Genomic DNA, 144,179 nt, shown 5'->3' with positions numbered 1-144,179 from the left:
TATATAAAGTTAGGTGTATCACCCACCACTTTGGAGATGTTAGGGTCTACCTTCAAAATATTCCAATACTTAAAATAAACATCCTTAATTTGCCTGATGTCCTGAGTATAATAAATACAGGCTTTAGTTGTATAGCCACCAAATGCCATACGTCTATTCTCGTTGTATATCTGTATATCCTGTTCTCTTCTATTATAATATGGCAAAGCTCTGTTGTCTCTAAGTTGATCTACGGATGAAATATTCTCTTTAATTTCATCAAAATAATATGATCTCTCTTTCAAATGTTCACTAAGTTTCTGAATTTCCTTCCTATAACCAGCCTCAGTAGGATTCATGCGGGACGCCCTCATGGCTTGTCCTTTAATTATGTTTTTAAATATATAGTTAGGATGCATACTAGTTCTATGCAAAAGGGCATTCCTATAACATGTTTTCCTGTGTACCCCCGTGTTTAATAATCCATTGGGTAACCTTTCTATAAATACATCCAAATATGAAATAAGATTTTTAGAGGCTGTCATAGTGAATTTTAAATAATTAGTGAGGGAATTCATATGCTGCAAGAAATCACATAATTCATTATATCCAGAGCTCCATATCAAAAACAAATCATCTACAAATCGGGCATAGAATTTGACATGTAACTTGTAACTTTCTAATTTAAACAACTGTTGATTCTCCCAATCAGCCATAACTAGGTTGGCGTAGCTATTGGCACAAGATGTGCCCATACCTATGCCATCCCTCTGAATATATATCTGATTGTCAAATGTAAATATATTATGATACAGAACAATTTCCATAAGTTTACACAAAGTATCCACTTGATAATTTGTCATATGCTGTTGAACTAACATACATCTCCGAATACCCTCTATGCCTTGTAAGTTAGGTATAGTGGTAAATAAAGATTGTACATCTAGAGTAACAAGCCAAAAATCATTGGTGATAGGTACATCTTTCATTTCCTCATATAACATAATTAGGAATTGTTTAGTGTCTCTTAAAATGTACACATACTTTCTGACTATGGATCGCAATTTCGATTCCAAATACAATGAGATGGGTTCAGTAACCCAACCCCACCCACCCACTATAAGTCGCATGGGCAGACAGTTGGGATCCTTATGAATTTTCGGGACACCCTGAATACATGGTATCAGGGGTTCATCTACTATACAAAAGCTTCTATTAATGGATGGTTGTTGGGAATGTAAGTACTCGGTTTTCTGAATGGATGGACAACATTGGTGGTGGATGCACTACTAAAATTTAATTTTAATTGTATGTTCCTAACAAATAATTTCAGATATAAAATAGAATCTGTAATTTCACTTTTATTTGAGGGTATAAAAGAAAGCCCTTTTTCCAAAAGTTTTCAGAAAACCGAGTACTTACATTCCCAACAACCATCCATTAATAGAAGCCTTTTCCAAATTGGTTGAAGAGGATTTACACAAGGTATATAACAATAACAGAAATAAGAAATGGTATGGCAATTTAAACCATGGAATGAGATTGGCTCTAAGGGACTTAAGAAATGATACCAGCATAGTAATCAGACCTGCCGATAAAGGAGGTTTGACTGTAATTATGGATACTCAACAATATATATCAAACATGAATGATATGTTGAGTGATATACAGTTTTATCACAGAATTAGCCAGAAACAAGTTGATAAAATTATTAATGAAACATCTAAACTCCTACATGAATATCATGGAGAGGGCAGGATAGATGACTGTTTACTTAATTTTTGTATAGTAGACGAACCCCTGATACCATGTATTCAGGGTGTCCCGAAAATTCATAAGGATACCAACTGTCCACCCATGCGACCTATAGTGGCTGGATGGGGTTGGGTTACTGAACCCATCTCATTGTATTTGGAATCGAAATTGCGACCCATAGTCGAAAAGTATGTGTACATTTTAAGAGACACTAAACAATTCCTAATTATGTTATATGAGGAAATGAAAGATGTACCTATCACCAATGATTTTTGGCTAGTTACTCTCGATGTACAATCTTTATTTACCACTATACCTAACTTACAAGGTATAGAGGGTATTCGCAGATGTATGTTAGTTCAACAGCATATGACAAATTATCAAGTGGATATTTTGTGTAAACTTATGGAAATTGTTCTGTATCATAATATATTTACATTTGACAATCAGATATATACTCAGAGGGATGGCGTAGCTATGGGCATATCTTGTGCCAATAGCTACGCCAACCTAGTTATGGCTGATTGGGAGAATCAACAGTTGTTTAAATTAGAAAGTTACAAGTTACATGTCAAATTCTATGCCCGATTTGTAGATGATTTGTTTTTGATATGGAGCTCTGGATATAATGAATTATGTGATTTCTTGCAGCATATTAATTCCCTCACTAATTATTTAAAATTCACTATGACAGCTTCTAAAAATCTTATTTCATATTTGGATGTATTTATAGAAAGGTTACCCAATCGATTATTAAACGAAAACATGTTATAGGAATGCCCTTTTGCATAGAACTAGTATGCATCCTAACTATATATTTAAAAACAGAATTAAAGGACAAGCATTTAGGGCATCCCGCATGAATCCTACTGAGGCTGGTTATAGGAAGGAAATTCAGAAACTTAGTGAACATTTGAAAGAGAGATCATATTATTTTGATGAAATTAAAGAGAATATTTCATCCGTAGATCAACTTAGAGACAACAGAGCTTTGCCATATTATACTAGAAGAGAACAGGATATACAGATATACAATGAGAATAGATGTGTGGCATTTAGTGACTATACAACTAAAGCCTGTATTTATTATACTCAGGACGTCAGTCAAATTAAGGATGTTTATTTTATGTATTGGAATATTTTGAAGGTAGACCCTAACATCTCTAAAGTGGTGGGTGATACACCTAACTTTATTTACAAGAACAGAATGAATCTGTATAGAATGTTATGTAATTCTGGATGGTTTGAATCCAGATCTCACATTAATTATATGCATAAATTTAGTACCATGCCATGTAAGAAATGTAATTTTTGTGATTTCATTGATACAAATGCTAGTTTTATACACCCTGTCACACATTATTATAATGTTTCTTGTTCAGCTGATTGTAACTCACAACATGTAGTTTATTTGGCCACCTGCGGCTCTTGTCCTGCATTTTATGTAGGCAAAACACAGAATTAGGGAGCATTTATATAACATAAGAATTAAATCTGTAAAGAATGCACTCTCGAAACATGTACTTGATACTTCAATTGAACACCAGTTTAAGTTTTTAGTTATCCAGATTTATCATCCTACCATTTGGAGAAGTGATACCTTGAACAAAACTGAACAGAATGAGGCCAAGTGGATCATCAGACTTAGGGCTGATTGTCTACCTGGCCTAAATGATAGGGTACCTATTAAACCTATCTTAAAAGGGAAGAGACTTAGTAAGCCTACATAATAAATTAATGAACTAGTAGCTTTTTATTATTCAAGATATTTATAATATCTATTTAACATAGGTGATTGTTCATATTTAATTTATACAATTGCATTAATAAGTTGTGAGATTTTAGATTAGAAATGTATTTAATTATAGTGTATATTTATGTGCATTAATTGAAATCAGAAATTTTTAAAAGGATGTGATGTCATGACGAAAGCCTATAAATACTGGTATTTTATTTGAATGCTAACGGCCTGAGGAAGCCTTTTAGGTGAAAGCACTTGCCATTAGTCATCATGATGCTATCCAGTTGCGTTGTTGTTGTACAGTTTTAATAAATATCTGTTTGGACTTTTATTGTATTACATGAGGGTTATTTTGGATGCTTGGATTGAACACCTTGGTTTTATAACAGAATTCCGTCTATTCTCAGCCCATTTATCTCCTTTGTATTTATATAATTTAGTATGAGATTAAGCACTTTCATTTTAGCACTACATGAAACTTCTTTAGAGTAAATTTAACAGAACTAAAAACAAGTTTAATAACATATCAGTCCTGTTCATTGGCTAAAATACATAAAAACCACAAGATATCATTGGTCAACACATAAAATAACCAACCAATCTAGCCAAATTAAGCCTACTCCCTACAAGCCTTTGCCTTTAACAGTTGTTAATGATTTAAACATACAAAACCATAGCCAATAAACAGAACTGATATGTTATAAAACTTGTTTTTAGTACTGTTAAATTTATTCTGAAGAAGTTTCTTGTAGTGTTGAAATGAAAGCACTTAATCTCATATTAAATTATACCTTGGAGATACTTTCTGAAGTGGTTCGTTTTTTACTAGAGGCTGGAGTATATCCTATATTTGCCCTACATGCTGCCGAGCTGGGTGCTTTGTCAATTTTGTGGATTGTTTCTCAGCTTTAAAACCAGGTTACTAGTTGTGTATGTTCAAGGACTACTCTAAGTGATAACCTGGCAAAATTTCAAGACACCATAAACCCTGAAAAAACTGCTGCCTATGCGGAACTGTTCATAGAGACCCTATACAAGTATGTTAACAGCTGAATTGAGTAAGCTATACCCACCTTGAAGAATTACAGACCTAACTCAAAAAACAAGCCACCCTAGTGGAATCACAACATCAATAGGCTGTATAACAGAATAAGAAAATCATTGCAAAAATTAGGAGGTGCAGTACTTTCGTCAAATTAAACAAACAACTCAGAAGACACATAGTTTACCAATCTAAATTTGAGGTAAATTTGGCCTTCCAGGCCAAGGACTACCACAAGGCATTCTTAAGCTGTGTCTGCAACTGCAAAGGCAATACACAATTGTGTGCACAGCTCATTGTTAATGGAACCACGTATACCTAACCAGAAGATATTGCAAACCTACTGAAAGACAAATTCAATTCTAACTTTACCACTTTCTCATGCTTAACCTACCCTCAGGAAATAACATCAAATATAACTCTCCCTGCTTTTACAAGGGAGCAGGTCCTCAATGCTCTCTCTAATGTCAAGAACACTGCATCAATGGTCCCAGATAATATCCGAGGATACCTTCTAAATAGCATGAAACATGACCTATCAGGCCTTCTGGAATTGCTGTTTAACTGTAGCCTCTAAACAGGCTTCATGCCTTATGAATGGAGAAAAGCAACAGCCATAATCTGCACATAGGTGGGCTATCTACAGACCCTGAAAAGTACAGAGTCATAAGTCTCATTTGTGTCATATGGAAAGTCGTGGAAATAATTATCATGGAAATGATCAATAATGACACAAGAAACCTCCAAACACTTGACCCAACCCAACTGGGTTTCTTTGAGGGAAGATCATTCCTACTCAACATGAAGACTTCTTTCAGGAGGTCACCAAAGCAATGGATGAGGCAAAATGGTTCACAATGCCTACCCTAATTTAGCCAAGGCATCTGACACAATAACACACTCAGGCATTGTTGATAAACTGAAGAGGTTAGGCCTAAATCCTAACGTCACCCAGTAGACAGCCAGCTGCCTTACAGATAGGGGCCAGGAAGTTAGAATTGAAGAGTTAACCTCTACAAAGAGGCCAGTTACAAATGGTGTCCCTGAGGGATCTGTCCTTGGTCTGCTCCTTTCTGGCATTTACATATCTGAAATCAAGGCCAGTGTCAAGTACCTCTGGCTGGCCACATTTGCAGATGATGATGATGACAAATTAGGAGCCATCAGAGAATCCCCCACCAACATTAATGTTCTCCAGGTGGGGCTGAAACAGAGGTGTGGACTTAAAGTAAATGCCATGAAATGCATAATAGTATAATTTGGGAAGACATCCACCCCTGGTAACTATTATATTGGCAATACAACTCTAAGATTTGACTTAGTAGTCAGGGACTTGGGGACACACATAGACAGCACTGACCATCACATTTCTACAGCAGTGAGGAAATCGTTATATGTTGTGCAACTTATAAAAAAAGTTATGGCAGGTAGGTCCAAGGAATTCATTGTTCCATTGAATTCATCATTCATAAGACCTATCATTGAGTACAATACCTACTTTGGTATGTACCTAACCAGGCAAATGCAACAATTGGAACACCCACAGAGGTTCTTCACTAAAAGAATACAGAGGGTAAGTAACATGTCCTGTGCAGACTACCTCACTCGCCTATCCCTGAATTCTGTCTCCTACATGCTGTTGAAGGGAGATCTATGTCTGGACTGCAAAGCATTATCGGACCCTTCTTTGATGGACCTTTTTCATATCCACAAAACAAACAGCACCAGAATTAGCCATTGTAAAGACTTTAAACCTTGCCTGTGATATAAATAGGACCTGCTGGAGAGACAGATGTATATGCCACAGATTACCCCTTCTATGGAACAGGCTACCCATCCATGTGAAGCAGTGTTCCTCCTTAATCAAATTCAAGTTTAACTTGGACAATTGGATGGGGAACAGGAAATTCATCACTGGCTTCGCACCTTTGTCTCTAATGGACACAGGCAGCCTATAAATGGTTCATCTCCCAGGCCCCTGCTTGTAAACATTTCACCTCCCAAGTCTCTGCTTATACTTACCAAGGGTACGAGAACTTGTCAGAGATTTGGGATGCATGACTAGGCTTAAAAAAGGCCCCTGTGGTCATTAGCCTAGTACATGCCTATGAGACTATAAAGTATAAAATAAATATGCAAGTCACCTTTTTTGATTCAGAATTTTCTCTTTTATAAATAAAAGTCCCATGTTTTTCTGTTGGAGAGGTGAATAGAAACAGTGCAATCTTTGCCCTTTAGGCTTCAATGAAGTAGAGTTGCCAGCTTATTCCTGATTATTAGCTTTCAGACTGGAAAGTGTCTCAGTCTCAGTATCTATCTCCTCTGAGTCACCCTCCCTCTCTCCTTCCTAGATATGCATTCACAGTAAATTTAAAAAAAATCTGACTGATAACCCCCTTCCAAGAAAAACAGCCACATTCTCCACCTTTACTGGGAGAGAATCTGCTCCTGTAGAACTATGCAAAAGCAAGCTATGATGGAACAGCTTCCGACTTGCTTGGACCTTTATCCAGCTTCAAACACCCTTGCAGCAATGATGCTTTATTCCTCACTTGGGAGCTATCCTTTGCCTTAATGGAAGTGAAGGAAGCAGAGGGGAGCAACCCTGCAGTATTACCTGCACCCTGTAGAAAGGGTAATCCTGCATCAGTCAAGTCAAAAGATTTATTGTTCTGCTCACACTTGAGTCTAAGTGTAGAAAGATATTTCAAAGCAGTAGGGATGTCATGGTCATGACATAATGTCCTTAGCTCAAAATTGGTGAACCTTCTTTCCATAAGAATCTTAGAATAGTCTTGAAAAATATCAAAAGCTTGGATATCCGATAGAAAAAGGTTTTGCTTCCTTCAACAAAGTCAAAAATACCTTTTCTCCAGAAACATCAGAAGCTTAACAATCAGCTGACTTGGGGGATGCCCATGCTTTGGTGGACTTTAAAGTTTCTGTAAGCTGTCTTCAACTTTTCACCGGGGCCACCTCCAAGATGATTAGAAAAGATGGTCTGGACATAACAGGTAGTGTCTCCTCCCTCTGACCCTTCATTTAAAACACCAATCTTATGTTATTTCTCTGCTGAAGATTCTTTACATATTCCGGATTCTGTTGTATCAAGCTTTGTCTTCAGTCCAGAAATTCCTCCAATATTTTGCCTGCTACAGCCAAATGCTGTTCTGTTTCCCATGTAAGTACGTTTGACAATTAATGTTTGTGGATACCCTGTGCACAGGAAATTCATTAATGGCACCCATCTCAGCCATTGTTTCCAGATCAAAATTCTTCCTCTGGCAAACTCTAGTAGCTTGGTTTATAAACACAGGGAGAGAAGAAGCAGCCACAAATCTTGGGGCAAAATGAGCTTACAACCAAGCTAACACTTGTGGTTTACTGCCAAGCTATGGAGCTAAATATTTAAGCAGCCATATCAGTGTTGTCCAGGTCTACTTCCCCTAACAACTCCACCTCTTTTGCTGCTACATCCATGCTTCCTTTAAAAATCTCTCTGTGAATTTAATTACTTCTTCCTCCACCATATGATATGTCACACTGCTGGGAAAATACCACTCATCTCCAGTATAATTTATTAATTATAATTTAGATGTTACAGGGCAGTATTGTTGCTCAGTGTTTATGGTTTCTACATCACAGTTCCAGAATATGAGACAAAGTGATAACCTCCATCCACTTTCTGTGTGAATGTTTTCTATGGGTCTTCTCCAAATACACTCCAACTCTGAGAGGCATGAAACTTGCTACCTTATTAATACGTGTTTATAGATGTGTACACACACACACACACACATATATATATATATATATATATATATATATATATATATATATATATATATATATATATATATATATGAAATACATAAAAACTTGAAAGTTCAAAATATCAAACTTCAACATATCACGCTAAAATGCTCAAAACCCAAGCAATTAAAAGAAAAAAAACACCTTTTTTGCAGGGGAACAAGCCCCCTGCATGGCCCATCTCCACCATCTTCTACTTATATAATCCATCTCTGAGATTGAACTACAGTGGGGAAAAGGCAAATTCCCTAACCCCCTGTGTTCCATGATCTTGCATAGTAAAAAAAACAATACTATGTAATCAGCTGAATTTCAACCAGCTGTACCAACTTTTTTTCCTACTCAACCACCTGAATTTATGATTACATGTATGTATACCATATATTCATATGAATGTAATCAATATGGTCCGGTTCACATATACAAGTTGGCCAATATGCAGGGATTTGACAAAGAGTGAGTGCGCAATTGGATGAATAGAGTTTTGTGGAAGTAGAAAATGGTCAAAATATATGTAATGGACTGATGTAATTTATATTTTTATGGCCGAGACAAGCTTAAAAGCTGTGTTTGTTTAGAAGTTTATTATTTATAATTTGTGCCTGTCTTTAATCTTGTTTGCTTTATCTTATCAGCATAGGGGAACCAGTGTGAGATCGCAGTGCAGCATGTTTTTGAACTATACCTTTTCCCCCACTGCTGTGCAGTCTTGGAGTTGGTATATATAAAGCAGTGCGGTGCATTTGCTTTCATGTGTATTAGAGCTATTTTGTTTGGCCTTTTGAGTTTTGTTTTATTTCAGTCTTTGCTGATATCTATCTGTGTGTGTGTGTGCGTGTGTGTGTGTGCGTGCGTGCGTGTGTGTGTGTGTGTGTGTATATCTATATATATATATATATTGTAATGTGTTTGGTTTTCCTTCTGGTTGTAGTGTTTTGTGGTTTGCTTTTACATGTATTAGAGCTATTTCATTTGGCCTTTTCAGTTTTTTTTTTTATTTCAATCTTTGCTGATATCTATCTATCTGTGTGTGTGTATACATATATATACACACACACACATATATATATATATATATATATATATATATATATATATATATATATACATACTGTCTATACACACACACACACACACACACACACACACACACACACACACACACACACACACACACACACACACACACACACAGACACACACACACACACACACACACACACACACACACACACACACACACACACACACACACACACAGATAGATATCAGCAAAGACTGAAATAAAACAAAACTCAAAAGGCCAACATCTAATTTCATAACATTGAGACCAGAACATCTAAAACCCAAAACATCTAAAACCCATAACATCAACTTTCATAACATCTAACACTACAAATCACATGAAAATAACCCCCCTCCCACAAATATAATGACACCAAACTACCAAACACACTTTTTACTATGTTTCTGCAGGGGGGCTTGATACAGTGGGGTTAGGAAACTAACTTCTTCCCACTATAGTGTGATGTTAGCGTTGGTATATTTAATTTAGGGGGGTGGGTGCAGGGTAGTTTGGTGTCATTATATGTGGAGGGAATGTTATTTTCATGTGATTTGTAGTGATATATGTTATGAAATTCGATGTTATGGGTTTTAGATGTTTTGAAGTAGACCCATATATATATATATATATATATATATATATATATATATATATATATATATATATATATATAGACACACACACACACATATATATAAATATATATATATATATATATATATATACACACACACACACACACACACACACACACACACACACACACACACACACACACACACACACACACACTGCATACATTTACATGTGTATAAAACCTAGCTGTGTGAATATCCACTCTAAGGTGATGTGACCACTGAGAATATAGACCTATATTTGATAACAAGTCCATAAGGTGCTTACCTACTACCCAGTCTTCCCTACACTGCCCTAATCTACACTAACTTTCATACTAGTCAACAACAAAGATTAGACAAATAAGATTAGATAAATGCTACAGCAAAACAGCATAATTTGCCTCCAGCCTCCCTAGCAGAACTCATGACTGTATTGCTGTACATAAAACAACTGGATGGAATTTCCCAACTATCTTCAGTACAACCAGCTGAAGGCATCCCAATCTATTCTGCACCAGCCATCCAGACATCCTTCCCTCTTCTCACTGATGAAGTAGTACTGTCCCCACAAGAGAACTTCATTCTAAGGACTAATGCTTTGCCTACTATGACAATGCCTCAAATGCACATGATGAAGTCTTGTACTGATGCTTTGTGGCCAAACACTGGAACCAGTTGCCGTATGCCCTTAGACAATCTCAAACTCAAAACAGTTTCAAGAAAAATCTTGACACTCATCTCCTTCGCTCTAAAGTTTGCTTTTCTTCTCCTGGTTGATCACTTGTACCCCTTACAATTTTCCTTCTCTCAAATTACAGACTCTCTCCTCTCATGAGTAACTGTACGATTTTTTTGTTCTTTTCATAACTGTTGACGTGAATCTTTAACCTTCTCTTTTCTGTAAGCTTGATTATGCAGATTAATAATATAATTCCCCCTAACACACTTTTGCACTCATCTGTCTATATTTTTTACATAGTTTATTATTTATGACATTTTGCTTACCAAGCTGGCATCTGTAACTCATCACAACAGCTGTTCTGTCCAACATTCAGTTTGCTGTCAAACTTGCCACATAAGGATGGATTAGTGTTTGGGTTCACCAAGTTGTCAATGATGCCTTGGTTTGGTCCAAGAATGCTGTATGTACCAGATAACCATCACTGATGGCTTCAGTTACCCTTTAAAAGAAATTTACAAGATAAAGAACACATGACCTACCTTTGTAAAAGCCAAATGAATATGGATCTAGGCCAAAGACATCATCAATCTAGATTTATAAGATCAGAAAAACTAGAAAGACTAATGACCCTATAATTACCAGGATCCGTGGCCTGATTTCTCTTACTGGCCAAGAAAACTTCACTATCTTCTAAATCCTTAAAAAAAAAATAATGGTCTTCACCCAAAAATATTTCTCACACCCAAAACAAGCTTGCAAAATATTTTCTGAAAATAACAGTAGAGCAAAAATAGTACAACAGTCAATGTTACTGTGAGTCACAATAGATGAACATTTAAACTTTTATCTATACCTTCTACAAGCTATTAAAAACCACCAGAGACTTGGCTTATTATACTGAAGTAATGACTAGTTCTCTGATTGCACTATGAAAATCTTAGCATCAACTTACCTATGACCATCTCTCCATTAATCATTCCTCAGCCTAATTAACCTTCATAGTACCCACAAATTGAAACTAGACAGTTGTTACAACAAAATTGCTAGTTTTGCCACTAATCTACCTTAAAAAAGTCACCACTGCATAGCTTCTAAACACTAGTTATAGCTCCCACAACACCTGATGTACTTACAACTATACAAACCAGAAAATTGTCCAGCACTACAAAGCACCATAAATATTATTTCCCAGCCTAGGAACTATGATCTCAAAACAGATCACTTTTACTCAGCACTGACTCTACTAAAACTGAGTGTTACTCACTCTGCTCCTGATACATCTTCAAACTGTGCAACTTCCTTCCACTATACTTAATTTAAACTGAAAAATCTGAAAGTTTTCAAACATCAGCTTAAGCCATACCTAAATAACTCCTGGCTGTGTTCCTACTCAACTCCAGGCTAATATTTTGACTGTAAATACCAAAAACTACTGCTTGATTGACTGCTTACTATTTCATTGCTTCCTAATGCTGCTACATGTAGTTTTCTGCCTCCTAACCTTTACTGCATTTCAAAAGTAAAGTCCTCATATCATTTCTAACTCCTGAAATATTATTTAAATATTAATCAACTGCTATACCTTTCCCTCATTAAACCACATCTATCTGGAATGCTTTCTCTCTTTCACCCTCAACATGATCTTTTCCGAAGTACCAATTTTTTTAATCACAAACATCTACCACTGTATTGTAATTTATGTTTACCTAGTGTATGCCAATGTAGGCATATGGCAATACTGCAGGATCTGAATTAAGGCCATGTACTTTATTAAAAAGTTTTGTTTAGTCTCTGTACTGCAGTTGTTATCCTATGTGACCTTTACTTTTTATATTAATATACAACATTGTATTTTTTTTTTTGCCTGTGTGTGGGTATGTGTGTGTGTGTGGGGGGGGGGGGAGTGTGTGTGGAGCTCTGCTCCTGCTAAAAATTAGTTTTTTGTCCAACTGGACTTTCCTGGTCAGCAAATATAAATAAATAAATTATGCAGACGCATCATAATGGCTGGTCTGTAGTTGCCAGGGTCATAGTCTGTTCTACAACTCACAGTAAAGAGTTTTAGCAGATATTCCAACTGGCCATACTTCCTGTTAGTTACTAATTTTTCTGGTTTATCAGTGGGGGCCAATAGACATTATGTTCTTTGTTTAAGAAAGGGTTGCTAGGACATGTTTCATAGTGCTTGGGGGAGATCGGGAATTAAGGAATCTGATGGGGCAGTTATGGTGGTGGGTGAGGTGAAGTTCACACTAAATTTTCTGGCTAGGATTTTGTTTTTTTTTCTTTGGGATCCGAATGGATGGCATCATTGTGAATCAGCTCTGAACAATGATGGGTGTTGGTTCCAACATTTTTAATATTCTCAAAGAACAGATTTTAGTATCATTGGTCATTGTCAATTCATAATCAGCTCTCTGTCAGGGACAGATTTTAAATATTGCTCTTGCAAACTTAGAAAGCTGCTTGAATAACAGGATTTGTGTTAGCATACATTTTCTGAAGGATATGATGTCTGAAAATCAAATGTTGTTGTGTCATTCGGCTTTTTCCTGGTTAGGGGTTGCCACAGCGGAACTTCGGTCTGCTAATGATTGGCAGTAGATTTTTACGTGCCGAGTTGCCAGCCCTGATGCACAACCTTCAACGAAGGCACTCCCATTCACGCATGTCTCCAGACAGAAGACGCTCTAGATGAGAATCGAACGGGACAACATCTTACTGTGAGGCGACAGCGTTACCGCAACACCACCACCGCAGTATCAAATCTATATCATTATTTGGTCATTGTTTAGTAACTTCACTCCTCCGTAATTTGCCACAAAATGACAGATTTTATGAAGAACAGGTCAAATGTTTGAGGCAAAAATCTGGACATTCTGTGAAAAGCTGTACAGTTGAGAGGTATGTGTGTGTGTGTGTGTGTGTGTGTGTGTGTGTGTGTGTGTGTGTGTGTGTGTGTGTGTGTGTGTGTGTGTGTGTGTGTGTGCGTATCACTGCGATGCACATTTGTGTGTGTTTCTTTTCTTTTTTTTGTTACAGAATTGTCAGTATTAATGAAGGAACATTTGTGGTCATTTCTACATAAGCTCATAGGACATAGGTTCATAGGTTCATAGGTTCATAGGTTCATAGGTTGGTACTAGGCTATCGGCCCTAGGGCCTATACAAGCCTAGCCATAACAATTCTCTGGCTATTTCTTCCCACAGTATTTACTTACCTGGACCCCTATCTAGCAGTGCGACTGACATGATTCCTGGGATGAATTTCCTATCTCCCATCCAATTATCAAGGTTCCTTTTGAAGAGGGCCAAAGAGGCGCTCTGCTTGACATGTATGGACTGTCTATTCCAGAGTCTGGGGAGTCTCTGGGTCAGGAACCTATCCCTCCAGCATTATTTGTTCATTGTGATGACAAGGTTTAGATCCCTGGAGCATGTGTCTCTGAGGGATTGGGATTACTTTAGGTGTAGTATGTCCAACAGCTCTGGGTTTGACATGGCCTTGTATGTTAAGCAAAGATCGCCTCTGAGTAGACGATATGTGAGAGTATAGGTGGAGTTTTTTTAGATGGTCAGCATAGGGCATCTGCTTTAGGCCTGTGATTCTTTTAATGAGGTATTTCTACGGCTTTTCCAGTTGTTGCAGATGTCTTGAGAGGTACATACCAAACGGGGTGTTGTATTCTATAATGGTTCTAATAAGAGATGAGTACAGCGGGGCAATGACCTCCTTTTTTCTGACTGAAAAGCCCTTAGTTATGAGGTGCGCCACATAGAAGGATTTCGTGACTGTTGTGGCGATGTGGTTATCGAAGGTGAGACCACTGTCCACCTGTGTCCCTAAGTCTCTTATCACACTTTCAATGTTTAGTGTACTGCCACCTATGTGGTAATTCATGGGTACATGTTTTTTTCCCAAAGGGGATAACTATACATTTTTTGGCATTAAGCTTGAGCCCATGGCTCTGGCACCAAGCATCTGTTTCTGTAAGGCCTTTTTGTAGAATATCCACATCATTTGGGGATTCAGTAATGGCTCCCAGTTTGCAGTCATCTGCAAATTTTGTTAGCCAGAGTCCCTTAGTGTTGGCCTGTACTTCAGAGAAGTAGATGCCAAATAAGAGTGGTCCCAGGACTGAACCCTGAGGTACTCCACTTGTCACTTGTCTGGAATTGGAGTCGGCTACTTTTACAGGCTGGGTTCTGTCAGTAAGCCAATTGGCAACCCATCGAGTGACGTAGGGATCCCTTAGTTCAACTGAATAATTGTCTTTCATTTATACTGAGAGGGGAGGGCGTGGCATAATGATTATAATGATTACAGTCTTCACCTTATAGACAGACACAAGGCAGAGGGTTTAATTCTAATTTAAGATTACTGGCTAGGCTTAAAATGGCCTTTCAGGGCAGTTAGCCTAGTATTCACCTATGAACCTATACTAAAGTACTTTCTTTCATACTATAGGTTGCAATATATTTAACTGTTCATTGAAACTATACACTGAAATGTCAAACGTCATTTCTTAAAGTGAAAAATATATCTGTCCCTCCTTTAATGATGCAAATGTGTATACATTCAGGCAGACTATGGCTGCCACTGAAAGTTTGCAGAGGGTTATTTATTGATTTATAAATGTGTCAAAATTGCTTGTGCATTATTTAATTTGTTTAAAAAACTGGATATGTTGTTTTATTTGTGTTTCCATTATCACAACAGGGTTTGTATTAATTAAGAAAACTGATTTGGTAAACATTTTTTTCTGTAACCAAGCACCTGTAAAATGAAAACATAAGTATGTTTTTTGTTCAAGTATTGATAGTGCTGTTTCACAAATAAGCATTACATTACCTTGAGATAATCACTCAGAAAACATCTGCCAGCCAAAACAAGAAGCTGAAACCCATGCAAAATGAGTCATATCATTCATATAATAGATACAGTGCACTATGGCTTTAAATTACATGAGGAAGTGTAGTTCTTTGAAATCAAAATAGAATAAAATCAGCCCAAGGGATTTATAATCCCTCAGCATGGAAGTATCATAGTCTCTAAGTAGAGAGTAAATTAAACAGTGCTGTTACAGAGTTAAACAGGACACAGAAACATGAGCAGGTTGCAGTGGCAGATCACCTGAAGCCATCTACTGTTTCATCAGTAGTGCAAATCGCCTGGTGTTTTCTGAACTCTGTTTCAAAAATGTTTACATTTGGAACTCTGAAAGATGCTCCTACAGCTTGAACTAAACAGATTGGTTGCTACAAATCATCTGCAAGTCTGGGCATGAAAAATGTGAAGCATTTTGTCTTATTCTTCTTTGAAACACTGCTGCTCACCTTCCTTCCTAACATCATGAGTGTCCACACATCATACCATCATGGCAATGCATAAATACATCATACAAAAACTCTTAATTATTTGTAGAAGAATGTTAGGGCACTGTTCCCATACTCCTAATCTTTAAATATTATACCACTAAGGACATACCAACTTGGAGAAAAGGGAATACGTGTGTTTCCCTTTTTTCCTTTTCTCTAGATTGGTGCAACTTCATAGGCAGCATATTTAGTGATCAGGGCAAGAATCACAGTCATCCCATACAAAAATAGTTTTAAAGTCCTTGCTTTTAAGTACAACTAGGCTGTTCAAATGGGGTAGTGGAGCAAAAGCTCAGGAAATAGGGCTATGATAAAACAGGCATCATTAAGCCAAACTTGCGCTTGTTGGGTACTTTTGAGGTAGCCTTTTGGGGTCCCATTTGGTCAAATGATATTCTGTATGCAGGCCATGACAGCATTATTTTGCCTACAGTTCTAGGGTCAAAGTGTCTCACTTTCATGTAAAAAAATTGCCCTCAGTAAACTAACAGTATGGTGAAAATTTGCTGTGTAGCATTCAGTAATGGTTGTAGTGTATAGCCACACGATTTGTTATCTAGTCCGTCACTCTTTTTGGCAACAAGACATACAATGATATTAGCATAACATGAGTCTGTTCCCACATTCATTCATATGATTTGCATATTGAGTACGATATCTGACAAATTATGACAATACTAAGAATTAAAGGGATGAAGTAAAATAACAGATGGCCAGCAATGACAGATATATGCAATACCAGAAGACCCACGCTAAATCTCAATCTATATTAGCAACAAGCATAACTTTATGTTGATTCAACAGGACAATGCCCTGGAATGTATCCATGTGCAAATCACCATTGACAAAGTCCCATACCATATTCTAGCAAGCTACAAGTCACCCTCTATATTTCTGGAACCCCATAGCTTGTACTACCTAGACTTACTGGGCACAATCACCATTAAACCAAATACCATATTCAAGACTGACTTTAATTGCCTCTCTACAGCCTGGGAAACACACACTGCCTCATACCTGCAGACAAAATGGTCCCTAGGCTTTGTTAACTCAAAAACCCTTGACCAGATAATGCACACGCCCACCAGAGGGTCAAAAATACTGGACCTGCTACTCACCAATACTGACGAGCACTACATCGCTTCCCCCAGTGTCATTTTCTCACTGGTGAGGTTAGACCACAAAGCTGTTTCCTTTGAAATAAAAATCAACTTGGTAACCCCATAAAACCCTGTAACAGTTAGCAACTATTCCAAAGCAAACTACATCCTATGAAGTGATAGTCAGTCAAAATTTAATGCTATCCAAATCTCAGGTTCACAGTAACCTATGCAGGATTGTTCACAGAGACCCTGTACAACCATGTAAATGGCTGTACAGAGGCTGCTGTACCTAATGGAAGTAAGCTCAAAACAAACTCTAAAAACAAACCACACTAGGTCAGTCCTAACCTTAACAGGGTATATAACAAAAGGAAAAAAGTCATGGCTAAAATCAGGAAGATCAACTCCCATAATGATATGAGCTCAATCATTGAACTAAACAGGAAACTAACAGGTCTAATTTAAGTCAAACAAGGGCAATTATGATGTCAGGATAGTCTCACAGGCTAAAGACAAGTACAAGACATTCTACAATTAAGTCCAAAGCCTCAAAAGCAGCACAATTCATTGTGTCAAACTTGTGGTCAACAGTGCCACCTTCACTGAACAGACTGACATAGAAAATTTGTTGGCTGACAAATTCAGCTCAACCTTCACCCCTCACTACCCTTCCACCCTCCCCATGAAATATCCACTAGAATAACGCCCCTCACAACTATTAACAGGGAGCAGGTTCTGGCGGCACTCTTTAAGGCCAAAAACACAGCCTCAATGAGCCTCTACAATACCCAGGGATGCTGCCTAAATAGCTTGAAACATGACCTATCAGGACCACTTGAGTCACTTTTCAACTACAGCCTCTAAACAGGCTTTGTACCTTTGTAAGGGAGGACTGTGTGACATCCCAACTCTGAGCCAGTATTCAAGGAGTCTGAATCCTCACCACTGACACTGGAAATGGATGTCTACTTGGAACAAAAATAGATACACACAGTATTTCCAGATGCAGCTCTCTGCATCAAGCAAAATGTTCCTTAGCACACAGGGAACACACTCAGCCCAGGGTCTGGGTTTCTCTCTCTGTCTCTCCACAGGTCCCCAGTAAGGCTCCCCACTGGCACAGTTATAGAGTTAAGTCCTCAACTGAGTGTCCAAGCCAAATTCACCACCACTCTCTGTGCGAAACCAGTGCTTTGTGTCTCTGTTCCAAGTAGCTGACACACAATCTTTGAGATTTGATCTGCACGCACACACACACACACACACACACACACACACACACACACACACACACACACACACACACACACACACACACACCTGGGAAAGGCTGGCACAGGCTTAATAGCTATGCCCCCTTCTGCCCAGACGATAAGGTAGCTACTGCCACCCGATACTCCCAAGCCAGCTACTCTAAAGCTGTTACAAGGCTACCCAATTATACTGAGTGAAATTAATATTAATATGAATACTAGTTTGACCAATACAGTAATGCTTTCAGGAGTATCTGCAGAGTCACTAAACAGATATGAGTACTCTCAAAAGTTAAAATATTCTCTAAAAGACCAGACACGATGAAAAGTTTAAATATGTTTAATAATAAATAATAAAAGAACATGAACATGCTAAATATTTATTTACAATAAACACCAGAGTTTCAACCCCAGGAAATATTAAAATAACACAGATGAACAGATTCATACAGATACAGAAAAACTGTACTTAACTAATCTCACTATATTTTCCTGACTGATCTCAAGAGTTGCTATTCCCCAGTTACTTAATACAGCAAGGCAAGATGACATAGGTGAGTGATCCTTCTATGTCAGGTTTCCAAAAGAGACTCACCTGAGACTTCAGTCTCAACTAGTATTAAAATATCACTTTTGTCCTAGATTACAGAATGACATCACATACATCTGGTAATCTGATTTTGGTTCCCATGCGACCCCCTTGGCTAGAAACTGCCAGGATTTAGCACCTATGTGTTAATAATGCACACACACGGAGCCTTGCTGAGATCTGCTGCAGATCCTGAAAGTCATAAAACCATAAATCACTTCCACTCTTCCTACAGTAGCTAATAAACCATACTTCTTGCAGACATTGCATCTCTGGCATCATTCAAAACTGTGAGATAATATATTTATGGCCTAGGTCCAGTAATTTAATTTCTTATTTTTCAAAGTATGATATTACCCTCTTCTCTTCCAGTATTTATTTTTATTTTATTTTTATTTTACATTTGTTGACCAGGATAGTCCGACTGGATCCATGTCCATTTTCAGTGGAGGCCCGGGGAGAAAAGCTCCAAGATAAACAGATACAATAAAAACAATGAAGTCATAATTACAGATATGGTATTTACAAAGAATCCTCTGTTAAAACATATACATTTAAACAGCAACAATAGTGCATGTACATTTCTTTTTCTGTCCAGCAGGGCACACTGTTGCTACATTTTTAACACAATCAGCTTTACAAATATATTTTTCAGCACAAGCATCAGTACAAATCAGTTTGATGTATGAACAACATATAATTCTTTGCAAAATTCCAGCTAACTGTGCTAGCATATGTGACACATTCACTGCCCTAATTCTCCTGGCATAGCTGGTGATTCCTCACATTATCACATACTGCAATGGTTATCCATCTTTACAAGGATGGACCATCAACTGACCCTGCAAACTGCAAGCCTATTAGTATCACTAGTCTAGTATGCAAAGCCATGAAATGACTTATCATGGAAATGAGCAACAAAGACATAGGCAACCTTAAGACATTGGGCCCAACCAAGTTTGGCTTTGTCAAGGGAGGTTTGTGCCTACTAAGCCTACTGGACTTCTTTGAGAAGATCATCAAGGCAAAGGATGAGGAGAAAATTGTGCATACCACCTACCAGGACCTGGCAAGGGTTTTTGATACAATACTTTACTCAGATATAGTTGACAAACTCACCATTTGGGGTATTAACTCCTATATAACTTACTGGATTGACAGCTGGCTCACAGAGAACAACTAAGAAGTCAGGAGTGGTGATACCACCTCCACTAAGAGACTGCTCACTAGTGGGGTACCTCAGGACTCTATGTTGGGACTGCTCCTATTTGGCTTCTACTTTTAGGAGGTAAAGGTTAATGTCAATGGCCTTGACTGACCAAGTTCACAGATGACTGCAAATTGAGAACTATCATAGATTCCCTTAATGACACAAACATCTTACAAGAGGGTTTAACACAGACAAAGGACTGGTGCCAAAGTCACAGACTAAAACTCAATGCCAAGAAATGCATTATAGTGCCTTTTTGGAAAACTGCCACCCAAGCTAATTAATCCAGTAGTAAGATGCCCATAACAGTTGACCCAGTAGTCAGGGATCTTGCAACATATGTAGACAGTAGGCTTATCTTTGACCAATATATGTCTACAGTAGTATGAAAATCACTCTATGTCACCTAACTTATAAGTATGGGAATGGCATCCAGGTCCAAGGAATTCATAGTGCAACTTTATTTGGCCATTATCAGACCCATCACTGAGTATAATGACACTTTGTCGTGTATCTGACCAGACATATGCAACAATTGGAATTCCCACATAGGTTCCTTGTCAGGAGAATCCAAGGTATAAGCACATTGTCCTGTAATGATTGCCTTAAAGCCATATCTCTGCACTCTGTCCCCTACAGATTACTGAGAGGCAATCTATGCCTGGTATACAAGGCATCCTGGATCAAGCTCTGATGAACGCTTTGCACATCTGCAAAACAAAAAGCATCAGAACCATTACAATTAAGGATTTAAATTTTGCTTTTGACATACAAAAAGACATGTTGGTGAGACAGATATGTATCTCAGAGGATCCCCCTGCATTACTTCAGACACAGAGTAACCAGAGCATTAAGGTAACTCAGAATTGTGTTACTGCAGTTATACTACTGAGCTACAAATTTTTATAGTTTAATAAACAATTTTTAATTTTCTATTAAACTCAGAGAACATTATTTTCATAATGGATTTTGCCTGCAGGAAAATAATGTACAACTTTGCTTGAAATCAAAAGTTTTTTTTTCTTACAGAAAATAATGTACAGCTTTAAGAAGCTTGATTGTATGGCCAATAAGATTAGACAGTTCTTGAAACCAGTATGGTTTCATGTGTCCAAAGGCTCACAGCACCTATGAAATAGATACCATTTAGTTAGCCATGTGATACAGCAAGTATTGATTAGACAACTGTAATGCATAGTTTGAGGGGTGTGACAGTGGTTCCCCTTCACAAGATCCAATTCCTATAAACTCGAAATTCATATCCCCGAAACCAGAATCTCAAGTTTACAGAAACTCGAAAATGTGAAGGGGAAATTTAAAAAAAACACCTTTCTAATGTTTTTGCAGGGGGGCTTAGCCCCCCCGGCACCCCCCACACCCCCCTACTTAAATATTCCTACTCCGAGATCACACTACAGCGAAGGAAAGGGAAATCTCCCATTCTGCGCTATATGCATAAGCACAAAATGGAAGATTTCCCAGTCCTCCGTTATAGTGCGGCCATGCAACTCTTAGATGACAGCTGCAAAAAGGTAACTGAGCTCTTTTTTTTCTAACCCTAAACTTCCCATTCACAATTTCGAATGAATGGAAGTTCGAGATTCTGGTTTCGAGCTTATGCATTTTGAGCTTCCATTCATTCGATCTTGGGAAGGGGAACCATGACAATATATAAGACCATAGGCTGAGTACAATCCAGACCCTCTAGCTGAAAATAGTAACGGTTTTCTGTATATACCTGGAATACTGTATTATGCTTAAGAAATTGACAATGGTGCATCTGGCTAAATTCATTTATGTGAATTTCAAATTAATTAATTTCTACCCATGTATTAGTTGTAATAATCTCCAAATCTCCTGAAAAAATTAGCATAATTTGTGTGATAAATGTTTTGGTATAACTGCATCGTAACCTTATAAGGATCAATGTTTCTCTGCCCACTGTATTGACTGTGCTTTCCCTCAAGACAAGGCACATTCAAATGCATGGTTATATAATCTTTTAATTTCATTTCACATTTTCTCTCTATAGTGTCTAACTTATGATAGATAAATGTAAAAAGGCTAGCTTCATTGCAGCTCTAAAGAAAGACAAATGGCCCTAAGTGTTAGCAGAATTATCTATAGTGCAATAAACAGTAGTATGTGTCAGTCTCACTGAGAGTATAATAATGAAACAGAAGTCATTGATTGCAGACATAAAGCAAATGCTCTGTCAGCTTCACTGAAGTCATGTGGTCTGGCATAACAGAATAACTTTAGTGCAGTATAACAAACTTCAATAGCTGCTTACAGTGCATGAAATCTTTCTAGGAAAAAAAGGATCATTAACTTTTCTTCTACCACTGGAGGTAAAATGAGTTTAACAAATGGTAGTGATGGTAAGGGAATGACTGCGCATTTTACCAGCTGACACTGAGAAAGACAAGCCTGAGCAGCCATTGTTATGGCAACAAGTGTGTCTTGGTTTCTGAAATAACTCACTCACTCACTCACATGCTCATTTGCTGACTCAATCATTCATGCAACTGATAACTTAGGAACAGTTATTTCATTTATGTCAACTTAAAAATAATGTTATAGTTAGTTAAATATTTTTCAAACACATTAACTACCATGTAATCACATTTGCAACAGTACTGGTTATCTAATCATTTCATTTGGCATATGGCAAATGTGGCACATTTAAAGAAAAAATATTTTAAAGTTTTGTTAGGTGTCTGTATTCCCAATAAAACAAAGAAATAATGTACAACAATTGTATTAAAATATCACTACATTGCTGACAAATTAAGTTTAGTTATTCACATTTCTTCACTTCATTTTCCTTATATTTAACATCTGTTGTTGTGCTTAACTGTCTTATATTTCTGGATCACAGGCAGCAAACTGACTTTAAATGTAAATAAAACAGCATCCAATGTTTTTCTGTACTACTCAAAACCTAAAACATTGCCCCACAACCAACAATGGCACAATTTACGATATACTAAATTAGGTAATAAAATGTAAATGCCTGGGTGTTACCTATGAACCTACAACCACCTTCAGGCTAGATATAAACCAAATTATATCCAAAATAGGAAAACAGCTCATGGTCTCCTATATAGTTTCAAAACATTTAACACTCCAAGCCAGTCAAACAAACAGTTGCAATGTTTTAACCTATTGACTGAAATATACACTCCCTTTTATCACTTTAAATTTCAGTCAAAGCACAAAAGCTGTACAAACAGCCCATTAATAAAGTATATATATATATATATATATATATATATATATATATATATATATATATATATATATATATTAATTACACTAGGCCCAAGAACAGAACACTACAAAATGACCCACACTTCTAAGTGGCTTTGTGTCCCTCTTCTAGCATGGTACCTGTTTCACCTTTCACCATCAAAATACTACATACTGCCAAATACCAGCCATCTTGCAGAAATAACTTGCAAATAAAAAATGTCCTAACTTCTTAAGAAGAGATTCAGGAGACAGTACCCTTACCATCCAAAGACCTATCTTTTGAAAGACTGATGGCAGAAATAGCTTCCTAAACTAGCACCAGTCAGTCAGATTCATTCCCCCCAAGATATCCATAAACTTTTAAACATACAAGAATCACAAAAAAAAAACTGTAAGGATCTTCAATAGTCTTAAAAAATGAACAAGCACAGGAATCTGTTTAGTTCCAACCTCACCAGCACTAGTGTTGAAGAAAAGTTAAAAAACAGAAAAACTAGTAGTCTTAAAACTTCGTTGATGAGCTCAGTCACAATAATTTCCAAAAGATCTTGAAACCCATGTTGTGTTTCATAGAAACAAGCCTTTATTCATTACAGACAAGTGATCTTCAGTAACAAAAAAATCAGAAATATTTAAAAAAATGTTAAACATATCAGTTTTTATACACTTAGAAGCAGGTGTAGAAAATATATGTATTAGTTTAATTTTAAACCAGACTATTCCAGGCAAACAATATGAACAGGGCTGTAACAGTGCATTTTAGAACAGCAAGTACCCACCCCCATACACTACTAGTGATTAGATCAAACTATATCCTAGTTAAGGAAAACACTACCTATCTATTTGCAACCCACATTCCAAAATTAGGTATTAAGAAAAACATACCATACATATAAATAAACTGACATTTAACTAAAATCGCTTTTAGCTAACTAATGCAATAAAGCCTTCGTCAGGTCTATGACGAACTAAAATCATATACATAGGTAGATAAGTAAAAAGAGCTAACTAGATAGATACAAGAAAAAACATGCAAAGCTATCCAACTATAAACTTTATCTACTATTTATTCCAGCACAAAAACAGGTAAGCGCTTTCGCATTGGAGCTTCATCAGACCTTTACAAACAGTAGACCTAACCTATCTTTTATACAAAACCATCTCATCTAATAAATCAATTAAATAAAATAATTAAATAATCAATGCTTAAAGTCATAGTAAAGAGATGCAGAGTAATAAAGAACAAAGTTAAAAATAAGGACGTTACACAATACATCCTTACAATCTACATTCTAAAAATCACTTTAAACCAAAAAACATTCCCAAACTATAAACTCAACAGAAAAAACTAAAAATAAAAACCATCAAAGACTTCATTTATGAAGTCTTCTTTTCTTCAAAACTGGCTTAATAGAAGCCCTTTCATTAAGGCCACTGCCTCGATCTGCTCTTAAAAGAACAATCCACCTTGTTTCCTTATACTCAGTATAAGCAATAATATCCCCTTCTCTGATGCTAGGTGTAACCGTTTCAATCACCTGAAATTTAAACGTATGAGTGCACCCAAACTCAGTGGCATGCTTAGCAAGTGCATTATGTGGGGACCCCTTCCTAATGTGATAGAGATGTTCCCTCATTCTATCACGCAGGGGTCTGTTGGTTTTCCCAACATAAAATGCACTGCATGCCACACACTGAACCAGGTAAACCACATGTGGGGGTCATACAATTGTTAAACCCTCTGAAATAAAAATCCCTACCAAGATCAGGGTGATGAAAAACACCAGATGAGTCAATATAACCACAAAAATTACACGAGTCACACGCTACCGTGGAACTACGATGAAACCTATCAACATTATTGTGTGTCCCAGAACATAGTAACCTCTTCAGGTTCATATGATTTCTATACCTAAAAGTGGGAAAACTACCCACAATATTGCTAATGTCATCGTCCACTAAAAGAATGGACCAATGGTGATGGAACAAATCAGTGACTCTTCTGTAATCATTAGTATAAAAAAGTGGAATCTTAGTCTTATTGCCACTAGTAGATGGGGAGAAATTATTCAATTTTGGAGGCAAACCAAAATAAGGACATGCCCTAGTGGACCTTAAATCAAGAAGGTCAGACCACTGTCTATTCAGCTCATCCCTGGTATAGCCCCTATCCAGAAACTTCTTCTCCAGGCTGGTCATTTCCTTCTGAAATCCTACTAATGAGGGATTTAATCTCGATGCTCTCATACCCTGTCCCCTGATGAGATTCTTAAAAATGTAACCTGGATGCATACTAGACCTGAACAGGAACGCATTCCTATGGCATGTCTTCCGATGGATCCCTGTATTAATCAGGTGATCATCCAACTTCTCAACAATGACACCCAGGTAACTAATCCTTTCATAAGACAGACTATAGGTGAACTTTAGACAAACAGTCAAATTGTTCACAATCCCAAAAAACCTATTAAACTGTTCAGATGTCCCCTGCCACAGCACAAATAAATCATCTACAAAATGTCGATAAAAAACAACGTGATCAACAAAAGCTGTTAGTGGAAACAGAAACTCAGATTCCCACTGGGCAAGAAACATATTGGCGTAGCTATTGGCACATGAAGTACCCATAGCTACACCATGTTGTTGTAAAAACATATCTTCACCAAAGATAAACACTTTGTTTTTCAGAACTGTCTCTAAAAAGAAACAGATCAAATCAATTTGCTTAGGTGAATACCCACTATGGGTAACTAAGTATTTCTGCACACAGTGTATCCCCAGCTCATTGGGTATCATTGTAAACAATGACTTAACGTCAAGCGTAACAAATGCCAAGTCTTTGATGTCATCTAAACCACTAACACATTCATATAGGTCTAACAAAAACTGCTTAGAATCCTTCAACACAGTTGGATTTAAACTGATAACTGGTCGTAGAAATTTCTCTACATACAATGATAAGGGTTCAGTAACCCACCCCCCTCCAGCAACAATAGATCTCATAGGTGGATTCCTAGGTTGCTTATGGACCTTCGGTAACCCCTGGATGACCGGTATCAGAGGGTTGTTAACATCCATAAAGGAGAACAACTCATCAGTGAGGAAACCAGCTATGTGGAGATCTTTGATATCGCGATTCACAGAGGAAATGATCCTATGAACATCTGAAACAGTGATCCTACTATAAAAACAAGTATCTTCAAGCATGTGGTGCATGGCTTGATAATAAAAAGAACTATCCATTATAACAATCAATCCCCCCTTATCAGCGGGTCTGATCACAATGGAGCTATTATTCTGAAATTCATTCAAAGCCTGTCTCTCCATAAAACTGAGATTCTGCTTAGAGTCCCTCCCATATCGTGGCTTATTATCATAAAAATGCATTATATCCTCCTCAGTTAATTTGAGGTACGCTTCTATGAGGGGATGATTAATCGGTACAAAAGTACTTAACTTCCTAAGATGAATAGAAGGACAGCTCCTATCATTCACATTATCTGTAGGGCCACCATAGATTAGTCGTAACATCACATCTCTGCAAAAGGTCTTTAAATCTAAAATAGTATCAACAACATTACTACTACGACTTGGTATATAACTGAGCCCTTTCATCAACACATTGAATTCATACGGGGTCAGACAATGGCTAGAAATATTAAATATCAACAAATCTTGTTCTTCCCCCACATCTTCTTCAAGGTCTGATTGGGAAACTGTTCCCCTGACAGTTTCTTTTTGTGTCGACCCCTGCTGGCTGACCTCCCTCGCCCCCCTGCTCTGTCCAACCGGGCAGGCAAAGGAAAAGGGAGCTCGCCACTAGTCCCTGCCAGGGCAACACCAACCATGCTATCCTGAGCCACAGGTCTATACTTATCCTTTGGCCTAACAGAACAGTTACTGAACTCCTTGTTCAATAAAACAGAAGTTAGAATTGTTCCAGAGCCATGGCCTTTATCAAAATTAATAGGCATGACCTTACTAGACCCACCAACTGTAGTACTAACTGTGCAAGATGTACCAGAGCCAACCGAAGGCACGACATCGATAAAACTAGTACTGTCCTTCCTACATACCGAAGTATCAACATGCTTATCCGAAACAGCGGGGGACACTGGTGCCCTACCCTGTCGAGGAACAGTACTAATATCAGTAGAAACATTAACAGGGTCATTTGTTGACACAGCTCCATTAATGCTAGAGGACGGAGCAACATTATTATGAGGACGATTAACAGAAGTATAAGTCGTGCGTGGCCACATAATGACATAGCCTGCTTGAAAATCAGGAAGATCTCTAACAAGTTTAGTTCTCTTCTGCTCTATCAGTTTACGTTCAAACACAGCTACACTATCTAAAAGTCTTTCAAACAACGGAGACAAAGTCTTATGCTGAAACTTCTGAAACAGTTCATCCTGCTTAAGACGCAAGGATTGCTTGAGTCTCGCCTCTTCCGGCTCAAAAAAGTCAATGAGTAATCTCATATAGCTGGCACTCATCTCCAGATTCAGTCTTTGCCAGCACGCCAGCAACTCCGGATATTGAGACCCCTGACTGGGCATGTTGAGGACACGAAGTCCTCTAGGTACAACCTTTTTATTTAAGCATGTTTCAAAGTGTAGATGCTGTAACTGTAAGCGTTTAAGATGAAGGAAATCACGTTCAACATCTTCCAAACTGGAGTGTAACAGTTCCAAATCTTCCGTTGGTTGGGTAACAGCATCAGCGGTCCCACCCACATCAACGGTCCATAAACAGTTCCCATCTCGTTCCAAGTACTGTGTAAACCTTGCAACAAGGGGGTGAGCCACAGAGCTATGTCCATTTAAAGACGATGTAGCACCAGTGGTCCCAGCGGTCCCAGAAGGTTTACTATGAACAGCATTATTCACATCAAGCGGTGTCACATAATCCAACTCAATATCTGGTTGTTTTGCAGTCGCCATGTCCCCAGGAACAGCCAGCAATATAACCAATAAAATTGCAAGTCCAGAAATGAAAACTAAAATTGCTAGCATTCACTGGGTAAAACCACTGTGGTGTAAAATTAATAAATGTACATAAAAATAAAAAAATATATATATACACCATCAGAGGTAAAACACAGCTACAACTCGATGAGGACAAACACTCAGCCAGTCAAAGAAATAAAAATCCACTATTTATTCCAGCACAAAAACAGGTAAGCGCTTTCGCATTGGAGCTTCATCAGACCTTTACAAACAGTAGACCTAACCTATCTTTTATACAAAACCATCTCATCTAATAAATCAATTAAATAAAATAATTAAATAATCAACGCTTAAAGACATAGTAAAGAGATACAGAGTAATAAAGAACAAAGTTAAAAAAAAGGATGTTACACAATACATCCTTACAATCTACATTCTAAAAATCACTTTAAACCAAAAAACATTCACAAACTATAAACTCAACAGAAAAAACTAAAAATAAAAACCATCAAAGACTTCGTTTACGAAGTCTTCTTTTCTTCAAAACTGGCTTAATAGAAGCCCTTTCATTAAGGCCACTGCCTCGATCTGCTCTTAAAAGAACAATCCACCTTGTTTCCTTATACTCAGTATAAGCAATAATATCCCCTTCTCTGATGCTAGGTGTAACCGTTTCAATCACCTGAAATTTAAACGTATGAGTGCACCCAAACTCAGTGGCATGCTTAGCAAGTGCATTATGTGGGGACCCCTTCTATTAATATGGGAGGGACTCTAAGCAGAATCTCAGTTTTATGAAGAGACAGGCTTTGAATGAACTTCAGAATAATAGCTCCATTGTGATCAGACCCACTGATAAGGGGGGATTGATTGTTATAATGGATAGTGCTTTTTATTATCAAGCTATGCACCACATGCTTGAAGATACTTGTTTTTATAGTAGGATCACTGTTTCAGATGTTCATAGGATCATTTCCTCTGTGAATCGTGATATCAAAGATCTCCACATAGCTGGTCTCCTCACTGATGAGTTGTTCTCCTTTATGGATGTTAACAACCCTCTGATACCGGTCATCCAGGGGTTACTGAAGGTCCATAAGCAACCTAGGAATCCACCTATGAGACCTATTGTTGCTAGAGGGGGGTGGGTTACTGAACCCTTATCATTGTATGTAGAGAAATTTCTATGACCAGTTATTAGTTTAAATCCAACTGTGTTGAAGGATTCTAAGCAGTTTCTGTTAGACCTATATGAATGTGTTAGTGGTTTAGATGACATCAAAGACTTGGCATTTGTTACGCTTGACATTAAGTCATTGTTTACAATGATACCCAATGAGCTGGGGATACACTGTGTGCAGAAATACTTAGTTACCCATAGTGGGTATTCACCTAAGCAAATTGATTTGATCTGTTTCTTTTTAGAGACAGTTCTGAATAACAACGTGTTTATCTTTGGTGAAGATATGTTTTTACAACAACATGGCATAGCTATGGGCACTTCATGTGCCAATAGCTGCGCCAATATGTTTCTTGCCCAGTGGGAATCTGAGTTTCTGTTTCCACTAACAGCTTTTGTTGATCACGTCGTTTTTTATCGACGTTTTGTAGATGATTTATTTGTGCTGTGGCGGGGGACATCTGAACAGTTTGATAGGTTCTTTGGGATTGTGAACAATTTGACTGTTTGTCTAAAGTTCACCTATAGTCTGTCTTATGAAAGGATTAGTTACCTGGATGTCATTGTTGAGAAGTTGGATGATCACCTGATTAATACAGGGATCCATCGGAAGACATGACAATGCGTTCCTGTTCAGGTCTAGTATGCATCCAGGTTACATTTTTAAGAATCTCATCAGGGGACAGGGTATGAGAGCATTGAGATTAAATCCCTCATTAGTAGGATTTCAGAAGGAAATGACCAGCCTGGAGAAGAAGTTTCTGGATAGGGGCTATACCAGGGATGAGCTGAGTAGACAATGGTCTGACCTTCTTGATTTAAGGTCCACTAGGGCATGTCCTTATTTTGGTTTGCCTCCAGAATTGAATAATTTCTCCCCATCTACTAGTGGCAATAAGACTAAGATTCCACTTTTTTATACTAATGATTACAGAAGAGTCACTGATTTGTTCCATCACCATTGGTCCATTCTTTTAGTGGACGATGACATTAGCAATATTGTGGGTAGTTTTCCCACTTTTAGGTATAGAAATCATATGAACCTGAAGAGGTTACTATGTTCTGGGACACACAATAATGTTGATAGGTTTCACCGTGGTTCCACGGTAGCATGTGACTCGTGTAATTTTTGTGGTTATATTGACTCATCTGGTGTTTTTCATTACCCTGATCTTGGTAGGGATTTTTATTTCAGAGGGGTTAACAATTGTATGACCCCACATGTGGTTTACCTGGCTCAGTGTGTGGCATGCAGTACATTTTATGTTGGGAAAACCAACAGACCCTTGCGTGATAGAATGAGGGAACATCTCTATCACATTAGGAAGGGGTCCCCACATAATGCACTTGCTAAGCATGCCACTGAGTTTGGGTGCACTCATACGTTTAAATTTCAGGTGATTGAAATGGTTACACCTAGCATCAGAGAAGGGGATATTATTGCTTATATTGAGTATAAGGAAACAAGGTGGATTGTTCTTTTAAGAGCAGATTAAGGCAGTGGCCTTAATGAAAGGGCTTCTATTAAGCCAGTTTTGAAGAAAAAAGACTTCGTAAATGAAGTCTTTGATGGTTTTTATTTTTAGTTTTTTCTGTTGAGTTTATAGTTTGGGAATGTTTTTTGGTTTAAAGTGATTTTTAGAATGTCGATTGTAAGGATGTATTGTGTAACGTCCTTATTTTTAACTTTGTTCTTTATTACTCTGTATCTCTTTACTGTGACTTTAAGCATTGATTATTTAATTATTTTATTTAATTGATTTATTAGATGAGATGGTTTTGTATAAAAGATAGGTTAGGTCTACTGTTTGTAAAGGTCTGATGAAGCTCCAATGCGAAAGCGCTTACCTGTTTTTGTGCTGGAATAAATAGTGGATTTTTATTTCTTTGACTGGCTGAGTATTTGTCCTCATCGAGTTGTAGCTGTGTTTTACCTCTGATGATGTATATATATTTTTTTCTTTTTATTTTTTTTTATTTTTTTCTATAAACATTATCTAATTAGAACACTATAAATAAATAAATATATATATATATATATATATATATATATATATATATATATATATATATATATAATACTATCTAATAAGCATCCATCCATATGTATTAATGTGCAGTGAAGATCTTCCCTAAATCTTTAAACAAACATAACTATACATCAGGCGCAAGATATTCCAAGTTACATCTAACCTTCCTCAAAATGGTATAAGCATACATAGCCAAACCACTCACCCATATATACAATATATTATTATCTTCTTGAATCTTCTCTGCTCACAATAGTTACACTTCCAAAGGTTTCTAACCCAAAAGATTGTAAGACCTATAGACTTATACCCAGCTTGTGCTCAGTCACAAAACTATTCCAGCAATTTACATAAAAGACAGCTGTTTGTACAGATACATCAATACAGCCTTTTATAAGATCATCAGCATGTTTTTTGTGATGCATTCAGCACCACAAAAAACATATATATTGCTATAGACACCATAAAGTACAGTTGTATAAGAACTTCCCATAACAGTAGATGCTTGAATTCCACATTGCTGCAGTAGCCTTTAGCTATTTGTGTTTTTTTCCTATCTAGGGAGCAACAACTGACTTGTTTCAAAAGCTTTGACTCTCTCTCACACCTTCTCTCTGGTTGTGAATCGACAGCACCAATCAGATAAACAGCATCCAGAAAAAAGTGACTTCAGGCAGAGATCACGTTCTGGAAGCCTGCATGATACCAAGAAAAAAGACATGACTTTGAGATAACCAGCATAATTTCTTTATGATTTCAGCCTTTGATTTTTTAGTGAGGAAGTGTGGTGGTTGTTCCAGCAGTAACAAGTACAGGACAGGTAAATACCCAAAGGAGCATTATACTCAATGACTGGCCTAATAAATGCCAAGTACAAAGGAACAGTTAGGCACCTAAATCTGCACATCATACCCTCTCATATAAGCTGTGTGATGAAAAAGGACTTCCTTTTGCATTGCATACACCCTTTGACCTGACCATAGCCTTTGAAATGACAAATTACTCACTGCTAAATTTAACTTTGGTAAAAGCACTTTGAAATGGTTAAAAAGCTATATTGAAAATTAACCTTTCAAGTAAAGTTCAGCTCTTCACAATCAAATCCTGCCATATTCAATTATGGTGTACAACAGGGTTCTGTCCATGGCACACTACTGTTTTCACTCTTTATAAAGACCTAATAAGTGATCTTCCCAGCCACAAAAAAATATTGTGTACAGATAACCTTGTTTTGCTGGAATCCAGTAGAAAAACGCTGCAAACTAGCTTTACTGCTCATTGTAACTGGACACACCAACCGACTCTTGTTTAAGCCAGCTGTATCAAACATTATGGATTTTGCTTCTAGGTAGAGGCTACGTGGGGCATGGCTGGAAGGGGTCTGATGAGCAGTCCACTTACACAGCTAACAAACTGAAAATAAATAAATAGTATTTGTCTGATATATGCAAACTATGCAGTACAAAGTCTTTAATCATTACATCAACTGCAGAAACAGCTTTTTATTTATTTATTTTGCAGTTTGTTTATCAGAATAGTCCATTGGGCCAAGAAGAGCCCATTTTCAATGGAGTCCCAGGGAGAAAAGCTCCATGAACAGCAATATAATATGAAGACAATGCATTTGCATTTATGCAATACTATTGAAGAATGATGGCATTGCACAACGTGACAAAAAATCCACGATTGCAGGGAAAATGCAGTCAAAAAAGCAAAAGGTAAAATTACACACACACACACACACACACACACACACACACACACACACACACACACACACACACACACACACACACACACACACACACACACACACACACACACACACACACACACACACACACACACACACACACACACACACACACACACACACACACACACACACACACACACACACACACACACACACACACACACACACGTCAATTAAAATAAGAAAAAGCCATTGGTGCATATTCCTGTTAAATTTGTTAGAATGTGAAATAACACAGGGCTGACATTACAGTTTTACATGAAATCTTAGCAGAGTTAAAGTAGGATGGGGGGATAAGAGGTGTTAATTGTTGAGTATAAGAAGGGTGGGACAATAAGAAAAAGAAAGAAAGAAAAAATAGAGCAAGAGTAGGAGTAAATGAGAGAAATGAGGATGGTAGTAGTCAGAGAAGCACAGTATGATGAAGAGAAGAGAGAAGTAAAGGAGTGTGAGAAATGGGGAAAAAGAGGTGAGTCATGTGGGATGAGAGCAGGAACATTCCCAGAGGGTTTTGAGATGGGAATGAAGCAGGGTCTTAAATGTAGAGTGGCTGTCTGTAGTATGAATAAGAGGTGGCAGGGAGTTCCAGAGGCAAGCTAGGGAAAAGGATAGTAGATGTTCGCCTGGAGGATAAGCAGGCTTGTGCAGTTCAAACAAATTCTGGTTAATGGATCTTAGAAGTCTGTTGGGTAGGGGCATTTTGAAGGAGGCAAGGGAGGGGCAGATGGGATTAAAGATGAATTTATGGGCATGAGTAAGTTGAATGTAGGTAAGATGGTTGAGTAGTTTAAGCCAGTTTAGTTTTGTGTAGGGCACTGCAGTGGTGGGAAGAGGATTTATAGCTGGTGGCAAACCTAGAAATTTTGTTATAACAGGATGATAACATTGTTTTTAGAGAAGGTTGAAGGTTGGTAAGAAGTGGGGCACCATATAGGAGAGAAGGAATGAGGAAGGTGTTAGAGAGTACAAGTTTAGTAGCGGGAGTGATATAACAGTTATGCCAACAGAGCATGCCTAGTTTCTGGTGGGGTTTCTTTATATTGGTTAGTAGGTGGGTATCAAATTGTAAGTGTTCATCAATAAGGACTCCTAGAAGTTTTGCATGGGATGCTACCTTGAGAGAGGTATTGTTTTGGCTAGTAATGGAGAATGAGTTCTTGTCTATAATGGTAATTTTTGAAGGGGAAAATAACAATTTTAGTTTTTGATGCGTTGAGTGATAGGTGGTTGTGTATCATCCAATAGTTGGTATAAGATATACCATCCTGAGTTTCTTTTAAGAGAGTGGAGGTGGAAGTGTGGAGCAGATGATCATAGAGTCATCTGCGTATTGAATCAGTTTAGCACTAGGAATGTTTTGGTGAAAGTCATTTATGAAAATGTTGAACAGTAGAAGACCCAATATAGAACCCTGGGGTACTCCTGTAGGTGTATTAAGGAAGAAAGATGTGGCTTTTTTCCATTTGACAGCTTGTTGTTTGTCAGAGAGGTAACTAGCAAACCAGCTGACAGAAGAGTGGGATAGGTTTAGATTAGAGAGTTTAGATATGAGAAGGTTATGGGAGATTGTGCTACAGGCCTTGGATAAGTCCAAATGAAGGGTGGACACTAGACAGCTGGAATCCCAGGCTTTGTTAACAGTCTAGAGGAAGGAGAGGAGAGTGGTTGTGGTACTGTGGCCAGGTCTAAAACCATGTTGTGTGGGGGTAAGTAGGTGGTTGTCTGTGAGGTCGGGTAGAAGTTGAAGGTGGATACACTTTTCTAGAACTTTTGAGATAGAGAATAAGATAGTGATTGGGCAGAAATTGGGAATATTGTTGTTATTACCTCCTTTGTGAAGGGAAATGATATAGGCCTTTTCAGAGTAGGGGTACATAGTTTTCTTGGACTGAGTGGTTTATTAGAATGGAGATGGGAAAGATGATGGCATCAGCAGCAATTTTGAGGAAGTAGGAAGGAAGGTCATCAGGGGCATTTGAGTTTGGTTTCAATTTCCGAAGGAGTTGTTTTTTATGGTGGAGATAGGAATGGGTTTGATAGTGAAGGAAGGGGGTTGGGAGATGGTAGTGTTAGGGGAGGGAGTGATAGGAGGAGGTGGAAGTGAAGCTTTGATGGGATGGAAGTAGTTAGTTTGGCTATAGCATCAATAAAAAAGGAGTTAAATTGGGTGGCTAACGAGAGGTCTTGGACATTTAGATCCGGGCAGGGATTGTCTCTTTTGCCAGGATTGAGGAGGGTGGAGATACCATTCCAGAATTTTTGGGGGTTGTTCTTCTAGTTATTTTGAAGGGTGGAGAAGTAGGATTTGTGGTCGGAGGCAACAAGTTTATTAAACTTTGTTACGTAGTAGCTTATATTCAGTCAGGATGGTATGGGTTTTATTTTTCTGGTAATGTTTACAGGGTTTGTCATGGAGATACATAATGGTTGTAGTTTCTTTGCTTAACCATGGGACAGTTTTACTTTTAATTTTTTTGGTTCTAGAGGGAGCAAGGATATTTAACAGGTCTAAGAATTTAGTATTAAAGTAGGCTACTGCATTATAAAGGGAGAGGGTATTTAGAGGATTCCAGTTTGTGTTTTAGAGAGCTGGAGAAGGTTTCAGGGTTGAAGTTTTTGAGAGAGCGGGAGGAGATATAAGTGTGGGATAGTTGTGAGGAGGAGGGAAGGTGACGTGCAAAAGAGGGAGGATGATCACTAAGAGTGTCAGCTGGTTTACCGCTGTCAGATATGTATTGGGGATGGGGAAACAAGAATCCAGTCAAGAGTAGTACCAGAGGAGAAGTGTTTAGAGGGCCAGGTAGTAGAGTTTATTAGTTGTGAGAAGTTGTATAAGTTTATGTTGTGTGGAGAAGTAGGAGACTGAGTATCGGTCCAGTTAATATTAATGTCACTGAGGATTATGGTCTCGGTAATGTTAGAGGAGAACCAGAAGAGGATATCCTCATGAATAGGGATATTGTCTCCTGAGGGAATGTAAAGAACGGCTATACATATGTATTTGTTTCTATTCATCTGGAGGAGGGCCAGGGTTAGTTCAGCATTGGTGAATTGGTATATTTTAGGTAGTATGTGTTATGTTCTTGCTGTTATTGCAGTCCATATGTATATAACTGCTATTGTATTGCTTAAGTACTCTGACCGTGTTTAACAACGTCAAGGAAAAAAATGGATGTATTGTTTCCTGTTGTGTAACTTATTTACCTTTGTTATCAGGTGTTGAAAAGGGACAGGTGATTAAAATCCCTATGCAGTTATGTTATTGCAAATAAAACTAAAAATAAAAAAGTAGGTGTAGGCTGATAGAAGAAGCCTAAATTCTCACAAGTCTCCCTGAGTGTCCACTATGCAACTGATCTTACCTTTCAAATGGTCACTGCTCTTCTTGTTTCTTATTCAGCAGTATTTTTTTCTGTTGATTTATAGTCCATCATTCTGTGCCTATCCACTTTATAGGGAACTTTGTTTTTGCCACTGAATTTACCTTCTGGGCATTCCACGCTCCCTGAAAAAAATCAGCAATCTGCCTTATCTGAAAGGCGGATAAAATTGGGGAGATCATCCATTACCTATGTATGTCCTTGCCCTCTAGCCTATCATTACTGTAAAAATAGTAACCTTTCTATTTTGTTCTTGGCTTGCACACAGACTGGGAACATGATATTCTTTGCTCCTTGCTAAAACCCGAACCTCTCTTCTAAGAATTAGTATATTTTTTGCCTTCCTGTTCCTTCAGAGCTAAACATAATCTAAACTCTTAATGTGGATCATGAATTGCCTATAGGATAGTAAAATGAATGCTGTAATTGGCCTCATTTACTCAGCCATGTTCCAGAAATGCAGTTGCCAATAACCAACCTGACTGATTGTGTTTTGTTAAAATTGCACATTGTGAGCCTTGGTTCACCCGGTATCGTACCGGAACTTGGCTTGCCTTGCAAGACCTCCTTCCTGATGTATGAGCTGAGGATATTTAAAATCCCAGCTTATGTGGGCAACATTTTTAAATTCATACTTTTCCCGGCCCCGTCCCATTGCCAGTGTGCTTGCCAATAGTAAGTAAGACTGTGACAATCTGCTTTATACATCACTAGAAGGAATCACAGTTAGTTTGTACTATCATAAATGCACCTTATTATTTGTTATTTGCTCTGATTTGCCTCTGTTGTGCTTATTACTACTGTTGGTGACTTGTATTGAGAGTTGGCATACTCATTTATGTGTGTCTTCACTACTAGTTTTTAGCTGTACACTGTAACTATAGGAAGACGCGTAGTACTTGGTGTTGGATTTAATGCATAAAGTTGAGCAGAATATTCTATTCAGACAACACGTAGTACTAGGCATCTGATATTATGCATGGAATTGAATAGAGAAACCTTTGCTGTTCCAACAAATGGTGACCCTATTGTGTGTTGCAATATATTGTAACCTTTATAACATAGAACAACTGGGGTTAGTTAGCTAACCATAGAGCCATTGTTAAGTGACTCATGATATCTTTCACTCTTTGGCTAAAGAATGCTTGCATTCATTCGATGTTGAACTGTTAAACCTAACAATTTAACTGGTAGCACCCAAATGAACAGGTTTGTGTATGGTAAAATTTGAATGTGGAATAAGTTGGTCTCTGGACATTGCATTTTCTGATATTGCCTATTTACATACTGTTAATTGCATTTATATTTAACAGTCGCCTGTAGTTTACTTTTGTCTCCTTTCTACCCCTTTTTCTTACCCCCTAATCCTATTCTGTATTTTCTTTTCCTTACAGACAATACTTTGCTCTGCCCCTCCACTTTATAGGGAACTTTGTTTTTGCCACTGAACGTACCCTCTGAGGTTTCTGCACTCCATGCTAAAATTACAATTTACCTGATGTGAAAAGCGGATACAACTAGGAAAATCATCCATCACCTATATATGTCCTTGCCCTCTAGGCTACCATTACTTTAAAATAGTAACCTTTTTGTGTTGTTCTTGGCTTGCACACTGACTGAGGACATATTCTTTACCCCCTGCTAAAACCCAAACCTCTCCTCTTACAAACTGGTCTATTTTTTGCCTTCCTGTTCCTTCAGAACTAAACTTACTCTAAACTCTTAATTTGGATATCAAATTGCCTATAGGGTTGCAGAATTAGTGTTGTAACTGGCCTCATTTACCCAGCCATGTTTCAGAATTGTGGTTGCCAATAACCAAGCTGATTGATTGTTTCTTGTTAAAATTGCAAATTTTGAGGCTGGTTTCACATTTTATCTTACTGGAACTTGACTCCCCTTGCAAGACCTCCCTCCTGACATATGAGCCGAGGATATTTAAACTGCCAGCTTGTGGGCATCATTTTTTAAATGGGTCTATATTAAAAGCCCAAAATGACAAATGCTCAAGTGTATGTACATCGGCACATAAAGGTCGATGTACATAAACAGCGAAACACAAAAACTGCAAAATTCAAAAAGCCAAACGTGTTTCCTGGTTAGCAGCATGATAGTGGGGATAAGGAAATATATCCTTTTCCCCACTGTAGTGAGGTCTCAGAGTTGGTATATTAAGGTAGGGGGTATGGGGGGGGTGAAACAATTAGTGTAATTTTTTACTTACCTGTGTGGCGCGTTCCGATGACGGAACTCATTCGGCATTTCAAATTTTGTGGTTTTCGTGTTTCGCTGTTTATGTACATCGACCTTTATGTGTCGATGTACATAGACTCGAGCATTTGTCATTTCAGGCTTTTAATATGGCTTCCTTGTTACAACATAGTTCTAGTTTTGTGATGAAGGAGATTTGAATATTGGTAAAACTGGTGAGGCATGCACTAGAGAAGGTAGAAGGTATGTGTTTGCCAGTATGACTCTGGAGGAGTTAGTGAAATTTTTTTTTTGATATCTGTAGAGCATTCTGAGTTTTGATGTGTTTTTTATACAATTTTTAATATGAAGATCAAATTTCAGTTGATCATCGATTGCGATGCCTAATAACTTGAGAGTGAGAGAAGCTATTTTGAAGATGTTTTGAGAGTGGTTAATGATTTGGAGACAAATAGTAGTAGTTTATGTTTTATTAGGATTTAGGAAGAATTGGTTTTCACTGAGCCAGTGCTCAATGGCATTAAAGGCCTTTTGAGTAATAGAGTGTAAACATGTACGAGTGTTTGATGAAGAGATGAGAGTAGTATCATCAGCATATTGGATAAGGGAAGCCTGTTGGGAGGATGTATGTAAGCTGTTAATAAATATGTTAAAGAGAAGAGGTCCAAGAACAGAGACTTGGGGCCACCACTATTAAATGGCAAAAAAAAGAGAGTATGTAGAGAGCCATTTTACAGACTGCTGCCAATGAGAAAGGAAGCTAGTGAATCATCTGACTATTGTATTAGACAGACCAACTGGAGACATTTTAGAGAGTAATTTGGAGTGATTCACTGTGTCAAAGACTTTGGAGAGATCTAAAATCAGGGAAGAAACCGAGTGATTATTATCTCTAGCTTTGATGATGTTATCTAAGAGTGTAATCATGGCAGTTGTTGTGCTATGGTATGGGTTAAATCCATGTTGAGTAGAGGTTAGTAGATTTTCTTGAAGAAGGTACTGCAAAATTTGCTGAGCTATGAACTTTTCTAGAATTTTAAAGATGGGGATAAGAAAGCAATAGACCTAAAGTTTTTTACTTTAGAGGAGTTTCTATTTTTGTGAAGGTGTATGTTGTAGACTTTTTTCCAAAGGAAGAGAGACAGTGAGAGATAGACAGAGAGAGAGAGAGAGAGAGAGAGAGAGAGAGAGAGAGAGTGATGGGACATGTGATTCTTGAATGGGTCTGTTGATCAAGATGTAGACTGGATAACTAATGGAAGTATCTTTAAGCTTTAGAGATTCTATAGGTGAGCAGGCCTTGAGCTTACTGAGTAGGTGTTTTACATGTTTATTTGAAGTGGAACCTTATCAGAGCTGTGGAGAATCTGTATGGCATTTTGTGTTATTGAAGCAATAGAGTGCACAAAATGTGAGTTAAGTTTATTAGCAGTTTTTATTGAAGAGATATCAGGGTAGGGCATGGAGACAGTAGAGCCTGGATTTTTGTTAATAGAGGGCCAACATTTATTTTTTATGACTTATTTGTGGATCTAAGTAATACTGCTTTTTATCAGCAGTAACTTGAGTTTTAGCAAGGTTACCAGTTTTGCCAAGTGTTGTTTCACTTGTGCATTATTGTGTGACTAGTGTGGGATAGCCAGCTAGTTTTGAAGGATTTTACATATTCTCTTCTGATGGAAGTAAGGCTTTTTAGGGTATGGAGAAACAGTGAATTGAATTTAAATACATCATTGAACAGAGGTAAGGAGTCAAGACTGTACCAGTTAAGGGACTGAAGAACATTCTTAAAAACATCAGGTTTAAAGTTGGTAAGAGTACAGATGTTGATCAATGAAGCTGTGGTTTATTAATCTCTGGACATAGATGGGATAGTGGTCACTGAGTGAGTCTGGAGGGTTCTGAGAGAGATCTATTCTTTAGGATTTTAAATTAATATCCAGTCTAGAAAGAAGCCAGACTTTGAGGTTTTGTCGAGGCAAGTATGGAAGGTTATAAGTTGAAGTAGCTCGATATAGGTTGATGCTGTTTTAGGAATAGTCTGTTGAAAAGTGTTGCCAGCCAGTGTTCACATCACCAAGGATTGCAATTTTATAGAATATGGAATTTGATATCAAGTTAAGGATGTCTTCCAGGATAGGGATATTTTTACCTGGAGGGATATGCAGGCAATGATACATAGATTTTTATGAATGTTTAGTTTCAAGTTAGAAATTAATATCTCAGCGGACTGAAATATAAGTGGGATAAAGCATGACGGAGAGAGACCAACATGGTTTGAAAATAGGATAGCTACACTACCATGTTATTGTATAATATTATCACCTGGGGAAGAATTTCAGAGTATTTGATGTGTAACGTAAACCAAGTTCCAGTGAGGATGACAATGTCTGTAGGGTAATGAGAGATTCATAAGTGGAATTCTGTTACTTTATTAGCTATACTTCAGATGTTAATGGAGGAGATGTTTAGGTTTCTTGGGGATACCGATGTATGAGAGGTAAGGGGGGACAGTAGAGATGAGGGAAATGGGCCTGGATTAGGGTACACGTAACCACACAGGGAAATCATTTGGTAATGTAAGAAAAGGAAAGGGCATAATGGCAAGTTTAATTTGGGCTTAGATTAACATTTCAAAGAGTAGGTGGTGAAGCAGATGGATTTGTATTTGCAAAGGATGTATGCTGATAAGTTAAATGAGCTGGATTCAATCTTGTCCAAGTAGGGTTGGCTGATAGTGTATGCAGAATAAACAATAGTAGGGGATTTTAGAGTTGGAGAGATACGTGTTATATAACACATGAGGTGTGACAGTAAAAGGAGTACAGGGGTGCTTGAAAATATGAGTAACGTTATGTGGAGGTAATTAAAATTATTAATAGTTATTTCTGGAATGTGAAAAGTAGGTGATATATTGAGGGGGATGAAGATATAAGTTAATTAAATGACAGGAAGAGATGATTTCAAGATAAGCCTTGAAGCATAGGAAGTGATTTAAAAGGAAAAGGATGGTTGAATAATTGGGGTGGGTATACAGGCAGGAAGCAGAGGGGTCTATGCAATTATAGAAGAGTCTTACGTAGGTATAAATGTAGTCATACAGGGGTGGATGGGAATTGGGTGTATGTTGGGGGAGTGGAGTGAGCCTGTGCAGAGCGAGGGCAAATAAAATAGGATATACCTGAGACAGGTATGTTTTTGATAAGCCAAAATAATCAGTTTTCTCAGCCAACTGCCAGGCAAGTGTTACAATCGTATTATAAGTAAAAGAGTAAAAGAACAGTCAGCGGGTATAAACACCTTGAGTGTGAACAGTCAGCGGGTATAAACACCTTGAGTGTGAACAGTCAGCGGGTATAAACACCTTGAGTGTGAACAGTCAGCGGGTATAAACACCTTGAGTGTGAACAGTCAGCGGGTATAAACACCTTGAGTGTGCTTTAGTCAGAGTTTAATATGGGAAGGAAACAGCTGAATATATGACTGTTAGGAGATAGCATATTTACTTACTTACTTAGTTTTATTAGTAGCTTGAGTTGTCAGTATGGGTCAGTCTTCACTGAAAGGAATAGTATCAGTGGGCTTAAATGCATACACTTTTTTCAAAGGAGGACAAGCTGCTCATGGGTAAGAAAAGCTCAGTGGTACTGATGGTTTTAGCAGCTAATTTTGTGGCATCCAAAAGTGTCAGTCTATATATTGTCTGCACAGAAAAATACTTTTTGCAGGCTGAAAATCCCCCTAGCAGAAAAATGTTTATGCTGGGTTATGCAGAATAACAAGGAAACCAGTGGCTTTTGATACCATGTGGGAAGTACAATTTTGTAAGGCTATTAAAGAAATAATGTTTCTGAGGTGAACAAGAAATGTGTGTATATGTTTGAGAAAATAAAATGGATAACTTAAGATCAATTTCACAATCTGTCAGTACTTACTTAAACATACTTACAGATAGTAACTCTGCTTTAAGATTACAGTTCATACTGCCTAAAGTGCAGATTTAAATAAAGAATCATACTTTATGTAGAACATTAGAGATTTGGGATGCAGGGCTAGATTTAAAAAAGTCCTTGTTGTCATTAGCCTAGTAAACACCTATGAACATATGAATCAGTTATAGATAGCTGATTTCCCAGAAAATGTTTAAGCTAGTACAATGCCATAATTAACCCTTAAACATCCAACTGCTTTGTATCAATTAACAGCTAGTAATATTATTTGTCTTCTACAGACTTGCCTTGTGTATCATAAAACAACAGCGGCTAACAGTGGAGCTCTTTAGCAGCACTTGTAATAATTCTCCATCTTCCTTAAATTCAGCAATCAGTTGTTAAAACAGCTTCATATTCTTTACTCATATTGAGGTCACAATGACAGTTTGACTAGCAGGAGTATAATTTTTCAGAATATTCATGGATCCATCCTTCTACTGTTAACAGTTTCTAATGAGAGATTCTACAGTTTTATTGATGATGTGCAAACATTTCCTCAATTTTTTTATTAGCAAGGGTTGCTATTCTGGTACCTGTGCTTCCATTGATAAAGTTCCTTACATTTTTAAAGTACCTACTCTAATTGTTATTGCTCATTTGACCATTTGCCCTCATCTGTATCCACATTAACAATATATCCTGCATCCCCCTGTGCCACTGTTCCATTGTAATTACACATGAGCAATCCATGCCACATGCCTGTGTTTCTGTTCTCTTCTAATTACAGATAAACAACCCACACTACACACCTTGCTCTCCTGTTCTATTGTAATTACAGATAAACAATCCACTCTGCTCCCCTTATACTCCTGTTCCACTGTAATTACAGATGAACTATCCATTTTATTCCCATTGTGTTTGTGTTCCCTTTTATTTACAGATGACCTATCTATGCTAAACCCCATATTATCTTTTTCCTTTGTAATCAAAGAGATACAAAACTAAGTCAGGACCACCACTGAATTATCTCTTCCACCACCATATTTTTGGTAATAAGGGCTTAAGGTCTTAGTCCAATTTCTCCAAAACTCTATGGTGTACCTGAAGAAGTTCTGATGCCTACTCGTCATTTCCTATTGTATGACCTTCTAGATTTGCCATGTCACCTTAGATGTATTTGTTTTCTAATCTCCTTAAAACGTCATTTTCATACATTTTCCTTGTTGTGTGCTTTCATTTTCTCTTTATAATAACCTTCCTCCTTATCTCCCACTTCAAGTTAGGCAGACTGTCTCATCTCTCACTACACCTGGTTTCCTGAAATGGAACCTCATACATTTCTCCCCATTAGGATTTTCTACCACCTTCTTTATTTTTGTCTTGCTGCACTTCACATCAAACATAAAATCATAACATCACTTTCTATTCTAGACCTTTGTTCTTATTACCCTTACAAACCCTATTTCAAATTATTGACCATATCTATGTTTTGATGAGCATTTCCACCTCTACTTTCCTTCGCTTCATCCTTTGGTTTCTCTGTACTGTTGAAGAAAAGCATAAAGGATGGTAACTGTTTTAATCAAGGTCCTCATCTTCTATTTGAGTTCAGCTTCCACCAGTGCAAGAAATGCCTCTATCTATCTATCTATCTATCTATCTATCTATCTATCTATCTATCTATCTATCTATCTATCTATCTATCCATCCAGCTATGTCTTTCTCTCCCTCTCTCTCTCCCCTTCCCTCCTTCCTTACCCTGAAGGTGTATACTTCTAAGTTCTCTAGTGTAAGAGTAAAATCTCCCATTGCATATTGTTAAATTGGCTTTTATTTTTTTTTCTCCTGTATTAATAAAGCAAACCCACTAGCCATAGGCCTAATTTCAGAGATGACCTCAGGGCACTGTCTGCTAATTTGCCTACTCAATCACACAGTCGGCAAAGGAAGACTGAGAGGATCAAACCCAGGCATACAGGACAGAAACTTGCTATAGGTTTATAACACCCATCTACCACTCTTGTTGCTGTTGTCATCATTGCTTCAGTCCTCTCCCCAGTGTTTTGTATGTATGTATATGTATGTATGTATGTATGTATATATATATATATATATATATATATATATATATATATATATATATATATATATATAAACCATTTACCAGATAGTCCTATTATTATCTCTAGCATTAAAATAATAAAAAGCTTACAAAGAAAAGAAACACAGGCAAAAACATCATAAAATACCATGGCAAAATAAAGTCTTTAGTGTGTAATACCTTGCACTTCCTTTCAAGAAGACACATGGGAAATATATAAATGACAACAAAACCAAAAACAAAACCCAATAAAACAAATACTACAAGCAATGGTTATACAACAGTGATGCAGGATTTATTCATCATAACTCATTCGGTACCTTGGCAATTCACTTTCAAAGGATAAATCTCATTACAATAAATTCCTTCCTTTAAAACCAGTGCCCCTGTTGATTAAATAATTGCATTTTTCAGATAGCTTTCCATTTTTAAAGTACAATTACATTATGGAAGTACATTCATATTTTTCACATTTAGAATGCAATAACATTTTTAATTTAACAATTTACTATTGATATCATTAAATAAATAAATAAATGAATAGATGAATCTGTACAAAGCATGTAATATATTAAATACTAACTTATAACCAAATTGACCTCAAGATTTAAACCTTTTGTTTGAAGTGTTCTATAATTCAAAATCATCTTACTTTCCAGATCCATTAATTTTTTAACAAAATTGTCCCCCTCTATGCATGAATGGATGACGCAAAACCCTAAAAATTAAACTCTCATCAGACCTGCCATGTACAGTATGAAAGTGGTCAGCAACAGGGATGCTCATATTCCCATTCTGTATGTCACCCAAATGCTCCAAAATTTGTATCATCGCCATTCTTTTGGTTTTCCCTAGATACCATTTCACATGTCTATAACCATAACCCAAAATGCATACCACAACACAAGAGTTTCAACCAAAACAACCCTTAGAAACTAACTTCCATTAATAAATGTTTCTGACAAGTTTTTGGCCTTGTTGCAAATCTCGCAGTGACCACATCCAAATGTGCCCACCAGTTCCCATTCATTACAAGAACCAGGATGTCTTAAATTCAACAGCTGTTTAAGATTTAAAAATCTGCCATACAAAAATTTAACATTCCTAGGAAATAACCGATGCACCTGTTCATCCAAATATACCAAATGCCAAGTGTCCACTACCAATTTTCTCATATCTTCAGAAAATGAGAAATATTTGGTGTCATAATAAATGTCTTTGTTACCCTCTACTGACACATCCTGCTACAATTCCTCATCTGCTCTAAAACGGTTATCAGTAAACCTTGTATTATGATATCACTTATCACCAGAAACTTTCTTCACAGCTAAATCTAAAACCTCCTTACTATAACTTCTGTCTGATAATCCGCTTACCACCTCAGCAGATATTTACTCTTTAACCTATTTTCAGAAGTGTTTTGAAAGATGCGTTAATATTCCCCATAAGGAAGCGAGTCAATCAGATGGGAAGGATGCATGCTGGAAGCATGCAGAAAGTTGTTAACAGCTGTGGGTTTGCGATAGGGCCTAAACTAGATGCTACTGTGCTTATTCACATAAAATTCAACATCAGGACACTAAATACCCAAATTATTCTGTTAAAAAGAAATTTTAAACCATGAGTATTCTTATTCAACTCCTCCACAAAAAGAGGTAATTCAGATGGAGAGCCCTTACAAATGAGAAAAAAAGTCATCTATATAACATTTATACAGCACGATGTGTTCCATAAAAAATTCAGTGTTATAAATAAACCTCTTTTCAAACTCTCCATATAAATGAAAGCATAAGTGGGGGCATACAGGGTTCCCTTCACCATTTCCTTCTTCCATAAAAAAATTCTTTTCAAACAAAAAATAATTACGGGTCAAACAAACTCCAATAACCTAATAACAAACACAGTGCGTGGTCCCTCCCCCATGATATGCCTAACAGCCTCCAGACTCCATTCTATCTCAATGTTCATATATAAAGCATTTACATCAATCGTACTGCAATAAAAATCTCCTTGCCGCCCATTTTTTTCTAACCAACTCACAAAGTTCTTTTGTGTTCTTTACATGTGCAGGAAACATAAACAAGAATGCCTTTAACAAAGAATCAAATAAAATACCTACATTTTCCAAATAGGAGCCCACTCCAGAGACTATCGTTCTTCCAGGAGGGTCCCTTAAATACTTCTAAATCTTTAGGATGGCATATAAAATTGGATTAACTGGTTTGGACACATACAATTTCTTAACATTTTTAATAGTAAAGAAAACAGTCGCTCTCACCCCTCTCCAAAACCTCCAACAATTCAGCATTAAATTCAACATTAGGATTCTTTGCCAGCTTGACATAATCATCCTTTATTGATAGCAATTTTTCAATCATTTGAATATATTTAAACCTGGACATGACTAACAATAACCCCCTTTGTCTGATTGTTTGAACACATATTTATTTGTGCTCTTTCTTAAATCATGTAAGGCCTCCCATTCCTTTTTAGTCAAATTATATTACTAATGAATTTTTGCAAACCTCAAAAATTAACTCAATTTCCTACATAACAACTGCTCAAACAAACATATGGCAGATGGCAACTTAGATGGAGAACATGTACTCATGTGTGAAAATGCAGGAATGGGTAGCTTACTATACCCAGTACAAAAAAAACTCATTACCATTCTCAAAACTATCCGGCACATTTTCTACGCCTTCATTTTCATACAACTGATATTCATGTACAGATATATCCAATGATGGGTCATTGTCAAATATTTCATGCACCACAGAAGCTATCCCTGATTCATTTTTACCAAAAAACACCCTTACATACAAGGGTACAATTTTTTTACATCTAGAAACACCTCAGAGTAGGAAACCTAGTGGGTACAAATTGAATCCCTTTGCTTAAAACTTTTAATACATCTGCAGAAATGCAGAAATCAGATAAATTAATTACCTGTAAGCCCTGTGCTTGATATCTAATCTCACAAATGTCCATACAATATTCAAAGTCCACAGTGTTTTTAAAGTCACTGTAATTAAACACAGTCCTCCAAAATGTTCCTATATCTTCTTGCCATGATTTTTCTTGCATCTTGTCCTTCCTTCTCATGTTGTTCCAGTTGCTGCAAATGTTTACCAGAATCATCCATTTGTATGTTGTCAAAAGAGACTCTTTTCTTAGAAGATGTTTCAAACAATAATACTGATGAATCCCTCAAAGCAGAAGCACATTCACCTGCCTGCTTAAATCTAGACCTTCTACCTTTCAGTTTCAGTTGCCAGGAGTATAACAAATCACAGGAAAATTGCCCATGTCTGTCATCAACTTCTTCTTTTTCCTGGCAACAGTCTCTTGCTCAACCTTTTCAATTTTAACCTTTATCTCTACCATTTTGGTGGAAAAGTGGCATCCGGTGAATCCAAACAAATCTGTTTCCACTCCTCCAAAAGATCATGTTCATAATCATTGATGTCCCATGCAGGGAGCTGATCCACCCTCAGACCTCTAGGCATAATACCCAAACTCAAAGATTTTTCTAAGAGCTTGGTATCATAGAAAAAGATTCACCTCTTTAATAATCATCCTCTCCAACTGCTCAAATTGAGCACCATATTCTTTTTCACCTTCTGAAAACTATGGGTCCCAATTGTCCAACCTGGCTTCATGTGCTTTAACAAAACCTGTGGTCTGCTCAACAGAGTCCAAAACACTCCAGGTACTGCATCAGCCCATTCCAATGACATTCTAAAAACAACAAAAACAAAATGCAATAAAACAAATACTATGGGCAACAGTTATACAGCAGTGATGCAGGATTTATTCATCATAACACATCCAGTACCTCAGCAATTCGCCTTCGAAGGATAAATCTCATTACAATAAACCCCTTCCTTCATACCAGCACCCCCTGTTGATTTAATTAAATAATTACATTTTTCAAATACAATTCCATTTTAAAATGCAATTTGCATTATCAAAGTACAAATGTATTTTTTACATAATTTAGAATGCAATAACATTTTACTTTAACAATTTATTATTGATATCATTAAATAAATAAAGGAATACATGCATCCATACAAAAACATTTAATATATTAAATACTAACTTCTAGCCAAATTGACCTCATGATTTAAACCTCTCTGATGGAGTGTTTTGTAATTCAAAATCATCTTACTTTTCAGGTCCATTAATTGTTAAACAAAATCACCCCCTCTACATATGAATGATTGACCCAAAACACTAAAAATTAAAATATCATCAGACCCACCATGTACAGTATGAAAGTGCTCAGCAACAGGGCTGCTCATATTCCCATTCTATATGTCACCCAAATGCTCCACTATTCATACCTACTGTGCATGGTGGGTCTGATGACTTTTACTTCATGCACCACATAATACCATCCTATCGCTGTTACTGTTTTGTCTTTTTTACTTGTATATTTACAGGCTCAGGTTATCAATTGTTGCTTGCCTGGATTAAGCGCTATTTAACACCTGCTTTGTTATTACTGCATTTTTATTAACTATGCACATATTAACTATTTTATCTATAGAATTACTTTACATATTGTGTAATGCATTTGAAAGTTGCCATGGCTAAAATGGCCCTGCTTCACAGACTCTGCAGTCTTAGTTGACAAAACAATCAATAAAAAATAACTCTCACCTTAGATTTGGTCAATTAAAGCTGGTTTCACTGACAACAAAAATTATTATGTAGTAATGTTTCTGTTCTGTTATATGCTAAATAACTAGAATGCTCCATATTACCTGAGGCCAGTTGCCATCTCTGACTACAACTCCAAATGAATGGTAGTGAAATCCTTTATTGGAAACAAGAAATACCTTTCCACCTGGAACTTATCTTCTCCCTATCAAAACATTAATGCGATACTCAACACCCAAAACAGCATGCTTTCCACCTGCGCAAACTATAATATAATATTATAAGCCTTTTAATCTTAAATGGGCTTACAAATTTGCTATCTCAAGCTCATACTAACAAAACTTAATAATGTTCTGCAGGTTACAAGACCTTATTGCCTCACTGAGAATTGCTTTCTCCTTCAAAAATCTTTAACTTCAATCCTGAGAAAAAAGGTCACTGTTGTATCTGTATTGCTTCCCCCATTCAGAGACCATTACCCTTTTATAGTCAGCTTATCTAACATGAACTCAAACCTTCAGATCATTCTGGAATAAAACGGATTAATGTTTTTTTAGAGAGATTTCTGCTCATTTTCTAGAGTTATGTTATCAGACAATACAAGGTTGCCGCTATTTTTTTAGCATCTTTCTTGAAACATCTGCCATCCACCACCCACAGAAGAAAATGCTTTCAGTAACACATCATAGAGTTCATTATGATCTCTGTAGATGGCTGACTAAAGTCTGAATAACTAAAATGAAATTTAGGGCTTTAGTTGAACAATAATTGAAAGCCATCTTCTTTGACTTTCCTAATCATCTTATATAAGACATATTCTTTAACAAAACAAGAATAAAGGGAACAGACTAAAACATATTTTTGTCAGGCCAGCATTTTTCCTTATACCCTCAAGATGTTTGGAAGCACATTCTTAATACTTCTGACCAAAATACACCCACCAGTGCACCCTAACCATCAATATTACAGTAAGGCCTGTTCTGATCTGCAGTCCATTCCTACCTCTCAACCTGTTAGAGCAAGAAATCTGGACAAAGCCATCAATAATGGGGGAACAAAGGCTTAAAAATAGGGAGACTTTTTAAATACTGCTCTTGAAAACTTAGAAAATTGATAGTATAACAGGTTTTGCATTAGCATGAATTTTCTGAATAATATGAAGACTGAAACTGAAATGTCTGTCATTATTTTATTACTTTAACCCTCAATGTTTTGCCAGTGATTTGCCAGAAAACCACAATTTTATGCATAATGGGCTAAAAATATGATGCAAAAATCTGGATATTCTGCGAAAATCTGTAGAGTTGAGAGGTACGAGTGCATTGTTACTACTTTCATCATCCTGGAGTAATATATGTAGAAGCCAGTGCATTTGTGCCTAATATGTTCAGCTCTCCCTTCACAATATTACTCAATCCATTACACCTTTTGTTTGCTTCCAAATAATCATTCAGAGACAAATAAGTCCCCTAATGGATATGCTCTTAAGGACCCCGGAGAAGACGTGTTAACCACAGGTTCAATGAAGCAGGCATCTCAAACATATCATATCCATCATCTATATCTTTATGTTCCCCTTGCTTCTTGGAATTTTGCAGACCTATGAAAGATAGTGTCCTTTTGCAGTACCTGTACCTCTGTTAGCCTAAATAATAGCCATTCAATTTCACTGCTTCTTCACTTTCTAAAGTAGTTTAATCCACAACATTATTCCAGCTGTGGACTCTTATGATAATGGCTGCTTATGTCCTAAAGAGTAGAGCTCTAGAGAGTGTTATAGCACTCTTACAGCCCTCTTACCTTACCTATCTTGTGGAAATCTTTACAGAGAATATGGATCATATGCACTTCAATGGAACTATGTTGCTTTCCTTCCTCAATGGCTGCTCATCTTAACCAATGGCTCAGCTCAGCTACCTTTAACAAAGTGATCCTTCATTCCTCCTCCTGAGGGATGACTACCAAGTCACTGGAAGGTTCACCAACTTCTTACCCTAGTGGGGTGTTCAGCAGGTTCAAACTCTGACAGGCAAGAGTACTACATCCCATTTGTTCATTGCCTAAGGGGTTACCCATTGTCATTCACATCGTAAAGGAAGGAAGGGGGGAACTGGGCCAATCCATGCTAGGGCAAAGCTGCAAGATCTATTCATTCCCTGGGGGTTCATCAGCTCCCTCGCAACATTAGAGGTGAGAGCTGAGTGGTTAAAAAATGGACCCACCCTGTTAATTAGTCAGCTCAGATCCCCTTATATTCCTCTATTCAGTGGCTTTGTGAGCTCCACAGTTGTTGCCTGAGGAACAGCATGCATGTTTCTGTCCATGAATATTCTAACATGTGTTACATCATAGACGTGCATGAGGTGCACTGCAGAGGATTTGTGCAGGTATTACAAATATCATAAGACACAGCCTGCTCCCTCACTATGGGATGGGTCATCTAGCTACAGCCACTCAACTCCCAGTGCCACTGGCATTAATCGAACATGAGACATCTGGGTCACATTCTGGGCTTTATACTATGGAGCCAGCCCTGTACTCTGCTGTTTGGAGAACTTACTAACGTACCTGATTTCTAATTTTTACTTGCCCTACCACTACAGGTCTAGAAAAGTAACTTTCAAGGGATATCAGTTCCTTAGTTTATAAACTACCTTTACCTTCTCCCACTCTGTCCCTTCTCTCTGCTGATATTCTGAAAAAAAACAAACAAAAAATTATTTGCTTATTTTTTCTCACATATTCATTTACTACTTTATTTGACTATCTTGAACTAGGGTATCTTATATGTAACTTGGTGTATAAAGGACTTCCCACTGTTCCTGCAACATCATCCCACTCCTTGCACAGGACCTCAAAGACACAGATCTTTGGCTTTCCACAAGACATTTTCATTTTTTTCACATTAAAGCTAAGATTAAGCTGTTTGACATCTCAATCTCAAAGACACAGATATTTGGCTTTCCACAAAACATTTTCATCTTTTTTACATTAAAGCTAAGATTAAGCTGTTTGACATCTCACCCTCAGAGACACAGATCTTTAGTTTCCATAAGACAATTTCCTCTTTTCACTTAGTTATACTAGAACTAAAGTTAAGTTGTTTGACATTTATACCTCGAAGGCTTTACTCAAAACAACTTCCCCTTTCTTACACTAAAACTAAGGTTAAGCTGTCTGACACCTTCATCCACTGCATAAAATTATTCATCCTTGATAATTCACAAGTATTGCTACCCATCTAGTGAGGGCCGCCCAGACTTTTCAGTTCCTTGAGATGTCACTATTTGCTCCTTTTTCTTCTCCTCCCACATTTTGATATTCTTGGTTCTTAAAATAACCAGCAAACTAAAGCTATTAATAAGTAGCTAACACATGATGACTGATCAGTCCTTGAGGTGGCATCCTTTATTCTGTTCCTCGAATATGGTTTCCCAATTGTGCCTTGGGCTTTAACTTCTAACACTGCAAGGCCTCGGGTTCTGCTGAAGTAAATCTCTTGTTTTTCTGTTTACGTCCCTACTTCATGCCAGAATAATCTTACCTTGTTTTTACATCATATTCTTTTCATAACTTGCTCCATAACCTCAAAATGCCTTCCATAAATCTGCAATACATCACTGGCCTCTGCACATTCACTAAATTCAAGAAGCCTCTTTTATTTTTTATTTTATTATACATTTGTCAGCCAGGGAAGTGCACTGATCACAACTTATCATTTACCAGTACTCCCCATAAGAAATAATTCACAGAGAAAAACAAGTGGAGCAAGCAGTATATATACCAAAAACAGAACAGAAAGAAGCAGTATATTACAAAAACTGTACAGTAGCCATTAATAGATGTAATAACAAGTATAGGTGTTTTCATGAGTTATACTGTGCTGTGCAGATTCCTACAGGTATCTGCACCTAGCCAGTGGATTTGTGACTACGTCCTTACCCTTGAAATGATTGCATTTAAATCTTTAAGCCAATTCTGGCTATTTTGACTTCCTATGCACCATGTAATTTTCCAGTAATCATAGTGTAGTCGTAATTTCACCTGAGAATCGCTGCATTACATATGGAAAGGTGAATGTTTAATTCTGATGCTTCTTAATGTTGTGCTGTGTACAAAGGGGCATTTAAAGTAGCATACTTCACATTTATCTTACATTTACTGCTCTACCTCAACCATCTTCTCTTTCTTTCTACTTTTGCTTCCATTCTACTCTAACAATCAATCTCTTTGTGCTATTCTTTTTTTTTATCACAGGTTACCTTCCAGTGCACCACTGTCCCAATTAGCAAGAAGCGACTGCACCACGAAGCCTCCCCCAAAGCTGATCTACTTCCTAACAGCCACCATTTGAAAGTTAGTGTGTATGTTCATGCCACTCCCTTCTTCAGCAATATTTCATAATTAAATAGCTCTAGCAGTGTACATACTACACCGGCTGTCTTGAACCCCTTAACTGAACTTATTCCTTTATCAACTCACTTGCCTATTAAGTGCATAGTTGGTTCTATTCCTGGTTCTTTTAGCAGCTCATCCCTAGTTTTTACAATGCAGGCTAGAGAACTAAGGCCCAAGGCACTGACCTGCAGTTAGCTGACTGTTTCTCTTTGATCACTGCCTCCATCTCTGCATCGTGGTTCGCCGACTCAGGTTGACTCCACTCTCCTACCCTACCCCCCATTTTCACCCACCATCGTACAAATTACATTATAGATAACCATAACTCCACCCTATATTAGCCAACCAATCAACACAAGCCCAATTCAGAAACAGTATACTTACCTACTATAATATTTCCAATTAACAGACTTTGCCAATCATTTCAGCCATCAACATCCCTAACCAATTTGTCTTGCTTTCGCCAACAGCGAGCATTATTCTTCCATTAGTAGTTCTTTTCTTGTAATACTACATTAACTCAACTTATAATGTCACCACTAACCACGACAATAGTACGCTTTCCTTTTACTCTGTCTCTTTGCATTCTCCTTCATCTCACAACACTACATCTAACACGCAACCCATTTAAAACCACATCTATCACCTCCATCGGATTCTCTAATCACAAATATTATTCAGAAATATCCTCCAGCTTCTACGCTATTAATACACTGTTACTCCTCAAACCTATAATCCTTTTACAGAGACAACATTCCTTGTATAACATTACTCACAACACAGCACAACTCCAAGCATTGACTATTATCTATACAACATTTAGATAGTGTTACCACTTTACCTCAATGTGGGGACATCCACCCCAACCCTAGACCTATACCTTCTGTATCACACTCCTCAAAACCTCAAAAATCTCTGAATATAACTACCATTAACCTACAAAATATTAGAAACTAGATCCCAGAATTCCATGCTTCGATATCCCACTCTAAACCAGATATAGTTGCTGTAACAGAGACGTGGCTAAAACCATACATAAAGGACTGAATGCCTACCTCCTGGTTTATCATGCTTAATATCGGACCAACCCTACAAGAAAGGCAGTGGAGTTGCACTTTCACACCCAAGCAATTACAACATTGCCCCTTACTCTAGCTCTTGTCCCCAATTCTCTACTTAATAGCACATCTACAAATAAAGAAATTCAAAAGTCTTTGCTTGGTAGCCACAATGAAACAATAATTTTAGGTGAAGTAAACATAAACTGGTTAGATCATGCAAATCCCTCTTCCACTATACCCATTAATGTTTATAACTTCACCCAGCGTATTACTAGTGTAACCCTTCCCAAGAAAGACAACAACAATGGTTTCATCCTAGACTAGAGTTTAGTATTAGATCCCAACAAAATTTCCTCTGCAGGAACTCTGCCTTGCAATATTAGTGACCATCAGCCTGCCTACATAATAAGTAGCACCTTCACAACTTTATGCCAACGCCAGTACAATACAAATTATTGTTAGACCCGCTGACAAGGGAGGACCTGTTGTGGTTCTAAATGTTGAATTTTATTTGCAACAAGTGTTTTTACAATTAAGAGATGTTCATGTATATAAGTTGATTGAAGTATCTACTATTGAGCACATACAAGAGCAGGTGTTTATGGGATTATATGAATGTTTTTGTATGGGGCTTATATCTCGGCATTTCTATGATTATTTCAATGTGGAATTTCCACTTGTCCCTAAGTTATCCCAAGTTTGCCCAAGATCCACAAAAATCCAATTAATCCTAGCTTTAGACCTGTTGTGTCTAGTGTTGGTTGGTTAATGGAGCCTATATCTATTTACGTAGATAAATAGTTGAAAATTATTTTAGATAAATATCCATTAGTATTGAATGACACAGAACATTTTTTACAAGATTTATATGAAGTCTTTGGAACTGATGTGCATTCATCTATAGGTGACTTTAGATGTTGAATCCCTGTTTACCCGCATTCCAGTTGGGAAAGGCATTAATATGGTTAAAAGTTATCTAACAAGAGAAGGCTCCTTTGATATTAAACAGATTGATTTACTATGTTATTTGTTGGAGGTCATACTTGAGAACAATGTGTTTGCATTCGAATGAGCGTACTATTGGCAACAGAAGGGTGTTGCTATGGGCAGCAGCTGTGCCAATAGTTACATGAATTTAGTTATGGCAGAGTGGGAACATTCCAATATAATCAACAGCAGAGAGAGTGGTGTATTTTACTGGCGTTTTGTAGATGACATCTTTTTTGTTTGGAACAACAATATGGGTACTGTCTATAGCTTTATAGATGAGCTCAACAGAAGTAACAACTTTTTATGGTTTGCACACAAATTGTCATTCGCTACCATTGAGTTTTTGGATGTAACCATCTCTGTAGGAATAGATGGGTTTTTTACCACAGAGCTATACTATAAGGACTGCTATTGTCCATCATTTGTGAACAGAACTAGTATGCATCCCCAACATGTTTTCTCTAATGTGGTACAGGGGCAAACTCTATGAGTTGCTAGATTGACTTGTAAAGATGACACCTTACATAATAGTTTGGAGATGCTGAAATCTGAGTTTGTAGGGAGAGGTTATGATGAGATGGTTGTTTCTAATGCCATAAGAACCACTATGGTGGAGAGACAAGGTAGAGCTATATCCTATTTTGTGGTACAACTGGTCCTAGAAGATCTAGGCATAAGCAGCCCAAAGGCATACCAGTAGTTCTTTCCTACAGCATGGATGTGAGACACATTAGAGATATCCTGCATAAGAATTAGCATATTTTACACACAGAAGATAAAACAGGAGGGGTGGTGGGGCTACAACCAAGGGTCATATATAAAAATAAGAATACACTTAAACAGTTACTGTTCTACCCCAATACTAGTAATATGGCTCAATTAATTGCAACAGAGATGAGGAAGTGCAATAGCTGCAATTTTTGCCACCTTATAGATTAGAGTGGACAATTTACACACTCTGATACTAAACGTACATGGAATTTCAATATGCAGGCTGAATGTAATACCAAGACTTTAGTTTATTTGGCTTACTGCACTGTATGTTCAAAATTTTATGTGGGCAAAACAAATAGAAGACTTCATGAAATAATACGAGACCACATGTATTGTACAAGGAAAAAGTTGGAACACAGTGCATTAGCTAAACATACCTTATTAGCAGGAGAAACACATTTGTTTACATTTCAGGTTATACAAGTTAAATATGAGAATATTAGGCTAGGATATATCTATGCCTATACTGATACAGCCGAGATGAAATGTATCTTGAGATTAGCAGCACATTTGTGTCCTGGTCTCAACTATACTGTTTCTATTAAACCAGCCTTGAAAGCACGTAGACTGGTTAAGAAGTGAATTTATGCTGTTTTTTGTCTTATAGATAGGATTTTGATGTTTTATGGTTATGCATATGCATATGCATATATTTATTTTATGTATGGTGCACTTCAAACATGGTATATAGTTTTAATTAGATCAGGTTTCTGATTGGTTGATTTGAATTAATTGATGTACTTAAGGATTCTTTTTGATGAATATGGTTGTCTGATGAAGCACCTTAGTGTGTGAAAGCACTCACATTAAAGAAAGTTTTCTACTTTTTATAACTTTGTTTCACTGCTTTTCGTTTTTCTGTACAGTCTTTTGTTATTTCTTGTTGGGGATATTGTGACTGTGCAGTTTATCACTGAGTTTTCCTGTTGTTGGACTATTTTCATTAATAACTTCAGCTCTGCTCTTACTCATGGTTCTGTAGTTCAGTATGCAGATGACTCTACAATTATCTGCTCTGCCACCTCAGAATCAGAGCTTCTGGCTAAGACCCAAAATGCTTTCTTCACAACCGAAACCTGGATGACCAACAATCGCTTGTCCTTAACCCTAATAAAACCAAGCTCTTGCTGTTCACCCCCCCAAAAAACACCATTATTAACAAATTTGAATTTATCATTTACTCCTTTAACAGAGCTGCCATAGAGGTTGTTGCCTGCACCAAGATGCTTGGTGTTACCATAGATGAAAACTTTACATATGACCAGCACTCCCACAACAATATTAAAAAAAATAAATCACCAAAAACTTGGCACCCTATATAGACATAAACACTTTTTAAACTACTCCACTAGACAAACGCTTGCCTCAACATGTCTTCTACCTTCTCTCTCTATGGTGCTCCCATTCTAACAAGCATCCTGTCCTGCATAAAAACTAAGATGGACTCCTGCTATTACAAAATTGCTAAATTTGTAACAAATGCAAAATATCCATCCCGTCATTGTTGTTCACTACAATCCCTTTACTGGTTAGACCTCCCACAACATCTCACCTACATACAACTATCTACAGCACACAAAATTATCAATAAACCACTTAAATGCTCAACCTTTGCTTCCCTTTTGACTCCTTATCAACCCAATAGGCATCTCAGATCTGAAAATCAATCTCTTACCGAGTAGACAGACCAAAACTCCCTGCTGGTCAACATCTCTACTCTTTTACTGTTGCTAAACTCTGGAGCACACTTCCATCTGCTCTCCAGACTGTTAGTACTGTGTCTTTATTCAAGAAGTCATTACACCAATATTTTTCTGCTCAATTGCTTTGCTCATGTACCATTTCCCAATCCGCTATAACCTGATTACCTGTTTGACTCCATCCATCCTTATACTCATCTTTACTCACCTAACTTACCCCCTGGCTCTTTTACCTTCACAAGTATAAATGCATCGTTTGCTTATCTTGTCTGTTCAATTTGTTTCACTGTTTACATTGCCATGAGCTGTAAAGTTTTCATATCTTTCTTAGCCATATAATTGTGTAACATTCCAAGTGTGTTGTATGTTTTCACACTTTGCAAATCCTTGTTTAACTAATGTCTTTTATCTTGTATTTTGTTTGTGGAGCTTTACTCCCCAGGCCTCCACTGAAAATGGACTCATTTCAGCCCAGTGAACTTTCCTGGTCAACAAAAGCAAATAAATAAATAAAATAAATAAATGTTTCATAGCTGTGTACAAGGCTAACAACCACAATGGCTTTTTAACCAATGACATGCATAAGAAATCTCTGACAAGTTCTGATACCCTTGGTTGCATCACCCAGGCCTTGGGAGATGAAACATTTACAAGCATGGACCTGGGAGATGAAGCATTTATGGACTAGACGTGTCCATAAGAGACATAGATGCCAAAGCAGAGGTGAATTTATGGTTCCCATTCAGTTGTCCAAGTTACTCTTGAACTAGGTTAGGGAAAAACTCTGCTTCACATGGATGGGGATGGGACAGAAATATACATTTTGCATGCTTATACTCAGGTTAATGGTGCAAATGTTGTTGGGTAATGAGAGTAAGAACAGGGAAGCATGGGAGAGGCAGGTTAAGACATGCTAGTAGTTCAGAAAGATTAAGCCTAGAGGTCAAGAGAGACCCTTAGGTGATGCAGCCTGCTGTGTGACAAGAACAGTTGTATTTGTTCTGTGCAGGAATTTTTTAAATTTACCTATGGGGGCAGTGTAGCTCTTTTAGGTGGGTGGGGGATTCCTACAGTTTAGGATTGAGGATGGAGAAAGTGTGTTTAGTGCAGTGTAGCCTGGTTTTATTTCACTTACCTCACACCTTAATATTTTACAATAATTCTTGCTTTTTTCTGTTCTGACTATTGTGTTACTGCTTACAGTGCATTGCTGTATTCTTATACAAAACTTCCCCTTACCATTCTGTACCCCTTATCTTCTCTCTTCTCGTTGTACATCTAACGTTCCCCTGCAAGGGTCCAACACTAACAAAATCATCACTAATCTAATAGCAGTAATTCCTGACTAATGCACACTGCCATCTTTTTTTTAATAGTATTGTATATGGAATGAAACCGAACTTGCAGAAGACCGCAAAACCAAAAACTCAGATAACAAAAACGGTCGAGGCCACAGGAAACGGCTAAATAAAATAATTTATTGTGAAATAATCAATGCACAAGCACTTTCATCCCGACACAATGCAGGGCTTTTTCAAGTGGAAATGAACAAACGCCATAATCATTTATTAAAATACCCTATTACATAAAAAGAGCACCAAAGGGTGTTTGCTCATTTCCAATTGCAAGTAATTGTTTTACCTTACTTTGTACTCTCCTAGGTTGTATAGTTACAATATGAATAAATGAAAACCAAACAACTTCCCAGACAGTAACTCTGGTCTGTCCCCTCCTAACCAGGACTTCTTTCTCGAAGCTGGGTGTGTGTGTGTGTGTGTGTGTGTGTGTGTGTGTGTGTGTGTGTGTGTGTGTGTGTGTGTGTGTGCGTGTGTGTGTGTGTGTGTGTCAGTGTGTGTATGCTTCATAGCTTCTGAATGCCAGAACCTCTAGTTACAGAGGGTTCCTTGCTACTATGTACATCAAGAATTGTATTCCTTCAGATAGTACGTTAACTATTCATCTTTACATTTTATGCAGCTAAGAAACAAGCTAAAGGACAAAGTATCCAAAATGTAACTTCCATCAGACATTCAGAAGATGAACTACATACTGATGTAGAAGTATTGCTACTATGAAAGAGGAAGTTCAGTATCTGAATCTATGACTATCTTCACTTGCATGTACATGAATATACATCATTAATTACTGGATTTGCTACTTTAACTGTTTCCCCATAGTTTGCAGGTATTCATTTTTTAAATGGAATTATCTATGAATTAGTTTTAACTGGAGCAAGGTTAGCCACCCAGCAGTGTGAACATTGGCTAAGGATGATTGTCACTGATAAAGTGACACTATAACCCCATGTGCAAAAATGGGCAAAAAATGGGTTGTGGATAGATGGATGAATCTACGAATTAGTCTAGAAAACTGGACTGTCTTGATGAGATTACCTTGTTTTTAGACACAGATAAACAAATAAGTAAATAAGCATTCCCTGAGATTCAGTGGCGGCTACACTAAGTGTACACTGTTTTGAGTGAACAGACAACACAAGTATAACTCACACCTTCTTCCTCCTAATTTTACTTTTCCTACTGATTTTCTTGCAGCTTTACATATTGAGGGGGATTCATAAAGGTTACCACAAAGTGTAGATTTCTAAGTGTAATCTATCTGTGACTAGAAAGCACAAAAAAATGTGGTAAATGTGTTCTTGAAAACAGATCATATACACTTAGCGTACACATTTGTTTATGTAAACACAAGATAATGGGGAGTGGATCTAAAATAAAGCAAACAAACATAAAACAAAGTCTGATATCTCAGTCCACAATAGTCCATTCATTAACCCCTTACATTTCACAACTGCAGTGTAATGTAGCATTAAGAAAATGTGATTTAGTAGACTAAACTGCAAAATAATTCACAACTTTATGAAATTTTGTTTCAGTTTTCATTATGATAACTAATATACATTTTCATTAAGTGAGAAAAGCAGAATGTAGTTTAAAGTCTGTAAAGAAACACTATGAAAGATATGCAGTAAAATACTTTATATGGTGTGAGTAGACAACTATGTACATGAATGTGTGTGTGTGTGTGTGTGTGTGTGTGTACCAACTATGTATGTAAATGTGTCTACGTGAAGGCATGTGTGTACGCAACTATGTATGTGTGTGTGTGTGTGTGTGTGTGTGTGTGTGTGTGTGTGTGTGTGTGCGCATATGTATTTGGTTGAGTTTACATACACAGCATGGAAATAATTTTAGTTTGTGATGTTTATACATTGAGTCATTTGAAAGCCTGGTGGAAAGTTTGATTAATGGTGGCATGGCAGTCAGTATATTAAGTACAATATCTGCAGATAGCTTTGCAGATCTTTCTTAGATTAACTTAAGATATCATACATGAGATGAGCATCTCGCACATTCCACTTTTTTCCCTCGTTTGTTTTAAAATGATATAAATAAATGTGTCATTTATAAACAGGACATACTTACCCATTTTGATACATAGATGAGCTTGTTTATTGTACTCAGGCAGTGCTTTGTCAGAGGTAGTTTAAAGGTGCTGCTACAAGCTCTCATGTCCCAAGTGCTTGAAGATCATTTTCTCGAAATTTTGTAGCTCATGTGGGCTGCCACTTGCACTCAAACTCAAATATGAGTTTGGATAAGCAGCTGCTGTGCATCGTCTGTGCATTATTTGAGTTCAAGAGCAATAACTGCGGCAGCTATGGAGAGGGAGCAGGAGAAGATGGGAGTGTAGGAGTGTAGATTAGGGCAGTGACTGAGAATGGGGTTTAGGTATAGAGAGATTGTGGGGTTTAGGGTTAGAGAGAGTGAGGGGGGTTTATGGTTAGAGAGAGTGAGGGGGTTTAGGGTTAGAGAGAGTGAGGAGATTTTAGACTTAGAGAGGGAGGTTAGGGTTAGGGAATAGCAAGGTAGTTTTAGGATTAGGATATGAGAAGGGAGTCTTGGAGCAATAGTAGGGGAATTTAGGTTTGGGGAGGGGGTTGGAGTTTTAGGTTTACAAAGTTAGGCCTGGGATAACTGGATGGGAAGTATGGCTCTGGCAAAGTTATACCATGTTATAGGGTCTGGTGATAGGAGGGCTAAATACTTACAGGGGTTCAGTCTAGTTGTAATTAGAGCACTTGCTTTTTTGAGCAAGTGCTAGCGAACAAATGTATTGTGAGTTACTATCATTCAAGCACTTATAGTAGACCCTAGTTTGGAAAGACAGATGCAACAGTATATTTTATACACTATTACCTCCAGTTTCAGAGATTTTTTTTTAAGAGTGGTCACTCATTTCCAGTGTCCATTTTCCCAGTGCTCTCTCCCAGCTTACTCTTCAAGTTATGAGACATGATTACATATGATTAAACATATTTTAGGAAATAAACACAGTCCACATTTCAGGCAAAAATCTTCTCAGAAACTGGTAGATTCAAAAGTGAGCCATTCGATGTATTAAATTTACAAGGGTATGAGATCTACATTAAATTGTTCATACTAAAATAGTGGGGCAGTACATGATATGAAAACTGCCTTGTCAAAAATTTTCAGGCTGGCAACAAATTGAGCCAAATAATAGATACATATTCACTTTTGGAAATGATCGGTACCACATATTACGTATATTTTGGCAGATATTGTTTCACTAATAGTCTATTTTATAGGTACTGCAGTGTATACTAATGATTCAGAAACCAGGTACAGAACAAATTGATGCTTGTATAGTGCTGAGAGCAGGTGCTTCAAAATGATGCTGGTTCTATCATTTAGCTTTGAAAAAGCATATGACTGTGGTTTCATTCAATGCACATTTTTATCAAATTGCTTTTCCACAAACTAGAATGGAAAGTCAGCAAGTACTACTGTCCAAAGAACAATCCACTTAAAATAAGTAGTATTAAATATAAAGGAGATAAAGGGGGTAAACATTTCTTATACTTTTTATGTCTGGAACATGAAACCACTCCCAAATGATGGCACATTTGTTGCATCTGTGAGCTCATTTAATTCTATTGTATTATAATAACACATAAGTCATGGAATCAGGAAATCTGGAAAACTCGTTGTATATAACATGCTTGAAAACTGAACATGCAGCTAATTATAAAATAGAAAATGCACAGCAGAGTGCTCTAAAACAAATGCGCATGTTTTATCTAGTTACATGCAAAGTTAGATAAATGGTTTTAATGAATTTTGACCCTTAACTACTGTAAACTGCATGCTGTAGACAGCCCACTATAAATGCACTGAACACAACTATTCCCAGTCAGCTTGCAGTATTGCCTGCAGTAAAACAGTAAGCAGCTCTTTAACTCTTTGGTACAGTCAGCTACCTTTATACTGCATGCTACCTTCAGAAAGTATGATTCCCTTTAAGCAGCTATAACATTTAGCACACAAAACACTAGCAAACAGAAAAGTGTGTTAAATACCTGAAATGACTCTTTAAAAGCAGTGTCTCCTGCAGACACCTTGTTATGCCTGGAAGTAGAACTTGACAATGTCCCTGGACGTCCTATTGTGGCTCAAAGCTGTGCCTTCAGCTGTATTTAGTGATGCTGTCATGTTGCACTCCACAGATAATTGGCTGCATGGTTACTATGGTGCAGTAACCCCCAGCAACACTCAAACATGTTCAGTTCACAATAGCTAGCAGGAGTTTTCAACATGAGACTGCAGCTTTGAACAAATACTCTGTATAAGTTTATTGATTTTCATTAAAGACAAACAAAAATAAATACAATAAAAATTAAGCATCTACATACATATCTCATCAACAGCATATGATGTATGTGGGGGACTGGCATATTTTTTAGATGGTAGATGAGAGATAACATTATAAGGACAGATATGTATAATACTTCAAGAAGGTCTATAACTTATGTCTTCACCTTAAAGTCTGCCCTAAGCAGTCATATCACCATCAGTTACAAACAAATTCATATTTTAATGATTTTTATTATTATTATTTTGGTAGGCAGGAGTAGGAAGGAAAGAGACATGTTTGTTTTTTTTTTGGTAGGTATAGTAGGAAGGAAAGAGATGTGTTATAGTTCCTAGTGGGAGATAAATAAAATAATGCTTGTGTCATACTGCTGTGCTAAACTGAAGCATAAATGCTGAGTGAAAGAGAATAGGTCATCTCAAACATACGGTAAAGGCATTTTTCCTTCTTTCTTTCTTTATTTCTTTATTTTATTCATTTGTTGGTCAGTGCACTGATCCCATCTCACGCTTTGCTGCCAAAAGTAGGGCACAAACACAAATAACACTAATAAAATAGGCAGGTACACAAATAATGCAAAGAATAGCTATAGAATGAAGTCAGCCTGTAGGTTCATAGGTTGTTACTAGGCTATCTGTGCACCTCAAACCATCTGGGTGCCAAGTATCATGGGTGTCTATACAGGGGGAGAGACTTATTAGTAGGGAGATAATAACTAAGGATTTGTGGGGGATGTTAGGATTATATTTTTCATACTAATAGCCTCTGTACAAGTAAATTTATAATTTCCCAGTCAGTTATCAAGGTTCTTTTGTATAGGGTCAGGGATGAACTCAGTTCTTCGTGGATAAAAAGCCCACTCCACAGTTCAGGGATGCTCTGGGACACACATCTCTCTCTCTAAATCACACCCTGCTCATGTCACAAGCAAAGCCCAGATCCCCTGGACCCAGTCCATCTGGCACTGCCTGCTCCATGCACATGCAACAGATACACCAGGGCTGTGTCTGTGGAAACCCTACAAGCCAGGCTAAGATCCCCTCTCAGTAGCCTGCAGAAGACCAAACACAGAGACAGACCCTGTAGGTGATAAGTGTTGGACAGAGTATTCATGTCCTAAATTCTCTCTGAGAGTAACGCCTGTGGGAACACCAAACCTCTAGCCAGACAAATGCCAAAGGGGGCACCACACTCAATGACAGGTCTGCCTGAGTGGGGTATTACAAGGGATGCTCTGGTTAGGTCAAGGTACAAAGTATGCAGTATTTTACCCTCATGCATTGCCTTGGTGACCCTCTCAAAGACGTCTACCAGATTAAATAGGCACGACTTTCCTTTTATAAAAACAAAGTGGGATGGGTCCAGTGTCTGCAGGTTGCCACTGTCCATGATTGTCATTTCCATGGCAATTCTTTTGATGGCTTTGCATGTTAGGCTATCTATCTATCTATCTATCTATCTATCTATCTATCTATCTATCTATCTGTATGTGTATGCATGCATGTATATACATACATCAATACCAAGATCACACAAAGAGGTGAATAAAATGCTACACTCACCTGCTTGCTCTTCTCTGCCATGACAGGATGCTGTTGCTCTTTCAGTTCAAAATTCTGAGCATCAAACAACTGGCTGTTCATTTCAATCTCTATCCAGTAAATATGTATTACTAAATGGGGACCAATCTTATATTAATTAACACCTATTTACACTTCATTCCAATGCATCTTCCACTAATATTCTGTCTTTGCATGGCTTTTTTGTGTTAATGTGATTTTCCCTGCCTCAACTGCCCTTACATCTGCTCTCTGTTTCCACATTGTAACAAACGTATTCCTTGCCCAGCCTTTCAGATCTAAAAGTATTGACCGGTTGCTATCTAAATTCATCTCTCAGTCCAGTCATAGACAATGTCTAGCTTATTTCCATTTCCTTGGCCAGCATTTTCACACATTCTTCATTTACTACTTTCCAAACGGATAGGTTAATGCGCCTCCTCAAAAGATATGTGCCTTAGCAAAATCATATGGAGCTTTAGTAATAGAGCTGTCTTCTCTGGTTGTTGCTGTAGCTTTAATACATTTTGATATAATTTAGAGTTTTTGATTGCAAAAGTCAGCAAGCAGCTTAACCATTATGCAAAATCATATTAGAAGTTCATGCAAGTTCAGTCATAAAGTCTGTTTGTCCAATCCAGGTCCTCAGGGCCACTATGAATAATCACATCTCATTTAACATGATTACTCAACTTCAAAACATCTGAAATATTTTGAGGTCAACAGGATACTTCAAAAGCCACAGAACATAAAAACATTTACATGAACTACGAAGTGAACTGGTAATTCACCTATGTTCATAGGTTCATAGGTTCATAGGTAGGTACTAGGCTGTCGGCCCAAGGGCCTACATAAACCTAGCCAACAAGGTTCCCTGGCTTACGCCACCCAAGAAAGTTATTTTCCTGGGCCACTATCGAGCAGACACAGAAGTGATCCCTGGAGTGTATTTTCTATTTCTCATCTACTTATCAAGATTTTTCTTGAAGAGTGCTAATGAAGAACTTTGCTTGACATAGATGGGTAGCCTGTTCCAGAGTATGGGAAGTCTCTGGGACAGGAATATATCCCTCCAGCATGCCCTGTTTATTGTGGTAACAAGGTTTAGGTCCCTAGACCATGTAGCTCAGAGGGATTGGGATTTCTTTAGGTGTAGCATGTCCAACAGCTCTGGGACTGACATAGCTTTATATGTTAGGCAGAGATCACCTCGGAGTAGGCGATATGCTATGGAGTAAAGCTGAAGTTTTTTGAGACGGTCAGTGTAGGACAGCCAGTAATCCTCTTTGTGAGGTACTTCTGTGGCCTTTCCAGCTGCTGCAGATGTCTTGTGAGGTACATTTCAAAAGGGGCGTTGTACTCTATAATGGGTTTAATGAGTGTCAAGTAGGGGGGAACAATGACCTTTTTTTTCCTGGATGAGAACCCTATTATGATGAGGTATGCCACGTAGAAGGACTTCCTGACTACTGTGGCAATGGGACTATCAAAGGACAGACTACTGTCCACCTGGGTCCCAAGGTCTCTTAATCACACATTCAGTGTTAAGTAGACTGCTGTCTATGTAGTAGTTCATGGGTACAGAGTTTTTACTAAAGGGGATGACAATGCACTTTTTGGCATTGAGCTTGAGGCCATGGCTCTGACACCAGGCATCTGTCTCAGAGAGGCCCTTCTGTAGGATTTCCACATCATTTGGGGACTCGACTATGGTTCCTAGTTTGCAGTCATCTGTGAACTTCATTAGCCAGAGTCCTTCTGTGTTAGCCTGTACTTCAGAGAAGTAGATACCAAACAGGAGAGGTCCCAGGACTGAACCCTGTGGTACTCCACTTGTCACTGGTTTGAGGTCAGATTTGGAGTGTGCAACTTTTACAGTGTGGGTTCTGTCAGTAAGCCAGTTGGCAACCCATCTTGTGACATAGGGATTTATACCTAGTTTAGTGAGTTTAGCTATAATTCCAGAATGGGGGATGGTGTCAAAAGCCTTGGCGAGGTCAAGATAGGCTGTGTAAACCACCTTATCCTCATCTATGGCTTTGGTGACTGCCTCAAAGAAGTCGATCAGGTTCAGGAGGCATGATCTGCCTTTCACAAATCCGAACTGGGTGGGATCCAGAGTTTGAAGGTTACCAATGTCTTTGTTTATGAGTTCCATGATGATACTTTCCATGGCCTTGCAGACCAGGCTTGTCAGGCTAATAGGGTGATAGTTCCTGGGATCAGTGGTGGCTCCCCCTTTGTGGAGTGGGATAACTGTTGCTGTGCACCATTCAGTGGGCACAAAGCCTGATGTGAGGCTATGATTGAACATGGTGCATAGGTGGGGAGCCAGTTTGTTCTGAAGTTCATGTAAAATGTAGCCTGGGATGTTGTCCAATCCCATGGATGCTGTGTTTTTGGCTTTAGAGAGTGCAGCTTTTACCTGTATAGTTGTAATTACAGGGACTCTGCATTCTTCCTGTATAGATATGGGCCCTTTAGGGGGTGGGGGTGGGGTAAAGTTAGCAATGAACCTATCTGCCAGGATGCTGGCAATATCAGTTGGTTCTGTAATTTTTGTGCTGTTGTGCTGTAACTCAGAGCAGATCTGAGTGTTGACATTGAGATTCTTGACCTAGCTATAGAATGCTTTGTGGGAGTCCTTAGAAGCAGTGGTGATTTTGTTTTCATAGCTAGCTTTGGAGGATCTTATAAGGGATCTCAGCTTCTTACTGAGGCTGACCAGGGAGCTCCTCCACTCATGGGATTTTACTCTCTTTTGCAAAAATTTCTTCCTTCTGTTGTACAGTTTGTTTATGGCAGGGGACCACCAGATTGGCTTCCTTTTTTTTGGAGGATAGCGTCTTGGTTCTGTTTGGGATAGCACGATCCATGCACTTGTGTAAGTGCTTATAGAGTGCATTTGTGCAGTATTCAGTAGTCGTAACTGTATTGTCCATCTGTATGGGTGTCATGAAGCTCACCACTTCTGTCTTAAGAAGCATGCAGTTGGCTTTGGAGAAATATTTTTACCGTGGTTTCCTTAATGGGGTGTGGGATGTGGGTATCAAGGATGATTAGCTTATGGTCAGATCGGACCAACAAGGAGTTGACTTCAGGTGTGGAACACCGGTCACTCATGTTGGTAATTACTATGAATTCCAGAAAGCATTGTGTGTAGGAGTTGGTACACAAGTAGTTTTCCCAGTTAATGGTGGAGTAGTTGAAATCGTCCATTATTAGGGTGTTTGCTTGAACCCTAATATTTTCCAGTACATCAAGAAAAGAGGAGTGGGAATCTTGGGGCATGGTGGGGGATCTGTAGCAAGCTACAATTTAGATTGCAGTTTTGCCCAGAGTTAGTTGCACTTGGATAAACCTTGGATGCATTATGCTGAGCAACTAGCCTGGAGATGTGGATATCCTTAATGAATATGGACATACCTCTGCCTTTGGTGTTCCGGTCCAGGTTACATGGCCAAAAAGTGTGGTATGAGTTATAGCCTGGTATTGCAGGGGTGTTCTCTGGAGCCTTGAACCAGGTCTTAGTCACTGCACAGATATCAACGTTCTCCATTTTAAGGTGTCCCTCGAGTGAGTGCATTTTGAGATTTAGACTTCTAGCACTGAGTAGCATTACCCTCAGTTTTTGGTTGCCTGTTCCTGTTACAGTGGTGAATTTGTCATTTGAACATTGCCTAAAAAAAGGCACTGTAGGGGCGGCAAGAGCCTTAGCCAGTACCCGGAATCCCAGGGGTGACAGGTGCAGGCCATCTCTGGCAAAGCATTGTGGCCTGTTGACCATGTCATCCCAAGCAGACAGATAATACTGGATCCCCCTAGAATGACACCAGAAGCTCAGCCAATTTTTGAAGTCAATCATTTTGTCCCTGTACTGTGGTATCATTCTGGGCGATGGCAGAATGCTATGCAGGGTTAGGGTCATACCCACCTGGGCTACAAGATCAGAGAGCTCTTCCACTTCTCTTTTCATGTAGTCCAGAGAGGTATGTCTCAGGTCGTTCAAACGCACATGGACAATGACAATGTCATATTTGTACTTGTTGTGGTGTGACCTGAGTGCGTAGGTTATGTGGCAGATCCTGGCACCCGACAGGCAGCTGACAGTAACCTTCTCTTTGTTTAGCCTGGTGAGTGGGACATCAGTGTGCCTAACTATAGAGTCACCTATGACTAGTGTGTTGGATATGCTGTTTTGCCTTAATTGGCTGTGGTTGAGTGGCACACTGAGTCTGTGGGCTATGTGTCATTTGGGTTGTGTTGGGGGGTGGATGTTTCTTGTGTTCCTGCTTTGGACGTCTCTGTTGCTTGGGCAGATTATTATTGAGTGCCTCCGTGAATGTTTTTGTGTTTCTATGTGTGGATTTTGGTGGTGTAGATTTAGAGAGACTATGTGATAAGTGTGGTGTGGTGCAAGTGTTTACCTTCTCCTCTTGAATGTCAAGTTTGGTCTTGGTTGGAGAGAGCTTTACCTCCAGTTTGGCTAGATAAGTACATCTCTCACAGGTTGTAATATTGGGTGGTAGGAGGAGACAGTTGTCTGTGTACATGAGGCAATTTCTACATTGCCCCAAGATGCCCAGATTCATCAGATAGACAGGAGAGAACACTGGGAGCTGACCCTTGGACATGCCTGAATAAAAAACTATTTTCCTCTAGATAAGTGAGGAAAGTGAGTACAAGAGCTGTTTTTCTCTAAGCAAGTGAGAAAAGTAAGTGCAAAAACTGTTTTACTCCAGGTAATGAGACAGGTTTATTGCTATAGTAATTAGTAGCGTATTTAGTGCTTACAACAAGTTCTAAACAAGTGCTGAGCATGAATAAGCAAATTCAAGTGCTAAAACTAAGACTCTGTATCTGCACTAGACTAGTTACAGGAAATAAACAAGTGCAAATGCAGGCTTTCAAATCAGAAAGTTGAGAGAGATGTAAAAGATTGCTCAGATGGCCAATAACTACAATTTCTGGGCAAGAACCACTCCTTATGTAGTAGACAGGTTACCTAGAGCTTACCACTCCCACTGACAAACTAGAAGGCTTCCCTCCAACACAGAAAGGCTTGGGGGGGGGGGGCTCAGAAGCTTACATACAGTCCTGGATACAGCAAATCTGTAACTGGACTACACTACTTACAGGAAAGGTAGGAAACAGGCTTACAGTTTTTTTTTTTTTTTTTTTATATACAGAAAAGTAGCTAACACAGCAGTAAAAACAATTCAAATGCAGTGCAAACTAGCAAACTTGAGTATGTAGCAATATTAGACTAAACACAGTTTAAAAAAATGCAATTAAATTAAAAATGACTAAAAACAAGTGCAGAAGGAGTGTATTAGGTAGAATGTTCAGTCACAGCCTCACCTCAAGCATTGTCCCTACCAAATGGCACACTGCTACAGTCATCCCTCTCCACAAGGGAGGAGCGACTACAGACCCCTGAAGCTATCGCTCCATTAGCCTGATGAGTCTGATATGCAAAGATATAGAATGCATCATCATGGACCTAATAAACAAGGATATAGGAATCTCCAAACTCTGGGTCCTGCGCAGTTTGGTGTTCTGAAGGGTAGATCATGGCTGCTCAACTTGGTTGACTTCTTTGAGTCAATCACCAAAGCAGTGGATGAAGGCAAGGTGGTTCATACAGCCTACCTTGATCTGGCCAAGGCCTTTGATACCATTCCCCAGTCAGGAATCATAGAAAAACTCACTAAGCTATACATCAACCCTTATATCACTAGTTGGGTTGCAAACTGGATCACAGATAGAACCCACAGTGTGAAAGTAGCTGACTCCAAGTCAAATTGTCGACCAGCCATGAGTAGAGTCCCACAGGGTTCGGTCCTGGGTCCTCTCCTGTTTGGTATCTAATTCTCTGAAGTCCAGTCCAATACAAAGGGACTCTGGCTGATAAAGTTCACAGATGATTGCAAGCTGAGAGCTATATTTAACTCCCCAAGTGATGTTGACATCCTACAGAAAGGCCTCAATGAGACCAGTGACTGGTCAGACCCATGCCCTTAAGCTCAATGCCAAAAAATCTGTCATCATCCCCCTTGGGAAAAAAACAGTTCCCTTGAATTACTACATCTATGATAGTCCACTGAACACAGAAGGCATTATAAGAGATCTAGGAACACAAATTGACAGCAACCTCTCTTTTGACCACCACATTGCCACTGTGGTCAGAAAGTCCTTCTATGTGGCACATTTCATTACTAAGGGTTTTGAATCCAGGAAGAAAGCGGTCATTGTCTCCTGCTACTCTTCCCTCATTAGACCAATCATTGAGTAAAAATCCCCATTTGGCATGTACCTCCCTAGACACCTGCAACAACTGGAGAGGCTGCAAAAGTACCTCATAAAGAGGATCCCTGGCTTTAAACACTTGTCCTATATGGACAGACTCAAAAAACTGCAACTATTCTCTTTCTCATATCACCTACTTAGAGATGATCTTTGCTTGACTTAGAAAGCCATGATTGACCCAGCTCTCTAAAGAAATCCCTTTCCCTCCACACCACATGCTCCCTGAGACCTCAACCTTATTATCACAATCAACAGAACATGCTGAAGGGACAGATTCACAATGCAGAGACTGTCCATGCTATGGAATAGACTTTCCATACATGTCAATCAGAGCACCTCACTGCCACTCTTCAAGAGAAATCTTGATGAGTGGATGGGAAATAGAAAATTCACCCCGGGGATCACTCCAGTGGTTCTATTCAACAGAGGCAGTAGGAACTAAGGTCAGGTGGCATGATGCCAAGGTAATCCTATGGGTTAGGCTTGTAAAGGCTCCAAGGCTATTAGCCTAGTACACACCTATGAACCTATGAAGGAGTACAAGTGACAAAAAGTATGGCTCTGAAAATTCCTCCTTGCCCACTAGTTAATTTCCATCCCCATCCAGTAACTATGCAATATTCCTTTATTAAATAAGGGCAAGTCTTACAGTAGGTACCGCCATTTCCTCTTTATTCCAGTCCATCCTACACCAGTTGCTGAGGGTGGCCAGGCAAATCTAACATATCCTGCTGCAATATATTTGGAAGTTCAAGTCGTATCTCTGCTCTATAAGCCAAGCAAATTTTGTAAAAAAAAAAATGTAATGGAACACAGAGCTCCTTAAATCCTGGAATAATTAACTGCCTGCATGGGATGTGGATTCAGAGCTGTAACTAGTTGGTAGGCATAAACTGTTAGGGGGGTGCATTCAGCAGGTGTCAGTGGGGCACATATGAAGTACTGACATTAAATTATAAAATGATGATGCTTTTCTTCATATATTAATTCCATTACTACATTTGTCCTTATGGCTGAAGCTCAATATTTGTGGTAAATAGTGTCTTTTTATTTTTTTTGATAAAGGTCGAAAGGTCCATAGTTTTCTTTGTTTCTCAAGTCTGAGGGAGTGCCAGTTTGGGGAACTGAACAGGCTGGCAGATGATTGAGCTATCATTCTGGATGGAGTGATTAAAGTGGCAGTCTTCAATGAAAGCGGGGGTTCATTTGCAATTAAAAAGGCTGTACATGTGTCACTGGAGGGACTAAAGCTACAAGAGGTCAAGTTCATGAGAGATAACTTTGCAGTCTGGATAGGTCTTCAGATAAACATTATAATTAGAACTGCATGCAGGGATTTATGACCAAGGATGGTGAGGGTAGGCAGGCAACAATGACATATTCTTGGCTTGGTATTTGAAATACTAAGTTCTATCTATGCTCCCAAAGCTAAGCAAAGTTTGTAAAACAGAATAAAATGCATTTCTTTTTGAAGGACTTTTCAGTACATGCATAGAAAATGTACCCAGTTCCTGTCAGCTATGAGTAAATGCTGTTCAAAGACATTGAAGTTCAAAGTGCTGTACCCAGCTGTTCTCATGATTATTTTTCCTGCCAGTTGTGAACATCTTTAAATATAGCAAGATAACAGTGGTATTGAGATGGATGCTCATTAGAGATTTGCTTTTACTTTTCAAACCATATAATGCTGCAAGAACTGCAGATAGTATAAGTAGGTGGGAAATGCTTTACCTTGAGCTTAAAACCTTACATTTTGTGATCTTATTTCACTATCATAAAGTCCTCCAAGTTTTTCTTTTAAAGTACTTGCTTATCATGAAGATAGTATACTATAAGTACTACAAGCATGTAATGCAGGAATATGCAGCTGTTTTTTTTTTACATACTCTTAACATTTCAGCATCACCTGCCAAGTAATATGACTATCATAGAAGAGGATATAACTGTTTTTTATTCTTAGATATATAGTACTTCAGTGTTTGTTTAGCTTCTTGAGTGTAAAATATAAATACTTTTCTTTTCCAGGTGCATTAATGTTTAAGTGCATTTTTTGTAGTATGTTTAGAATAGTGTATCTGCAACGCATAAACTATAATTTATTTCTTAAGATAATGTATATCTCAAAGTTTACTTACTTATCAGACTCATGATTTATGGGCAGGTTTCTTCATGTATGTGATGAGAGAGGCAGAACACCAAGAAATTAAGACCACCAGATTAAAAGTATAGATAAAGATGGTAGGCTTCTAATGATGGAGCCATCTCAAATTGTGGCAATGTTTTGGGTGGATTTGTTAGGGAATCACATGATGCTATAGACTGATGCATTTGCAATGTCTCTCCATTTATATTTCAAGTCATATCTGACTCCTATAGTGACCCCATGTACAGCCAGTGCCATCATACCTTGCAATTGCCCAGATTTCTGCAGAATGTCCAGATTTTTGCCTCATATTTTTGGTTTGTTTTTTATAAAATTCGTGGTTTTCTGGCAAACTGTTGGATTGATATGAAGACTGAAGTCACTAAATAATGTCATGATACACTTGCGTTTCAGGCTTGAAATTCTTCAGAAAATGTATGTTATACAAACCCTGTTACTCTAGCAACTTTCAGAGTTTATAAGAGCAATATTTACAATCTGCCCCTATTTTGGGGCCTATGTTTTGTCAGGCTTTGTCCAGATTTCATGCACTAAGAGGTTGAGAGGTATGACTGTCATACATTGACTATACTAGATAAGCAAGGAATGGAAGTAGATTCCTATACTTTTGTTTGATATCGCGCACGTGCACACACACACACACACACACGCACACACACACACACACACACACACACACACACACACACACACACACACACACACACACACACACACACACACACACACACACACACACACACACACACACACACAGAGACACTCTGTAAACATCTATAGAGGTAATTCAGAGTTTCTAATTTGCCTACTGCATGTTTGAATGTTTTTGGAAGGAAGGAGGAAACTAAAGTACCCAACAAAGACCCACCCAAACAGAAACACAAAACATGCAGAGACCACAAAGCAGGCACCCCAGCTAAGAAATGAGCCAAAAAAAACTCTTCATGGGAACAAACAGTGCCACTCAAACTGCCACTCCCAGTGCCACTCTGCTGCCCAGTGTATCTGCACAAAGTATGTTAATGGGTGGTATCCCCATTGGCTAGGTTTGGCACACCAGGGTTTAATGCCTACCAAAAACATGTTGCACAACTGTCTGACAAATCTGAGTGGTCTTTGAGGACATGAGTTTGCTTTGCTGTTGTTAAGTTATGTGGCTTCTAAGTACTTTCTGCAGGGAGACACTTGTATCTGCTTTGGTGCTGTGGTCAAGTAACTTAGGTGTGCATGGTTTCCCACTGCTGACACAAGGAACCATGTGAACCAAGACATAACATTAAAGGTTGATTACCTTCATAGTATCTTGCCTCATTGCAAGGCATATGATTGTTCTCCCTTGTACTAATAATGACTGTTTGGATCATGTTTTAAGTGAAATCATGTGATTTTAGATGCACCTGTTTAATACTTACTTCTATTTTTCTTGCTGAATTCTGAAAAAGTCCTTGTCTTATTCTAAATGAAATCACTCAGTTCTTTGAATAAATTCTTGGTGGGTGAGACCACATGTTTTCTGTTTATAGTAACAGAATAATTAAGATGCAAATAACATTTATTGATTTGTTCCCATATCTGTGGAAATAAATAGGGCTGTGTGTAGATGATAGTTTACAGGTTGAGCGGGAATAGTAATTAAAGATCATGGATTGAAAAAAAAGCCAGGAGAAAGACAAAGGATAAAGTAACTGCTGCAGTGATCAGTATGATGGAACATCTTAAATTACTTCATCAGCCATAGCCACAGGTTTAGTCCATGACATTCCCATTTACATCTCTTTGTCTGGCATCCATCAAATACAGTTTACATATCTGTCCCAGTAGCTCATAAAAAGGAGCTCTGGGAAAGTAAAAGAAGATAAAGAAAATAAATGTTCTTGTTCCTTCTTTACTAAACTTGCTGAAAATACCCCGTAATCATATTTACCTTTCTGTAATCATATTTATCTTATTATATTTTGCTGCAAGCTCTCTCTACTCACATTAGCAGAGATTTCATCTTTTAATAACCAAGGCAGCAGTTACTTTATCCTTTGTCTTTCTCCTGGCTGTTCTGCCTTAGCTATATGGGCATTATATCCTACCACAGCACGACTGACTGCTGTGGCCATTTGTTGTATTTCCAAGCACTCATTGTTTACCCAAAATGCCTCTGGTTTAGCACCTACAGCCACTATGGACCAGGGACTAGCCATAACCTCTGCAGGTGTCGAGGTGCCATCAGTGGGCAAGGGAGAGACACTGTTGTTGGTCCTTGGGAAAGAGAATAGGGAAGGCTTCCCTTTTGTGTTACCATACTGTGCCCATCCCTGGGGAATCTGCAGCTGCCATTAGTAACATGGCTGGCCCCTTTTTTCCTGTCAAAAATAAACAGAAAACTAAACTTGTGTCTACTCCTCTACAAATTTCCTTACACAGAAATAGTTTACTGGGTCTGGCTCAGGTTTTAGTTCAAGCTATTGCTTCTTCTTGTAAAATATTTCCTGGTAAAAGACAGAAGGATGCCTCTTTTCCCGAAGAGATTCAAGGTTCTGAATCTGAATAGGAAGACAAAGGACAGATACAATGTTTTCTTCTTAGATTTACGATTCAGATTCAGAGGAGAGCTCAGTTTTTGATTTTCTCTGTGGGAGCTTCTGTTTCTCTCTTATTATAACTTGAATGTTCCAGTGTTTTCAGTGAGAGAACACTGAGGTTTCTCAGTCTCTCAGACAATACTGAGTTGTTACAGAAGGAATTTTCAGAACCTACACTGATTCCTCCTGTTCTGCCTGCTTTAGAGGATGTGTGTATTACTGCTTGCAATTTTCCTGATAGTCAGCAGCTAGCCCTAAAAAGGCAGATAGGGTGTATAAAGTTCCTCCGTTTTATGTTTTTATACACTATTCCCAAAGCTGACCCAGCAAGTATATTTTCAGCTAATCCTACTGCTGATAGACAGTTATGTCCAATCCTACACTTTCTGATAAGGATGGGAAAATTATTGATAAGCATGGGAAAAGTGTCTACTTCTGCAACTTTAATTTTCAGAATTTTGAATTGTCAGGATCATACAATTAAGTTTGTTCTGACTAATTGTGAAAGTATGAAGAATGCTTTATCTGCATTTTCTTCTTGTGAGGAAAAATCTGTTTTAAATAATTGGGTTTCTTCTATCACAAAGATCACTACTAATTTTTGACAGAGTATGTGTATATCACTCTGTTGATCCTTCTTTCAGGGTCATGGTCACTGGTTCTGTTTTGAGGAGGTTTGCATGGCTGGATTTTTACAACCTCACAGATGGTGTTAAAATGATATTTTAAATTCCCCTTTGGCTAGAGGTTTAGTTTTTGGGCCCTCTGCTGCAGAGGTGATCAAAAAGTGTGATGAAATGAATAAGCTGATCCGGGGAATCTGTAATATTTTTCAGCCCTCCTTTAAAATTCTCTAAATCCTCATCTATTTTTGGCAAAAAAAAAACAGAAAAACTGTCTCAACAAAATACACGTAAACAGACATTTAAGAAGAAATGGCAAGGGAGTTCCAAAAAGAAGCCCTGAACCTTCCAAAACCAATGAGAGTCCAACAAGTTTGAATGACTGTTCAAGAAACCTTGTTACCCCCTCCCACCCTTTTTGTTTCTTCCAGAACGTCTGAATCTCCATTTTTCTATTTGGCAACAGATAGTTTCATACAAATGGGTTCTAAAGATCATTTATCAGATGGCAGTGGGTAGGACATTTTTCCTGTCCAGGGTGTCATTCATCATCTTCCAAGTCAGACTCTTCTATTTCTACCAGTTCTTCATCACATGCTATCCAATTAATCATAGAACCAATTTCTCCTTCCCAGGTGGGGAAGGGATTTTATTCAAGGATGTTCCTAGTGCCAAAGAAAAAAATGCTTAGAGACGAGTCCTAGTACTTTCTTTCCTAAACGTGTTTATGACAGTCTCTAAATTCAAAATGATGACACCTTAGAACCTGTTACCTCTTCTTCCACTTTCAGGTTTCCTGGTAACATTAGACTTAAAGAATGCTTATCATTGTATCGTTCGTCATCCAGACTTCAGATGTTTCTTAAGGTTTTGTTTGCCTGAATCACATTTTCAGATCTTTGCCTTACCATCTGGACCATCTACTACACAAAGAGAGTTCACAAAGTGTATAGCTGCAATTATATCTCATTGCAGGCTACAAGGCATCCGCATTTTACCATATTCTGATGACTTGCTTATCTTTGCAGAGTCCTGATCAAACTTTTAGGAATCTCTATCTTGGGTGAGAGATCTCTTACACAAGTTGGGATTTGAAGAAAACACTCAAAAGTCTTTTTGACTCCATCACACAGGATTGTATTCCTGGGTGTTTGCTAGATACCTCAGCTCAAAAAGCTTTTTTTCCACAGGAAAAATACATCTATATCTAGATCTATTTCTAAGGTTTTCTACTCAAACTTTGGTCACTGCAAGGGAATACCTCAGGATTTTGGGACTTATGACTTCTATGTTTTTCATCATATCCCTGGCCAGATTCCACATGAGAAAGATACAGTAGTATTTGAGTGGTATCTGAAGTCTCTTTGATCCCAGCACCAACACCCTTTGTCTTTTCAAATCCCAGGTCTGGGATTTGTCAGAAGAGAAATCATTAAATCATTTTGTTGTATACAGTAGATATCCTAAAATCCAGGTTTCTCTTTCTCCCTTCCTGTTCCAAAGCAGTCAGTCGCTACAGATGCCATAAGCATTGCTTGGAGAGCATTTTCAGGAGGGATAAAGGTGCAATGTGTATGGGACACCCAGGAGAGACACGGTCACATAAATATCAAAGAGTGGCTTGCCCTAATCAAGGCCCTCAACTCTCAATCATCTTTATTCCCTGAGACCTCTAAAGTTGTTACAGATAATACCACAGTCATCTAGTACATCAACAAGCAGGGTAGTGAACACTGCTTGCAGACTAGCCAAGTTAGCTTGGGATATAGTTTCACAGCACGATCTCACTCTACAGGCATCCTGCAATCCATCAGAGAAAAACTGGGTGGCAGACAAGCTGAGCATGACAAGGGCAAACCCTCACAAATGGAAATTAGATCAGGGGGTCTTCCAACATTTGATCTATCTGTTGGAAATTCCTCAAGTAGACCTATTTGTCTCCTCTATGAATAATCAAGTGACAAAATTCTGTTCCTGGACTCCATGTAAGAAGGCCTAGAAGACAGATGCCTTTTATTTTCCTTGGACAGGAATGTTCCTGTATGCTTTTCCACCCTTTCTACTAATATTCAAGGTACCCATGAAGATACACAAGGAATCCTCCAAGATCATTGTTGTGACTCCTTTCTGGCCCAGGCAACCAAGGCTTTCCTTTCTTTTGGAAAAGGCCAGGGGCAAGTACCACAAATTTACTCGCAAACTGGATCTGCTCATAGGTTAATAGGTTCATAGACTAGTACTAGGCTAACTGCCTTTGTGGGCCATTTATAAGCCTAGCCACTTGCGTTGTGTGAGAATCAAAACCTGCATCTTGTGTCTGTAAGGTGAACATCTTAACCATTATGCCAACTTTCCACCCTCATGTATGAACAAGGATGCTTAATATATCCCGACATCAATCCCCTTCATTTGATTGCCTGAATAATAGGATCTCAGTTCCCTCCAGGAACCTATTTATTGTAGACATACAGCAGGTTTTAATGGAGGCCAGAAAACTGATACTAGAGAATCATATATTAGCAAATGGAAGAGGTTTTCTATTTGGTGCCAGCAACATAACCAGCTCCTACTAAGGGCTAGTTGTTCTCTGGTTTTAAAATATATGTGTGAGTTACTATTGTATGGCTTTTCCTATTAATCTATCACGGTTCATTTATCAGCCATTTCATCATGCAGGCCCATAGATGTATGTCTTTCAATGCAGTCTCATGTCAAGATGTTTTTAAAAGAGGTTTTACACAAGAGGCCTCCAAGCAAACCATTGGCCCCTCCTTCAGATCTTACTTTTGTGTTAGAGAAGCTAACACTTGCTCCAGTTGAAGAGCTAACCTGGCTGACTTGAGGTTTTTAACATGGAAAACAGTTTTACTTACTGATTGCTCTGACCTCTTTAAGATGAGTATCTGAGTTGCAAGATCTTATGGTAACTCAACCTTATCTCATTTTTCACAGGAACGGTGTTTCTTTGAGAAAGAATCACTCTCTTATGCCTGAATTGGTATCTGAGTTTACTTTAAGCAAAATGGTCCATCTCCCAGTTTTCTTTCCTGAACCTAAAAATGAGATAGAAAGGATATTCCAATCTTGAATGTCCACAGACAGCTCAAGTACTATCTTGACAAAAGTAAATCTTCCAGATCTTCAGATCAATTGTTCATTTCTTATGAAGGTAAGAAGAAAGGACAACCTGTTTCAAAGCAGACTATTTCCAAATAGTTGTCTAAGGCAATTAACTTTTGTTATATCCACCATAACAAAACTATTCTGGGCAGGGTCAAGGCCCACTCTTCTAAGGCCCTGGCTTTATCTCTGGCTTTTGGAAAGGGGGGATTCTAGAAGTATTGTAGAAGCTGCTAATTGGTCTTCTGTTCATACTTTTACAAAGCACAATAAGCTTGATTCCTTCTCTAGGTCCAGGTCAGGCATTGCTAGGACCATTCTCTAGGGGTTTCTGGACTCTTCTCCTTCCACCTCCCAAATGTAGTAAGCTTGGGTAATCTAGCCATATAGCTAAGGCTGCTGCAGACAGTGATCAATATGAGGAACATAGTACAGTTGTGTAGATGTTCAAATATTCACTGCTGCAGTAGCTGCTCCATCAGTCTCCCTTGTTTTTGCATGTGTTTTTATGCCAGGGTGTGGTCCTTCATTTTTGTTTCTCCTGACATTGTCCTTCCAGTGCTTAGCCTCATTCTCTCTGCTGGCATGAAAGCACTGAAGGCTTGACACACAAAATTGTCTTTTATTCAGCTCAGCTCAAGCTGTCTGACAGTTTAGGTGCACGGAGGGTGCCCTGAAGCTTTGGAAGATGGCTGGTTGTTATATCCTTGTTAGGATATAACCCATATAGCCAAGGTTATTGTAGCAATGATCATTCGAACATCTACTGTTATGGTAAGTTTACTTACACAACTGTACTTTTGTAAATGTTTTATTTATTTTTTTTTATATGTTAAGATACATGACAATTTGCTGGGTGTAGAGATTGCACACTTAAATAATGATGTACATCTTAAACAAATTTAAATGTATTATGCATTTGTAAAGTTGTGAACAATGATAATGATGTACCAGCAAGCTACATCATTAATGAAGTTTAACTATATGTCATTTTGAGAATGGATCACATGCACATGTAATATTTTATTGTTATAAAGATGTAAAAATGCATATTTTTTCCAGAAAAAAATCAACATTTAACTTTGCAACTCTTTTTACATCAGATGATTTATACCTCTTTAAACTCTGTCTATAACTGCAGTGATACCGTGGGATAATATGATATCTAACTATAACCATGATAAATTATGATAAAAGGATGGACATGCATTTAAACTCCACTCTACTCACGGTTATTATTCTCATTGATAAGACAAATACAATTAATGGTCCTTAAGGCTACTTGTAGATGTATTATGGGTACAGTTTTGAATCTTATTTCTACTTAGAGTGACAAATCAGTGTTAAATTCACAGTCATTATTTCTGCCTAATTTTCTCATTTATTTTATGGGGTTTTGATCCCAATTTCCTGTTTGCATATATTGTTTGTTAATATAATCAGATCCCATCTCACAGATGCAGGACAATACTTTTTAATCCTCTATTTATATATTTCTTCACAAGAAGAATTAAAAAGTCAATTAACACACCTTCTGCATTTGACAAGCTATCCATCCAGAACTTTGATGCCATCAAAAGGGGATAGTCCACCTGTATTTCGCACTGCACATTTGATTTGTTAGGTATTGAACTTTTACTTTAAACTGAATCAGTGCAACACATCACCAATGCACATGTATCCATTTCCCAATACTTGTTCATACGGGAACATACTAAGTAATCTATAAGGATATAAAAGTATTGGTGGAGGCACTGCTAGCAAAAACAAATCTGTCTATATCAAATGTTTACATCCTTGTCTCATAAGACTATCTTCCCCCATTATTTATTGATAGCTGTAGCCTGGGATCCCTTTCCCAAGCTTTTCAGTTTTATCAGTTTTTTTTTCTGATGCCAGAGAGTGAATGAGTGAATTATAATCATAAATTTCTATATTCTGTTAATTAGATGATTAGTACAGAGTCTGCTGCCTCTTATCTCAAATATGTGCAGTAGTTTCCGTTCTATCCCTATACTTAAATTATATGTTTTCAGTTTTTTGTAAAGATGAATAACTTGGTGAGTATCTAAACTGCTCTATATTACTGAGTTAAAATTTGGCCCTAACACAGTTCCATTTCTTAACTGCAATTATATCTATCTGCTGTTTTCAATACTTGAGCAAATTTGCCTTATGTAATCAAGATACAGAATCTCTCTCTCATGTTTTCCAAACTATTGCGGTGCTTATATTTTGCAAGGCATTTCTTCATGTCAAAAGTTGAGAGCATTTTGAGCATCTGTATACCACTCTGTCAAAATTACTCTTTTTATTTAATTATTATATATTAAATAATACTTATATATATATATATATATATAAATAAATATATATATATATATATATATATATATATATATATATACTTATTATTTATAAAAAAAAATATATATATATATATATAAATATATATATATATATATATATATATATATATATATAAAAAAAAATATATATATATATATATATATATATATATATATATATATATATATACTTATTATTTATAAAAAATAAATACTTATTATATAAATTATAGAACTACACAAAACAGCTTTCAATGCACCAACCATAGGCAAGAAAGCTCACACTTGGTATAAAAACACAGCTTTAATAGATAACATGGAACTCAAATAGGTAAGCACTTCCGTGGTGGCAGACTTCCAGATCTGCTAGTTCTTTTAATAGAGCCAGACCCTTCTATGAGACTCTAAGTTGGTGATGTCCCAGGTGAAATCAGACATTTGGTACATCACCTTTTAAAGAAACTCATCGAAGAAGGCGTTAGGCTAACCTGTGAGATATAAAGTATGAGAGGCAGTATAAACATTAGTACTGCTTGAAATCACTGCTGCAGATATTATATAATCAGAAATGTCAAAGATTACTATAGTTTTCAAAGGGGCACTAGCTATGAAAATCAACAAATAATTTATTGAATTGTGGTTATATAAATAGACATTTGTGTGTAGAAGATCAGCTAGTCAACAGTTTGTGGTTCAAAAGGATATCTTGGTTTGATTTAGTTCATACTCAGATAAGTAGATTATTAGTCTCCAAGTTGCTGATCTGGGTCTTCTAGGTAAACCAAGTGGTCATTAGCCTGTATATATATATATATATATATATATATATATATATATATATATATATATATATATATATATATATGTGCATATATATATATATATATATATATATATATATATATATATATACATACAGGCTAATGACCACTTGGTTTACCTAGAAGACCCAGATATATATAATATACTGTAATATAATATATATATATATATATATATATATATATATATATATATATATATATACATATGCACACATATATAATTATATATATATATATATATATATATATATATATGGATCTACTACTTTTGATTGACAGCACATTTGATCGACACTCATTTGATCAACAGCAAATTTGATTGAAAACCAGTATTCATGGCAATTAACAGGGATTTGTCCCCCTCCCCAAAGTCGTGCGACCCTGGAGTTGATATATAAAGGTAGGGGGTGTGGGGGGCACAGCCCCCCACATCGGGGGGTGTTGGGGGCGAAGCCCCCTGCCTATTTTCATTTAAAATATATACATTTTCTTTTATTTTCTTCTTTTAAAGGAAATTAGGTGGGGGGCTTTGCCCCCCCCCACTCTGGGGGCTGTAGGAGTTGTTGAGAGCTTAGAGAGAAGCTATAGAAATTGTTGAGCACTTAGATAGGCTCATAGGAAGATAACTATGAGAGTTGTAGAACTTGGGAACCAGAGCGAGAACCCCCTTGGATTAGGTTGGGTGAAGGCAGGTACATTTCCATTTAGTGGACAGGTGTTTGAATAGTTGGGTTTTGAAGTTTTCTAAGTTTGGTATGGTTCTTAATGTGGAGGGAAGGGAATTCCATTTTTTGTCTAGTGAGAAAAACAGGAGAAGTTGGCCAGCAGGACGTTTAGGTTTATGGATAGTAATTAAGTTCTGATTTTCAGATCTGAGAGCTCTGTTGGTTGTATAAGGGGGAAGAATGTTAGTTAGAGCAGGACATTTTGTTGGGTGAAATATGAGTTTATATGCAGTAGTGAGCTGGAGATAGTCTAGATAGTTTGGGAGTTCAAGCCAATTCAGGGATTGTAGGGTTAGGCAGTGATGGGTGGTATATATATTTTCCTATGTTGGTGTTTTACAAATTTTTCATATCCGATGGTACTTTGGCAATGTATTTTGTGTTTTTTGCATATTATGTTTTTATATATATAAATGTATTTAACTTTTTATACAAATATGGGTATTTAGCTTTAAATGTGGGTGGATTGTAGACTCATATTTGATGTTATCATTGATGGTTGCCTATTTAAGTGATTTGTTGTTTTAACTTGTTTGTCTGAAAAAGTTTAAGTAACGCTAACTTTACCTCACTTGTGGCTTGGAGTCATTTGTTTTCTTCATTTGGGGATTTGCAGTTATGTTTGTTCATTACACAAATTATCTCAGAGTTGAATTTGAATCTATTTGTAGATACCCATGTATGTAGAAAATCCGGGGAATTTTATAAAAGCAGATGACCATTGATATTACAAAAAAAAGAACTAAATTCACAGTCATTAGCAAACAACAACCACTGTACCTTCTTGTTATTCATTCTGCTCAGCATAAACAGTCTTCACAAAAACGAGATTGATACAGACCAGTGAGGGACTTCACAGTTGATGGGTCTTGAACCAATCAAGCCTTCATGTCATTTAACATGAAAGAATTGATTTAATACCCATCTTTCAGGCCAGGTTATGGTAACTCTTTTTACACTAACAAAAATACCCTAATGGGGCATCTTCTGGTGATAATGTGGTGACAAATAGATGTGATCCCCTTTCACTCTGCAAATAAATGATCATTGTTGTCTTAGTGATGCCATAAATTTGAAAGTATCAGTGTTATTATACAATTAGAAAAGGGATGAGGCAATAAATTTCATGTCCAAAATGTACAAAAAAAAGCAAAAGAAAAAGATAAAGAAAAAAGTTAGAAGAGCAACATTGATCAGATGCGAAATCTGACACTATGTCAAATAGGTATCAATTGAGGGGTGGAGGGCAAAGAAAATTATTTGGAGATTTTACAAGTGAGAACCAAGCTTGATGTATCCTGGAATATTTGAAAGCAGTTGAGCAGTTTATAAACTACATGGTAGTATCCAAGGTACCCGAGTAGGAGAAAGTGGAAGCCATGAACTCCTAGATGGTGCTACTGCGTTATTGCAAAAAGAAAATTAGAGCAAAAATGATAAAATGCATCAGTAGTTATAGAGCTGGAGGAAATAAGGCAAGAGGCAAGTGGGTTTTGGAGAGAATACACCAGATAAATAGTCATAGCATTGAGGTTCATGGAAGAGAAGAATGACAGAACTGTGTGACATTTGTGCAAGAAAAAATAACAGCATGGATTGGTTTACATACTACACAAGTGAAAAAAGAAAGGGAGAGAGAGCACAAATATTTTTTTGCCTACTGGACAGAGTGTGACAAAACAACTCAGATGCTTAACAGTAATGTTTGAAATGCATAAGCTGAAGGATCAGCTTTTACCCTTTCTTTGGCATTATGAAAAGATGTGTAAAACTGGTGTTAGGTAAGTGTACTTTGATATTGATTATTGTTCCTTCACTCAGCAACAAGGAATACTGCTTGTGGTAGCTAAAGTTGACTGAGAAAATGTCTATGTGTAGTTCTCAGGTAGATTTAAAGCATTTACAGACCCATGGGTTGCAGTGTGGATTATACATGAGTCCAAAGGTTTGGAGGCAATGCATGCCACAAATGCAAGTACAAAGGAGCATGCACTTCCACGGAGAAGGTACAGTGACTCTAGTGATGCAAGTTCCTTGTTCACCCACCCGAAAGAGGGTATATAAAGTCATATTTATTTCACCCTTATTGGCTGGATGCCAGCAAGAGTGCAAGACACTTCTGAGTCTGCCTGCATGACTGTCTCATCTGACCAGCTCTCACCCTCACAGGGAGATATTCAGGACAGGGGACTGGGTCTGGCTAATAGGAGAAGGATTAATGGTCAGCAGGTAGAATGACAAAAAGCATATAGAAAAAAGGAATCGGAGAAGATGGACTTGAAGATAAAAAATGCTGCACCAAAAGTCCCAGCCAAATGTTTATTCACCACAGTTTTAGCACTTTCATTCTAAAACACAGGAACTTCATCAGAAACTGTACCAGAGTAGCTTCCTTCCTTTTAAAGACACAGAAGGAGGCTCCATGCCTGGAATAGCAATATTTAAAGAAACACACACTCTTAAATACACACTTAAAAGTAGCTTTAAAGTACTCACTTAAAAAATACTTACATAAAATATACTTCCATAAAATGTGTTGCATATAATAAATATATGTCAATAAATGTTCTTTCAAATAATTAATCTATAAATATATATATATATATATATATATATATATATATATATATATATATATATATATATATATATATATTTAAAAGCTTTCATAAGAATAAAATGAAAAAGTTGGTGAATGTCATAAAAATTCTATCATAAAATATACATATAAAAGTATTGAAAATTACAAATGTCCGTGACCTTGCCACATTAAGACAAGCAATTAGATTTGATTTTCAAAATAGGCTTAATAGATATTAAATTGTTAATGCCTGGGGGCTTGTATTCAGTAAAATTTGCCAGTGGAGGTCTCTCTTTTCAACAAATGTTTCCCAGTCACCACCTATTTTGAAATGTTCTACTTTCTCCAAAATATTGAAAGAAAACTTTTGAAAGTCATCACATTGCAACAAATGCTTATAAAGGGCATTGAATTGATGTGCCTTACTGATTGCATATACATGCTGGTAAATTCTTGTCTTTAAAGGTCCAACAGTCTTCTCAACAGAAAATGCTGGGCAAGATGAACAGAAGGCAATATACACTACCCCTTTTGTGTTACAATCAAATCTACCGTTGGCATTAATCAGCCTTGGAAAACCATGTACTGGGAAACTACTACCTTCTAGAATGAATCTACACTGTTTGCATGCTCCACGCCATTTCATCCCCCAGTTTTTAGTAAATTTACCTTTGCAGCTTACACAAAATTCAAATAATGTTTTGAAGTTTTAGTTATTCTTAAAAACAAATCTGAGCTGCTCCCCAGTCTGTTGGTTACCCCAAGACTTCCAAAGACAGTACACCAATGGCCACTAATAGCATTATTTAATGAGTAAATGTCTCTACTGTATGGTAAAACCAGTGCCTGTGAGTGGTCACAAGGACTCAAACTGACATTTTTCTTGTAGGTATTCTTTGTGCCCATCATATGTTTAGACTGTCTAATAATGGGACCATAGCGAGAATTCCGATGTTACATAACAAATCGCCTAATGTCATCTAACAAATTCTGGGGGTAACACCTGTTTCTGAACATATCATACAATATATTGACCTCTGTTTGAAATTATGTGCCATCAGAAACCAGTCTGTTGAGTCTAATTAATTGCCCCCTCACTAAGTTCTTTTTTGCCAGATGGAGTGTTGACTGTCAAAATTCAAATATGCATTTGAAAAGGTGTTCTTTCTAAATATGTTAGATTCATACCTGTGGTCTTCAGGGTTCTTATATAACATGATGTCAAGAAAGTCTATTGTCTGTTTGTCATGCTGATGGGTGACTTCTAAGAAGTCATTAGAGTGATTTAAGTAATTTATGAATAATTTTAACTTTTCCAAGTCACCCTTCCACAAAATAAAAATGTCATCCAGGTACCCCAAATAGACTTCCAACTCGGAAGAAAAGGATGAATTCAGAACCATGGAGGTTTTCCAAAAAAATAGGACCATGTTAGCAAAAACAGGGGCTGAAGCTGGCCCCATAGCCAAACCTCTATGTCTTCTAATATAGACCCAGGTTCTATTTGGAAGGTTGGAAGCAAATCATGTTGTTTGTAATATTCACCCTTACAGTAAATGTAATTATTTGTCGGCACTAACTCCATAAATTGTAGTACCAGTCCGGCTTCTGTTGTACTAAGGCTGATACCTGGAGTCATTGCTTGATGGAACCAATCCAACCCCCTTCTCATGAAGGATTACAGAAAATAAATCTTTAATGTCAATAGTGACAAACAAAAACTTTGTCAAAAAATGGAATTACAGAAATGGTCTCCAGAAAATGCCAAGAGTCTTTAAGTAAGTGCTGTTTGTCTTCAGGAAATTATTTGAGTTTGTAGTCAACAAATTTAGCCAGAGGTTCTGTTTTGGACCCTGTGGGTGCCACAATGGGTCTTAGGTGAAGGTCAGTGACTGATTTTTGGAGCTTCGGGATACAGAAGATCCCTGGGATTCTTGGTTTGTTAACCACTAGGAACTCTCACAAGGTCAAAGACAGGTCATAAATCACAAAGATATCCTCCAGTAGTAAATCTATGACATGGTAAGCAATCTTGATTTCATCATGAGACACTGCAATAAAAAAATTTCCATTATGCAGATAGTCCAAAAGGGGATCTAACCTGAAGGATAATTATGACAGGGTGACTCTGATAAAACCAGCCTAACTTATGTTATCAGGGAAACAAGAAAATGCAGTATGCGTGCACAATGTCAATGTATTAATGTTAATAATATAGGCAATGCAGATGAAGTACCTAAATTAACAGAAAATTATAATTGTGGGGCTAAAATGCTGGAGTACTTTGCTTGCTTGCTGTGCCAACTGCTGTGCTTTCTAAATTGGTAAAACTGAAAATAAGTTTAAGGGTATATATTTATCAACCTCATTAGGGTATCCACAGAAACAGTTCTAATACTGCACTATGTAGCGTGCACAAATATGTTCCAGTTTCATACATTTTCTGTGTTTGGTGGTTGACAGGGTTGTTTTAGATTTAGGAGTGGTGACTGGTAGAATAGACTGCAGGTGAATGAATTGAAATGGCATTAAGATTAGATGTATATAAACCATCTTGTTTAAACCACAGTTTGAATATTATCAGTATTTTAAAATCAAGGGTGGCCAAATTGTAAAGGATTTCATTCTTAAAAAAGCATCATCAATCATTTATTTTTGGTATTCAAACGTTAACATTTTCTAAAATTATTGGGCAACAACATATTTTTTTAGTTATTTGTGTTTATGTTTTACCTTTACTATGATAATTGTGACTTTAAATATGTTATTAAAATATTGTATGGTTTTAACTGAGTTCATTTAAACCTCAAGTAATTCAGATGTTCATGGTTCTGATGTTTCCTCTTCTTTTGGCTTTTCCTGGTTATGGGTCACCACAGCGGAACTCCTGTCCACTAATGATTGGCAGTACATTTTTACGATGCAAAGGTGCTAGCCCGATTATTAAAATATTGTATGGTTTTAACTGAGTTCATTTAAACCTCAAGTAATTCAGATGTTCATGGTTCTGATGTTTCCTCTTCTTTTGGCTTTTCCTGGTTATGGGTCACCACAGCGGAACTCCTGTCCACTAATGATTGGCAGTACATTTTTACGATGCAAAGGTGCTAGCCCGATGCCCAACCTTCAATGAAGGCACACCCATTCATGCATGTCTTTCGAATGCCACTCGACCGTGGGGAAGATATGCAGACTCCACACAGAAGGCACTCCAGCCGAGAATTGAACGGGAGCGCCTTCTGTGTGGAGTCTGCATGTCCTCCCCTCGGTCAAGTGGCATTTGAAATAAAGTCTTGAAGTAAAATAAGGTGAAAGTTTTTAACTTGAAATAAATCTTGTGATCATGATGCTTCTCTGGGAAATGATTACATTTTATTTGGGTTATCAATATGTTTATGCATTTTGCTTTTTCTGCATTTTAAGTATTTCTCATTAATGAGAAAAGCTTAATGAATAAAATGGGCTTAGAACACTGATTATCTGATGAGAACCCAAGCATACTAGCTATAAGTGAGACCTGGCTCACTCAGCCCACTGTCTTGTCTAGTCTTAAATACATTTACCATACATTCCTAGACATAGATCAAGTGGTGGCCTGCTACTACTACTAGTAGGACAGCAACTCAATGCCTCCTCCATTTTCATAGTCACTAACTTCTCTTCTGATACAAATTTTTATTGGTTATTCTGCTCTGTACCATATGTCTGTAGCAGCAGTTTATATTCCCTTCCTTGCTCACTTAACCATTTTGACAATAAGATGACAAGCATTTTAAAACACTTCAGCAGAGGCTCTCAGATGTGCTCCTTACTCTCTCAGTTTAATATTTTCTAAATGATAACCTATCGTACCAGATCTAACCCAAACACTGGAAGTCACTCCTTCCTTGACTTAATGTATTATCAACATTCTTCACCACATTTCAGAAATGTCCTCCTTATCTAACACCTTCAGTGAGCACCCATCTATCCAAGGAATCCTATCATACATTGCTCCCTCTACCCTGAGCATCATAACTGCAAACATACATTTAACTGGAAACAAAAGCGATGACATCCTCTCTGACCTAGGTATAATAGACTGGTCTCCTCTACATCAGGCATGATCCATTCTGTGCTTTGCACATATTTAATACCCTCATCAAGTCCATACTGAATAAGCACTACCCAATCATAAGCTGGTACTTTAGAGGACAAAAATGTCTCTGGCTTGGCACTAACTTAAAAAAAAAAAAACTTTCAGATAGGGACAACAGCTAGTGGCAATGCAAGTCCTCACAGTCTATAGTAGACTACCACAGTTTCCAAAACCTCTGTCACTCCTGCGAGTTACTAATAAAAAAAAGCAAAATCTTTATTTTTGTGCTCATAATGTAAGGCTAAAATGATGCAGCCCAAGTACTTTTGGAAGATTAAAAAGAGCTGATCTTACTTTAACACTACATATGCAGCAACAGCATAATGTATAAGCATTCAATGATCTTAAAAAAAAAAACTAATATTGCCTCCAGTTAACTCTACTCCATCCTCAACAATGACCCTCCTCATCTTTCACAACCCCCCTTCTCCCCACCCCCTCTTCCTCTTTGACTTGATCTGTCATAATAATCATCGTGGCTTGTCAAGGGATAGAAAAAGCATTGTCACTATTAGCTAGATGGAGAAGAAGAGTTAGGAATGGGTATAATGCAATAGTGCTTGAATTGGGCTGGTACATTATCTTTGTTGTTTGATAGACTTGAAACATCCTTATGAAATTTTGTTCTATAAAATCCTCCCAATACTCTCTCAGTGGCCAGAACTACAGCACCCTATGTACAGTATAGCCCCCTTCTGGCATTGCCACAAGTAAAAATCCTTCAGTAGAATTTCCCTGCCAGTTGGACTCATCTCCTAGTCCAATAGCAACTTACCTAGTATTCACAGTTAGGAATAGAACTAACAGGACACTAAAAATCCAGATACAGGTGCACCTGCTTTATAGACAAAGGATAATCTGCACCACTTAGCTATACTCCTCCATCTTGTTCTTGCATTCATACATAAACCATAATTCCTAAATATCCTTATCACATGATGAGGGACATCCCTTTGTTGTAAATATGTACATTTAACTTACAACTCATCTTCCTATAATAGTAACACATTCTGTTCTAATCCATTAATGACTGCACCCACTCCACTAATCATTACATTTTATTCTGTGTACTTGCTGCTTTCATAAATATCTACCCTCTCTTAAATTCTCATAACAAGAGCAAGTCAATGTGGTTTGATATGTATAATCTCTAAATATACTATGAACATAGAATGGAGTTGATACATGTGATAAGCAGGCTATGGCAATACTGCATACATTCTTAATAATGCAAGATGGTAAGCAATGGATATGTTTCTTCTTACCTACTGGACACAGTAGATTATGCCTTCCAGAAGAGAGTATATTACATAATTAGAAAGGTAGAAGGACTAAATTCATATTTTGGAACCAAATGAAACTGGGTAGGGGTTGAAATTCAAGGGAGTGAGCTAAGAAGAGGAATGGACAGCATTTTTTACGAGGGGTTGCTTAGTACAGTAAGGACTATGGGTTTGATAAAACTGTTGTTGAGGATTTGATCTAAAAATATTTCATTATTATTATAAACTAGAGCAGATACTAAAAACATGGGATGGACACAATTTTAAATAAACTGAAAGTAGAGGTTGTAGAAAAAAATAGGAAACAGTAGTGCACTTTCGTTGAAACCAAAATGGATAAGTCAATAGAGAAATGGACCTTTGTTTCCTATGTGCACTACAAATTATAAGGTGGCTTAGGGAATTTACATGAAAATGTTCCACAAATATTTTCATATCCGCTTAAGTCAGGAAGTTTCTGCTGAACATAGAATCATGTTGTTGAAGATATGAAAGAGGGGTAGAGTGACATGGGAACATTTTTTTGGCCATGTTGGTATCTGAATAATTTCAAGGAAGATTCAGAAGGAATATTGTCAAGAGTGTTAAGCTGAAAAGTACAATTAACTGAAATGCTCATGCTTTTAGGATATGAAAATGAGTTATATTGTCTCAAATATGAGGGAGCTTGTTCATATTTCTAGTAGCAAAGAAATTTATTGTACAAAGGAAGGCTATGCATACACTGAGATATGTAGTGTCATTAATGGAAGAATTTAATAATGAGAACTGATTGAAAAAAAAGAAAGATACGCATAGCAAGACATATGCAAAATGGGTGCAATCAAAGTTGTATAGAGATGCTATAGAAATACAGTTGTAAAAGTAAGATACTAACAACTTTTTTGACTGGATTGGAAACAATGTTGAGTATGTTGAAAAGGATGATGTATTACCTAATAACTTTTTGGGGTGAAGTTTGCTAAAAGAGCTATGATTAGTTAATAATATGAACAAGGGGTTAATGTTAAATGTATTTTGTGAGGGATTAGAGGAAATAGCAGGTTATTATTATTATTATTATTATTATTGCTTATTATTCAATGTTGCTGTTGCATTATTAGTTTTTTTGTTGATCATTGAGTGACGTTCCATACTTGTCAGTGGCGATTATTAGTTATTAGAAAAGGGTATCAAACTGCTACATCAAAAAGATGACTATATTTACAGTGTAAACTGAAATAAAATAAAAAAAAAATATCTGGACATAGCACTTACTTAAAATCTTAGCACCTCAACCAAATGATCTTCTAGGGGCTAAAAAGATCAGCCTTCAGTACTAATCAACATGCCTGTTAGTTGTTATAACTGTAGATCAAATTGTAATTTTAAGGATTGATTACTTTAAAAAAGTTATTTATGTTGAATTTTATGCTGAATGCAATGCAGATTATTTTTTTTCAATTTACTAGTGTGATAAAGTGTTAAAAACCTTTTAAAGACCTAAAAAATAACAACAGCTGGAAGTTCCCAGGAAATAGATGTCTCTTAAGTCTGATGAGAATTGAACACAGTTTCTGAAATTGCATGATATATATGCATGTGTATATGAATATGTATATCTATCTATATATATATATATATATATATATATATATATATATACACACATATATATTTATGAGTGTGCATATGTGCGTGAGTATGTGTGTATGTGTGTGTGTGTGTGTGTGTGTGTGTGTGTGTGTGTGTGTGTGTGTGTGTGTGTGTGTGTGTGTGTGTGTGTGTGTGCATGTATATATATATATATATATATATATATAGATTCACTTCAGAATCTCAAAATACTGAAAGATCGACTTTCAGTATCTCGAGACCATAAAACCGAATCCACATAACACTGAAACAACAAAATCCCGAACCCAAAACCACAAAACTTAAAACACCGAACAAACTGCACACACTACACCATACATACACCACAACACCCACATCCCAACATAAACAAACAAAGCTACACACATACACAACTCATACACACATAAGCAGGTGGGCTAGCATCCCTGCACCCCCCCATGTGGGGGGCTGCGCCCCCCACACCTCCCTACTTGTATATACTAACTCCGAGATCGCACAAACAGGAAACAAAAGCAAACTCACACATGCACATTCTCCAGTCAATCACACACACATCAAACATATCGACACACTCACATACACTCTAACTCCCACTCAAAACCCTTACAAAACACTCACTTATGTGACATAACACCTAGATCCACACACGGCACCACACACCATCAACACACAATCCCGGACATTACGTAGCATAAGGCCATAACCACAAATTCGAGATATTCGAATTCATGAATGTGAACTTTCGCTACTGTAAACATTCGGCTTTACAGTCTCGAGATACTGAAATTCGAGATTGCAGTATTTCGAGATTGTAAAGTATACATATGTATATATATATATATATATATATATATATATATATATATATATATATATATATATATATATATATATATACATATATTCTACTAAAAAACACAAAACTGTCATCACTTTTAAAAGGATGTTTCTCAAATTATTTGGCAATGACTGAACTTAAGCTTATCAGCTATTGGTTAAATGACAATGATCTATGTAGGTCTTAAGGCATTTTAAGAAAGAGAAAAAGCCAGGAAGAGCTCAATAGATTCTGAAATTACTGATATAATATAGCTAGGATATTGTTAGATTCTATTTTGTTTCTATTGTTGATTCTAAACTTTTGTTTAACTCCAGTTAATGACTCATTTACAAGATTTATAATGATTATTATTCTACATTTTTGACTTAAAATTAGGAAGTTTGATCAGTCAAATGTTATAATGTAGAGAAATCTAAGTGATGTCTAAAAAAATTATTTCTTCACTGGAAGTCATGCACATGTTATCTGTCAAAAGGGAAATGTCATCACTGTTCCCTCTATTGTTGCAGGTACAGTATGAAAAAGGTACTATGATTTCAGTGATTTCAGCAGATGTTCTGTGCTAGGTTCAGTTTGCAATATGCCATTTACCTAAGTATAGTTCTCCAAGAGGAATATGAGATGACTTAGAATCTGTTCTTACGAGAAATAGTCTCAGACTTTTTGAAGATTTTCCAGTGAGTTTTAATATAGTTTCTGAATGTTCTTCTTCCACTATGAAAAACTGTGATTTTATTTATTATAGGTTCATAGATTCATAGGTTCATACTAGGCTATCTGCCCTAGGGCATTTATAAGCCTAGCCAGAGTGTGTTTGGCTTTCGCCACCCATTTTAAATTAATTTTGCTATGCCTTTTTTTGAGGTTAGTATACTGTGCCTCTGTCTAACAGTGACACAGAAGTGATAGCCAGGGTAAACCTACGATCTCCCATCCACTCATCAAGATTCTTCTTGAAGAGAGTCAATGTGGGACTCTGCCTAACCTGGACTGGGATTTTATTCCAGAGTGAAGGGAGCCTCTGGGTTATGAATCTGTCCCTCCAGCATGTCCTATTTATTTCAGTGCTGAGGTTCAAGTCTCTCGAGTGCGTAGCTCAATGGGATTTGGATTTTATGAGGTGCAGCATGTCCATTAATTCCGGGTTGGACATGGCTTTATATGTCAGGCACAGATCACCTCTGAGCAGGCGGTATGCCACTGAGTAGAGCTGGAGTTTCTTTAACCGGGCAGCATATGGCATCTGTTTGAGCCCTTTGATCCTCTTGGTGAGGTACTTTTGGGGTCTTTCCAGTTGCTGCAGGTGTCTGGTAAGGTACATCCCAAAAGGGGCATTGTACTCAATTATGGGCCTGATGAGGGATGAGTAAAGAGGCACGATGACCTCCCCTGATCTAGATGTGAATCCCTTCATGTTTTTCTAACCACTTTGGCCACGTGGTTGTCAAATGAGAGATTGCTATCAACTTGGGTCCCCAGGTCCCTAATGACTTCTTCTGTATTTAATGGATTACCACCTATGTGGTAATTTGTGGGCACTTTGTTTTTGCCAAAGGGGATGACTATACACTTTTTTGGTGTTTAGCTTGAGGCCATGGCTCTGGCACCAGTTGTCTGTTTCTATGAGGCCCTTTTGGAGGATGCTTGTGTCAGCTGGAGAGTTGATTATGGCACCCAGTTTGCAGTCATCTGCGAACTTGGTCAGCCAGAGTCCTTCTGTGTTTTCCTGTACCGCCGAAAAATATATACCGAACAGGAGAGGTCCCAGATCTGAGCCTTGTGGGACGCCACTTGTAACTGGTTTGGAGTCTGACATGGCTCCAGCAATTCTAACCATGTGGGTTCTGTCCTTGAGCCAGTTTGCAACCCATCTAGTGACATAGGGGTTTATATTTAAGCTGGTGAGCTTATCTATAATGCCCGAGTGGGGTATTGTATCGAAGGCTTTTGCGAGGTCCAGGTAGGCTGTGTGGAACACCTTCCGCTCGGCAATGGCCTTGGTGACTGTTTCAAAGAAATCGACCAGGTTTAAGAGGCAGGATCTGCCCTTAACAAAGCCAAACTGGGTAGGATCCAGTGTCTGTAGGTCCCCAATATCTTTATTTATGAGGTCCATGATGATCCTTTCCATAGCTTTGCAGACCAAGCTAGTCAGGCTTATGGGGCAATAGTTTCCAGGATCCGTTGAGGCACCACCTTTGTGGAGAGGGACCACTGTTGCTGTACGCCACTCTTTGGGTACATATCCTGTAGTAAGGCTAAGATTGAACAGTTGTTTTATGTTTGGGTTTAGCTCTTCTTGGAGTTTATGTAGGACGCAGCCCAGGACACCATCTAGTCCCATTGATGCTGTGTTTTTTGCTTTGGAGAGGGCGGCTCTTACCTGAGCATCTGAGATGTCAGGGGGGCAGCAATCTGTTGGGATAGATATTTTCCCTTTTGTTGGGGAGGGGGGGGAGAAGTTTGCACTGAACCTGTTGGCTAGGATGTTGGCAATGTCTGTGGGCTCGGTGTATTTGTTGTTATTTTGGACTAATTCTGAGCATATCTGGGAATTTCTACCCAGGTTCCTAACATAACTAAAGAAAGCCTTGTGATTATCCTTAGTGTCCAGTGCAATTTTTCTCTCGAAGCTGGCCTTAGACGATTTTATGAGTGCGCGTAGTTTTTTGCTAATACTGATCAGAGATGCCTTCCCTTTTTGGGATTTTGCTCTATCATGTAGTAGCTTCCTCCTTCTATTGTATAGTTTGTTTATGGCTGGGGTCCACCAGACAGGACGCCTGCCTTTGGAGGATTGTGTCTTGGTTTTATTTGGGATTGCATGATCCATGCATTCCTGAAGATGTTCATAGAATGCATTTATAAAGGATTCTGCGGTCTGGGCTGTATTTTCCACAGGCCCGGGGGCTTTGAAGGATTTCGCCTCGATTTTGAGGCATGTGAAATTTGCTTTAGAGAAGTTTTTCACTGTGGTTTTCTGGGCAGGGGGTGGGGTCGGGATGTGAATATCCAGTGAGATTAGTTTATGGTCTGATCTTACCAGTGAGGGATACACTTCTGGTCTGGAGCATAGTGTCCCCATGTTGGTGATGATCAGGTCCAGTATGTTTTCCCCTCTTGTGGGAGTGGTAACAAGTTGTTCCATAGCATTTGAGTTTATAAATTCTAGGAACCTTTGGGCTAGGGTGTTGGAGCTAGAGTAATGCTCCCAGTCTATGTTTGGGTAGTTGAAGTCGCCCAATATAATGGTGTTTGGAGAGACCTTCATATTTTCCAGTATTCTCAGGAAGGCTGAGTGGGGTTCCTGTGTTTGGGAGGGTGGTCTGTAGCAGGCTATAAACTGGAAGGCAGTTTTATCCACAGTTAGTTGCACATGGATAGTCTCTGATGCTTCATGCTGTGCCACCAACCTGGAGGTGTGGGTATCTTTGACGAATATTGATACTTCCCCTCCTTTTGTGGTTCGGTCCAAGTTTTGTGGCCGAAAAGCATGGTATGAGGTATAACCTGGTAGTGCTGGGGTGCTCTCGGGAGCCTTGAACCAGGTTTCTGTTACTGCACAGATATCGATGTTCTCCATGCTAAGGAGAGTTTCCAGTGTGTGCATCTTGAGGTTTAGACTTCTGGCGTTGAGTAGCATTACTCTAAGTTTCTTATCCCTTGTGATACCTATGGAGGTGGGTTTGTCTTTTGAGCCTTGCCTAGAAAAGGAACTATGGGGTATCAAGAGCCTTTGCCAATATCCGAAAGCCCAGGGGTGACAGGTGCAAGCCGTCCCTAGCGAAGCATCATGGCTTATCGAGCATGTCATCCCAGGCTGACAGGCATTGGATCCCCTTTGAATGACACCAACACTTAAGCCAATTGTTGAAATTGATCATCTTGTCTTCATATTGTGGCATCATTCTTGGTGAGGGTAAGATGCTACTCAAGGTCAGGGTCATACCGGCCTGGGCTATATGCTCAGAGAGCTCCTCTATGTCTCTTTTCATGTAGTCCAGGGAGGTACATCTCAGGTCATTCACACCAGCATGGACAATGACTGAGTCATATTTGTACTTGCCTTGGAGTGACCTGAGAGCTTGTGTTATGTGGTGGATCCTAGCGCCCGACAGGCAGCTCACCGTGACCTTCTCCTTGTTCAGCCTGGTTCGGCACACTGGCTTTGTGAGCTATGTGTTGCACATGTTTTGTTTTGGGGTAGTGGTTGCTTGGGTGTCTGCTTTGGAGGTCTCTGCTGCTTAGGCAGATTTTTATTTAGAGCCTCCGAGTATGTTTTTGTGTGTTTATGTGTTTGGTTTGTTATTGTGGTAGGTCTATGTGAGACTGGAATTGTAGTGAGTGTGGTTTCCTTCTCCTCCTGACTGGTTACACCAGTACTGAGTTGAGAGAGCTTAGCCTCCAGTTTGGCTATATGGTTGCATCTCTCACATGTGTTGGAATTTGTTGGGAGGAGGAGAGGGTTGTCTGTGTACATGAGGCAGTTGTAACATTGCCTCAAGATTCCCAGATTCACCAGCTGGACCGGAGAGGAGACTGACAACTGACCTTTGGACATGCTAGAATAGTATTGGGAATTCCTTTATAATTGAAAAAAGGGCCAATGGGGAACAAGGAACTCAAGGGGAGTTTGTGAGGGTGTAGTGCTTTTAATTTAGAGCTGACTTATATAATTGCTTTAGTGAGCAAGTGCCAGGTAACTTAAATGCAATGTGTTACAGGTAACTTAAATGCAAAAATGACAAACAGTAACTTTCTTTCAAGTGAAACAAGGAAATAAGTACAATAAGCCACGCAGATATCACTAGGGATCCACAGAAGTGCTAAAAGGCCATGTTTTAGGTGGAATTAGCGTTTCAGGGAAATAAACAAACAACAAGCATATAAATAAAGCTAGATTCAGCAGGCCTGGATCTAGTCTATGCTACAGCAAACAAGGTGTACCAATTTCAGTAAGAAACAGTTAGAATATGCAGGCACTATAAGCCTTTAACCAGAAACTCCCTGCTCAGAAGGGCAGAGTCCAGCCTCTCCTCCCACAAGAGTGCAGACCGCAATCCTTCTTAACGTAAAATAACTGGCCTGAAGCCCAAGTGCTTAAACCAGAACTAATACACTTTTAGAATAACAGACACTGAGCTCTCAATCAGCAGTTCCCAACTTAGAAGGATGTAAGCTACCTGTCCTGCCACCACAGTGCAGGCCACAAACCTTCCTAATGTAAAACAACTGGTCTGAAGCCCAAGTGCTTAATCCAAAAGTCTTAGAAATGATAGCTACACTTTAATCAAGTTACTACCAGCAGTAATAAATACAACTAAATACTTTAAAGAATGCCTGGATTAGTGATCAAGTTATACAAACAAAGCTAGATTCAGCAGGTCTGGATCTAGTCTATGCTACAGCAAACAAGGTGTACCAATTTCGGTAAGAAGCAGTTTAAATATGCAGGCACTATAAGCTTTAACCAGAAATTCCCAGCTCAGAAGGACAGAGTCCAGCCTCTCCTCCCACAAGAGTGCAGAACACGAACCCTCTTAATGTAAAATAACTGGCCTCAAGCCCAAGTGCTTAAACCAGAATTAATACACTTTTAGAATAACAGACACTGAGCCCTCAATCAGCAGTTCCCAACTTAAAAGGATGTAAGCTACTTGTTCTGCCACTACAGTGCAGACCACAAACCTTCTTAATGTAAAACTGGTCTGAAGCCCAGGTGCTTAAACTAAAAGGCTTAGAATGAGTTACACCAAGCAGTAATAAATACAATTGAGTACTTTTAAGATGACGCAAAAGCAAAATAAAGTAGGAAAAAACACAAATACAGTAAAAGCAGATCATTTTTTTTTTTTTTTTTTTTTGGAAAGAGAGAAAGGAGTAGCAGAAACTAAGCTGATTGGCCTTCTCAAATGCTCTTGCTGTACTGGGTAGAATGAGGTAATGACACTAGACTGGGAGGAGGGTCCCAGATCAAATTTACACTAGGGGCGGGCAACTGCAAAGCCACCAACTATAAAAACACTATACTAACAGGAAGGGAGGGTGGGAAACAAACTGCAGAAATGTTACTCACAGCTGAAAAGCAGCAATGAGCCTTTAAATGAAAGTTTTAAACAGCTAAAGGAGCCACTAGAAAAAAGAGGCAGCAGACCGAGTATATATATATATATATATATATATATATATATATATATATATAAATAGTTTTCTACCTTAGATCTAAAGACCTTCCCATCATTTCATTTGTCCATTTGCAAGAAACATCATAAAATATATTGGTATAATCACTTTAATGCACTTTCTTCATCAAAGTGCATATTTGCTTTTCTTTTTTAAGCTCCATCTGTAAATCTAACACAAGCATTTTCAGAATGGCCAAGGCATAAATGGTTTTAGTATAATAAGCAGAACATGGAGACCTAGTTCCTACTATATTCAAGATTGCATTATTTCTTGTTGGAAACATGTTGCCTGTAGTCTTCTCTAACAATACTATCTAGGGCATCCATTACCATTTTCTTAAGATGTGTGATGTGTCCTAAGACTTCACTGTAAGACTGGAAATTGCAGAGAAGAACAGATGGCAAGGTTATTAAATATTCTGTAAACTTCTTGATGACACTGACATTTTCTTCATGAATTAAGCTTGAACTCTAATAAAATTCCACCAGTGACATAAAGCATATCCATACTAGATTTAAATGCCATTAATTTCTGCAGCAATACAAATAAAGTCCAAGGAGTGATAATATATTATATTTTACCTAAAATTATTTGACCTTTACCAGAATTATTAGATTCATATTTTTATTAGCATGCATAGCTGGATACTGGAGATATAAAACAATAACAACTAATCCACAGCTCTGTAAAAATGGCTATGTCAATATTTTCATTAACCAGCCATAGACGTAGCTCTTTCTCTTTCTTATTACTACTCTTTCTATCGGGGAGAAATATTTTTAAGCATTCCTTACATAACATTTATCTTGGATTTATTTATTTATTATTAAGATTTGTCTAAAACTGTTACCTACCCTCTTACTCTTGTCTGCAAGCACCTTGTTTTACTGGTAGCTTGGGTGGTATCCATACCTCACAAACTTTCATAATATCCATTCTAATGTCTCGAACAAGAGGGTGGTAGCAAACCCTTTCAAACATGGTTTTCTTCTAAGTCAGCTATTGAACTGGACTGCTAGTTTATTTGAACTCTATATGTATACAGGGATGGTGAAACACTTACAAAAAAGCATCTTAAAAAGTTTTTTTTCATTAGTTAAGTTCAATGTATAAATCTGAGTGCATTATGTTTGTCTCAGTTTTGCATATATCATTTATTCTAACCACTGCAATCATTAAGCCATATGAAAAGCCTTTACAGAAATGTTTAAACAGTATATCCTTTATATTTTCCAATAGGGTACCGCTTAGGCAAGTCAATGCATATTTAGTCCTATTTATCCTAGAAACTAATCTTTTAAGCCAACTAATATGGGATCATCTATAATGAGAGCTGCATTACAATTGCCTCATGTACACAGACAACCATCTCCTCCTCCCACATAACACAAATACTTGCGAGAGATGCAGCTATTTAGCCAAACTGGAGGCTGAGCTCTCTCAACTCAGGACTGGCAAGACCAGACAGGAGGAGAAGGCAACTACACACACCACAAAACCAGTCTCACATAAAGCTATCACAACAATGAATCAAACGCATAAACACACAAAGACATACTCGGAGGCTCTGAGCAAAAATTTACCTAAACAGCAGAGGCCTCCAAAGCAGACACCCAAGCAACCGCCACCTCATGACACACCACAGGCAACACATAAACCACAAAATCAGTGTGCAAAGCAGTCACAGCCCTTAAGGCCAAATACAACACCAAACATACTTGTCATAGATGACTCCATAGTCAGACACACTGACGTCCCACTCACCAGGCTGAACAAGGAGAGGGTCACAGTAAGCTGCCTATCGGGCGCTAGAATCCGCCACATAACACAAGCACTCTGGTCACTCCACAGCAAGTACAAATATGACACAGTCATTGTCCATGCTGGTGTGAACGACCTGAGACGTACCTCCCTGGACTACATGAAAAGAGACATAGAGGAGCTCTCTGATTATGTAGCCCAGGCAGGTATGACCCTGACCCTGAGCAGCATCCTTCCTTCACCAAGAATGATGCCACAACATAGAGACAAGATGATCAGCTTTAACAATTGGCTTAATTTCTGGTGTCATTCAAAGGGGATCCAGTGTCTGTCTGCCTGGGATGACATGCTTGACAAGCCACTCTGCTTCGCAAGGGATGGCTTGCACCTGTCACCCCTGGGATTCCGGATATTGGCTAAGGCTCTTGCCACCCCCATAGTGCCTTTTATAAGGCAAGGCTCAAATTCTAAACCTACCACCCTAGAATACAAAAATGGGAAGAAACTAAGGGTAATGCTGCTCAATGCCAGAAGTCTAAATCTCAAAATGCACGCACTTGAGACCCTTCTCAGTATGGAGAACATCGATGTCTGTGCTGTGACTGAAACCTGGTTCATGGCTCCTGAGAGCACCCCGGCACTATCAGGTTTTACCTCATATCATGCGTTCCGGCCCCAAAACCCAGACCACACCACAAAAGGAGGGGGTGCATCCATATTCATCAAGGATACCCACACCTCCAGGTTGGTGGCAACGCACGAAGCATCGGAAACCATCCAGGTGCAATTAACCATAGGCAAAACTGCTCTACAATTTGTAGCATGCTTCAGGCCACCCTCTCAAACTCAGGAACCCCACACAGCCTTCCTGATGACACTGGAGGGTATAAATGTATCTCCAAACACCATTATATTGGGTGACTTCAACTACTCGAATATAGACTGGGAACATTACTCAAGCCCAAACTTTCTAGCCCAAAGGTTCCTGGAGTTCATAAATTCAAATGCCATGGAACAACTAGTCACCGTTCCCACAAGAGGAGAAAATATACTAGATCTCATCATCACAAACATGGGGACAAAATGCTCCACACCGGAAGTATATCCCTCATTGGTGAGATCAGATCATAAACTAATCTCACTGGATATCCACATCCGCCCCCACCCCAAACAAAAAGACCACAGTGAAGAACTTCTCTAAAGCAAAACTCACACTACTCAACACTGCTGTGGTGTCCTTCAAGGCCCCGAGCCAGTGGAAACCACAACCCAAGCTGCAGAAGCCCTTACAAATGCCTTCTACGAACACCTCCAGGAATGCATGGATCAGGCAATCCCTAATAAAACCAAGACTCTTTCCACCAAGGGCAAACGTCCAGTCTGGTGGACCCCAGCCATAAACAAACTTTACAATAAGAGGAGAAAGCTGTTACATGATAGAGCAAAATCCATAAAAGAGAAGACGCCTTTGATCATTATTAGTAAAAAAATATGAGCACTCATAAAATCATCCAAGGCCAACTTTGAGAGAAAAATTGCCATAGATTCAAAAGACAATCATAAGGCCTTCTTCAGCTATGTTAGAAACCTGGGTGGAAACTCCCAGATATGCTCAGAATTAGTCCAAAATGATACAAAAATCACTGAACCCACAGACATTGCCAGCATACTCGCAGACAGGTTCAGTGCAAACTTCACCCCCCCCCAAAAGGAGAGATAACTATCCCAGCGGAGTGCTGCCTCCCAGACATCTCCAATGCGCAGGTGAAAGCTGCTCTCTCTAAAGCTAAAAACACAGCATCAATGGGACCGGATGGTGTCCCCGGCTGTGTGCTACACAAACTCAATGAGGAACTAAACCCGCACATAAGGCAGCTGTTTAATCTTAGCCTTACCACAGGATACGTGCCCAAGGAGTGGCGTACGGCAACTGTGGTCCCACTCCACAAAGGCGGTGCCTCTACAGACCCTGGTAATTACCACCCCATAAGCTTAACAAGCCTGGTCTGCAAAGCTATGGAGAGGATCATAATGGAACTCATAAACAAAGACATAGAGGACTTGCAGACATTGGACCCGACCCAGTTTGGCTTTGTCAAGGGCAGATCAAGCCTTTTGAACTTGGTCGACTTCTTTGAAACAGTCACCAAGGCCATTGATGAGGGAAAGACAGTCCATACAGCCTGCCTTGACCTTGCAAAAGCTTTCGACACAATACCCCACTCGGGTATTATAGAGAAACTTACAAGCTTAAATGTAAACCCATATGTCACAAGATGGGTTGCAAACTGGCTAAAGGACAGAACCCACAAGGTTAGAGTAGCTGGCGCCATGTCAGGCTCCAAGCCGGTCACAAGTGGTGTCCCACAGGGCTCAGTCCTTGGCCCCCTGTTGTTCAGCATCTACTTCTCAGAAGTACAGGCAAACATAGGAGGACTATGGCTGACAAAGTTTGTAGATGACTGCAAACTGGGAGCCATAGTGGAAAGTACATCGGACACAGACATCCTTCAGAGGGGTCTCACGGAAACTGATAGCTGGTGCCAGAGCCATGGCCTGAAGTTAAATGCCAAAAAATGTATAGTCCTACCCTTTGGGAAAAACAAGGTAACCCCAAGCTACCATATAGATGGCAATCCACTAAGCACAGAAGAGGTTATCAGGGACCTGGGGACCCAGGTTGACAGTGGCCTTTCTTTTGACACTCACATTGCTAAAGTGGTTAGAAAAACCTTCTACATTGCCCACCTGATCATGAAGGGATTCACATCCAGATCAAGTGAGGTCATCATTCCCCTGTACTCTTCACTTATCAGACCAATGATCGAGTACAATGCCCCATTCGGGATGTATCTCACCCGACACCTGCAGCAATTGGAGAGACCCCAAAAGTTCCTCACCAAAAGGATAAAGGGACTCCAAAATCTGTCATATGCTGCCAGACTGAAGAAACTCCAGCTCTATTCAGTCGCATACCGTCTGCTCAGAGGTGACCTGTGCCTGACATACAAGGCCATGTCCAACCCGGAATTAATGGACATGCTCCACCTCAAAAATCCAAATCTACCAGATCCACTAGAGCAAGCGACTTAAACCTTAGCACGGATATAAATAGGACATGCTGGAGGGATAGATTTGTCACCCAGAGACTCCCTATGTTGTGGAATAAAATCCTGGTCCATGTGAGGCAGAGCACCTCGCTGGCTCTGTTCAAGAGAAATCTTGACTGGTGGAGGGGAGATCATAGGTTTACCCCGGGAATCATCTCTGTGTCACTGCTGGACAGAGGCACAACAAACTAATGGGCACAGTATTTTTTAACATAAGGGGTGGCGTAAGCCACAAAACTCTGGGCTAGGCTTATAAATGCCTTAGGGCAGATAGCCTAGTATAAACCTATGAACCTATTACCTATGAACCTATGATAACCACTAACATCAGACTTAGAGATCCAAGTATCTCTGATGTACTATGACCATCATCCAGAATGCTAGTTTTCTGTATCACAAAAGGTATGAAAGTTACAAGAATTTTACAAGTCTATAACATAACATTGAAGTATTAAAACTTAGAATGTTCTGATATCGAACACTATTCAGCGAACGCTAAGAATAGTGAAGCTGCAGAACAGTGAATTCTTTCCTCGGAAAAGACTTCAGTTGGCCATTTCTGTGGTTTCGCTATTTTTAGTGGTGTGGTGGAAAGTTACGGGTTGGGTTCAGGTAAGTGTGCGATTGTTTGTACGTTAGGGTTAGGGGCGGGTTAAATGAGTTAGGGTTAGGGCACGGGTTAGGCGTGTGTGTGATAGTGACAGACTTTAGGGTTAGGGGCGGTTTAAGTGAGTTAGGGTTAGGGAGCAAGTTAGGTGAGTGTGCAATAGTGACAGACCTTAGGGTTAGGGTTTGGGTTAAGGTAAGTGGGTAGATAGTAGTGTATATTTAGTTTAGTGCAGCATTAGTTGTAAGAATTTAAGTGTATGTGTGTGGTTGCTGTTTGTTTGATGTGCTTGTGTTGTGTGTATGTGTTTCGGAGCAGCAATTTTTTTTCCATAGGAAAAAATTTGCTGTTCTGAATGTTCAATATTTTCATGTTTAGATGTTTTGGCACCAATGAAATAGCATTTGCTATTTTCATCTTTTGATAATGAGATATAAACGCAGTTTTACTACTATTTTGTGACTGTAGGCTAAAACATTTGTTAAAATAATGAGAGTTAGGGCTGGGTTGAAACTGATGAGCAGTGACTGTATGTATGACAAAGAAAAATCACTGTTTCCCTCTAAGATATATAAATAGAGCTCCAAAGGCATGGTATTTTGATCCAGGAAGAGAATATCTATTATCATTTTGGCATATGTAACTTGATGAAAGGACATGTGAACACATAGCACACTCACCTTTGCTGGAGAAGGTTGTGGATTCTATATCCACAACAAGCAGTTAGATTAATTTTTCAATAATGGCACAGCAGTGTAGCATAAGAGTGCTGCTAAATTCCTGCATATGCCATCCTTTTGATGTGATGTTAAACCAAGATCCCTTCCACTTGAGTTAGTGATAGCCAATGGTTCCTGTAAAAATAAGTAGGGGTCCTTTATTTATATGCAAAAATAACTTTTATTTACATCATGTTTGCAAATATTTACAAATGTAGATATTCAAATGTATTTATACATATTCAAAATTTCCTGTGTAATCATGTTAAATTTTCATCCCTATTAGACCCCCACTCCTTTTTCCATAACCACCATCTGATTTTACTTAATATTGTTGCTAAAATCATTTACCATCAAACATAATATAATTTCTTCTTTCATTCTATATAACCCATATAACATAAAATGCATTTTTATCTACTCTTTTAATATATTCTTTATCTGTTCTTATGATATACATATTTAATCATAATCATCTTTATTTTATCCACTTCATTTATATCTTTGAAAAGAATTATATTTACATGGTTTTCCCCATAACTTTTCACTCTTTTACATTTCAAAAACACATGTTCTGTAGTTTCTTCTTCTTTGCAATGTAACCATATTATATCACTTTTATTTTTTCTATGACATGGTTCCTTTTACTGGTAATATATTTATTATTAGTCCCCACAAAAAACTTGACAGTTTACTTTCTTATTACATCATTTGCTTCTTATTTTTTATAGTTTTATTTTTTCATCTGATAGATTTCCCCATGGTTTTACATAGTAATGTTTTATCATAATATTCTTATACTGTACTTTGGTTTCTTTTTCTGTATCATCAGTTATTTTCCCCAAAAATATTTTTCTAGGTAACATATTATTTCTTTATTTATACACTTTTTTTTCTTTTACTACTTTTTACCATACCCCCAAATTTATCATACTTGTGTTTATATAAAGTTACTACTAATCTGTCATTTTTTTCATTTTTCCAGTTTAACATTTTGTACAAATTTAATGAAGCAGCATATGCCACTGTGTTAATTAACCCTAACACCCTTCCTCCTTTTTTATAAAAAGTCCCTGTTTTTAATTGGTTTAACCTAGAACCCCATATAAATAAAAAATATATCTGCAATAAGTCCTTTTCAAATAGCATTGGCAACATAAATATACTTAAGTGTGCATTTTTTCCTATTAGTACTTAATTTATCAAATAAGCCTTTTTTCTGACTGATAATTTATATGTTCTCCAGAGAAGACAGGTTTGATTTATTTCTTCTGTTGTTTTCCCATTGAATTCTACTTACACCTTTATTCCCAAACTGTATACATAACACAGAAATGTCATTCATTGTAAACTATATACCCCATCTTTACTACATCACCTAAGCCTTTACTCTTCTCTTTTTTTAAAGTCACCCCTATTATCTCCATACACTCATCTCTGTAAATTGCTACTTCTTTTATCCAATTATGTTTTTTGCAATTATTATAATGTCATCTACATATGTTAACATAACTGGAATTCTTAACCCTTCAGGTGTTATATATACCTTGCCTCCTTCATTTTGTAATTTATTTCACATACTATCACATTCATAACTAATACAAAGAGTTTATAACTCATTGCCCATCCCTGTCTTACATCAGTCTTCATATTCACCTCTTGGCTTAATCAGCCAGTTATAAGTAGTTTATTTAATCAATACTATATGCTGAGATATATAAGTTCCTAACTTTCTCACTTATATTATATTCTTTAATTATTACTCACAACATTTCATGTCCATTTGTACCAAATGGCTTATTAAGGTCTCCGATCTTGATTTTAACTTCTTCTTTTCTGTTTCTAAGATCATCCACAATTTATGTAACTATCATTAATAATTCTTGACAATCCTTCCCCTTTATGCTATATATACTATCTTCCATACTATTTGTGTTTTATTTTCAAATGTCTTTTGTATTATTTTCATAAAGACTATTTTATATTTTATTTTATAAAGTAAAATAAATAATGGCCAGTTGGCAGTGGAAATTTAGAATATGTAATTTCTATAACAAAGGGACAAGCTTGCATGAGCCATGCCATGACACTGATATTTTCAATTTCACCTTTCACTGCCATTACACTGAATGTTCTCGACCTCATTAAGGTGTAGAGTCTCTACCTGCCCATTACACATATGAGTAGATATAGTGTGTTCAGCCATTGCACACTATTACACTAATCTTTCCAATGAATTTTAATGTACACCACTACTAAACCAACCACTTTAACTTAGGCATTTTCTATTTACAACCAGAGTGTAATGTGACTTCCCAGAAAGGTGAAATGGATGAAGTGGAATTAGACTAATTATACATATAATGTGCATGTTTTAGGGGAGATGAGAGGGCACTATATCAGTATCATTTTATAGAGTTATCAGTGACACTATCTGAAACAAAATTTAAAAATCCCCCTACTCTGCCATCAATAACTTATCTTTGCACACCTCAGTGGTAAAGGGCAGCAACAGTACTCTAATACAATGAGATGGAAAGGGAGGATGTCTTGTTTGGACCACAACACAGTGCTATTTCTGACCAATTGTTCTACCACTGATTTACTGTAGCTAACTCCATTCCCTCTCAGCTGACATTGGTACCAAGACAACCACTGAATTTTGCCTGAAGGGCAGGATTTGAGAATACGCATCCAGTACCTGTGTACAGCAACTTAATGTACTTAGATTGAAAACCTGTTTTCAATGCTATATATCTCTCACAGATGACAAGTGAAATAAGCACAAACATAGCTCATTTATTGGCTAACACAGCCTGACAGGTGTTCTGTTGTAGCCTAAAGGATAGTGGCACTCTAGGTTTCAATCTAGTTTGTTTAAGCTATAACCGACTATGTGGTGTGGTATATTGAAGATTTAGCCACAGCTGGTGTGGTTTAATCATGAGGGCACAGCCCGAGTGATTAAATAAAGCCAACTCTGGGTAAATTGCAATATATCACAACCACGGAGTTAGCTATTGCTATTATATAATGACATTAGTTAAGAAAAAAATACTTACCTTTCTTAAATAATGTCTTTGTATAATGGTACTGCACTGTTCTTCTGTGGCTGATGGTAGCCTGCTGCCTTGTTCTGATGTACTGCCATGCATATGGGATTTGTGTTCCCATGCATACCCAGTACATCAATGCTTTGAAAAGGAAGCAATGGAGAAAAGAAAGTCTCTGTTGCTCTGTTTTTATTTATTTATTTTTTTATTAAAAAACAAAGTTTTGGCTACTTTAGGGGTAGGAAAGAGAGACAGAATGGAGGAAATGCAAAAAAAATCAGGTATGTGTCTTTAGTTTTAAATAACTTACCTGATTGTCTTTGTATTTCCTCCATGCTGCCTCTCTGGTATGTCCGGAGTCCGGACTATAGATTTTTTAAAATTTGTGTTAAAAAAATAAATAAATAAATCAGTAAAAGTTATGGAATATATGAACGGACAGAAGTCCATTTGACTGGACCTTTTTCCATTGGTATATTCTGGGATTTACAACAGGCACACTGGTTGGGCTGGCCAGTCAGCATGCTTTTTTTTGAATATTAATGGACAGTCATTGTATAATTATCATTAAGGCATAAAACAGGATTTGGCTGCAGGATTTAACAGGTAAGAGGCAGGTTGGATGCAAGGCATCCAAGAGTAGGGATATGGTTCAAGTGAGATCATTCTTGGGACTGTTGTATGACTGTCACAAGTCTTTGTTGAACTGCTTGATGGTTCTCCAGGATAGATCCATATGAGAAGGGATGGAGAACTGCAAGCAAATCCAAAACCTTTCAGGGGATATACAATTCCTTACTTTATGGACATGTTGCCATTCTGTTTCATGACTTTCTATGCCTATAAAAGCCTGCAAATTTTTACTACACTATCATTGACAATAACTGTGCAAGTACCAATGACCAAGCATTGCCCTCTGAGGGAAAACAAACACGAATCAGTATTACCACAGGTATGTAATAATGTAGTCCACAATACAGCACATGTTGCTGCTAATGAAATGTCAGCAGTGCTGCTTATGGATCATAATATGACATTTGGATTGGATCTAGTGAGATCAAATATTGATATGTTTCCATAGAGAAATGAATGACCAAACTGATTCTCATAAAGGAGTAAGTTAAATGCCCACAGAAGACCAACTGTTTGACTAGACCAGTATCCATTGGTGGCCGGGTGACTATACCCATAACCATAGATGGATGACCAGGTCAGTGACTGTAGGACAAAGGATAGATAGCCAGATCGATGCTTTTATGGATGACCAGAATAATACCAATAGAAGTAAAATGAGGCTTTCCAAGATGTCTACACACACTGATCAACAACTTACTTTCAGCTCTCCCAGTGTGAAAAAAGAAACTATAGATAATGGTCAATAATTCTGCCAGTTTTATTAAAATTCAGTTACTGGCTAATAAATACATTGCTGGATGCTAGCAAAGATAAAATTTAGAAAGCCTGAAAGAAAATATATGAGAAAAGGTGAAGAGAAAAGACTGATTCTGAAGAATGCTGCAGCTGTTCAGTAAAAAGTAGTTTGAGCTCCAGCTTTGGTACAACAGATTGTTTCCAGTAATTTAGAGGGAAATATAAGTCAGATGTGTTCAGAATAAAATAAATAAATCACTGAAGGCGTATATCAATTCAAATAACAAAAGGCTGCAAAAAATGAAATAAGCTTTAAACAGCTATTCAGATGAACAGATTAAACTGCAAATAATCAGTGGTCAAAATGAACAAAAGGCAAGCTGAGTATTAGAAAGATCAAGAAGAGATAATTCAAAATATGTTAGAGTTGGAGGATAGGGCATGTAGAGAAAATCTAAGATTTCCTGCTGTACCAGAGAAAATGGAAGGAACAGACTGTATTTATTTTATGAAAGCACAAGTAAGTAACTGGACTAGTATCCCACAGTAGGATTTGTTAATTGAAAGGGCATGTTGTGTGTATGCTCCAAACGTGGCCAAGAGAAAGTAATTATACCAGCAGAAAGAGATGATCCTGACAAAATTGTGGCAGAAGGACTAAATATTAAAAACAGGAGACAATACAGTATGTGTGTACACCAGTCAGCAGAGAAGCAAATTTATCCCAGCAACCTGTTGAGAGAGAGGTGTGTGATTCAAGATGCTATATCAATCTGTCTTCAGATTTTTTTTCTGGAGGATTAAGGTAATTTTTGATGCAGAACAGGTTAAGAGGGAAATGCAAATGTTTGTCCAACAACGGATGAGTCACCAAACAGAAGGGGACTCAACTTCAACTTCTTCTGATGGTAAGGCTAATAGAGAGACTTTGCTAGTGACACCTTTTCTAATGGTCGAAAGGAAAATGCTTGAGAGACAGAAAAAGCATTGGAGTTGACTAGAAGAATCAGGAGTAACCACAAAAACCACCAAGAAAGGCACCAGAGAAACTGGAAAAATTTTTAGCGTAGTTAAAATTTAATGTTTGCTATTCGTCCCAAAGGCTTTCTCAGAAATAATTTATGACACTTTTTTTTGTCCAATCATGTTGTCTTACTAATAAATTAATTAAACAAATAGTAATGCATAAAAAACATACTACAAAAATATCATAGCTTAAAAACATAAGGGATCTTACCCCTGCATATTAGCTTTGGTAATTTTTCTATTTTTTAAAAAGCATTTGATGTTCACCATATCATTTAAGCCAGGGGCTAAATAAGAAGCAAGCTTAATCTGCCATTCAGCTTCTCTCTGTTCTACATAATTTCTGTGGTTCCCTCCCCTGAGATCACATTTAACAACTTCCAAAATTGAAAAAGTAAACTTCTTGAAAGCCTGGACAAAAGCTCATTTAAGTCAATAGGTCATAATCTTGGGCTTTTTGGGGTGGGGTGGGTTATAAAAATGCATTGATCATAACATATGTAGAACTGAAATGTTTTCTTTTACTTTTGCAAAACTGAGTACCTGGATTAATATCCTTGGCTTAATCTAGTGACATGTTTTTTTTTTTGTAAGCAAGCATTTTTTCTTAAATGATAGACTTCAATGTAACGAATAGTTTTCTGTAAGCATATAAATGCTCAGTGCCAGATAAGAAAACAGCAGATGAGTGTAGCTATACATTTTATTATTCTTGTTTCCATGGAAATAAACTGACTAAAGTTGAAGGCAATCAACTAAGAGGTCTGGACAATGTTTACTGAGAGAAACATAAAATTAAAAGGTACAGGGGCAATCATCTCACCAAAAGTACATTTTGAAATTATTGGAAGGCAGTAAGAGAGAGTGCGGGTTTTTTTATCAAGTAAATACTTTAATGCATTACTAGAACAGTGTTTAATTGAGTTTTATTTAAAAATAGCCAGTACATTTTTTTCTTAAGGGTAAAGGTTAATGTTTTATGAAAGTATGCAAGTTGTTTTTCACATCTGGGTAGGGAGTAAGGATAAGACAAGAACAGAAGGCAATTAGTGTAAGTGAGACCACAGGCTGTAACATGTGACTCAGAATGCCAGAAGCATATTGGGTACAACCAGAGTCCTGAGATGGTACTATGAACCAGTCCCCACTCAACTCTTCAAGTAAAGAGTTAAAAAACGAAAAATAAGACCATCTTACTGTAATAAGCCAATCGTTACTCTGTAAGTGATCAGCTTACTGCATGTATATTTACTCCCCCCAGCTTTTCCATTGAACAGCAAAAAAAAAAAAACACATTCCTTCTATTGGCACACCACCCAGGTAGCTAGATGCATGATATGCCCCCGCCTGCTCCAGCCATTCAGGTCCTATTTCTGTGCCCTGCCCCCAATCTTCTTCAGTGCATTTTATTAAAAAAATACTTTGTTCTTTTAAATTGTAGAAAACAGTTGCTACAGTTTATACCCTGCCAGTGCAGAGTGCTACTGAGCTCATGCTTTATTTTTTTAAATCCCCTTTCTAAACTGTAGAAGCTGCTTGCTGCAAATGAAACAAATAATTTCTACAGTTTAGACCACAAACGGAGCACTCCACTTCTCAGGTTTGACTGCAAGTGCCAATTGCCCCACTCACTCCACCCTAGTTATGATACTATAGCAAACATAACCTTAATTTTAGGTTAATTAATGCCTGTGGTTGGATCAGTCAACTTGGGACAATTGTTCAACAGGGTTAAACTTCATTATTTGAAGACTTACATAGTTTTGTCTGCTTGTGTTAAGTTAACAGGTTATGAGGATATTCTGGAGGTGCGTTTGTTTGGGTGAGGGCTTTCATTAAAACAAAATTTCCTGGAAAGTCTGACAGAGGTTCAAATGGAGACAACAAGAAACAACTGTATAGAGAATCAGTCTGCTATATATTAGTGGATTCATGTAACACAAAAGCTAGAATGAGGCATTTAAAAAGCTGTCTTATGTAATAGATGGGCATAGTTACTTCTTATCATAATGGTTACACTAAACATACTATTTTGGAAAGTGACTAGCCTCACAGGTATACACAAAAAGGTAAGAGTATTGAGCTATATTAAGAAATGCAGAGTGTAAGTTGCAATGTTATGAGATAAACATTAAGAAAGAAGTAAGCATGAGAATTTGATAAAAAAGGATTTCAGGATAGATATTTAGCAGAATATCAGGGAGAAAAGAAAAAAGGAGTACTTATATTAATTGCTAGAGGAGCTCCAATACTGATAGAAGAGGACAAATGTTAGTGATAGTAGATTTGTGATAGTAAGGAATACTGGCAAGGGATGAGGTTTATGCTGGCATGTATTCACATTTCAACTGAAACTGCTGTTACTGAGTTTCAGAAAATTTTGGGAGAAATGATTAGCTTTCAGCAGGGAATATTACTTGCAGCTGGGGACTGGAACTTGATTTGCGACAGTGACAATATATCTGGGGGACCTAGAAGAGGAAATATTACAAAAGAGGGTGGATTTCTGAAGAAATATTTAAACTATTTGGTATGGAAGGCATGAATTCCAAGTAGAAACTTGGAAATAATTTGCATATTGTTCCCCAATGTACAATAACTGGGATAGACTAGACAGAAATTATATTTCACAGGAACAAGTGCATTTAATTGAAAGCTTTGACACACATCCAATAACTATTTCAGATAATGTGCCAATAACAACTAAGATAAAATTGTAGGATAGTAAAGCAAAAATGAGGCACTGGCACTTTCCCACCTACCTACTAAAAAGAGATGAATTTAAGGAATAGATAGTGGAAGTCATTCAAGAATTATTAGGGAAGATAGTCCTCGGAGGTTACAGCTAGTGAGTGGGATAACATGAAAGTGGAGTTTAAAATGAGGTAGAAATCAAAGAAAAAGAGATATACTTAAGATGGAATAAGAATTATTTAGAGGGGCTGACAAAGCTTAAATTATTGACAAATAAGGGGACTCTCACAGAACAAAAAGAGGCACAACTGCACAGTGCTACAGAGAAAATAAATAAGTATCTGGAGAATATGCATGAGTTTAGAAAGATTGTTGTTAAGCAAATATTTTTGATAATAAATGTAGAGCACAAAAAGGTTTAGCACTATGATATTGGTAACAGAAAGTAGAAAGGGTTATTGCCAAACTTAGGGATCCTCTAACAAGAAAAATAACCATAGATCTTATAGACATATTAAGAGATATTTTGTAAGTTTTATGAAAATCTTCATAAAGCAGAGGAATGTGGAAATCAAGAAAAAGCACAAATTGAGATATTTATGGAAGATTTAATTATGCCAAGGTTAGAGGTAGATGAGGCTCGACAATTAACAATTAAGATAGGAGGAGATGAGTTAAAATGGTGACTTATAATCAATCTGCAGGAAGGTCTTCAGAAATAGATGGCATTCCAGTGGAAGTTTGGAAGCTAGAACAGAAGAAAGTAATAAGGATCTGGAAGATTGTGTTTAATAGTATTTTAAAAGGAGAGGAAGCACCCAAGAAAGTTTGGTGGCCATAATACCCAAAAACAGTAAAGATCCATCAGACCTAGCTTCATATAGGCTTATTTCAAATTTAAACCATGATTGTGCAGTATTTATGTCTATTTTAGCTAAAAGAATGGAAGCAAATTTTGCAAACATTGATATATATGGATCAATATTGTTTTGTGGAGGAGAGGAAAACATTTGACAATGTTAATCAAACAATGATGATGCAGAGGAAAGCAAAATGTAAAAAAATACTACTGTTGGTGCTGGTGGTGTGACAACTGGAGGTAGTGACATCACAGCTAGCTGGAATTTTATAAATAATTATATGTCATTTGTGAATATCAGACTGATTTATATAAGATGCTTGAGTTACAAATGTATTAGAATTGTATGTCATGTGTATATCAAACTGATTCGTACAGATGTTTGTGTTGAAAAGGCATTTGCAAAGTGCTTGTGTTTGAAATCTATCCACAGTGTGCCCTACCAGAGAAAACAGAAATGTACATGCACTATTGCAACTGTTTAAATGTATTTGTTTTAACAGAAGAAACTGGAAGGTTAACCTCAATCCAGAAAACTTTAAAATATATCTGAAATTAAATCATTTTACAGGCTAGTCCATAAAGATGCTATCTCACAGGTGTAAATGCAGCCAGGAACACAATGTCTGTACCAGGAAGTTTTCTATATTGTCTTTGAGGTGAGCTAATTACTACTCTGGAAGCATGGAGGTATGAAATTGTTTTATGACTTCTAGCACCTGCCACATATCTGAGTAAAAACCCTTGTGTGTGTATTTTTATAGGAAGGTGCTAAATCCTGTAAACTTTCAGCAATGGGGGTTTGCATGGGAACTAGAAGTCAGATGATTAGAAGTGATGTCAGTCTGCAAGCTATCCCAGAAGTAATATTATAGATATTATTTTGAGAAGTCTCTTAGTGAGACAGACCATTCTGCATTCTGTATTGGGCCTGACAGCAAGAAAGGCCATTCAGCTTATCATCTGCCTTGCTCTATTAAGTAAGTTATTAGGGAATAGTAATTCTCTTAGATTCAGTCAGGAATATAGTGAAGCTAGTTTAAATATTTTTTTTCTTTATTTGTCTAAGTTTGTCCTATAAAATTAATGAAGACAAAACAAATGCTATATCTGTACACTATGTACCCACACGTGATTCTGTTATGGAAGCTAACGATATATGAAAAGAAACTAGACAAAGGATGGTAAAAACTGAGAATCTGGAAGCTTGTTTTTATTGATATGGATAGCAAGATACATATATTGAAAATGTTTTTAGCCCCTTTAGTTTTATATACAGATCAGGCATATTTTATCACCCAGAGGAGAAGTTGTAGACAGTAATTAGTAAAGAGTTGAAGGGTTTTATCTGGGAGTGGAAGAAGGCAAAGGTCAAGTGGATAAGCTGATACTTAAAATAAAACAAGGAGGTCGAGGTTTAGGGTTACTTGATTTGAAGGGATATTTTAGAGCTATCTAATTAGGATTCATATACATAACACAAATAGAAAGCCACAATTAGAGTGGAAAGGGGTAATGAAGCAGGGGGAAATTGAAGAAATAAGAAGAGAGTGAGACTTTGGATGCAGACCCAAAAGGAGAATAATAACAACTATACTGTATAGTACTTTTATAAAGTAATACAGCATTCTAAGAGATATGCAAGTATGAGAAAAGAAAAAGGAGACTCTGCTGATGGGGGTGACTGCAATTAAGTGTATATGGAATAGGCCAGTGAAGTTTGGAATTTACTGGAGAAAACTGGGAAAGGAACCAAGATATTGGGATCAAATAACTAGAGAGGGAAATGTAATAGAATGGGCTGAGGTCATTTGGACTGCAGTCTAGAGACTGCGTTCCCTATCAGAGATTGATATCAGAGTATAGCCAAAGAGAAATATATCAGGAATCTTAAGTGAAATACCTTCTCTGGTAGAGCATTTAGCTGAATCTATAACAGGAGCTGTGGTTAAAAATGGATAATTAGTAGGCCATATATAATATTGCACAATAAGTATAGAAATCAATCAGAGGAGGTTAGAAAGGATTGGGAGAGAGATTGGATAAGCAATTCATAAAGAAACAAGGAGAGGCCATATGTATGGCTCCCAAATATGCAACAAAGTCTAGATGATTTATGATTTTTGCTTTGAAGTGTTTGCATAGGTATATTTATATCTCAAGCAGACTCCAAATAATTTTTCCTCGGGTTGATGATAAATGTTAGAGGTGTGATTGGAAAGAAGGAGGTAACTGGGAACATATGTTTTGGGAGTATAATGAGTTGGCAGATTTTTAACAATTTTCTGCAGAGTACTTTGTCAGAAATATTGGTTGAGCAAATAGGCGTAACTTAAGGAAATGATTTATGACTTTTTTTTAGCAGGGACACAGGATCTGAAATGCGTAGACATAGTAAGGCATTGTTACGTTTAATTCTGCTAGCTACCAATAAAACGATTATTAGAAAATGGAAATCAAAGTCTAAACCAACTCAATCTGAAGACAGAATATTTCAACAGAGGTAAAAAAACTGGAAGTAGGATCTTTAGGCAAATGTAGGAGCAAATTACATAGAAAAATATGGAAATTATGGGAACAATACATGCAGGATAATATTTTGGAAAAGGAGTGAAGTTAAGAGGAAACAGAAATTGAACAATTTACATAATGCTGGATTGATGATAAGTGCATAAAAGGATGTACGTGATGTATAATATTTGTAATTGGGAAAATGTTAACATGGTTTGTTTTGTTTTATATAAATGTGTGTTTGTCTATGTGTATGACTCAACTTCACAATTCACTCAGAGATTATTACCTCCAAATTACTCTCATACCTAAAGCTATGTGATCGCATATTGCATCTCCTCTCTCCAGCTGCATGCACAGCCATAGACAAAAATGTTCTGCTTCCTAAAGTAGAATGCACCCTTTTACTTACAGGCCTTCAGTCAAGCCAAAGTACCCAAAAGCTGCACACCATCAAGTCTAAAATATGTAAATGTGCTCATTTGGCAGATCGTTATTGACATCACTGACGTACTTCATGAATTCCATGGCTTCCTATCACAAGCAGAGATACATTGTTCCTCAGCAAACTTTCATTTAAAATATTTCATTTGGGCTGTTTACATCCCTGAAAATAAAACTGCCACTTATAAATCAATACTACACACTAACAGGTAAGCAAGAGGATAGTCTAATACTCACTAGACAATGATTTAAACACGCAACTGGAGAAAAATCTTTCTCTAGAATAGGCCTCTCTGTAACAGCTTTTAGAATGAGGTTAAAAACAATCAAAATCTAAACTCCTTCCACAAAATGACAAAGGGAATATCTATACCAAGATGTCATGTGCCTTTGCGTCCATGATACTAGCTAAACCAATTTCTGTTCCTGCATACCAATGCATAACACTTTTTATTGTACCTAATGGAATACATCATTTACTCCTCGTATATAATGCATATGTTATCTTTATTAATGTCACTGTAAATATAATTAACAATGCTTACATTTTTATTATTTTATTCTTTTAGACTTATATAACTACATATTTGTGTTGATTCTGCTGCAGATTTCTACCGTTTATTTACCTGTTTGTATTTTTCTGCTTTTCATTTATACTTTTTGTATATCTGTCATGATGGAAAAGAGTCAGTATATCTGTTCATCCAACAGGTAAACCAATTCTAAAATAAATAAAGAAACAAACAAACAAAAGGATACCTACTGGGTTGGTCACCGTCAGCATAAAGCTGTTTTATGATTTAATAATATGCATTTACCTATTTTGTCCAGCAGATGGAGACTGCACTCCACAATTTGGTTGACATCCAAAGCTTTTCAACCTACCACTATTAAACAATGCCTGCAACTATGTTTATGTATATATTATATTGTATCTTATTACATGACATTCTTCTTATTAATACATATGTATATATTTATTGTATCTTATTATATACAACCCTCTTCTTATTTATGTGCATGTATATTTTATATATATCGTATTATGTAACACTCTTTTTCACTTGGTGATGTCTACATAAGACATTACTATAAGTATACAGGAGGTGACTTTTGCACAATACCTTATTAAAATTTAAAGGAAGCATTCAGATGTTACATAACCTGAGAATACATTTTTGTTTCACTCATGCACAAGTGGTGCTTCCAACTCTGCTTTTTCCTTTTTGGAAGTAAACTATTAAGGATGAGGAAAGCAAGAATTAGTAAGACTAATTCTTCGCTGTGCACAGCTCTACTGTTTTCTTAGTACATTAGTAGACTATGCCTTTTTCTAGATATGTCAATTTTATTTCTTCATTACATTAATCAGTTTGTCACCATAGATAAACAATCCTTATTTGCCCTGTGTGATTTTTGTTACTTCTTATTTTAGTGACTCGTGATTTTGTTTTCATTTTATGACTAATTATGTTGAAAAAGTGTCTCAGGTGAAGAGGTGAATACTAGGTGAAACAGTCTCTTCCTCTTTTATGATTTGCTCTTTTTAAGAATAAGATCGTAAAGATATGTTAACTACCAGGTTTCAACCTACCAAGTTTTTTTTTAATCATAATATAATTCCCTGTATATAAAAACAAGTGTTTTATATGTAAAATAATGAAGTATATTTTTCAGTCCTGCCTAAACAAAATATATTCACACATATATAGCATAGAGTTTTTGAAAACCTGTTAAACTACATTCCTTCTTGGGGTTAGTCACTGTATTTTAAAATAAACATTTCTTAGCATCAGATATGCAAAGGTCAACCACATGTAAAAAGAGAAAAACAACACATTTTTCACTATATTTTGACATGCTGTGCAATCCAAGTAATTTGATTTTTTTCTAGTTTGTCACATGCACACTACCTAAATGGATTGATAGGGCTGATAAGAGTTTGTTTTCTCAGGCTTCTGTGTTCCATACTTCATATATACCCTAATAAAATATATCCCTGTAAGGTTATAACAAAGATGCAAAATATTTTGTTTCAGAGGGAATCATGGGGCCATGAGAACAGGGCCAGAGTTCAGTTATAACCGCCTCTTACTATCAAAGCAAAGCTCACTAGTATGGTCTGTGTAGAATTATTCCATTTCCCTTCCAAGCACGTTATTTAATTGTCTGTTCTGAACTGTCCATACACAATGCATTTGTCTTTGTTCTTGCAGACCCAGATTTGGCCGAAAAGGACAGAGAGGGTCCTTTACACTTCCAGATAATAAATAAAAGTTCCTATGTTCCTATCTCACCATTCATTTACAGTAGAAGCTCTGAGATCTCCCGCTTTCTTTGACAGCTTCTGTCAAGAGTTCACATTTATGCATTTAGTGACCTGGATACATTGAGATGCACTGAACTGAGCAACACCGGCACACCTAAGTGGTACCACATGGCAACAATAGGAAACAGTGGATATCCAAATGGTACTATGCAGTGCTTATGGGCAACTAGCTGTTCTCAAGTGTATGTAAATGACCTAGGCAGCAGGTATGCAAATAGATTAATTCATGCCATGCAACTATGCAGGTAAACTTAACTGTGCAGTGAAATTTATATAAAAGATGAGGCACAATCATGTGAGAATGGAAATCTTGAAAACAGACTGCTGTAGCTCAATAGAAAGCCGTGCCGAGTAGTAGCTAGGCTGTTTGATACCATGTCTTTCACTTCCTTTACAGAATGGCATCAAATGTCACAAAGTGCTAATCAGCCATATATTATTTGTGGTTGCACTGATATAATGTCCAGATATGTAGACACTTGTTGGGAGTCATAAAAGTGAAGAAAAGGGGTTTACAGGAATGTAGGAACAGGGGAAGAGCAAGCAGAGGGTCACATATAAGGATGATATATAGGAGTGTGCAAGAAGGCAGGAGGAGGAAAGTTTTGTTTAGGGATAAGGTGCCATTTTTTTTTTTTTTTTGCTTGTTTTGTTTTTGTAGGGAAATGGGAAGAGGGAGAAGAGTGTAAGAGAAAGCAGAGTTAGGTAGCAGCGCGGGCAAACTGAGCTGGAACAGCAGGATAGGGAGTCACTGGAGGAAGTGAGACAAACAGAGGGTAAATAAATGGTAACGGGTGGGGTGAACATAGCAAATGGTATGGGGCAACACAAATGGATATGACAGCACACATGGCTGGGGATAGGATTTGTTACAAACTCATGCAATATCATCCCTCTCCTGCCACAGAGGGGTATTACATGGACCAGGGTGGCTGGTAGTATGGGCCATTCCATTCCTTGCTTGGCCAAAGGTATTTGTGAAATGGCCAAGTGAATTTGCAGACCTTATATATGCCCATCAGTTTCTCCACCACAGTCTCCATCACCTTCTTTAGCTACTGATGGGCCACCTCAAGCCATGCAACTGGTCTACCTTCTGGTCAGTAGACAGCATCCCCAATCCTCCAATGAGGCACTGCCAGCCTCTTCACCATCAGTAACCTCAGGCACAGCATCAGTAGGAGTGATGCACAGTAGTGCAGTTGAGTTTCCTGTGGATCATATTTGTTGTCAGACATGCAGAAAAAAAGACAAAATGGGAAGGAAGCCATAAGAGACTATTCTAACAGTGGAGCAAAGATATGTCAGGTCTTCTGTGGGGCACCAACCATGGCTGGCCACAAGCTTCTTCTGTCTCCTGCAAATGGTGGTACAGATTGCATCGCATTGTACTCATACTGAAAGAGGAAGGGTACAACAGTAACTATAAAGTGAGATGCTAGAACAAATCATGCACTACCATAAATTTACTCATTAGCTGCATGACTGGCAGGAGAAGCATGCGCTCCTCACACACACACACACACACACACACACACACACACACACACACACACACACACACACACACACACAAAAAAAAAAATATATATATATATATATATATATATATATATATATAAGCTAGGTAAGCAATATAGTGCATAGGTGTACATGAAGGCACACCAGGTAAGGTGCAGTCATCATGTTATGACAGAGCATGATCCCCTACAGAAAACACAAAAAATGTAATAGGCACAGGTGGTTGGTGACTTCAAACAAAAGTGGGGGCTGTAGGAAGCAGCCAAATGGGTTGCAGCTTACTGCAACAGGGAGTAGCTAGTTGTAACAAGGTCAGGACTATATTACAGCTGCGCAAACACTGACCAAATACACATTAGTCCTGCAAAACCAGAATTACAACAACAAAACAGCAAGGCCAATCAATTCATCTGCAAACAGCCACCATGCAAATTACCCACCCCATCCCTCTCAACTTCCTAACACAAGAAATCTGGACAAAGCCTTAAATAATGGAGAGACAAAGACCTAAAAATAGGGACAGATTTTAAATATTGCTTTTATAAACTTACTTTGTTGTTAGAATAACAGTTTTTGTTAGCTTGCATTTTCTGAAGGACATGAAATCTGAAGGAGTTTCAGATGTGTGTCATTATTTAGTGGCTTCAATCCTCTGTTTTTTGCCAGAAAAACACAAATTTTAAGAGAAGCAGACTGAAATATAAGGCAAAAATCTGACCATTCTACAAAACTCTGGACTGTTGAGAGCCCACTTAAATTATCTGCATTGATCATTCCAAAACTGCAAGCTTTATTAGATTAAAAACGTAATTCCATACACAAACTGTCCCCAAACCCAATGCCTACCCCTCTAAAGTATCTGGATTGACCATGTCAGGATATTAGATTAAAAAAAAAAAAAAAAAAAAACAGTTCATCCACAAACAGTCTCCAAAACACACAGCCTACCTAGTAATTGAATAACCCTGCCAGGATATTAGAACAAAAAAAAAAAGAAAAGTACAAAAGAAAAAATCCACAAACAGCCTCCAAAACACACTGTTTAGTCTACCTACCAAACGTATCTGGTTGACCCTGCCAGGATAAAAAAGTGTAGACCATGTAGATTTTAACTACTAATTATTACCAGTCCTCCAAGTGTAGTTTCTTCTCTTTATTTTTATTCAGCTCAGCAGACAGTGCAACTTGACTGTAAAAGTACAGGAACTGGTCTGGGATGACTTGCAGCTGACTGAATTGCTTAACTGCAAGTTCCTTGACCTTCTAAGATGAAAATCAACAACAACTTGAAGTTCCTGTTAGTGCTAGTGTGCTGCACTCACAAATGCTAGGACATCTAGCGTGTTTTCTGTCTCTCAAGTTAAAAGTAAGCAGAAAGAGCTCTCTTGGCTTTCACATCCTCCTTGATGTTTCCTTTCTGGCTTATATCAGTCATGTACGCATAGAGGCTGATATCTTGTGACAGGCAGCTGACTGTAAATGCCCAGTTCCTTAGTAAATCCATGCAGTTAAACCTCAGGGAATTCATGGCATCTTTTTTGATGTACACATAGATTCTGGGCTGCTTTTAGAACTGTACTGATATTTTATTTTTATTTCTATTAGTGAGCTAGTAATTCTGCAGAACTCAAGCTGTGCACATGTTCGCTCAAGTTTCTTGGGTAGACAAATGTAGCTGCTACAAGCTGCTTCTTTTAAATCTTTTAAAATAAAATATTAAACTTATATTTTTAATTTTAAAAATATGAGAACAGTGTAACAAAAGTGCGTTTGTGGGGAGGAGGACTGCAGCCCAGTATCACGAGCCACCCCTGATAATAGGCATATCAAATGTAGTGCCATCAGTGTTGTGCTAGTTACATATAAAAGTAATCATTTACTGTTACTAGTTACTTTTCATTGAAAGTAATATATTACAATTACTTATTATTTTTCTAAAAAATAATATATTACTATTACTAGTTACTAAATAAAGTAACATAGTACTTTTACCAAGTATAGTTTATCAGTTATAATATTGAGATTTACTCAAACAAGTAAGCACAGGCACATAGGTGTATTATTAAAGTTGTACACAATATTACAATGATGATGAATAGCATTTAACAATTGAAAAACTCCAGCACACTAGTCTTTATAGCTGGGCAGCACAGTGGTGCAGCAGTCAGCATTATCACCTCACGGTAAGAGGTTCCCCAGATCGATTCTCAGCTGGGGTGCCTTCTGTCTAGAGTTTGCATGTCTTCCCTGTGTTTGTGTGAGTTTATTCCAGGTGCTCCTATTTCCTCCCACATTCCCAAGACATGCTGCAGGTGGATTGGACATTTTAAATTGGCCCTAGGTGTGAGTGTGTGCGTGTGTGTGCCTTCTGAGGAAGGTTGGGCGCCGAGCTGGCGACTTGATACCATAAAACTCCACTGCCACTTATTCTGCATGCTGATGATCTGCTGTGGTGTCCCATAATGGAAACAACCAAAAGGAGAAGAAGATGACTAGTGTTTACAGCTAGAAAGTCAGAAATAATAATTAAACCAAGCCATACACAGCCAGCAGCACAAGACCTAGAAAACCCTATCACAATTTGTCTATTTTCAGCAACTAAAAATCAAACCCCAAAAGAATTTTAAATAGAACATAAAAAATTGTCAAGACAAAACTTAGTTGATCATATATCCACCCAAAGAACCCTGCTTGGTGCAGTGGGTTGGGGCTTTGGGTGTTAAACCAATGAGTGGTGTGTTCAATTCTAATTGATGACAGTATGGAGAACCAATGTCATTTACTATATAGCAAGGTAAGGATATGATCTCTAGCAGGCTAGAATTGCCCCAGTGTTAGGGGGTGTTTTAGTGGGTGAGAGTCCCGCAGTACTAGGGCAGGGCCAGAGTCTGGTAATCATTAGGTCTTTGGCTAACAAAGTTCACAGATGACTGCAAACTAGGAGCCATAATCAAATCTCCTAACGATGTGGAGATCCTACAAAGGGCCTCACTGAGACAGATGCCTGGTGTCAAAGCCATGGCCTCAAGCTCAATGGCAAAAAGTGTATTGTCATCTCTTTTGGTAAAAATTCTGTACCCATGAACTACCACATAGGCAGTAGCTTACTAAACACCGAAAGTGTGATAAGAGACCTTGGGACACAGGTGGACAGTAGTCTCTCCTTTGATAATCACATCACCACAGTAGTCAGGAAATCCTTCTACATGGTACACCTCATCACAAAAGGTTTCTCATCCAGAAAAAAAGAGGTCATTGTTCCCCTCTACTCATTACTCATTAGACCCATTATAGAGTACAACGTCCCTTTTGGTATGTACCTCACAAGACATCTACAATAACTGGAAAGGCCACAGAAATACCTCACAAAGTGTATTACTGGCCTCAAACAGATGCCTTATGCAGACAGTCTCAAAAAACTCCAGCTTTACTCTGTCGCATATCGCCTACTCGGAGGCGATCTCTGCCTAACATACAAAGCTATGTCAAACCCAGAGCTGTTGGACATGCTCCACGTAAAGAAATCCCAATCCCTCCGAGCTACATGCTCTAGGGACCTAAACCTTGTCACCACAATTAACAGAACATGCTGGAGGGATAGATTCCTGTCCCAGAGACTTCCCATACTCTGGAACAGACTACCTATCTATATCAAACAAAGCTCCTCATTAGCACTCTTTAAGAAATATCTAGATGATTGGATGGGAAATAGGAAATTCACCCCAGGGATCACCTCTGTGGCTCTGCTCAACAGGGCACAGGAAAATAATTTTCTTGGATGGCAAAAGCCAGGGTACCTTTTGGCTAGGCTTATATAGGCAATAGGGCCAATAGCCTAGTACCTACCTATAAACCTATGAACCTCCCTGCAGTGCTAAAAAAATGAAGCAAATTATGCTCCAAACTAATTCTAATGATCTAGTAAGAAATTCATACCTCTCAACCTGGAGACATCAAACATCTGGACAAAGGCCCATGAAAAGTAAGTACAGCTGACTAAAAATCTGAACACTAATCAACATAAAATTTGCATTTCTAATAATGTAACTCCACCCACTCCAACAGAATTGTGGGATACCAACATTCAAATAATTTTGAAAATGTTCCCCAATTTAACATTAACTCTGAAAATATACATTCACATAGAAACACCAGTTAAAGTCCCTTTACAGCAATAACAAAATATCTTAAGGGAAGTAGTAGGTAATGGGTATGTAAAACACTTTGCATTCTACTTTCTGCCCTACCACACTTCTAGCATATACACACTGATGTCACATTAGCTGCACCTTTACAGAAATGCATTAAAGTAGCATACATCAGTAACTGTAACATATATAAAAGAACTATGCACTCTATTAATCTTAATATGAAACTAAAGTCTGTCATAATTATTGGTATAACAAGCCGCTGTTGTTGTCAATATGTGGGTATCAGGTCAATCTGATCAATGGAAAAAATAAATCTGATTCAGAAACCTTCTGCTCTTGTAGTTATGTAAATACCAATGTGCATTAGTAGGTTCTGTAAACAAATCTGGTAGCTGCTGATGCTGGGCACTGACTCATACTTCTAACTGTTGTCAAAAGTCAGGGCACCAGTGAATTGATAATCCTCTATACTGTCTGTGAGTATATATAGTATGATGTATGTGTTTGTGTGTGTGTGTGTGTGTGTGTGTGTGTGTGTGTGTGTGTGTGTGTGTGTGTGTGTGTGTGTGTGTGTATATGTGTGTGTGTGTGTGTGTCCTCTTATAGATTAGCACTGTACTCATGATTTGTTTGTCTACCTTGCACCCACTGCTTGCTATGAGGTAGCTCCTGCTCCCTCACAACACTGAGTTGGTTAAATTAAATATCAGAGAATGACTGAATAAAACAGTTAAGTAACATTTCTGGAATGCAAAAAATAACCAAATTGTAAAGCAGTAGTGTTGTATTCATTATATATGTAGAAGCTGTAGCAGTATTGTTCTTTAAGAGTACAGCAATGCGTGCTTAAAATACCATGTTAAAAATATTGTAAAAGTTTAACAGTGAAATGTGATGCACTGTTAAATGTCTTGTTTTATTAAATAGCACAAATAATACCACATATATGTAGTGAAACAGCTGTGATCAACACTGAAACATGTGATGGCAAACACTTGTTTGATAAGATATGTATACCAGAATCAAGAGTGTGGTATTTTGGGGAATTACATTTATTCTGTGGTACAGTTATCTCAGACTTACTATACTTAAGTAGCATGGGTGTGGAAGAGGCTTTTGCTGTTTGTAGCATTCCTCTTTGATAACTGCTTCACTTAGTGTTTAATGCAACTTCAAAACAACACAAAATAACAGTTTTTCATTTAAAACATAAATTAGTGCTTTCTAAATTCTACAGTACCATACCTCTCAACCTCTTAGCACAAGAAATCTGGTCAAAGAGTAGCATAATTGGAGGACAAAAGGCCCAAAAATAGGAATCAAATTTAAAATATTGCTCTTATAAACTTAGAAAGCTGATAGAATAATATGATTTGTGTTAGTATGCATTTTATGAAGGATATTGCCAATTATTCCTGATTCTGCCTTCTGTCAAGTTGTCTGAAACTCATATTTATGTTATTGTTGAGTAAATCCGGTCCTCTGTGATTTACCAGAAAACCACAACTTTTAAGAAAAAGAGACCAAAACTATGAGGTATGAGGCTGAATCTGGGCAGTTGAGAGGTATGTTTTACACACACACACACACACACACACACACACACACACACACACACACACACACACCTTCTCTCTTCTCTTTCACACACACACACACACACACACACACACACACACACACACACACACACACACACACACACACACACACACACACATCTACCTTTTCTCTGCTTTCACACAGACACACACTCACACACTCATACACACATCTACTTTCTGACACAGTAACACACACACTATCTGTCATACGAGCGGCTAGTTTAAATTACATAGGCGCACACACACACACACACACACACACACACACACACACACACACACACACACACACACACACACACACACACTGTCTCTGTCATACAGAAAAATGGACCACCAGTTTAACTAGCACACATACTCATACACTCGTACACTCATACACTCACTCACCTTGACATGGCTAGTTTAAATTCTGCATTAAGTGCGGATTAAGTTTACATCCATAGCACGCATTAGTAGTCACACTAGAGTTCAAGTTGCTGCCTTTCAGTCCTAACGCAGATATTAAATACTGTATTTTGTGGCGTCCGCTTTTACTTTTTATTAATGTTGTGACTTAAGATACCTAGTATTTACAAACTTTAATTATGGCACGTACACTTGTAGAGGACAGCTAAAATATTTTCCCATTCTACTCATGGACTTACTGACTTGCAGCTGCTCTATTATGACCAGGAGAGAATGCGTGGATCTGTTAGTCTGTAAAACCTGTATGAGCTGCACTTATGTTATTTTAATGCAACACCACGCTTGTTCAGAATTCTATGGTTACATCATTCAAGTACATCTCTAATTATTATCATTATTGGTTGACTGCAGTGTATTACTGTTTCTTAAAAATGTTTTAATTCTTGATATACTACAGAAAATGCACACTAACGCAAAACATGTCATTCTAACACTGTTCTAAGTTTATAAATGCCATATTGAAAATTTGTTCCTTATTTCAGACCATTGCCCCTCTCCACACATTATGTTTGGCTAATGGCTATGTTTAAAATTTTTTGTACTGAGATGCTGAGTGGTATACAAGTTCTGCTGGCTCCTGGCTCTTAAACTGCATTTCTTTAGATCCAGGAAACATCTGAAACACAAACTCACTAACATGACATCTACCTTACAAATAGTAGAATAATATGCGATCGTACCTACCAATTATTCCTGATTCTGCCTTCGTTTTTTGCTCTGCCTCTGACAAATGCTTGATTTTCTGTCAAATTGTTGAGGATTTCAACAACTTAGTATATCTTATTGTTCAAAATGCATACTGACACAAAATCTGTAAGTGAATTATAATAACAGATGCCTAAATCTGAATCCTTATACTCCTCCTCCGGCATTGTCTACATGTGGGTCATGAAATCAATGACATCAGCAATTGTTCCTGTAGTCAGTAAGGAGTAGCAAATGGTCCCCCTTAAAGGAGAAGACGCTGCCATCACGGGGTGTTTTTTTTTTAAACTGAAGCCTCTTAAAAGTGGGATGGTTCCTGCTCCCTTGTCTGCATACTGAAATCAGGATTTAATGGGGCCAATTGGGAATTTGTGGCACCCCATTATTTTGAGCCCAAAACCCAGAAATGCCAAGAAATTTGGTACAGTTGAGAAGTATGTTATGAATGCTATGTGCTATTAGGTGTGCAAACACTATTTTGTAACTTTTTATCAAAATTGCCTTTTTAAAGTTTCTGTTACTTCCTGATATCTGATTACTATCCATATTATCCAGGCCCCCCGGAAGTTCTTTATTGCACTTTGGGGGGGTGATATCGCCTACATAGAGAACCACTGGTTTAAGCAAAAGTAACTCACATTTAAGTTACTAGTTACTAAAAAAAATACATATTACTATTTCTGTACTGGTTATATTACTAGCTGCTAGAAATTGTAATATTTCACAGTAATATATTACATATTGTAATATATTAACTAGCTATATTACTAGTCACTAGAAATTGTAACATATTACAGTAATATATTACATATTGTAATATATTAACTAGCTATATTGCCAGTTACTAGAAATTGTAACATATTACAGTAATATATTACATATTGTAATATATTAACTAGTTATATTACTAGTTACTACAAATTGTAACATTTTACAGTAATATATTACATATTGTAATATAGTAACTAGCTATATTGCTAGTTACTAGAAATTGTAACATTTTACAGTAATATATTACATATTGTAGTATATTAACTAGCTATATTGCTAGTTACTAGAACGTGTAACATATTACAGTAATATATTACATACTGTAATATATTAACTAGCTATATTACTAGTTACTAGAAATTGTAACATTTTACAGTAATATATTACATATTGTAATATATTAACTAGCTATATTACTAGTTACTAGAAATTGTAACATTTTACAGTAATATATTACATATTGTAGTATATTAACTAGCTATATTACTAGTTACTAGAAATTGTAACATTTTACAGTAATATATTACATATTGTAGTATATTAACTAGCTATATTGCTAGTTACTAGAGTGTAACATATTACAGTAATATATTACATACTGTAATATATTAACTAGCTATATTACTAGTTACTAGAAATTGTAACATTTTACAGTAATATATTACATATTGTAATATATTAACTAGCTATATTACTAGTTACTAGAAATTGGAACATTTTACAGTAATATATTACATATTGTAGTATATTAACTAGCTATATTACTAGTTACTAGAAATTGTAACATTTTACAGTAATATTACATATTGTAGTATATTAACTAGCTATATTGCTAGTTACTAGAAAGTGTAACATATTACAGTAATATATTACATACTGTAATATATTAACTAGCTATATTACTAGTTACTAGAAATTGTAACATTTTACAGTAATATATTACATATTGTAATATATTAACTAGCTATATTACTAGTTACTAGAAATTGTAACATTTTACAGCAATATATTACATATTGTAGTATATTAACTAGCTATATTGCTAGTTACTAGAAAGTGTAACATATTACAGCAATATATTACATATTGTAATATATTAACTAGCTATATTACTAGTTACTAGAAATTGTAACATTTTACAGTAATATATTACATATTGTAGTATATTAACTAGCTATATTACTAGTTACTAGAAATTGTAACATTTTACAGTAATATATTACATATTGTAGTATATTAACTAGCTATATTGTTAGTTACTAGAAAGTGTAACATATTACAGTAATATATTACATACTGTAATATATTAACTAGCTATATTACTAGTTACTAGAAATTGTAACATTTTACAGTAATATATTACATACTGTAATATATTAACTAGCTATATTACTAGTTACTAGAAATTGTAACATTTTACAGTAATATATTACATATTGTAGTATATTAACTAGCTATATTACTAGTTACTAGAAATTGTAACATTTTACAGTAATATATTACATATTGTAGTATATTAACTAGCTATATTACTAGTTACTAGAAATTGTAACATTTTACAGTAATATATTACATATTGTAATATATTAACTAGCTATATTACTAGTTACTAGAAATTGTAACATTTTACAGTAATATATTACATATTGTAGTATATTAACTAGCTATATTGCTAGTTACTAGAAAGTGTAACATATTACAGTAATATATTACATACTGTAATATATTAACTAGCTATATTACTAGTTACTAGAAATTGTAACATTTTACAGTAATATATTACATATTGTAATATATTAACTAGCTATATTACTAGTTACTAGAAATTGTAACATTTTACAGTAATATATTACATATTGTAGTATATTAACTAGCTATATTGCTAGTTACTAGAAAGTGTAACATATTACAGTAATATATTACATACTGTAATATATTAACTAGCTATATTACTAGTTACTAGAAATTGTAACATTTTACAGTAATATATTACATATTTTAATATATTAACTAGCTATATTACTAGTTACTAGAAATTGTAACATTTTATAGTAATATATTACATATTGTAGTATGTTAACTAGCTATATTGCTAGTTACTAGAAAGTGTAACATATTACAGTAATATATTACATACTGTAATATATTAACTAGCTATATTACTAGTTACTAGAAATTGTAACATTTTACAGTAATATATTACATATTGTAATATATTAACTAGCTTTATTACTAGTCACTAGAAATTGTAACATATTACAGTAATATATTACATATTGTAATATATTAACTAGCTATATTACCAGTCACTACAAATTGTAACATATTACAGTAATATATTACATATTGTAATATATTAACTAGTTATATTACTAGTTACTACAAATTGTAACATTTTACAGTAATATATTACATATAATATATTAACTAGCTATATTACTAGTTACTAGAAATTGTAACATTTTACAGTAATATATTACATATTGTAGTATATTACTCCCATCACTTATCACCAGGTTTACCTGTCATGAACATTCCCCACAGTAGCACTTCTAATTCCAAGTATGAGCATGATAATTAAATGCAAGTAGCAATAACAATCCTAAACCTACAACAGGATAGCAAAGAAAACATGGCACTTAAAACACCAGTCTTGAACTAGGAAAGTCCAAAACAACAGCAAGCTGAGTACTAGCCATTCACTCAAGGAACCACTTGAGCAACAAATATTTTTAGTGCATTTGTCTTTATTTAAAATACTTCTTCAAATAATGAAAAAGCACAATATAATTTAAATATTTTACAGTCAAATTACTAACATGGGTGGAGACGCAGATTAGCAGGTTTATTGTTTTAATATATTTGATGTTTAACATATCATTCAGTTTTGGATGTAAGTTTGCTCCTGGTATTAGCTGCCAGCACAACTCTTTTACTTCTAGAAGATTGTTTATATCACCCTTGAAATTCCAACATTCTGTGTAGTATAACATTCTTGGCATTCTCACAATCCAAAGAGTATTTATAAACAACCTTTTTATCCATTTTATAGCTTGAAGATGTTCATAATCATGCTGTGAAAATTTCCTTATAAGTTTGCCTACATAAAATGCAACAGAGTGTTCCCAGCTGACTAAATAAATTATCCCTGATCAGTGCAGTTAAGATGTCCCTTTGCTATTATTGATATATCTTTCATTTTGCTATCACATATGGACTATCTGTCATGAGTTTACACAATTAATAAAGCTCACATGGAAATTTCTGTAAACATCTTTTGTTTTCTTTAGTATCTCTACACCCATTTACGGTAGCATTTGTCAGAGTTGTTAGTGTAATCCAAAGTGAAAGTCCTACATATAATAAGTTCATTTGTAATGTGTCTTTGTAGTTTTACTTAGCTAACAAAGCATTCTATCATATTTGAGTCATCCACATGGTCAAACAAATGTTGAAACATCTCTAGTTTTTCTAGTAAAACTTTATCTCCTGATGTCAACTTAGAAATAAGAATGGCCTGGTTCTTAATAATGTAATTCAAGTGTGTGATGGGGTGGTAACTTTTTCTATGGAAGTATAGTTTTGAAAATGAAGATGTCCTGTTTATATTTGATTCTAACGTTCCTTTCTTTGTGCTATGAGTGATAAAAATTTCAAGAAAGGTCATAGTTTCCTGTGACCACTGACAAGTAAACTTCAAATAGTGGGAATATTCAAGTACTAAATGAAATTTTCTAGTGTTTGAACATCACCCAATCAAAGAATAAACTAGTCATCTGTGTAGTGCAGATATAAACAAACGTTCACAGTAGACGCTAAATTTGCAAATATGGATGCCACAGCTGACTACCTCACTTTTTGACCTAGATTGAATATGTGTTTCTTGATACCTGTTATTAAAGATAAAAAAGTTGTATCTAAGATACATCAAGTACTTCTGAAATGGCAGCTCAACCTTTATGACATTTTCAAAAATGACAGTCTATAAATAATCCTAACAGAATCCACATCTTCCTGCTGTGGAATAATTTTATATGGATCACTAATATCAAGGGTAATAAAGTAGTAAGTTTAATCTAAATCCGCAGTACTTTGTATTTCAAGCAGATAACATAGAGTTCCTCAAATATGATTGACTCAGTATTATTAAGTCATTTGGCATTCCTTGAAGGAAGATAGCTAAAGATTCTTCTCTGGTACTTTTTGGTCTAAATAGAGGTTCACTGATAGATTTGTGAATTCTTAGTATCTCGAAACTTGGCAGCACACTATTTGATACTGTCAAAATATTAAATAAATACTTTAAAATTCTGTTTGTGTTTAACAAGTCAAAGAAATCACAGTTAATTCTAACAGAAATGAAAGCAAATAAAGGTGGGATCTGGTCATCGTGGACCCCAGTAGATATATTACTTCCATTAAGGCAGTACTGAATGGCCATGTTTTCTATAGAGACGGTTCTGTCTACAGCATCAATAATGCTGATAAAAGAATGGATTTACTTAACTGTGAATTGAACAATGTGATGTCAGACCGAAAACACTGGTGTTCTCCCTAAAGTCCATGCATCCTGGTAACTGTCACCACACACACACACACACACACACACACACACACACACACACACACACATACAACCAAGCATCCACAAGCAAGTCTGCACACATGTGCTCAGCCTCAAGAAAATACTCACCTACACACCTACATTTACATATCAAAACACATACAGACATGTGGGCACAGACACAGACACACACACACACACACACACACACACACACACACACACACACACACACACACACACACACACACGCACACACACACACAGATACACACACACGCACACAAGCACACACACACACACACACACACACACACACACACACACACACACACACACAAAACCAAGCATCCACAAGCAAGTCTGCACACATGTGCTCAGACTCAAGAAAATACTCACCCACATTTAGATATCAACACACACAGAAACACACACACACACACACACACACACACACACACACACACACACACACACACACACACACACACACACACACACACACACACACACACAAAACCAAGCATCCACAAGCAAGTCTGCACACATGTGCTCAGACTCAAGAAAATACTCACCCACATTTAGATATCAACACACATAGAAACACACACACACACACACACACACACACACACACACACACACACACACACACATTCAGTTGGCTTCATGCTCCCTACAGATACACACACATATGCTTGCAGACAGGTATGTGTGCATGTCTGTAGGGAAAATTAAGGCAACAAACATGCACACATACATGCACACATGACCACACATATAGATACACAGACATATAAACAGTCCCACTGCTCCACTGTGCCTGACTCAACTGTGGCTACTCCTATAGAAATGAATAGATGAATGCCATCAAAAGAACATATTCTCTTTTTATCAAGTTAATTAGGTGTACCATCCATTTCTGGGGAGGTCAGCACATGGCTACTCAGTATTAGCCACTTCCCTGCACTGTGCATTAGTATGTGGCTTTGCAGCAAGACTGCTATCTGTGCTATGGCCCCTGTCAGGTGAAAGCCATAGTAGGGAACCAACCTCTGTAAAGGAAAGACTTAATATGATACATTAAACTTCTAAATTAAGGCTTACACATTGATGTAAGTCTTTCTGGATAACAGGAAATGTGGATTTGTGTGAAGTAAGTTGCACACTTTATTGTGTGTTTCTGTGAAACAAACTTGAAATACATACTTTGACCATGATGGTGATGATGATGATTAGATTTAACTGTGATTAGAATCTGAGCTGTACAAGGTCAACAGAGAGCTATAATTGCTGGGTGTTGGGAGTTGCCTTTGGATGCCAGTGACGTACCTCTCTATCATTTGCTGAGGTTTAGAAAATCATTTTTCTGACTTTCAGAACTAATATGTATTTGTGTGAACTAAGCTATTAATTCACTGTGGTTAGTTTTTATTACAATTAGATATCTGAAGTGTACATGATCGATAAAGTGGCTGAAATTGATGGTTATGGAGGTCACCTGTGGATAGAAAATAACTTACCCCTGTTTATCATTGCTATACAAATATACAAATCACCCCATTAGCTTGACAAGTCTGATCTGTAAAGCCATGGAGCATATTATTATGAATCTCATAAACAAGGACATGGGCAATCTCCAAACACTCAACCCCACTCAGTTTAGATTCATCAGTGGCAGATCTTGCCAGTTGAACCTGGTTGACTACCTTGAGACTGTCACCAAGACCCTGGATAAGGGAAAGTCAGTACATACAGCTTACCTTGGCTTGGCCAAGGCCTTTGACACAAACCTCCACTCAGGCATCATCGAAAAGCTAACACAGCTTGGTGTAAATCCCTATCTCATCATGTGAGTGGCCAAATGGCTCACTGACAGGCCCCTCAAAGTCAAAATAGGCATCTCCACCTTCAATAGCAGACATGTCACTAGTGGAGTTCCCCAGGGATTTGTCCTGGGATGCCTATTGTTTGGTATCTATTTCTCAGAGATCCAGACAAAGACAAAAGGCTTGTGGCTGACCAAGTTTTCAGATGACTGTAAGTTGGGTGCTGTCACTGACTCCCAAAATGATGTTAACATACTGCAAGAGGGTCTCACAGCAACTAATGACTGCTGCCAAAGTCATGGCCTCAAGCTAAATGCAAGAAAATGTATCATCACATAATTTGGCAAAAACACGATACCTATTGATTACCACATCAACAGCAACCCCATAAGCATACAACCTGTGGTGAGAGACCTAAGCATTCAGGTTGATAACAACCTCACATTTGGCCATCATGTAGTAGCAGTGGTTAGAAAAGCCTTTTACTTGGTTTATCTCATAAGTACAGAGATTGTATCCAGAAAAAAGGAGGTTATTACCTCTCTGTACTTCTACCTCATTAGACCAATAATTGAGTATAACGCCCCATTTGGGAGGTACCTCTCCAAACATCTACAGTACACCAACTGGAAATGCCACTGAAATAATTCAGAAAGAGAATTCATGGTATCCAACACCTGTCTTATGCTGACAGGCTCAAATCACTATCACTCTACTCGGTATCATACAGATTGCTCAGGGGTGATCTGTGTCTAGCCTACAAGGCAATCTTGGACCCTGCCCTACTAGAGATGCTCCATGTCCATAAGACTAACTCATCACACACTACCTGCTCAAAAGGCCTGAATCTAATATGCAACATCAACAAAACCTGCTGGAGAGATAGGTTTGTCTCCCAGAGGTTGCCCCATCTCTGGAATAGACTTCCCATACACTTCAAACAGAGCACCTTGCTGACCCTCTTCAATTGCAACCTTGGGGTTCCACCTGTGTCCCTCACTGACAGGGGTGACAGGTGCAGACTGAGGTTTCTTTTTGGGGATAAACTCTTGGCTAGGCTTAGAAGGGCCCCAGGGCTATTAGCCTCGTAACCTCTTAGTGATAATCTAGTTTGGCATGAGCAATTTCATCATTATTTATTTATTTTTTCTTACAACATATTGTATTTACTGGTATTGGTGTAACCATATCACTTCTACAGTTTATGGTTGTATGCCTGTGTGTGAATGAGGGAGGTATTGCAGTATATTTAAGAGTATTAATTTCATTACAACACAAAACCACAGATACCAACTACAGGTGTAGAATAACAATGAACTGCTCATCATAGGCAATATACAAAGTAAGTGGGTAACTTTGATGGTTTGGTTAGGATTTGTGTAATGGCACAGCAAGTAGCCCTCTTACAGCTTTTGATTCTATAGGTCAGTTATTGGCTGTGTATCCTTCTGGGCAGATTCTACATATGCTTCTTATCTTCTGTGTGTCCAAGTAGTCTGACTTTTATAAACACCCCACAGATATGCCATAAGTGAATTAACATCTCTCCAATTTGCCTATAAGCAAGCATACAGTGTTTTACCATTTGATGCAAGGTATAGTGTCAGTACATGTGTGTGTGTGTGTGTGTGTGTGTGTGTGTGTGTGTGTGTGTGTGTGTGTGTGCGTGTGTGTGTGTGTGTGTGTGTGTGTGTGTGTGTGTGTGCGTGTGTGTGTGTGTGTGTGTGTGTGTGTGTGTGTGTGTGTGTGTGTGTGTGTGTGTGTGTGTGTGTGTGTGTGTGCGTGTGTGTGTGTGTGTGTGTGTGTGTGTGTGTGTGTGTGTGTGTGTGTGTGTGTGAGTAAATAATATCACAGATCTTTATGTGTGGAAACATACAGTACTGGCAGGGGCATATATACCTTTTCTGGGTATCAGTAAATATGTCATTATCTTTCAAAAATAAAGCATAAAATGCATCACAGAGGCTCTAGGCCATCACAGCTACTGGGAGTCTGGTGGTTCCAAATCGCAGATTTTGACACAGGCATTATAGAAGCCTTTGTCTTAGACTCCTCTTAACATACAATTATTTCTACTCAGAAGTGTGCACATTTGGTTGCTATAGCTTGTGTGTGAGTTGGAGAGAGTGTGGTCATTGAGTTTCTAACTTTCCTCACAATCAGACCTTAGAAGGAGGGACAGAAGGCTGTCATCATTTGTGTGAGGGGCTGAGGAACTGTGTTCATTAATTCATTTTCTTCACCCTTTAACTTCAGAGATGTGTACAGAAGGCCACGACAGCTTCTGTGGGGAATGAAGACAATGTTGTTATTATTTCTTTAAATTTCCTCACAATCATATCTCATAGATATGCACAAAAGTCCAATGTATCTTGTCTACGGTCAGTGTATTCCCTAGAAGCAATAAGTTGGAATACATTACATATTACTGCAATTTTTTTTTCATCTTCCTCACAACCAGACATCAGGTGTCTTTACATGTGGTTAATCTAGGAATAAGGTAAGAAGACATACTCTATATATATGTCTGACAACAGCAAGCTGAAATATGCTACTGTGTTCTGTTTGTTCTTTCACTTTTGTCTCAGTCTTACATCACAGAGATACAAAAAAGATGGCTACCATTTGGGGATAGGAGTAAGGAGGCTTGCTATGTATATGTATGGCTGCAGCAAGTCATAGTATATCACTACAGCCATTTATTTCTTCACTTTTGTTCCAGTCTAAACTAGAGGGATACAAAGAAGATGACTATCTTTGTTTTGGGGGTACGGAGGCAGGCACTATTCCAAGATATTGTTTATGTGTCCTCACAAGTATTTGTCTTCTCTATGTATTGAGAAATACTATTTTGTCAGCTTTGAACATTAAGCCCTGGACACAACTTATTTTTTTTTCGTTGAAAGAAAAATATGAATACATTTCCTTTCTTTAGTCATGCCTTTTGTTCAGTCTGTCATTAGATTAAAAGGTTGGAAAAAGCTATAAAATGCACATCAGAGCATCTAAACCCCCCATGGTATCCTGGCTTATAGGTTCATAGGTTCATAGGTTCATACTAGGCTATCTGCCCTAGGCCATTTATAAGCCTAGCCAGAGTGTGTGTGGCTTTCACCACCCCTTAGGATGAGAATACTATACCCATTAGTTTGCTGTGCCTCTGTCCAGCAGTGACACAGAGATGATTCCCGGGGTAAACCTACGATCTCCCATCCACTCGTCAAGATTTCTCTTGAACAAAGTCAGTGAGGGGCTCTGCCTCACATGGACTGGGATTCTGTTCCATAGTGTAGGGAGTCTCTGGGTGATGAATCTGTCCCTCCAGCACGTCCTATTTACATCCGTGTTGAGGTTTAAGTCTCTTGCTCTAGTGGCTCTGGTGGATTTGGATTTTTCTAGGTGGAGCATGTCCATTAATTCCGGGTTGGACATGGCCTTGTATGTCAGGCACAGATCACCTCTGAGCAGACGGTATGCGACTAAATAGAGCTGGAGTTTCTTCAGTCGGGCAGCATATGACATATGTTTGAGCCCCTTTATCCTTTTGGTGAGGAACTTTTGGGGTCTTTCCAACTGCTGCAGGTGTCGGGTAAGGTACATTCCGAATGGGGCGTTGTACTCAATCATTGGTCTGATAAGTGAAGAGTACAGGGGAACAATGACCTCTCCTGATCTGGATGTGAATCCCTTCATGATCAGGTGGGCAATGTAGAAGGTCTTCCTAACCACTTTGGCAATGTGAGTGTCAAAAGAGAGGTTACTGTCAACTTGGGTCCCCAGGTCCCTGATAACTTCTTCCATGTTTAATGGATTACCACCTATGTGGTAATTAGGGGTTACCTTGTTTTTCCCAAAGGGTATGACTATACATTTTTTGGCATTTAGCTTAAGGCCATGGCTCTGGCACCAGTTATCCATTTCTATGAGACCTCTCTGGAGGATGTCTGTGTCTGACGGAGTGTCAATTATGGTGCCCAGTTTGCAGTCATCTGCAAATTTTGTCAGCCACAATCCCCCTATGTTTGCCTGCACTTCAGAAAAATAAATGCCGAACAAGAGGGGGCCCAGGACTGAGCCCTGAGGGACACCACTTGTGACCGGCTTAGAGTCTGACATGGCACCAGCAACTCTAACCCTGTGGGTTCTGTCCTTGAGCCAGTTTGCAACCCATCTTGTGACATATGGGTTTACATCTAAGCTGGTGAGCTTTTCTATGATGCCCGAGTGGGGTATTGTGTCGAACGCTTTTGCTAGGTCAAGGTAGGCTGTGTGAACTGCCTTACCCTCATCAATGGCCTTAGTGACTGTTTTGAAAAAGTCGACTAAGTTCAAGAGGCAGGATCTTCCCTTGACAAAGCCAAATTGGGTAGGATCCAGTGTCTGTAGGTCCCCAATGTCTTTATTTATGAGTTCCATTATGATCCTCTCCATAGCCTTGCAGACAAGGCTCGTCAAGCTTATGGGGCGGTAATTTCCAGGGTCCGTAGAAGCACCGCCTTTGTGGAGTGGGACCACAGTTGTCGTACGCCATTCTTTGGGTACGTATCCTGTAGTAAGGCTAAGATTAAACAGCAGCCTTATGTGTGGGTTTAGTTCCTCATTGAGTTCGTGTAGCACAAAGCCGGGGACACTGTCCAGTCCCATTGATGCTGTGTTTTTTGCTTTAGAGAGAGCAGCTCTCACCTGGGCATCTGAGATGTTTGGGAGGCTAGACTCTGGTGGGATAGATATTTCTCCTTTTGGGGGGGAGGGAGGGGAGAAATTTGCACTGAACCTGTCTGCCAGTATGTTGGCAATGTCTGTGGGTTCAGTGATTTTTGTATCATTTTGGACTAATTCTGAGCATATCTGGGAGTTTCCACCCAGGTTTTTAACATAGCTAAAGAAGGCCTTGTGATTGTCTTTTGTGTCTTTAGCGATTTTTCTCTCAAAGTTGGCCTTGGATGATTTTATGAGTGATCGTAGTTTTTTGCTAGTATTGATCAGAGATGCCTTCCCTTTTAGGGATTTTGCTCTGTCATGTAGTAGCTTTCTCCTCTTGTTGTAGAATTTGTTTATGGCTGGGGTCCACCAGACCGGGCGCCTGCCTTTGGTGGAAAGGGTCTTGATTTTATTAGGGATTGCTTGATCCATACATTCCTGGAGGTGCTCGTAGAAGGCATTTGTAAGGGTTTCAGCAGCGTGGGTTGTGGTTTCCACTGGCTCGGTGGCCTTGAATGATACCACTCCAGTCTTAAGAAGTGGGATGTTTGCTTTTGAGAAGTTCTTCACTGTGGTCTTTTTTGCTGGGGTTGGGGGCGGGATGTGGATCTCCAGTGAGATTAATTTATGGTCTGATCTCACCAATGAGGGATATACTTCCGGTGTGGAGCATTTTGTCCCCATGTTTGTGATGATCAGGTCTAGTATATTTTCTCCTCTTGTGGGAATGGTGACTAGTTGTTCCATAGCATTTGAGTTTATGAACTCCAGGAACCTTTGGGCTAGGGTGTTGGGGCTTGAGTAATGTTCCCAGTCTATGTTTGGGGAGTTGAAGTCACCCAATATGATGGTGTTTGGAGAGACATTCATACTCTCCAGTGTCTTCAGGAAGGCTGTGTGGGTTTCCTGAGTTTGAGAGGGTGGTCTGTAGCATGCTACAAACTGTAGGGCAGTTTTACCTATGGTTAATTGCACCTGGATGGTCTCCGATGCTTCGTGCATTGCCACTAACCTGGAGGTGTGGGTATCCTTTATGAATATGGATACTCCCCCTCCTTTTGTGGTTCGGTCCGGATTTTGGGACCGGAACACATGATATGAGGTATAACCTGATAGTGCTGGGGTGGTCTCAGGAGCCTTGAACCAGGTTTCAGTCACAGCACAGACATCGATGTTCTCCATACTGAGGAGGGCTTCGAGGGCATGCATCTTGAGGTTTAGACTTCTGGCATTGAGCAGTATTACCCTTAGTTTTTTTCCATTTTTATTTTCTAGGGTGGTAGGTTTATCATTTGAGCCTTGCCTAAAAAAGGCACTATGGGGGTGGCAAGAGCCTTTGCCAATATCCGGAAGCCCAGGGGTGACAGATGCAAGCCGTCCCTTGCGAAGCAGTGTGGCTTGTCAAGCATGTCATCCCAGGCAGACAGACATTGGATCCCCTTAGAATGACACCAGTAATTAAGCCAATTATTAAAGCTGATCATTTTGTCTTTGTATTGTGGCATCATTCTTGGTGAGGGTAGGATACTGCTCAGGGTCAGGGTCATACCGGCCTGGGTTACATAATCTGAGAGCTCCTCTATGTCTCTTTTCATGTAGTCCAGGGAGGTACATCTCAGGTCATTCACACCGACATGGACAATGAGTCAAATGAGACAATACTTGTACTTGCTGTGGAGTGACCTGAGTGCTTGTGTTATGTGGCAGATTCTAGCGCCCGACAGGCAGCTTACTGTGATCTTTTCTTTGTTCAGTCTGGTGAGTGGGACGTCAGTGTGTCTGACTATGGAGTCACCTATAACAAGTGTGTCTGACATTGTGTTTGGCCTTAAGGGCTGTGACTGTTTAGCACACTGACTTTGAGAACAATGTGTTGCATGTCATATGTCTTGAGGTGGCAGTTGCTTGGGTGTCTGCTTTGGAGGCCTCTGTAGTTTTGATAGATTTTTGATCAGTGCCTCCGAGTATGTCTTTGTGTGTTTATGTGTTTGTTTTGCAGTTGTGATAGTTCTATGTGAAACTGGGTTTATGGTGTGCGAGGTTTCCTTCTCCTCCTGTCTGGTCTTGCCAGTCCTGAGTTGAGAGAGCTCAGCCTCCAGTTTGGCTATATAGTTGCATCTCTCACATGTATTTGTGTTTTGTGGGAGAAGGAGTGGGTTGTCTGTGTACATGAGGCAGTTGT

Source organism: Protopterus annectens, chromosome 2.part0 (genome assembly GCF_019279795.1).
Source record: "Protopterus annectens isolate FY-2018-M chromosome 2.part0, PAN1.0, whole genome shotgun sequence".
In the NCBI taxonomy this organism is placed as follows: domain Eukaryota; kingdom Metazoa; phylum Chordata; order Ceratodontiformes; family Protopteridae; genus Protopterus; species Protopterus annectens.
The sequence above is the reverse complement of the archived record's forward strand: the minus strand, read 5'-3'. Positions refer to the sequence as shown.